The 144,179-nt window shown below is 46.1% G+C and overlaps 1 protein-coding gene across 1 annotated transcript; it reads right to left on the bottom strand.

Moving 5' to 3' along the window:
* Positions 1-48,500: 48,500 nt before the first annotated feature.
* On the bottom strand, positions 48,501-90,817 carry STK35 (serine/threonine kinase 35). Its single transcript, XM_054573947.1, has 4 exons — positions 90,512-90,817; positions 89,301-89,901; positions 75,741-76,490; positions 48,501-52,925 (listed from the first exon to the last, which is right to left on the bottom strand). The coding sequence occupies exons 1-3, from the start codon at positions 90,815-90,817 to the stop codon at positions 75,778-75,780; spliced, it is 1,620 nt and encodes a 539-aa protein (XP_054429922.1). The 3' UTR covers positions 48,501-52,925; positions 75,741-75,777.
* Between the last annotated feature and the right edge of the window lie 53,362 nt (positions 90,818-144,179).

Raw genomic sequence — 144,179 nt, 5'->3', positions numbered from 1 at the left:
CAATGGAGAGGTGGATAGTTAATGTCACGAGACCAATTAGAAGAAGACCACTGCAGTTGGCCAAGAGACTGATGAGCCTCATGGGACCAGGCGGTGTTCGGTGGCGTGCTGAGGGTGGAATGAGGCTGGCGTGGGTTGAAGAGTGTGTGAGGTGAGGGGGAAATGCCTAGTGAAAATTACTGAAATGACCCTGTGATGAACTGAATCGTGCCCCCCTCAAGTTCATCTGCTGACACCCTAATCCCCAGTACTTGAGAATGTGACCGTATTTGGGGATAGGCTCTTTAAGGAGATAACTAAGGCAAAATGAGGTAACCTGGGTGGGCCCTAATCCCAGGACCGGTGTCCTCATAAGAAGAGGACGAAACACCGAAACACCAGGGGCGCAGAGAGAGGGCCACGTGAGGACACCATGAGAAGGAAGCCACCTGCAAGCCAAACAGAGTCCTCATGAGAAACCAAACCTGCTCACACGCCCATCTTGGACTTTCAGCCCTCAGAGTTGTTAGAAAAGAAATATTTGCTGATTAAACCACCCAGTCTGTGGTAATTTGTTATGGCAGCCTTAGCAGACTAATACAGACCCACATGTCTCAAAGATAAGGCTATTGGGAGATAAATTTTGGTGCATCTGTATTATGAAAAAGAGTTTTATCCCAAGATATGCCCGTGCAAGTTCAAGATTTTGGTGGCTGTCTTGGTGCAGGTTGTGATTCAGTTTGCTGCTTTATAGCAGTGACAATCCTAGGCATCACTTGCATTGTTTCCTTTGTTTCTATAATTTTACCCCCTCCCCCCAGTTTCATAACTTTGAGAATCATACACATGTTTTGTTTATAAACTCTTGCAGTAATTGTGTACCATCAGTTTCCATAGTAATTATCTTTTTATGAAGTTTTTAAGGACCATATATTAACCTTGTACTGAGGGGGAAGATTATTCCATGCAAAGATTTAAAAGAATAAGGCAGGGAAAAAAAATGAGGTAGCACCCTATGTACTGACATGAAAAAATGTCCAAACTGTGTGGTTCAGTGGGGGAAAAATGTATGTAGATTATGAACCTATTTTTGGTTTTTAATAGAACTGTTTGTTAGTAGATGCTGAGGGAGAAAAATCTGGAAGCATATGCAGCCAACTTTTACAGTATTGTAAAAATTCTACCATTTAAAGATCTGAGTTCTGTCAGATGAATGCAGTTGGTGGTATCTTGTAGCAGGGAAACTGCAGAACATGGTTATGTGCTGAAGGCCAGTGATGACTAAGAGGATCACAGCCCCCGACACTCGTACTGCCAGGCCTGCTGCTCATGGCACATGACCGAGGGTGGCCTTCGGGGTCAAGCCACCTACTAAACATTAATACAGTAGTTTTCTTCATTTGTGGTTTTGCTTTTTGTGTTTTCAATTACTCATGGTCAACCATGGTCCAAAAATATTAAATGGACAATGCCAGACATAAACAATTCGTTAGTTTTAATTTGTGCACTGACTGAGTAGAGTGATGAAATCGCGAGCTGTCCTACCCGGTCTCCTCTGGGACGTGAACCACGCCTCGGTCCGGAGTAGCCACGCTGCAGACGCTCCTCGCCTGTGAGTCACTTACAGCTGTCCTGGTTATCGGATCAGCTGTCATGGTATCTTGGTGCTTGTGCTCAAGTAACCCTTGTAGTGGCCTATGGCACAATGCCCATGTCACCCACCTCACTTCATGTCATCACATAGGAATTGTATCATCTCACATCATCACAAGAAGAAGGGCGAGTATGGTATAATAAGATAAGAGAGACCACATGCACATAATTTTTATTATAGTATATTGTTTTAATTGGTCTATTTTATTATTCTTGTTGTTAATCTCTTACTGTGCCTAATTTATACATTAAACTTTATCATAGGTATATGTGTATATGAACAAACATAGGGTTCAGTACTATTCATGGTTTCAGGCATCCATTGGGGGTCTTGGAATATATCCCTTGTAGAAAAGGGAGGACCACTGTAAGCTTCATGTCTACCTTATTTTAAAATAACCATAACCATAACCACAAATCCTAATATCCTCTTCTCCCACCTCAGTGGATCATCTTGTGCCTCCCCCCATGTATCCTACTTGAGAAAACCAGTATTTTTTCTAACTAAACAGGCAGACCACTCTACAAGGGGAGTGGATGGTTATTCATCAGAACAGTGTGTTTATGCAATTAGAATACCATTGTGTGCATAAAACATCTAACATGTATGATTCATAGAACATGACTGTTCTGAGAAAGGAGGTGCCAACTTTACCAGATATTTGTTTTTTAGCTGAGGAAGGAGGAAGACTGACTTTGATGATCTTTCAGAAAGCTTCACACCGGCTTTCTGAAGTTCCTAGACCTCTCTAAGCCATTGACTGAGTATTTGAAGTGGCTGTACTGGAACGAACTGGTGATCTTGAAGGGCTCAGGGGAAACTGTGTCTGGGATGACCGTTCAACAGCGTGCTATGTGGCAGTCTTTGAAATACAGGCATTTAAAGTCATTTAGTTCAATTTTGTCTAGTTCTTCCACAAGTCTGTTTTTTAGAATTTGAATTTAACACGAGAATTTAATAACTATCTTCTCAGAATACACCAAAATAATTGGTTTTCAGGCTTTTAACTACTTCTGCTGGAGGTGGAGCTTCCATAAAGGAGCTTTAGCTAAATGCTAAGCTTTGCTACCAAATGGAGAAGTGAAAATTGCACATTGCCAAAGTGATTATGTACGTTTTGGAGAACTTTTTCTTTTTCTTAACAGAAATGAAATTCACAGAACTTTTAAGCCAAAGTGCACAAACAATTGTAATGGCATTGAACTAGAAAAAGTTAATGAATCAATAGAGCAATCTTTACTGAAATTCTCTGTGGTAGGATTGGTGAAGGAAGCAGAGTACTACTGGCTGACATTTATTGTACTTTTTTGACAGGCTGAGCCAGACCAAAGGGTGCTCAGAGCACTAATCCATAAGCAGCACTAAAACATCAAGGAAACAAATGGGAACTAGGGGGCCGGGTCCTTGAGAATTTCACACAGGACTCTTCCGGAGCTGGTAAACTGTTAAGGGGTCCCACTCCCACCAACACAGACAGCACAGGATGGGGGTGGTGGGGCTTTAGATCAAGTTGAGGAGGAGACTTTCAAGCGAGGGCTACCTGAGTGTTCCAGGCAGAGGGACGGTGAGTGCGGACACCCTGGTCCGCGGTGTTCAGGGAAGAGAAGGAGGCCACCGTGGCTGGAGCACAGAGAGCCCGAGAGAGAGATGTCAATGAGGGTGGGACATAGTCAGGAGCCACGGGGAAGAACTTGATTTTATTTAAATATTATGTGAACTACAATGGGAACACATTGACGTTTTTAACAGGGAAGTGGCATGAGCTGACTTACCTTTGAAAAGCCCCACTGGGCTAATGCATGGAGAATGGCTCTCGGAAGACAAAAGTGGGCGCAGTGCGGTAGGTAAGCAGCTACTGGGGTGGAATTAGTCAATGAAAGATAATGGAGGTGGGAGGTGTGGACGGTGCGCACGAAGAGAAGTGGATGGGCTTGGGAGGGTACTTCTAGGTAGAACCAATGAGGTTTGCTAAGTAGAAGATGGAGATCAAACTCGACTTTTAGGATTGTACTGCGTGCATCTGGGTGGACAGTGGATTGGGTGGCTGGTTTCAGATAAGTGGCAGAGCTGGGAAGACAGGGTTGTGAGCAGAGGGTCAGGGGTTCTGTTTGGAACATGTTAAGTGTAGGATGTCTATTAAACAGTTGGGGATCCGGGGAGAACTCAAGGAAGAGCCAGAGCTGAAGATAGAAAACTGTGACTCAGCGAGGCGCGGGCTGATCCCCAAGGAATACCGGTGTTCAGACACCAGGTTGGGGGAGCCCTGCAAAGGGGGCTGAGAAGGAGCAGCTGGTGAGCCCAGAGGAAATTCTTTGGAACTGATTCCGTTCTGCCACAGAGAGTGGAAAATTCCAACTAAGTGTTATGTTACAATTAGTGTATGTGTGATACATGTTTTGGCTTTTGGTTTTACCATATAAGGAAGAGTCTCATGCGGAGGATCCATTTCTTACTGCCAGTCTGCTGCCTTTGCCACCTGCTCTGCTTCCAGAAGTCAGACAGAAGATGAGAGTAAGGGAGTCTCACCCCATCCCTAGTGTTAAAGCTCAAAAGTTGTCCTTGATCCCTTTTTATTTACCGCCTCCCCCGCCCCAGCCATTTAAGTGACCCACTAGTGGCTTCTCTCTTCTAAAACCCCCGCACCCACCCCATGCTCCCGCCCTGCCCTCGCTGCCACCACCCTGTCCCGAACCATTATCTTCCTTTTTCTGACAACGGCAGCCCTTCCTACGCGGGCAGGGCTAGACTGATGCTTCGTCGCTCTCTGATGAGGCTCTGTCTAACATATAAATCAGAATGTTTCTTCCCCTTAAAGCCCTCAGGTTCAATAACCTAAATGACTATCAATAGGGACCTGGTCAAATAAATACTGGTTAATGCCTACAGAATGGAATATTATGCAAAAATACCCCCCAAAAATGATTATGAGTACAATCTACCAGTACTGAGACAAAGGGTCTCTAAGACATGGAGTGAAAAGAGCCACATGTGAATGTTATGCTACCATTTGCAAGAGAAAAAGAGGAGGGGAAAGAGCATGTGTGTGTTTGAGTGTGTATGATGTAATGTCTCTGTCAGCAAACACAAGAAACTAGCACGGAAATGGCTTCCATGAAAAGCATCTGGGCAGGTGGGGGAGAGGACGGGAGGGCGAGAGTTGACCTTTCAGCACTTCCGAATTATGAAAGAGATGACCATGTTGTGCTCAACAATAAATCAATTAAATTAAAATGTTTACATGAATTAGATAATGAACTTTCTCATCTCGCATCCCATCTCATGTAATCAGAAAATCCAGGCTCCTTCTCTGCCCTCCAAAGCCTTGCAACAGAGCCCTGACCCCATCCCTGCTTTCTCACCAAGTTGCAGCCACTCTACCTCCTCTTGAACCTCCACATGCCAAACGCAGCCCCTTCTTGGGCTTTTGCTTTTTCCGATCCTTGTACCTTGACCTCTCTCATAGCCCTCTGTGGCCACTGCCATAGTCTCTACCCCAAAGGCACTTCTTCAGAGATGTCTTTCTACTTGTTTGTTTGTTTGTCTGTTTGTTTGTTTGTTTGTTTTTCAGAGAGAGGGGACAGCTGGGAGAAAGAGAGGGAGAGAAACAGCAATGTGTGGTTGCCTCTGGCGCGCCCCCTACTGGGGACCTAGCATGTGCCCTGACTGGGAATCAAACCAGCGACCCCTTGGCTTACGGGCTGGCACTCAATCCATTGAGCCACACCAGCCAGGGCGAGATGTCTTTCCCAGACTCAGTATAAATTTGTGAATCCTCACCTCCCATCACTGAAAATCCACGTTCTACTTTCTTCATAGCAATTATCGCTATCTCAAATTACTTTATTTACTTGCTTCTTGTGCATCTCCCCCATGGTACTTATATGCCACCAGTATCAGAGGCCTGAGCAGTGCCCAGCTCCTATATAATAAATATTTATTAATGAATGAATATTTTTCCATTTTTTCTCATGGTGGTCCCTACAGCATATTTATAATAACTCCTGTTTTGTTTCTTTACAGCTCATAATGACAGCATACAGACTAGAGTTCTAATCCTGGGCAAGTCACAAGCCTTCACTGGGTTCTATAAAGAATACACGTGACCTGAGGAATAAAGTGCCAGATCCGGCAGGCCTCCTCCATGGACCCTCACAGCCCAGGAATGACTGTTGTCCCTTTGAGGACGAGGAGCTGTGCCCAGGTGGGGGAATGGCCTGCCTGCCCGAGGTCAGGTAACCCGGGCAGCAGAAGCAGACTCTACTCCAGGGCTTCTGACTCCATGCTCAGCGTCTGAGCACAACAGGTTTTGTCTCATTGTTTTCGAATCAAGAGCCTCACCTCCCCTGGGAATGGAGCCTAAGTTTATAATCAACCACCGTGATAATTTCCCTCTTTAGGGGGAATTGGAGGGGGAATGGGTCGTTTATCTTTTGGTTTTCTTCTCATAAGTGCTTGATATGTGTTGGCCAGGAAAACAGTACAGAGTTTCTAAACAACATCATCAAATTAAATGCGGTGACGCACTGGCTTAGGAAAACCATTCATCTCCTCGTTCCTTAAACGCAATGAAACGGTCGATCAGTTCTGCCTCCGCATGTTTATTTGTTATAACGGATAGAAACACCGACAGTGAAAGCCAGAGGAGTGAACCTGCCTTCTAATCTAAGTGCTGAAATACAAAGTCATTTTCCAGACATCGTGTTCATATGTTATTTTCTCAATTTAGCCCGCAGACTGCAGGAGCAGGGGCTGGGTTTGTAATGACCCGGGGGAAGCAGTGAATAACTGAAATTTGACAACAGATGTCACCAGCGCTGTGTGGCTCACAGAGCCACTGGAGCTACCTGGTATTTCAGTGCTTATACATTTTCTTTGGAGCAATAAACATTTTTTTGCAAGAATGCAGTGCCTTAGTGTCAAAATTTTCTGCCTCCTTGTCACGCCACATCTGATATTTTCCATCCGTGCAATGACCTTAGGAAGTCACAGACATACTCTCCATTTTATCGATAAGGAAACTGAGGCTCAGAGTGGCCCAGTATTGCACAGGGTCATTTAGAGAATGATCCATGCCTGTGAGTCTCCAAAGCTGTGCCATCCAGGGTCACTGTAAACTGTCCCCAAAGTGTGCCATCCCTGGAGTGCATCGACCTTGCCGGCACCATTTTGAGCCAATTGCAGCTACTCAGTTTAGGAATGTCAGGCTGAAGCAGATCAACAGAGGCAAGGTGGACTGAAATGCTGAATTAAAACCAGCAAAATGAAGGCATGCAGCTCCCAGATGCCGAATCTCAGTAGGCCCCCCAGCTTGTAGCTCCCTGAGGCGAAGTCACATTTGAAAAGCCTGCTCCTTAACAAAATGTGCATCCTATGTTCCTTGTTCACCTCGTCTCTGTGAAGTAGCAATCAGCTTTGTCATTCACTCTTCAGGAAACCAGTCAGGGTGTGCCAGGCAAACTGCAACTGAAAACTTAATATGTCTCTTTCTTGCAAAATCTAGGAATCAAAGAAGCTGTACTGTGTCCTTTGATTGACGTCTGTCTTCAATATCATGAAGAGAGTGTGTTCACCATGCCACCAACGCCTGCGGGGAGCAAGGAGAGCGAGAATGCAAGAGTGGGAGGAACACTGGTCATCCCACCCTCAGTATTTTGGGGCGGAGGACAAGGGCAACACTGTCATTTACAAGTCCCTGCACTGGGCCAAGTGCTTTGAAAATTAGGTCCTGTCTAAACCCAATGACCCTGCTAGCAGAAATAAACCCCCTTCTCCCATTTTACAGTGGGGGAAACCAGAGGTTTAGAGGTCACATGACTTAGCCGGGAGTCAGGGCCTGGACTGAAAGTCAGATCTTCTGCTGAACCATCTCATTCTCTAGCAAATTCCCGCTCTTGGTGTTCCTAGGGCCAGTCCCCTCCCCGCCTCCCCAGACCCTTGTCCAGGGTGGATCATCAGAGACACGACTACACATCAGGTTCTGGTGTGGGCTTGCCGGTGTCAAGCTGTGCAAGCATGGACCGGCCACTTCATGCCTCTGAGCCTCAGCTTCCAGTGATAAAACTAGGATGATGGTCATCGTTACAGGCTCAAATCAGGCCATTCGGCACTACTGCTGGGGCTGGAGCTGGTATTGGAGCTGGGCACTGGGGAGCACAGGGTCTTACACTGTGTATGGAGGGGCAAGCAGGTGCAGGCTTTGTAATCTATAAAGCACCATACAAAAATAAGTCAATATTAAGTGATATTATTACCTCACAAAAATGTGGGAGAAATTCCTCTTCTTAGAATTAGCCTAAGACTAGGTTGGGTTTTTTCAAATAGAACATCAGCTAGGAAAGTAAATCAAAATACACCCACCAAAAAACATTAAAAAAAAAACCCAACAACAACAAAGAAAGTTAACCAAACGCAGATTTCAGGTTCACTTATCAGAGTCCTTTGAGCCTGGTGGGCAAAGTGTCAGTGAAGGCTGAGGGAGAGAATTCCTCCCCGACAATGGTCCACATGTGACTTCTATGCAGAGTGTTGCTGCTGCCCCCGCTCCGTTCATTCAGTAGTTCATTATCCACAGAATCATTCATTCATTCATTCATTCATGTCATTCCTCTTATACCCAGCACTCGGCATTAATGGTTTTCTTAAGAAGGCACTTAATACAATAGGAAGTGACTTGTAAAATTCCTGTGTAGTCCTGTTTTCTCCACTAAACCAGCTCTGCTCCTCCCATCCTGGCTCCTCAGCTGGGACCTCGCGCACACGATGCTGATACCCTCAGGCTAAAGGAGGGAAGGGAAAGGAAAAGACCACACTGACAGGTGGGAACCCAGGAAGAAGCAAGCCTTTTAGAGTTGGGGTGAACTGGAGGCTGGTTCTGACTGTGCTAGTCTGGTTCCGGGTCTGGGGCCGGCTGGGGTGGGCAGCTGAGTCTTCTGGAGGAGACAGAGCAGCCAGGAGCACCCCCACACCCCAACCCTGACCCAGTCATAGAGCATTCCTGGCATGTGGGTACTCGGCAAATCCACGAGGCTCTACACGCTGGCCTGGACAGCCAGGGTCTGTCCCCTTTGTAACTTTGTAAACATACTTATCTGTTTATTACATACCACTCCTCTCCATCCAGTGTAAGTTCCATAAAAACAAAGACTTTTTGCCTACCTGATAGGGACATGATAGAGACTGAATCTTTGTTGAATGAATGATATACTTGGTCACAACAGCCGACGTCTGTGCCCTTTGTAACTTTAACACGGGAGGCTCTGGGGATCTAGGGAACTGCCTCACTCAAGGCCCAGGAGATCTGGGGTGGAGAGGAAATCCCAGGAGATTCAGTCTGGGCTGTTCAGTTTGCCTTGGGTACAAATAGGTAGGCGTTGTCGCTCCTGAGTGTTCACCAGAAAGGCCCCTGAATAACTACAGCTAAGGTAACCCAGCGTCTACTGTGTACCAGGCCCTGTGACTAGCACCTAGCAAATCCATGAAGTGGAAACTATCATTTCTCTCGCTGCATATTACATCATACTATAAAATATTATATTATTTATTATAAAATATTATAAATGAGGAAAGGGGGCAGTATAAACTGAGGTTGGGGAAGACCTGTCTGACATATAAATGAGGAAATTGAGACCTAGAGAGGGAACACACGTTGTTCATTGCCACAGAACTTTTAGTGGCCAGGCCTAGCTCTGGCCCTCTGGAACCAGGACTCAGAACTACCACGCTAACCAAAACATGCCTGGGAGGGAATGACTGATCCTGCCTGGCATGCTGGCTGGGGACAGGGTGCTCAGGGAGAGCTTCCTGAAGACACGTGCACTCGGACTCCTAAGGGGAGAAGTCAACCCCATAAAGAAGGTGGGTGGGGCCTCTGCAGATGGGGACAATGGTCTAGTTGCCTTCGCAAAGGCCTGGGCAGGCGGAGGAGTATGAGCTGTGAGGGTGCACACAGGTGTGAGAAAGTGCAAAAGGGGGTGGCTACAGGTGGGGCTGGAGAGCAGCCTGCTGATCAGAAACTCTGGCTGCGGGGCCAGTCATCTCTCCAACATGTGCTCTAGGCGATGCTGACACTCGCTCAAGTGTGAGAACCGTCGAGCAAGGTCATCTCTAGGGGGTTGGGTGTCGATGCCCTGCATTCCCCCCGGGCAGCCTCCCCCATGCCCTCTTGGCCTCAAGGTTCCTGGGGAATTTTCTTAATCTCCTGATGGGTCTTCTCCAGGTCATTCCACACACATGATCAATAGGTTGGCACAGAGGAGTGGAGGTGAAGATGGTTGGATTCAAAGTGCTTCAGTTTTGAAAGCGATGATCTAGGGGCCAGAAGAGCGTCCACAGAGAGGCATCCCAAGTGAGCGCGGCAGCGCGGGCCTGCTTGATCCATCCTAGGCTTGGAGAGTGGGCACCAGTCGTCTCTTAAGCAGACTCACTTCCGTCTCCATGGTCTCTGAGTAGGGGCATCCGGCAGGACCTCACACAGGTTAAGGTGCAGCAACAAAGCTGTACAGCTGTCAATTTCCTCACCCTCAGGAGTCGGAGTGTAACCCCATTCTGCTTCCTCTATTTTGGTTTTCTTCCACCTGACATTATTCAACATACTTAACTGTTTATTACATACCGCCCCTCTCTACCCAAATGTTAGTTCCATAAAAACAAAGACTTTTTGTCCACCTCTAAAATCTCAGTTGCTTGAACAATACCAAACACATGATAGGGACTAAATCTTTGTTGAATGAATGAATAAACGAAGGATCTACTTGGCTGAAGTAACCAGCTTCATTGGACAGGTATAGACACAACTTTGGGATTCTTGCTTTTGAGCCAAGAATAAGGCTGGGGCTACAGTATAGATCAAATGTGCTTATTGATCATTCATTTGTTCCAAAAATATTAACTGGGCTCCTACTAGTCCAAGACTCTAAAGTAGGCATAGTGATTGTGATCAGCAAAAACAAGCAGTGCCCTTAATATCTTGGAACTTTTATAGCACCTAAATGCTGCAAAATAATCACACAAAACACACATGTTTTGCAGTGTCCCTCATTCCTCTAATGGGAGAATCGGAGTTAGTCTAGGTTGATGGGGAGAGAGTCACTGCTTCCCTGAGGTAGTGAAGGATGAGCAGACGTTAAAAGCTGAAGAGGAGGAGAGATGATGGGGAAGAACATTCTAGACAGCGGGAGCAGCACGGACTCAGGTCCTGTGGCGGGGAGAAGCCTGGTGAGTGTGAAGGGGCAGAAGGAGGCCTGAGCAGCCGGAGCAGAGAAAACAATAGGGAGGGTGACCTGAGAGAGCCTGGGATGGGGATCAGGGGTTACCGGTCATCATAAGGGATTTTGCCTTGATCCTAAGAGTGACATAGAACTATTAATGCATTTTCAACTAGGGTAGGAGTAGGTAGGTGGGTATCGTGGTCAGATTATTTTTTTTAAAAAAGCTCTCTCTGGCAAACTATTTTGAATGCATATTTTGAACTAAAAATTCAGGGTGGGGTAAAAGTAGGTTTACATTTGTTTGTATGGAAATAATGCAATAATGAATAATAATACAAGAATAATCTCTGTGTTTCAAATACCCATACATGTAGGGTGGGTAAGAACTCTGAACCTGGAATGCCTAGGTTTATCCCTTTTTACCTATGTATCCTTGGGAAAATTACATAATCTCTCTGCCTCAGTTTTCTTTTGTGTAAGATGAGAATAACAGTAATACCCCATATAGTTGTTGTGAGAATTAAATTATTTAAAACATGTGAAAATGTTGAGAACAGTATCTGACTCACAGTGTGCGTTCAGTAACGTGAGATATTATTATTGCTGTTGTAAAGTTTAATGTTCACGGGTATTGCTATCCCCATTGAACAGGTGAAGAACTACAGCACTGAGAAATTAAAGCATATGTCCACGGTTGTTAGGCAAAGAGGTAGAAATGAAGTTCAAATCCTGTCTAACATCTGCATTATCAGACCTCTCAGTACTGGCTGCGTAGGTAAGATCTTGGTGCAAAGTTCCAAAATGGATCTGGAAAGTTTCTGGAGACAGACCAAAGGGCGAATAGTTCTAAAGTAATTAGCTATCTTAACAATAGCCATCCATTTATTGCTAATTTTTCACATATATACTAAGCACTAGTCTTAGTGTTAAAATATTGAAATAAACTTGATCATGGATCCTGTCTTAAAGAGATCATAGTATAAAAGAAGAGATATGCCACTAAACAGAAAAAAAAAATAACACAAAAGTGTTGCAGGTGTTGTGTTAGAACCCCTTTAATGTAGGTCTTACCTGAAGTTACTTCCATATACAGAGAAAGCTCTGCTACCTTTGGCTCAGGCTCCATTAAGTGTAGGATCAATCCAGGTGCTGCTGGCTATGAGTAACAGAAACATACAATAATAGGACTTTTAAAAATACCAGTAACAGAAACATAGAACAATAGGACTTTTTTTTTTTTTACCTCAATAATAAGAAGTCAAAGAAGTTAATAGACAGGAACCTCCAGGGTCAGCTAAATCAAAGATCCATGCTCCACCGTTGAAACAACTTCCAGAGAGATGGCATGAAGGCCTCTGCATACCATCTTCCCAGTGAAACAACCTAACTAGTAAACATTATTTTCTAAAAAAAAATATTAAAGTATCTAGAAAATGAACATACAGCCAATGAAGAAACATTTCATGATAAGGAAGAACAGCAAAATCTGTGCCGTTTGAGCCATGGTTTGTTTCCACCTGCTCTACCAGCTCAGCACAATGAACCTCTGCCCCAGGTCGGGGCAGATAAGAACACAGGGCTCCCTCTTCCCCAGATCCCTGTTGTGGCCGAGGGTATTGCAGGCTACCAGGAATTCTCACCCCACCTAGCTCCTTGTTACAGAGGCTAATTCTAGGCAAGAGTGGCTGAGATGTCTGGGACTACTCTCTGTGGCCAACCCCCCACCCATAGAATGAAAGAGGTACTTCAGGTGTGGCAGGCTGAGAACAGTGGGGGGTCCTGATGGCTCTCACCCTAGCTCACTCACAAGGCTGAGGTTCCACATCAGGAGAAACAAATCAAGAAGGTCAGAAGCAATGACCTCGCCAGCACTGTGCCTACACAAGAGGGATGTCACTGCAAGAGGAGCAGGCTGCTGGGGGACTAGTACAGAGATTTTGCCCCCTCCCTGGGGTGGGAGAAGAGAAGCCTAAAGAACAGAAAACTCTGAAGCTTTCCCCAAAATAACTGACTTTACTGGGAACATGATGAGGAGAAGTTTGAGCTTAGGGATACTCTCAAAAGTAATGAAGATTTTGGTGTAAGCAGTTACAAGGAGGTTGGTAGCTCCTTAAAAGCAAGAGCTAAACCGTGGAGCATCTAGTAGTTTAATAGAGAGAATCATGAAATAGAGACAGCTAAGAATAGCCCTCCTGGGATGAGAGCAAGTATTGGAGGCTGGCCTTAAAGACCATTCTCTGGCAGAGGGAACCATCCAAATTTCACTGGAGCAGATTGTGGAGCAATTTATGCTCTAGGGCATTGTCAAAGACAACAGAGCAATCAGTCATCAATTAATGGAGGCTGACAGCCAGGTGTGATAACAAGAGAGAGAGACAGCTTAATATATTGGCATCTGCTTGGCACCTTTTCCTGCCTTCATTTTGGGATTTACACCATTAGCTCCTCTGGTTCTCCGGCCTTTGGACTCAGATGGCATTATACTACTTAGTTCCCTGGCTCTCCAGCCTACAGATGGCATGTCATGGAATGTGCCAGCCTCCATAACTGTGTGAACAAATTCCTCATAATAAATCTCTTATTGTATATCTATACTTATATCTATCAGTTTTGTTTTCCTGGAGAAACTGATTAATACAAAATATTAGTAGAATAAAGAATGTAAATCACACAATCATCTCAACAGAGGCAGAGGTTGACAAAATTCAACACCATTTTGTGATTTAAAAAAATCAACAAGCTAGATAGAAGGGAATTTCCTCAACCCTATAAAGAGCATCTATAAGGAAATCCATGTCTAACATGACACATAATGATGAAAATCCAATTATTCTCTCCCTAAGAGTAAAAATAAGAAAAGAATGTCCATTCTCAACACTTCTACCCATCACTTCTATTCTAGAGGTTATAACTAGGGTAATTAGGCAAGAAAAAGAATTAAATGCATTCAGATTAGAAAGAAAGAAGCAAAAGTATCTAATTGCATATAACATAATTTTGCATATAATGAATCTTAAGAAAACCACTAAATCCATTATAATGAATGAATGAGTTCAGCAAGGCTTGTAGGATACCAAGTATATGAGCAATGAACAATATGAAAATGAGATTAATAAAACAATTCCATTTACAACAGCATCATAAAGGAAAAAACACTTAGAAATAAGTTTAACAAAGTAAGTACAAGACTTTTGTTCTACAATCCTAGATAAATGGAATGACATCTGCTGTTGATGAATTGGACGATTCAATATTGTTAAGAAGGCAACAATCCTCAAATTGATCTACAAATTCAATACATTCTCCATCAAATCCAAGTTATCTGCCTTGCAGAAATTGACTAGGTGATCCTAAAATTCATATGGAGTCTCAAGAGAGATCAAAAAGCTAAAACAAGCCTGAAAAAGAAGAACAAAACTGGAGGACTTGCATTTCCTGATTTCAAAACTTACTACAAAGCTAGAGCAATCAAGACAGTGTAGCACTGGCATAAAGGTAGACAGATAAATCAATGCAATAAAATTGAGAGTTCAGAAATAAATCCTTACATTTATCATCAATGGATTTTCAACACTGATCTCAAGGCAATTCCATGTGGGAAAGAATAGTCTTTCAACAAATGTTGAGAAAATTGGCTAACTTCACATAAAAGAATAAATTTAGATTTCTACCTCACATTAGCCACCAAAATTAACTCAAACTGGATCATAGACGTAAGTATAAGAACTGAAAGTATAAAATTCAGAAAAAATAGAGGAGTAAATCTTTATGAGCTAAACTTAGTCAAAGCTTTCTCATATACGATACCTAAAATATGTGACAAAGGGAAAATTAGATGAATTGGATTTAACTGAAGTTAACTTTTGTGCTACAAAGAACATCAAGAAAGTGGAAAAAGCAACCCAGGGAATTGATCTGCAAATCACATAAATGATAAGCGACTAGAACCCAGAATATATAAAGAACTGAACATTCAATAACCCAGTTTAAAAATAGGTAAAGGATATGAATGAATATTCAGTATTTTTCAGAAGAAAATATAAAACTGGCCGCTATCACATGAAGGGATGCTTAATATCATTCACCATGAGGAAAATACAATTCAAAATCATGAGCTGCCATTCCCACCACTAGGATGGGCATAATCAAAGAGACAAACAATAATAAGTATTGGCAAGGATGTGGTGAGATTGTTACCCTTGTACATTGGTGGCAAGGATATAAAATGTGTTTGCAAAACAGTCTGGTAGTTCTTCAAAAACTTCAAACGCAAACTTGCCATCTGACCCAGCAATTCCACTTATAGGTATATGCCCAAGAAAAATATAAAAATATGGCCATACAAAAAATTTATGCACAAATGTGCACAGCAGCATTATTCATAAAGAGACAAAAAGTGAAAACAATCCTAAAATGTCCATCAGCTGATGAACAAATTAAAAAATTGTGGTATATCTACACAATAGAATGTAATTCATCAATAAAAAGGGATGAAATATTGATACAGGCTCCAAAGTGGAGGAGTCTTGAAAACATATGCCAGATGATAGAGGTCAATCCCAAAAGGCCACATACTGTATGATTCCATTTATACAAAATGTCAAGAATTGACATCTATGAAGATGGAAAGTAATTAAATGGTTGCCTAGGGCTGGGAAGGCTGAGAGGAAATGAGGAATGACTGATTATGGGTAAAGGGTTTATATTTGTGGTGATGAAAAATTCTAAAATTGTTTGAGGGGATGGTTGCATGACTGTGAATGTATTTAAAGCCACTGAATATAAAATGGCCAATTGTATTAATTATATTTCAATAAAGCCATTTTGAAAGTTCCATCTTCGCCATGTTTAGTGCAAAACCAGATTGTTTTCAGCTGGTTTCCTTGATGTCACAAGGATACATACCACCATGGCTCCGGGCATCACACCTTCATGGGACAATGTCTAGAAGAAAATGAAAAGAAGTGTGTGTTGGGGAGGGGAGTGAATTTCTTCCTCTTGTTTCTTTTTAAGATTAAAAAAAAAAAAACAAACCCAGCTTTCCCAGATGCCCTCAAGCAGACTTCCTTTGACACAACTAGGTGTCATGTCCACACTTAAAATAAGGAGAACATCGCTTCTCTTCTCAAAACGCTCTAAGGGCTTTCCTTCTTACTTAGAGCTGAAGTCCTTATGATGGTCCACAATATGCTACATGGTTGAAATCTCCCCCTGCCCCCACTCTTGACTGCTCAGCATGTCCCATCAGCAGCACAGACCTGGCCTGGGCTTTGGCCGAGCCCTGCCTTGTATGAGTCCTCTTGTGCCCTTTGCTCTGACACAGGGACCTGCCTGGTGTAGAAGGCTGTGTTTCCTAAGTGGGGAAGACTCTTCTAACTCTAAGGAATTTTAGCATTAGTAATAGAAACAATGGAGTAAATTATACCCACAATTTGAATATTTTTTGTGTGTTTGGTTTAGGAATAATTTGTGCATATTTAGTATTTTTGAAGGACTTGTCAAAGATTACTTGGCATATTGAAATAGCTGCAAGACTAATTTATGATTCCAATTAAAAACTGTAATTGAGTAATTGATTTAGAGTTATGATTTTACATTAAAAAGTGTAAGTGGTTTTATTATGTTTGTAAACTGATTTGGAACATGGAAGAAGCCTTATGAGTCAGCATATTGCAAGCATTACTCAGGTATTTAAAAGTTTTTATTTATTATTAGGCAGGCAATTAAAGTACCTAAAAATAAAATAAACTGTATCAAATTTAATAATGTAGTTTAAAATGTTTAGGTTAATGGCAAAGGCTCTTGATTATTGAGGTTAGATCTAGAGGTAGAATAAAGATTTATAAGTTGAACTTAAAAGTGTAAAGAACAAGGTTTTTAACTTCTGATTTTCACATATTTAATGTTAGAATTAAATTTTGAAGTAACTAAAAATAGTCTTTTCTGTGTATAAAAGCCATTCTCAGGGGACTCACACTGATACTTCAGGGATGGGCACATGACCAGAGCGAATGAAATGTGAGAAATGGTTGCCAGGATGTTTGGAAAGGTAAAACTCTTCTCTTCTTCTTTGTTCAAGGGCTGCCTTAGCATACATTCTCCCTTCCCTTTGCCAATAGTACAACGATTGTAGTCTAGAACAATGGGACCATTGTGTATATGGGAGAACCTAGGCCTATTTTGTGACAAGGCACATAGGGAGTCAGAGAAAGAAGCTAAGCAATTCAGCACCATGAGATCAAAAGAAAGCAAACATTTGGTGATCTCATTTGAGCTACTGGATCAAACCTTACCTGAATCTGCACTAGATTATTTGGTTACATGGTCCTGCAAATCCTGTTTTCTGTTTAAGTCAGTTTCAGTTGGGTTTTCTGCAGGTGTCCTGACCAGTGGAAGGAGTCACTGTAGTACTGGATTGAGCTTGAATTTGGATTCAGGCATCCCTGGGTTCAAATCCTGACTTAGCACTCATTGAGTTTGAGGTCTTGGGCAATGCTTCTCCTTTCTGGGTCTCAGTTCTCTTCTGAAAAATGACAACCCCCCCCCCCCAGTGATACACCAAAGGTGCTCATCATAATGTCTGTCAAGCACGGTGATTAGTGAATGTGTTAATTTAATGCTCTTCAGTTGCTGGGGAGCAAAAGGAACAGAATCCCCGTCACATGGATAATTCCTTTCCTTTCCCTCCTTTATTTTTATATATTTGTATCATATGTACCCCAACAGTAACTGTGCAGTTGAATTGAATTTCTTCCTCTGTCCACTGGAAATACAAAGTCAAATTTACCTCAAAATTCCCCAAGACTCATTTTGTTCCTCTAGCAAGACTCCCAAGACCCCATTAGGGTTTATGTTGTAGTTATTTGTGTCCGTGGCTTATTGTCCCTATTACACTCAGAGTATCTTCCTGATACCCAGCATGGGACTTGGTATGCAGTAGGTGTTTAATAAGTGTTTGGTGAATGAGTCAATCAATTTAAATACAAAGGAAGCTCTTGAAATGCTTATCCTGTCTGTTTTCTCATATATACAACAGGAACCATAGTTACCTACTTTGAGTTGATTTTCATTGCCCATGAATGCCTGCTCCCACTCCTGTGAGGTAGAGGTGGCATGTCCTTTCCTCTCTTGGTCAATTGTCCACTTCTCCAGCAGGATGTGAAGCTCTTGGCGATTATGGGACTGAAACCATAGCAAACTAACAGCTGATGTGGCAGCATCCATCATTGGCTTCATTTTGCTGCCTTGGCTTTGCCTGTGGATGAGACTGAGATATGCTATTAACTTTGATGCTTCGCTGGAGAACTGTTCTGTGCCTTTGGTAATGAGATTTGGCAGTTCTTTTCTATTCTCTATTGGGGCTGGAGCTCAGCCTGTTGGTTCCAGGCATCTGATTAAATTGTCCTCTGAATTTGTCTTTAATTCTCAAACATGAGTGAAACCAAGTCATTTGGGGAGTAGTTTCCTTCATCCACTTCTGTGCCAGTTAGAAATGTGTTTTGTGCAAGAAACAGAAAACCTGACTCTAGTGGCAACAAACCGATAGAGGTTTATTTTTCTAATATAACAAGACCAGAGGTAGGTGGCTGCTGGTTTTGGTTCAGTAGCTCAACTATATCAGGACATATGCCTCCCTTGACATGCTAATAAGATGGTTGTCACCACAACAACCCTCATGTCTGTGTTCAAGGCAGAAGGAGAAAACAAAAGCTGTCAGAACCCCCCTAGCCCACCCTGCACCCAACTTGGTAGACTTTTGGTTAGGTCTCATTAGCCAGAACTGGATCACGAGGCCACCTTCAGCTGGAAAAGTGGGGAACATTACTGTTGAGATTGGCTTTGCCAATTGTGATCTGTACCGTGGGCCTGGGCACATGGTCTTCCTGGGTGTGCCTACCTCACAGCCTCCTTCAGATGCTGCTGCTGCTGTGTTTGAGGGATGGCGGTTGGAGTTGTCATCTTATGTTTTTATGCAACTCCTATGTGAGCAGGGGCATTGCGACATCTTGAGATCTAAATAAGATTGGTTAGAACCCCTGGCTTCGAGCCCTGTTAAAGGTGTCCCTACGGTATCTGTGAATTTCCAGGGTGGGGTGGGAGGAGTATGGCTGGTGCGCTCAATGCCAGTTCCAGCTTTGGACTCCTACCGCCCCCCCCCCCGCAAGTATTGCAGTTCCACCCCGGGCCCCTGTAGGTGTGCCCAGACTGCTCCATCCCCTCCATCACCAACAATATCCTCTGCCAGAGAAAACAAAACCAATCCACACAAGGCATTTGTGAAAACCGCAGGCTTTATATGAGCGTGGGAGTAATGGGGAGCAGTTGCATTGTACACCACGCTGCAAACAACATCAAATGTCACTACCCAAACCTGTTCTTAAAACCCACCCCGTCTCCAGCACAGGGGCTTCCTCCAGGGCCTTTGCCCCACACAGTCCGGGTCCACCATCTCTCTGCAGCAAATCTCCTTCCCTTCTCTTCTCTTTCCTCTCCTTTCCTGCTCCCTCCCTGGAGAAGAACACAGCTGTCAGCAAAGAAAAAATTGCAGGCAGGGCAGTTTGGCCTTTTCTCTTTGGTGCCCTGACCCGGCCAAGACCGAGTCTTCATCTTCTACCCTTAGTGATTTATCTAAGTATTTTTCCAGACAAGGAGAGCTCCCCATGCCTACTCCCCATCAGAGATAAAATCTGATTACTAATATTAATAAGATTTTACCTTGTTATATGCTCAACTTTAGTTGCGGAATGATAGAGGTCTCAAGGAATTCTTGACTCCCAGCATTTGATGAGGTTGGCGCAAGACTAGGCCAGAACACGTTGGTTTGAAGCTATTTTGTTCTGACTACTCTGAGAATGGAGCGGGTCACCGTGGTCCACATCACTCACTAGGTTCTCTTCGCTGATATTTGGGGCAAAACTCAATTAGTCATGACGAGTTACCATGTCTCCCTTTGTCATAATCTTCTTTATCTATATATCTGCTCAGGGTGAGATGGCAGAGGATTTTCATCTACATTTTGCTTATATGCAGTGAACATGCACAGTCAGCGTGCTAATTTGTGTGAGAGAGAGAGAGAGTGTGTGTGTGTGTGTGTGTGTGTGTGTGTGTGTACTTGACTTACACAAGTGTTCCCTGCTCGTCATCTCGCGGGGTTTCCCAGGGATCCCGTGAGGAGGTGTGAGAAGGGACTCCATGAATCCAGACCTGACTAATTCTAAGTATTCTCTATACGGCAGCACCTCAGTTGATTATGCTTTGTGACAGGTGACCAGGTTCTCAACTCAGCCCCTTCTCATTACGTGATCTTGGTCATTTCACCCTGAGTCCCAGTTTCCTCTCCATTAAACAGAAAAGAAACCCATAATGGTCAGGTTGTATGGCATGGCGTCAGGTGGTAGCTTTGGATTACCTCAAACCCACTTCCTTCTTGGTTCTAGGTAGGGGTCGGCCACCAGGGGAAGGCATACAAGAGTTGGAAGGAGGAAGAGAAGCAGCGGTCGTGTCCACGCGGGAGAGGTGGGCACAAGCTCGGCTTCTGTGCGGCGCCCACGCCCTGCCGGGCCTCGGCTGGCTCACCCTGCGGGAGGGGGCCGCGGCCGGGGCTCCTCCTGCAGCGTCTCTGGACCCTGGGCCGGGTTCATGTGCAGCTCCCTGTGGAAGTCCTTCCCACCAGTCACCTGCCTCATCCCAGTTGAAGGCTTGGGACTGATGAAACACTGAAATGGGTTCCAGTGCATCCTTGCGGGTCCAGTTTTCATTGTTTTGCCTGCTTCACGAACACTTTTCTTTCTGACTTCTTGCCTCACTCTCTTCAGGCCCAACACTGGTGTGGTCCTCGGACCAGCCAGCCTCAGAAGCATAACCATGGGCAGATGAACTTAACTAACTGCCACAACTGTGTAACATCAAATTCCTGTAATAAAGCTCCTGTTCATGTCTGGTGAATCTGTTTTTCACCTTGAACTCTGATAATACATTGAACAAAGTAACAGATGGAAAAGCAACCAGCACATAGTAGGGCCTCAATAAATAGTCCTGTCTCTGCCATGGTCCTCATTCCACTTTGTTCTAATCAGGTGAACGAACGAAGATGATAAGCGCTTTGTGGGTGGGGGGACCTTTGTGTTCCAACTCACCATTTTAGCGACTCCCATTACAATAATTAGGATTCTTGGTTGTAAATAAAATGTATACCGGCCTCCACCCAGGGTAGTTTAAGGGAAGAATTGCAGGATGCTCTCCTGGAGCTCCAAGGACAAAGGGACAGCACAGGTTTGGGACCCAGGAGGCCTTCCTTCTCTGCCCTGGATACAATCCTCTACTCAAGAGACCAGCCCAAATTAAACTCTTACTCCTAAATTTATATCCCCAAGAAAGAGACTTGTTCAACCAAGATTAGCCTCAAACTTGGTTTAATGTGTTGCTGTTACGATCTTGAAATTCCCCATACATTTCAAACAAGGGCTCCACATTTTCACTTTGCCCTGGAATACATGCTGAGATCTGAGAGGCTGCATGGAGGGAGGAAGGATGCAAATTACTGTGTTCCAGGCAGGGGACACAAAATGTGCAAAGGCTCAGAGCTGAGAGAGAGCCTGGAACATTCTAGAAACTGTAGTTCTTTGATCCCGTTGGAGTGTAGAGGACACAGAAATGCCAGAGATTGCGGCAGGGGCCAGGCTGCAAAGGGCCACGTGGGTGTTCCATGCCAGGAGTTAAGATTTTATCCAGAGGCCATATTGGGTGTTAATTGAGAGATAGGAGGGCACAGGGAGCAAGAGAGGAAGCAGAAAGCCAAGAGAGAGCTGGTCCCAAGAATCCAGGGCAGAGAGACCAGGAGAGCCTGGCTGATTTGAATGACATTTAGGAGGTGGAAGCCAGTAATCAGTGACTGATTGAATATGGGGGGTGGGGGAATTGTGCCAAAGTCTGTGTTTACTCAACACCTTTAATTGAGAACCCCAGGGAGTGGCTCCCACAGACCTGGGCATCTTGCCCCTCAGATGCTGGCCTGAGATACGTCTCAGCTTAAGCTGGGGGAGACGAACCCCTGCGGGGAGTTTCCTGCCTCTTTGTTCCCAGCTCCAAATGAGCTTTCTGCCTGGAACTTTAATATGTTAAAAATGACTGTGGAGCCTGATGCTGCAGGAGCTGAAGCCTCCAGAACGGGGATGGGGGTATGAGAGAGGAAGAGAAAACCATGGCATAATGAAGCTGGCTTCACACCACCTGAGTCGCCAAGGTCAGTTTGTTCCGTCTGATGAGTCCCAGAATAATAAATGTCGAAGCCAGAAGGAATGTTAGCCATAATCTCATCCAATCTTTCCCATTTTATGGATGGAGAAACAGACCCTGCAGGGAAGAAACAAATTGCTCAAGGTCATAAGGGAGGGATGGAGCATCCTGGGCTTCTGACTCCTGTTCTGCGGCTTATTCCACCAGGCGCTGTTGCCTTCTTGACCCCTGACCTCCCCTATGCAAAGGATTTGTGAGGCACACAGCTCCAAGTCATGGGGTGCCTCAGGATGCTTTCAGTTTCCAGGAACAAAAACCTTAACCCCAAATTCTCTACACAGTGGTTCTCAGAGTGTGGTCCCCAGACCAGCTGGCATCAGCATCACTTGGGAAGATGTTGAAATTGCAAATTCTTGGCTTTACCTACAGAATCAGAAACTCTAGGGGTGGGCTCCAGCCATCTGTGTTTTAACAGGTGATGTTAATGCTCATTCAAGTTTGAGACCTGCTGCCTGAAGCAGTGAAGATGTTTATGTCATAAAACAGTAGGCTTGGGGGTGGTTATTTCAGTGGTTTAATGGCTTTAGAGGACGCTCTCTTGCCAGTCCTCCATCTCCTTGCATGGACCTCTGTCTTTAGGCTTGAGCCTTGGCTGTCTCCATCAGCAGCTTCACCATGAAGACATCAGGAAGCGGGGAGACTGTGTTTGACCTACATCTCTTTTAATCAGAGAGAAAATCCTCCCTAGAGCTCCCCCAGCAAACACCCCCTCACATCTCATTGGCCAGAAGTGGGCATGTGCCCTTCTCGAACCAATCAGTGGCCAGGAAAATTGAGTTATTATGATTGTTTAGGAGTGAGCTCCACTATAGAGAGGAACTATAGTATAATGATTAGAAGAGCACAGATTCTATAACCCCTCCACCCTTCAAATCCTGGCTCTGCCATTTATTAATTTCTTACTCTGGTTAAGTTACTCAACCTATCTGTGCCTCAGTTTTCTTATCAGCAAAATGGACATAATAACACCAATCTCATAGGATTGTTAGGAGGATTAAGTAAATTCATATTTATAAAGCACCTAAGACAATACTTGGCTATATAAGAGTTTGCTAAATAAATATCATACACACTGTTTTTAATCAAAATTTTTTATTTAAATTTTTAAAAATTTATGTTGCTTTTTTATAACTTAACTTATAGGACTTGAGATTATCCAATAACCGTACATAGAGCACTCCTTCTCTCCTTCTCTCCTTTTTGGTTGAAGAATATTCCATTATATGAGTATATATAATTTATTTAACAATTAAGTTAATTTCCTTTCTATTACAGTGCCGCAATGGATAAACTTACAGACATGATGTTTCATGTGCATGTGAGTATGTATGTAGGACAACATCCTAGAAATAACATTACTGGGTTGGCCCTGGCTGGGTAGCTCAGTTGGTTAGAGTGTCATCAATATGTCGAGGTTGCAGGTTCTATCTGAACTCAGGGCACATATAAGAATCAACCAATGAATGTGTAAATAAGTGGAATAGCAAATTGATGTCTCTCTCATTCTCTCTCCCATTTCCCCTCTCTCTCAAAAATCAATAAATTAAAAAACTGCTGGGATGAAGTTTCATATATAATTTAAAACATTTTTTAAATTTTCACCCAAGGATATTTTTTATTATTTACTTTTAAAAGAGAGGAAGGGAGAGAGAACGAGAGGGGAACATAGATGTGAGAGAGAAATGTCAATTGGTTGCCTCCCATACGTGCCCTGACCAGGGACTGAACCCACCCTAAGCACGAGCCCTGACTGGGAATCGACCTTGTAACCTTTCGGTGCACGGGACGATGCTCCAACCAACTGAGCCGCCTGGTCAGGGCTGTTTGTAACTTTGATAGCTACTGCCACATGGCCCTCGATAGCACTTACACCAATTTACACTCCCACAGCAGCATGTGAGGTACCTGCAGTCTCATAACCAGAATAGTTACTATTTCTCAAGTCCTCCTACCTTGATGACCATTGATGTGTATTGTTACTGTGATTTGCCCAGGAAGAAATAAGCCCAGAGAGGTGAGAGGCCTTGTCTGGGGGTCATCAGTGAGCTCACAGAGGAGACCGTATGCGTCCCCCCACTCCCCACCAAGCCTGGTGCAGCTTCACATTTCACAGAGCGCTCTCCTTTGCTGGTAGATAGTCCTTCAGATGCCAGCTTCCACTATGCTTCCAATCCGGCAGCCAGCACCTGTGTTCAGAGGACTGCTCGGGGTCTGCATTTACAGAGAGCTGGAAGTGCCTGGGAATGTTATGTCCTCCAGTACACAGGGGTATAAATACCCCAGCTCCCATGCCCCCACCCCCAATGGGACAACTCTGAGGTATGACTTATACTATTTCCAAGGCACTGCTGCAGGCTTCATCTAACGAGGGACTTTGAAATGACACACTCTTGCTTAGCTTCCATCCATCACCTGTCCTAATTTCCCATCTTCTGCCAGCTATCCTGGGAATGCTTCACGGGAAGCTTGTAATACGTGATATGACATGGCGTGACATAATATGGTATAGAATCCTTTCTTTACTTTCACAGGAATCCTCATTTCAGGGTCAACTACTGGGAACCCTAACCTAAGGCCCCTTCCGTGGTCTCTTTCGTGCTTCCCTGTCAGTGCACCCATTGTAGAGATGAGGAAACAAATTGGGGACAGGAGTACTTGGAAGATACAGAGCCACCAAGTGGCCCAGGCTGGGACTGGCACCCTGAAGCTCCAGGACTGACTGAGAATGAAATTTGTGTCCTCCTCTTTTCTCAGTGAATCTTCTACAGACACCTGCCCACACAGTGCCTCTCCCATACGGCATGTCTGGGTCCCTGGGCCCCTGCCTCATCTTGTCCCTGAAGTGGCTATGCTGTCTGATACTAAAACCAGTTCAGTATTTCATGTCAGTTGCATCCTAAATGCTGCTGAGTTGGGCTACAATTGCAGCAGGCAGACCACAATACACTTAACATACCCTGAGTTAAGACCTCTTGTGTATATCTGCATGCTATTTTCATTTCTTTGACTGGACAGGAAAAAAAAATCAGCTGATGCATCTCCTGAGTCGGGTGGGCTAGAGGGGCCTGGGCGCTACAGGGCTTACCTGGGCAGCAGGCAGGGCTCTCAAATGAGTCGTCCTGCACCCCCAGGCTCCCCACGTGAAGAACTGGGGTGATGTCCTTTGTGTCCACATCCCCACTCCCATAGTTCACCCCAGACCATGCTCCAGGAAGGCCAACATCACCTCTGGTCACTGCTGGCTTCCCAGAGCCTGTTAGATGAATGGATGAATGAATGAATGAATGAACGAATGAATGAAAAAACGAATGAACTGATGAATGGGCATTGTCTGGTTTATCTTTCCGAAGCACAGTTCTGTTCCTGGTCCTACCTTGCTCGACAACTCACGGAGGCCCCCTGTGAACTACAGGATACATCCAGGCTTCATCCTGACATTCAAAGCCTTTCACATCTCATTCCAAACCCATGATAGTGTAAATGGTGCCTGCATATCTACTGTCCCAGGCCTGTGACAACGACCCTGAAGTATGACTTGGAGACGTGAAGAGGTGAGCTATCTGACGCCCTACTTCTCCTTCTTCCCTCCTCCTTCTGCACACCTAGTTAGAGTGTTCTGAGGGCCAGGCCATGGGCCACATGCCTAGTAGGAAGGAAAGGCTCAGAAATGACACCGAGACCCCGCCTGGAACGCCGTCCGGCACCCCCCCCCCCCCCGCGCCGTGCCCCCCCCCCCCCCCCCCCCCCCACGCCGTAACTGCAAAGGAGAGCTAGGATTAGCCCGCCATAGGTCTGCGGCCAGAACCTGACTTCACTTCCTCCACTGGCCCAGCAGGGGGCGGCAGCGTCCCTGGTTACAGGCATCCAGGCCGAGTATCTGCGAACTCGTCTGCGTTGGCGATGAGTCTGGGAGTGTCTGCACCGGGAGGCAGCCGTGGATGAGGCATTTACCAGTGTGGGAAGAGGGTATGAGCATGTGATGGAGCGCTCGTGGTGAGAAAGTACTTTTCTACAGGTGCATTTATTCATTAAACGCCCTCGCTCATTCACACGTGCTTTAACTCTGCCCCAATCCCGACTCTAAATAGGACACAGTAGTAAGCCTGGTGAATGTGGTCCCTACTGTCCTAAGACCAGGGCTGGGTAGAGGGAGACAAAGGAAAAAGCATGCCAACAACCAGAGAGATGTCACAGGGTGACAAAGATGACCTCAGCTGAGGGACAGGGACTCATTTAGACCAGGTGGTCAGAGAGCACCTCTCCAAGGAGGTGGTATTGGAGCTGAGACCCGCAAGACAAGAAGGAATCAGACAAAGATGTGGGAGACCGTTCCCTGCAGAGGGGGTGAGGAGGGCAAAGGGCTGGCGGTGACGTCTGCTGGAGCTGGAGTTGGGAGAGTTTAATTTTAGTCTAAGGATAGAAAGTCCTCAGACTTCACACCGGGGTGTTTACAGTTTTAAAGCCCCTCTGGCTGCAGAGGGGGAAGCGATCTGGAATTGCGCTGGTGGACAGTGGAGGCTGCTGCAGCTGTCCGGGCACGAGCTGCGGTGGCCGGGCCCCAGCTGTGACTGGGGCTGAGGAGAAGGCACAGACTCATGCACTGTGGAGGTGGCACCGACCACGGGGACAAGGGGAGGAAGCCAAGGCCCTCCTGGGTTCTTGGCCTGAACGGGGCTAGACTCCCAAGTGGAAGCAGCTGTGTCAGGGGCAGCTTTGCATTTTAAAGGCCAGGTTCATCCTGGGGCTTCCCTGTCTCAGCTCCCTGGCCCGTCTGACCAGCTCAGAGTCCTGAGGACCAGTCCTGCCTCCCTCCTGGGCCTTTGGGAGAGAGGTTCTGGAGCTGCGGCTTCAGCCCTGACCTCCTGGCCTGCCCAGGGTTCATGGGCAGAACCTTCTGCTCGGATCCTGTCATCTCCGGGCAGCTGCCTCCCAGCAAAGCTTTACTCTCCCCTCATGCAATCCTTCCTCGGGGGGAACACATGCTGCGGAGACAGACTGTCTCAGGATTCTGGCTCCTGCAATCCAGCACCATGTTATGAGGAAACTCAGGCCCCATGGAGAGCCTGCCGCTCAGCAGTGAGAGTCCCAGCAGACAGCCTGTGCCAACCAGCCAACGCACAAGGGAAGGAGCCTTCAGAAGACTCCAGCCCCGGCCTCCGAGCTACCCCAGCTAATGCCAACAGGAGCGGAGGTGAGCTGTCTCTGCCAAGTCCTGCCCAAATTGCACACTCATGCGCACAGTAAAAGTTGCTGTTTGAAGTCGTTATGTTGTGGGGCAGTTTGTTATGCACTAATAGGCAACTGGAACAAATATCCTTGAATTCCCGCTCTGCCCTTACAGCGGTGTGAGCTTCAGTAAGTTGCTTAACCTCTCTGAGCCTCACTGTCTTCAACTGTGGACTAAGGGTAATGGTGCCCATCGTGAGGACTCCTCAGGAGAAATCGCGAGGACACCCAGAGTAGGGGCTCACTTGTGAAGGATCACACAGACAGCAAGCAGAGACCAGGAGGCTGGAGGCTGGTTTGTGCAAGGTGCAGTCCAGGGGTCTCTGTCCCCACAGCCTGAAGCACCCCCTAAAGGTCCCAGCTGTGTTGGTCAGGGAAGGGATGACGTGGTATCTGAAGATGCGCGTCAGTGTCCCGAGGCTCAGAGCTTCTAGGGCCGCGACCCTGAGTGTGTCCAGGGAGGGACTGCCTCCGGGAGCCACGGCCTACATGCCACACAGACCTGTTCTGCCCCAAGCAGCTTGTGGCCTTGACCACTTCACCTGCGGGACTGCCACCTCCACGGCAGTTGTAACCTGGACCTTATGTCACCAGGACTTAGGAGGTATCCGCTCATCTCTCTTTGCCTTCTCATCTTCCTCCTCTCTCACCAAACACACTCCAAAACCTACCAAGGGCCTCCGGCCCCTCCGCCCTTCCTCTCTTCAGGCCGCGGTTAAAGGGCTGTCTACTGACCCACTGCCCGATCCTGAGTCAGACGCTGGGCCAGGCTGAGTTTCAGCTTCCTTACCTATACAGGGGGGAGGATGGGCCCTGTTTGGTGAGTTCAGCCAGGATTAAAAGTAATAGCCTGGAGTACCTAGGTACTTCTGGGAGGGGCTAGAAGGCTGGAGGCAGGGAGGACCACATGCAGATGCCCCTGGAAATAAGGAAGCTTTCTCCAGGCCTACAAGGACTCTCTGCCTGCCCTCTTCAGCGCTGGCAGACCCGGTCTGGGTTGGTGATATGGTCCACACTGGTACCCTTGACCACCCACATGTGTGGTGATACCTGTTGCTAGGCAACAGGCCTCAGCTCAGGCCCTGAGCCCCCAATGTCAGCCGCCTACCAGCTGGCCTGCTATTTATGGGCTGTAGGAGCTGCTAATGGCCTCCTCCATAGAGTCTAGGAGCGAGGAGGGGGCAGGCTGTGTGCTGGGGACTCTGTGAGTTGCTCTGTCTCTTGAGAGGCAGACTCAGGAGAGGCTGGACTGAAGGATCCCAATCTGTTGTCAGGTTTGGGGCCCAGCGAAGGAAAGGGACTTGCCAAGACACAGAGCAAAGCAGTGGTGGATGGAGCAAGGGCTCTAGAACCCAGATCTATCCCCTCATTCCAGTCCCCTCTGGAGAACTGGAGAGAGGATGCAGACAGGTCAGAGAGGTCAAGTGGCTGACCCAAAGTCACACAGCAAGTAAGAGACAAAGTGAGGATTCCGGCCCCGTCTGTCTATTCCAAGATATCATTTATGTTTGTGATTTGCAGGTGGGACTCCTTAGAGCCTCTGGCACCTACAGAAGTTGTCTCGGGGCCTCAGAGGGGAGGAGACAGAGAAGCCGAGCTCACAAGTGGGACTCTGCTACTCCTCCTCAGTTTCAGCCATTTTATTTGGGTCCCAGAAGGAGCAAAGGAAGGCCAAACTGTTTTTGAAAAATTACTGACCCATTCAGCAACTTAACTGCATCACTGTGGAAAGTAAGGGTCACAGAGAAGAAGGGACTTGCGCAAGGAGCACAACAAGGACTAGGAGCCAGGGCTCCTGATCCCCACCCAGGGGCTTCCCTGGGGGGAGGGGAAGAGAAAGAACGAAAGAACATGAATGGAGTGGAGAGGGCCTTTGTGTACATCAAGCAGCAACTGATAAGATGCTAGATCACTTTATTTTTTTACACCAGTACCATGAGCATGTCCTTCCATCCCATCAAACCCCCTAAGCAGCCCCCGTCCCTTTCTTCTCCGTCCCTCGTTGCACACAGCACTCAGAAACCATCGTGCTTCACGGACTCACTCGCTCAGCGCCAGCCGCCCGCCAGCTAGGAGCCCAGCCCCGGAAGCAGGGACTAGGTCCGTCGCAGCCGTTGTCTCTGTCTCCCGGCACGAGGCTTGGCTCAGTAACAGGCAGGACAAAGCGAAGTCCTCACAACATCCGAAGTGGGGATATTTATCATTTTTTGGTCATTGTAGTATCCATCCTCCCCTTCCCAACAGCAGGTTGATTTCCTTTTGGGGAAATAACCTTTCCCACACTGCATCTCAGTGATCTGAAAAGTCTCTCAAGATAATTTCTGTAGCTCTCCCCTCCCATTGAAGAATATAATTAATAGTAATAAATAATAATACACTAACATTTATTGAGTGCTTTCTGAATGCTGGGTACTGTTCTCAGTGCTTTATATATTTCACTTCATTCATTTTTTCAGTAAACCCAGAACACAATGCAGCTCCCGGCCCATTTACAGAGGGCCAAAACCGGCTCGAGGTGACCTCGCCTGCGTGTAGCAGGCTGGGACTTGAGCTGAGATAGGCCGACTTGGGGGCATCATGCTTTCTCACTGCCCTGTGGGTGTCTTTTCCTCAGGGCTTGCTTCTTAGCAGGCTAACACCACTGAGGCAGGACACGTGGCCGTGTGCAGCCAGGTGGGACTTTAACTCTTGAGTGGAGCGATTCAAGGATGGCAGGCTGGGGGCAGGTGCTCATTCCGCAGGCGGAGCCCGGGCAGTCTGGTAGCTACTATTCTGGTTCCTGCCTATTTTCTGGCTGCCCAGCTTTTCCCACAACTCTGTGATCTCCAATAATCTCCCAATAAATTCTCCTTTTACTCAAACACCAAAGAACCTAGTGGACATGAGGTGAAGAGGGGATGCATCAGTTAGGGGCTGCTGTGGAACAAAAATACTCCCCCAAATTAGTGGATTAAAACAACAAATAATTATTTCTCACAGTCCTGTGGGTCTGCGGGAAGTTCTGGTCTGGGCAAGCTCATCAGGGCTAAAGGGTCTAGGGTGTCCTCGCACCTGTCTGGCAGGGGGCAGGTTGGTTGGTCTGGGGGCCTGTCTCCGTCTCATGTGGCCCCCCAGCCTCCAGTGGGCTGGCTCAGGCTCCCTCATACGGTGGTCTCAGAGTCCCGAAGAGCGGCCGGTGCTTTGCAAGCCTCTGTGTGTCGCATTTGCTATTGTACTGTTGGCCAAAGCAAGTCACGTGGCCGTGCCTGGAGTCACGGTGAGGGGGGCCACCAAGGGGCACGGATGGAGGGAGGGGATAATGTGTGACCATTTTCACCATGTACCACTGGCGGGTATTTGCAGAGGTGGAAGCTGTGATGATCACTATTGTCCAGACAGGAACCTAAGGCACAGAGAGGGAAAGTGAGCCTTCCAGTAGCACATTTGGGGAGAGGTGGAGAGGTGGAGAGGTGGCTTCCCAAACCTTCTGGAATCTCCCGCCTCAGCCTCAGCCCACTGCTGAGGGCAGCGCCTGGTTTCTCTCTCTGATGTGAATCAAGCTGATAGAATAATCCTTCCTGCAACCAGAAAAAGCTGCAGTGAAACATTTGTTGTGCGGAATTAGCCAGTCCCATTTCCTGTGTGGAGTGCTGACCGGGGATAATTGCCTTTATGCACAGAAAAATAAGAAGGGGACCTGAACGCATTTTCCAGAGCCCAGAAAGGTTGTCTTCTTTTTAAAAAATCAATTACCTATTCCCACGACAGAGAAAACACTTCACACATGCATTTTACATTTTAAGTAGAATTCAGTGCTCCCGGCTGAAATCTACCTGGAAATTCTTTTCAGGGACTAAGCAGCTAGACAGAGGCCCCCAATTACCTCGGCTATTGACGTCTCAGGCGGTAGCACAGCGGAAGGCAGTGGCTATCTCAATAATGAACTGCTTTTCCATCCGGAAGAAAACCCTGAAGGGCAGCATAAGCCTTAGATTCAGTTTCTCGGCCCAGGGCCTGGTCTGCCATCCACACGCTTTCCCCTCCCATGCAGGCTTCCTGGTCACAGGGGAAAGGCATCGAAGAAACTGTGTTCCCTCTAGGTTGGCATGAGCTCTGGTGTCAGACAGACCCAAGTTCAACCCCTTTCTGCCTCTTTCTAATTGTGTGAAATTGGCTCATGATGCAACAGTCTTCACTAGATTTTCTCACCTGGGACATGGACACAAGGCCAGACCATGACAGAGTTGGGTAGAGCAGCGTCATACCAGGTGGCAGTACCATGCATGGAGGCAGAGGTGAGGGAGTGGATGTTTGTCGAATACTCTCTGGGTCCCTCGGGCCTTGGCCTCCCTGTAGTCCTGACTGCTGGGTAGCCAGGGGTAGCGTCAGGCTCTGGAGTAGGCCTGCCTGGGTTCAAATCCCAGCTCTGCCGCTCACCAGCTGGCTGACTTAGGCAAGTCACTTTATATCTCTGTATACCTTGGTTTTCTCATCTGCACTAGGGGCTATGTGGTACTTGCCTGGCTGAGCAGAACCTGCTGAGGCCTGGGGGAGGCGTGTGGTGTCCTCGTCCCTGGACACGGGAGGAAGAGTATGAAGGAGGCTGAGCGTGGAGGGAAGTTTAGCCCTGCTTTCAGCCTGTTGACTTTGAGGTGCCTTTGAATGGGCGAGTGGAGGCATGGGCACACTGGATGCAGGGGTGAAGCCCAGGGCAGGTGGCTGTGGCCCCGATGGCTAGAAGGCACGGGGATTTCACCGTCTGGCCCTGTGATGGGGAACTTGCATCTGGCAGCGACCTCTCAGGAGAAAGTGCTGTTTGCATCCGGAAGGAAGCATGTGAGTTGCGGATGGCGGGAGACCCCTGGCCTGGGCCACAACCTCTCTGTAAAGGGATCTCTCTGAGGAAGGTAGTGACAATCCTCTGTGTCCACACCTAGGCTGAGCCAGGCAGCTCTTGGTTCAAGCCACTGTGTCTCATCGAGCCCCGGTTCCTCCATCTTTAAAATGAGGACAGGAATGTGCAGCTATCAGAGTACTGTGGTCCTCGGCGATCACCGGAGAAGCCATTGAGTCCACATTTGTGAGTGTCACACCTGTCCTGGCACTCCACTCTCCTCCTCTGCCACGTCCCATCCGTCAGCCAATCCTGGTGGCTCTACTTTCAAAATCTCCCCAGATGCGGGCCGCTTCTCACGCCTCCGTCGCCACCAGCCCCGTCGGACATGGCCACCTCTCCCCGGGTTCCGGTGCTGGCCTCCTGGCCCCCTTCCTGCTTCTCCTACTGCCCGCCACCCCAAATCTATTCCCAACATGGAGGCCAAGGGACCCTTTGAAAATGGAGGCCGATCCTGTCCCTCGGCTCACAGCCCTCCAAAGAGCTTGTGGTGGCGTCTGGGCCCTGTGCGACCTGATGCCTCCAGCCCCTCTCCTCCCCTCTTTTACTCTGCTGGGCCCACCCTGCCCCCAGCCCATCGAGTCCGCTCAGGGCCTTAGTACTTGCTGCTGCTCCTCCCCAGACCCCCACCTGGCTCGCCCCTCCCTCAGCCAGGCCCCTGTTCCAACGTCACCCCTGCAGGGAAGCCTGCCCTGCCGCCTTGCCCGTCTCTGTCCCACTGCCCTGATCTCTCTCCTTCCCAGCGCTGGCTGCCTGCTGCATACTTTTATTTGTTTATTGATATCGGTCTCCCTGCACTGAGCTCTAAATGCTGAGAAAGCAGGAGTGTGATGAGTGCGTGACTTTGGATCCCCAGCAGTCGGCCTGGGCCTGCCTCAGAGTGTCCCCTCTGTGACGGGGACCGTGACAGCAGCCCTCGCTTGCTGACCTCTGGAGGGAGCCGGGCCTCTGATGTGTGTTACATCTCGTAACTATGTGAGGTCAGTCACCAAGGTGCCTTCCTGGGGCTGGCAGAGCCTGTGTCCTGCTGTGGGTCTCTCTGTGGGGGAGAGGAAGTCTGTGGCACCAGGCTGTGCCCCTCGAGGCATCTCAGGCCACGAGTCCCGGGAAAGGTCAGCGAGCCAAGAGGCAGATGCCCAAGGGAGCACCTGGAACCCCGGGCATGTGTGGGCAGGTGGGCAGGTGAATGCAGCCTCCTGAAGCCACCAATGCCTAGGTGGGAGCTGGGCTCAGGCAGCAGCCGGCATCCAGGGCGTACCAGCGCCCGAGCTCCTGCCAGGCCCGGAGTGCCCATGCGTGAGGCTTCTCTCACAGCCAGTGGGCAGAGTGAATGGGCAGGGGGGTCTGTCGGGGCGATTAGGGAGCATGAAGCTGAAGAGTTGGCAGCTCAGGGCGTGGCCTGGGTGCGCTTCTCTGGGCAAACATGGAATAAAGGTCCTGCCAACCCCTCTCACCCCTGCCTGGTGCCAGATTATGTAACGTGTTGATGCTGAGAAGAGCACCCACCCAACTCTGAGAACTCTGTCTACACTCCAGGAAGTGAGTCTCAGGAGGGCGGCCCGGCTGGCTCCCCACGCCGGTTCTAGCCTGTGCAACGTGTGCGCACGCACGCACGCACACATGCGCGCACGCACGCATACCACTGTCCAAAGGAAAGCAGAAACTTGGCTCTGGAGTCAGTCGCTCAAGAAATCTTTATTGAACACCTACTACGTGCTGGGCACTCTTCTAGGTGCTGGGAATGCAGCAGCGAGCAGGATGGACAAACATGTCTGCCCTTGGGGAGCTGGCATTCCGGTGGGCCTTATGGACAAGAAACAGGACAAGTGGATGGTACAGGAGATGGTGATGCGTGCTCAGGAGGAAAATAAAAATAAAGCCAGCAAGGAAATCAAGGGGGGAGGGAGGGAACTGGGTAGATATCAGGAGGGATGGGGAGGGGGGAGGAGGGGGAGGGACATTTCAGGAGAGCGAATGAGGGCGAAAGCCCTGGGGCAGGAGCGCTGTGATGGGTGCTGGCGGGGCTGGAACAGTGTGAGTGAGGCGAGGAGTGTAAATGAATCTGGGGAGGGGACAGTGACAGACCAAGGGCCTCTATGCCATCCGCGGTAGGACTTCAGTCGTGGCGCTCAGCGACAGGGAAGGCCCTGCAGGGCGAACCTGCCCTGCGAGCGTATATCCCATGTCATTCATTACTGCTCGGAGCTAGTGGCCTCGCACGTCTAGAGGCCCATGTGTGAGGGGCAGGAGGGGGCTTAAGAGGACAGCCTTCCTGCTGTCAGGTCAGACAGGGCTGTGGCTGCTGAAAGGAGAAAGCAGCTGCTGGGCAGGCGGTAGGTCAGGAGAGGCCCAGGTGCTGCCTGGGGGTCAAAGGCCTGAGCCTGAAGCTGACTCTCCAAGCTGGAAAGGCCTTTCCGAGCAGGCTGCCCACCCCTGTCTTCCTCCCACTTTTAACTAGAGTATTTTATACCAACACAAAAATTAAAGGAATCTTGCAATGAGCACCCCACATGCCCTTCACCTGTGTGCTCCCTTTCTCTTTCTCTTCCAGCCTCTCTCCAGGGAGAGAGAGAGAGGAGGGGAGAGGAGAGAGAAAACAGAGGTATAGGTTTAGCTGTCAGGCCACTTCACCCCTAAATACTTTAGCTTGTACCCATGTATCACCCCCAAACAAGGGCATTCTTCTGTACAAAAAACACCAAACACTAAAATAACCAAAGTGTTTAACAGTGCTATCATTCAATCAGCATACAGTCTATTACCATATATCCCAGAATCTGAGTTCCCCAAATATATGATAATGCCATTTTATAGATGTTTTAACTTTTTTTTTCTTTCCTTGGTTTCAAGGATTAGATATCTTGTTTGGTTGGTGCATTCCTTTAGTGTCTGATCTAGAATGAATAATGCCCCCTGTACCACCACGCTGCCTTATTTTCCTTTCATGACACTGACATTTTTTGGAGACAGCCCGGTTGTCTTGTTGCATGTCCCTCCATCCGGGCATATCTGATTGTCTCCTTGTGGTTAGATTCGGGTGGAACATTTTGGGCAATGACACCACAGAGGTGAGGTCGTGGCCTTGACAGTGAATTATATAAGGAAGGCATCATGCCAGCTCGTTCTATCATTACTGATGCTGAATGTGATCACTTGATTAAAGTGTTTCTAGCAGATCTGTCCACCGTAAAGTTAATCTTTCCCTTTGTAAATGACAAGTCATCTGTGTAATGAATTGTCTGTTTGAGACCATGTGACTGTCTTGTGTGAATTTTCCTCACAAATGATCACTCAGTGATTTTTAGCAGCTATTGACACTTTTCTGGAATTATTTCATTGGTGGCTGCAAAATGGAGAATTTCCTAATTCTATTATCGTCTCCCTCTATGGATTCTTTTATTATTATTATTACTAGTCAATGGGTAAAATCCATTGTCGTTGTTATTTTTGATGTTCAAATTGTTCCAAGTTTGGCCTGTGGGAGTCCCTTCAAACTGACTCTTATGTCCCCTACTTTTTTATGTAACACTTTTATTGAGGCATAGTTGACATTAAATTGCATATATTTGAAGGGCATAATTTAATAACTTTTGATATACATACCCATGAAACCATCACCATATTCAACATAGTGCACAGATCCATCACCACAAAGGTCTCATGCATTTTCGCTCTCATCTTGTAGTCCTTCTTTCTAGCCCTTCACCATCTGCAGGCAGCCTCTTTTGTCTCTTTTATGTCTAATTATTTTCACTCAGAAGAATTATTTTGAGATTCAGTCATGTTATTGTGTGTAGATCATTCTTTTTTGTTGCTAAGTGGCATTTTATTGTATGGATATATTACAATTTGTTTATCCATGTGTTGATAATGTTGATGGACATCTGGATTATTTCCAGTGCAGGGCTATTACAAATAAAGCTGCTGTAAACAATATTTCTCTTTTTTTAACTCCCCACTTGAGGAAGGGAATCATAGATGTGAGAGAAAAAATCTATTGGTTGCCTCCCATGCGTGCCATGACCAGGGATCGAACCTGCAACCTGGGTATGTGCCCTGACCTGGTATCAAACCTGTGATCTTTTGGTGTCCAGGACATCACTCCAACCCACAGAGCCACACTGGCCAGGGTCGGATATACAAGTATTTCTTTTTCTCAGGTAAATACCTAGAAGTGAATTGGCTGGACCATATGGGAGGTGTACATTTAATTTTTAAGAAACTGTCAAAGTGTTTCCATGGTGGTTACACCATTTTCTGTCTTTAGCAGCAGAATATAAAAGTTCAGTTCCCCCACATACTCACCAAGATTGTCATAGTCAGTCTTTTTCATTTTAGCCATTCTATTAGGTGTGTAGCGGTATCTCATTGGTATTTTAATTTAATTTAAATTAAAGCATTATTAAAATTTAATTTTTCTTAATGATAAGTAATGTTGAGCATCTTTTCATGTGCTATTTGCTATATGTTTATTTTCTCTGGTGACATATCTATTTGAATCTCTTGCCAATTTTTTATTGGGTTGTTTTCTGTCTTATTGTTCAATTTTAAGGGTTCTTTAATTATTCTGGATACAGGTCCTTCATTAAATACACACTTTGTAAAGATTTTCTTCCAGTTTGTCTTCTCTTTTTATTTTCTTGTCTTGAAGTCCAGAAATTTTACATTTTGATGTAGTTCTATTTATCTGCTTGTTCTTTTATGAACTGTACTTTTGGTGGCATATCTAAGAGGTATTTTTTTTCTTGCTTTTTTCTAGAAGTTTTATTGTTGTAGATTTTACACTTAGCCTTATGATTCATGTTGAATTAATTTTTGTATACAGTGTGAGGCATAAACTGAAATTGTAAAAAGTTCTTTCATATATTTATCCAGTTTTTCCAGCACTTTTTAAAAAATCTAGTTTTCATTCACTGCATTGTCTTTATAATTTGTAAGAACTCAGTTGTTCGAGTATATGTGCTCTATTTTTGCACTCTATTCTATTCTATAGTCTTCTCTATTGATCTATGTGTCTATCATTATGCTATACTGTTCTTATGATTGTAACTTCATAATAATTATTGAAATCAGATAGTGTTAGCCCTCTAATTTTATTCTTTTTCAGAACTGTTTTGACCACTTAGGTTCTTTATATGTCTATGTGAATTTTAAAATCACCTTGTCCATTTCTACAAAAAATGCCTGCTGGGATTTTTTTTTACTGGGATTGAATCTATAGATAAATTTGGGGGTAATGCAATCTTAACAATATTGAGCCTTTTAACCCATGAACAGAGTATAGTCAATTCTCATTTCTGGTAGTTATGGTCTAGAAAGTCGTCATGAACACTGAATTCATGAACACTGAACCATTGCTCTTAGGGGAAACAGAGAGTTAGGTTCCTGTGAGTCTGTAGTCACAACATTTTCATCAACTGATTGAGACATAATTTTGTTTTATGTGTATTTCTGTTTCAAGTCACTTTGTGTAATATCAGTTGTTGAGTTATTAACATTGAGCTTACAGCCAACAGCACTGTTAACTCATGCCTGAATGAAGTTCATCTAACACAAATCTTTCTTAATAAAGTACATCACAGCCTTCTTACACAAAGGAACACTATACAGCACTTCAGCACCATGCTTTGGGGCCATTTAAAAATCATATCAATATACAAATGTGAAAAATATGGCACTAAATAGACTGCAGAAAAGACACTTGCTTATGACATGGGAGATAAAACAGGAAGGCAGAAGGGCATCACCTTGTTTGACCTTGCTGGGAATGTGTGCATCAGGCTACTCAAATTTTTTGCTGCCCCGAGCATGCCTGTGAATGACTGCAACAGCAAGGCCATTATCCATTTGTGGATTACAAATAACTTTTAGCTAGTATGTGAAACCACAAAAGCAGAATCCACAAATAATGAGGATCAACTTATATCTCTTCATTTATTTAGGTTTTTTTTAATTTCTCTCAGCAATATTTTGTAGTTTACGCTGTACGAATTTTCCATAACTTGCAAGGTTTATTCCTAAGTAATTGATATTTTTTGGTGGTATCATAAATGGTATTTTTTCTATTTTAATTCCCAATTACTCATTGCTAGTATATGGAACTACAATTGTGTATTGATCTTGTATCTAGCAACATTGCTAAACTCAACCATTTCTAGTAGTTTTTCTTTGGGGAGTCCATTAGATTTTCTCCATAGATGATCATGCCATCTGCACATAGAGATGGTTCTACCTCTTTCTAACCTCATGCCTTTAATTTCTTTTATTTTTATCTGTTTGCACTGGCTAGTAACTCTAGTACAATGTTCCTGATGTGAGGGCAAAGTCTTTTACCATTAAGTATGATGTTAGCTGTAGCTTTTCATAAATGACCAAGGAAGGACAAACTTAGAAGGGACCTAAACCCCTTGGAAAAGGTATAGGTCAGCCACTGGATAGCAGACAAGCTTGAGGGTTCAGCCAGGCTGGAGCTGGTCTGGAGCTTCCGAGCAAGCAATAGGCTGCCTTCCAGAGCATGCGTGTGTGGGGGCAGCAAGCCCTCAGCAAACAGCGTCATGGGCAGTAGGAGACTGGGCACTGGTAGGATAGGCGGCCTTCAGGCTACCAGGGTCACAGATGGACTTGGAGAGGGAGATCTGCTGGCTACGTGAGACTCTCCAGAACACAGGCAACTATGTACAAGCCGTGAAGAGGCCTTGGTTTCCGAAGGGCTATAGAAAGGTGTTACCGGGCTGAGATTGCAAGGTGGCAGACCGATGGTGTTTTGCGCCTGTGGCTGAGGTGGGAATCCACCACAAGCCCCTCACCCAGAGCTGGAAATTGCAGGAAACCTTTTCCTCCTGCAGTGTCCCTCCAGGGTCCTCTGTTGAGAGCTTAAAATCATGCTCACTTGAAAGAAGAACTGTTTAAAGGAATTCTGTTGCTTATCATAGAATGCATATTGAAGGAGCACTTGGAACTGAGGCAATAAGTTAATTACAGGTGGGTAGGACTTACCATTTTAACCACTCTCCAAAGCCAGCTGGAGAGGGAGTATGAGGTTCTCAAGAAGAGGGTAGAGATAGGGGAGGGGTCAAAGGATCAGCCCTAGGAGGCACATTTGGGGCCCTGAGAGCAGAGAGCTGGCTGGGCTCTGGGCTGGGGACAACTGGCTCGGCTGCCCAGGCATCCACGGCTAATCATCTTTTGTTCCCAGATTACTGCTCATCTGACAACCCAGGAAAATAGACTATTTCTTTGTGCTGGAATGGGGTGGCCTTCTCTCCCAGGCCCCATCTGCAGGCCTGGCCTGGCTGCCGGTCTAGAATTATGGGACACAGATGCCCACAGGCTGATCCTACCCACAGAGCTGGAACCAGACCCTTGTCTCTTAGTCCCTTAGCTCCATCTTGCCTGAGCCAGAGTTCTCAGCGTATGTCCTCTGTGTGCTCCACTCCCAGCTGCACACCTCTACCTGGTCTCCTTCAGGACTATCAGCTTGTGGCACGGAGCCCGGCACACGGTAGGGGCTCAGGAAATGTAAATGTCCCTATGATGAGAGAATCATGTCTACATGTATTTCATCTTTGAATCTCCAGTGCCCAGCAGAGTAGGTGCTCAGTGAATGCTTAAGATAAGCAGGAAGAAAGCCAAATAGGTGGCAAGGAGCTCCAAGGGTCCGCGAAAGAGATCAGGGCTATCTTTTCGTGTTCAAAGCGCTGTATTTGTATTCATCCATTAAACCCTCAGAATAATCTTGTGAGAGCGTTTATCATCTTCTCTACCTTAGGGAGGAAGACAATGAAACCCAGAGAGGCTAAGCAAATTGCCCAGGATCACACAGAAAGTGGCAGAACTGGGATTCTAACCCAGGCACTATAGTTCAGACCTCACTCAATCACCTCAAAATAGCTCTTCACCCATTTCTTCTGTATCTCCAGCCATTGAAGATTGTGACACACAGACTGAACAAACGACGTGCCAACAAAGAAGAACCCAAGTCTGCAGTACTCCCAGCATCAGGCTGTGGTGCTGGCTGCACCACAGAGGTGCCATTGTCCCAGATCTGCAGAAGGTGCCCTGGATCCCCTCTGGCTAATTTGCTTCTTTATTTTTTTAAACCCAGGTCTGCAAAGCTGTTATTAATAACAATAATACCTAACCTTTATTAGAATGAGCCAGAAGCACACTTGTGGGGCAGAGTGCCTGCTTGCCTACCCAACACCAAGTCTCCCTCAACCTTAGTAACAGGGCCACGGCCCTCGCTGTTTCCCAGTCTCTTCAGCCTCAGGTGTGGCCATGTGCTAAGTTCGAGCCAAGGAGATGGAGGTGGAAGGGGGGTGGGACTTCAGGGAAGATTCCATAAAAAGAGAAGGCAAGCTCTCTTTCTTCCGCTTTTTGTGCTGTTGTCCGGGATGAGGAGAACATGCCTGAAGCCATCCTGGACCAGGAGGTGACCTTGAAGATGGCAACTACCTGCTGAAGATGTAAGAGCTGGAAGGCAGAACGAGACAGGATCCCTGATAACCTCCTGTAACGAGCACAGTAGCCCCGGACTGTTCCTCACTCGCACTTTTACGTGAGAGAGAAACCTACTTCTTTCTTGTTTCATCTGATGTTATTTAGCGCCTCCTGTTTAGGCAGCCATACCTAATTGTCACAGACACAGGTGCAGTTGTTATCCCTGTTCTACATATGACAAAGCTGATTCGAGCCCAGGCAGTCTCACAGTGGGCCTGTGTGCAGAACCACTAAACTACAGGTGCTTCCCAGCAGAACGCTAATTGCTCACTGCGCTGGGTAAACAGTAGCTGGAGGGTAGCTGCGCTCTGCCAATGTGGGAACCAGGAATGTGAGGGTTTTGGCAGTGGCCTTGGTCTGCTGGCGGGGGCAACAGCTCTCTGTGTTCTCACCACATTGTAGTTGTCTGGGCCAGGGCCCCACAGCATTTTGGCGGGGGACCCAGTCCACGGTTATTAAATTCCTCATATTCTGATCTGCCCTCAAGGAACCAGGAGACCAAGCAGAGGCAATTACCGGAGGCTTTTGCAACAGACAAGTGAATCCAACCCCATGTGAAACGGGATGGGGTGGCTGAAGTCCCCTAACAGGGAATTAGGATCTGAGAGCTGCAAAGATGATCTCATTTAGCATCTCCCAAAGTGGGCCCTCAGCATTGCCACAGAACACTAGTGTCAAGGGATGTGAACAGGTGTTCAATGTAGAGGCATCGGTGATCCAAGAAACTTGAGAAACAAGACTTACTACAGGACTTCTCAGAGATTTTTCCTTTTTTTTTTTTTTTTTTTTTTTGAGGAGTATCTCAAAGTATGTTTTCCACCTTTAAAAAATATTATGAAGCCCTGGCCAAGTGGCTCTGTTGGTTGCAGCGTTGTCCCATGCACCAAAAGGTTATGGGTTCGATCCCCGGTCAGGGCACACACCAAGGTTGTGGGTTTGAGGGCCGGTCAGGGCACATATAGGAAGCAACCGATCAATGATTTCTCTCCAATCGATGTTTCTTTCTCTCTCCTCCTTTCTCTCTAAACATTCTTGGGTGGGGGTTTTAAAAAATATTATCAACAGATACGCTTTATGGGTAATGTACTTCATGCCAGGCACTATGCTATGGATTATATACGCACTATGTCATTAATTCGCAGAAAAATCTATGAAGTGGGTACTGGTATTGTTGCCATTTTATAGGTAAGAAAACTGAGGCTCAGACAGTAACATGCCAAGGTCACAAGACTGTCAGTGGTAAAGCAGCAATCCAAACCCTTCCGTTGATTCCAGAATGTGCCTATATGGCCCAGAGAAGAGAAAATTTGCCACATCCCTCACAGCAGGCAGGAGGAGGCCATGCTGGATCTGGATTCTAGTTTCTTGACTCCTGTTACAGTTGCTTGTTTTCTTTTTTCATGCTTTGCTGCTTCTAGATTCATGAGCATATGTCAGTTGGAGCTGTGACCAAGAGGGCAGCCGGAGGTGAAGCAGAAGGTTCTTGCCTTTTCTGCCACATCCTACAATGACCTCTCATTCACCTTAATGGACCTGTCATACTACACAGGGACACACCCCTCCCCGAACTGGGCCCACCAGTTACAGGCCGTGCCGTCCACCACAGGCACAGCTCACAGAAGCAAGCCCAACACTGCTCTGGGTGTGTGGCTTTTACATTTTTAAACGGTCGAAGGAAAATATTTTTGTGTGACACTTTGGTGAAAGTTATGCGAAATCCAAATTTCCGTGTGTGTAAATACCATAAATAAAGTTTTACTGGCACGCAGCCACGCTCGTTTGCTTACATACTGTCTATGGCTGTGTATGTGTCACGATGGCCGAGCAAAAAGCCACGGCGGGGCCATGGCCTGCAAAGCCTGGAGTGTGTACTTTTTAGCCCTTGACAGTAGAAGTTTGTGCATCCCTGTTCCAGATGAAAGGGAGCAAAGCCCAACAGTATCTTCATCCACATCTGGTGACTCCTTCTCAAGGAGCTGGTTTCATTCCTACCTCCCAGGAGCCGACGGGAATGAAATGGACTGTGACTAAACCTCAGGAATGGAGAGAAGCTGCAGGCCAGGCCACGAGGGCGGGGGTGGGGGGAGGTGCGCGCAGGAGCCCTGGGTTCGTGTCTGAGGGCTTCCCCCCCGACCCCCGTAGGCTCAGAAGAGCAAGTGCCTTCCACTGGCCTGTGTTCCTAACTGAAAAATGTGCTCTCATCCATCTACTTAATACATATGTACTGAATGCCTACTATGAGCCATGTCAGGCACTGACTGTGCAAGGATATATAGATGATTTAAATACAGACAATTTTCGACATATGATGGCTCGACTTCAGGTTTTTTCACTTTACTATGGTGCAAAAGTGATACCCATATAACCATTCTGTTCTTCACTTTCAGTGCAGTATTCAATACATGAGACATTGAACACTATTTAATGAAATAATAGGCTTTGTGTTAGATGATTATGCCCAACTATAGGCTAATGTAAGTGTTCTGAGCATATTTAAGGTAGGCTAGGCTAAGCTATGATGTTCATCGGGTAGGTTAGGTGTATTATATGCATTTTCAACTTAAGATGTTTTAAACTTATAGTGGGTTTATTGGTATGTACCCCATCGCAGGTCAAGGAGTAGCTGTATACATACACACACTTATATGGGTACTATATATATGTATATAATATTTAAACCTTTCTGCTAGTGATAAGTGCTATAAAGAAAAATAAGGTGCCTTGGCTGGTGTGGCTCAGTAGATTGAGCACCAGCTGTGAACCAAAAGGTCACTGGTTCAACTCCCAGTCAGGGCACATGCCTGGGTTGAAGACCAGGACCCCAGTTGGGGGCCTGCAAGAGGCAACATCTCTCATGCATTAATGTTCCTCTCCCTCCCTTTTTCCCTCCCTCCCCCTTACTAAACATAAATCATTTTTTAAAAAAATAAAAATAAGGTATGTCATAATTGTCAATGATACATCTGATAAGGTGTTAATACCCAAAATTTATAAAGAACTCATACTACTCAACACCAAAAAAAAAAAAAAAAGAAAAAATCCAATTAAAAAAATGGGGCAGATGACCTGAACAGACACTTCTCTAAAGAGGACATACAGAATAACAGACGTATGAAAAAGATGCTCAGTGCCACTAATTGTCAGAGAAATGCAAATTAAAACCACAATATCTCCTTACACGTGTGAGAATGGCTATCATCAATAAATCAACAAACAACTAGTGTTGATGAGGAGTGGAGAAAAGAGACCCCTCAGGTACCGTTGATGGGAATGCAGTTTGGTGCAGCCACTGAGGAAACAGTATGGAGTTTCTTCAGAAAATTAAAAATAGATCTGATTTGCTTTATGACCCAGAGATTCCATTTCTGGAGATTTATCCAAAGAAACTTGAAACACTAATTTGAAAAAATATATATGCACCCATATATTCACTGCAGAGTTATTTACAATAGCCAAGCTATGGAAGCAGCCCAAGTGCCCATCAGTAGATGAGTAGATAAAAAAAAGCTGCGGTACTTTTAAACAATGGAAAATTACTTGGCCATTAAAAGAAGGAAATCTTAATCATTTTTGACAGCATGGATCGACCTAGAAGGTATTATGCTCAGAGAAATAACTCAGTGACAGAAAGACAAATACTACCATATGATTTCACTTACATGGGAATCTAAAGAACAAAATAAACAAACAAAACTGAAACAGACTCATAGACACAGGGAGAAAATTGGTGGTTGCCAGGAGGGGTTTGGGGACTGGGTGAAAGGGGTGAAGGAGCTAAGAAGCATAAATTGGTAGACAAAATAATCTTGGGGATGTAAGGAAGCACAGAGAAATATGGTCAACAATATTGCAGTGACTATGCATGGTGCCAGTTAGGGAACTGGAAATAATGAGCGGACACTATGTGAAGTATATGATTGTCTAACCACTAAGCTGTACACCTGAAACCAATACAAAATAAAATTAAAAGAAAAACAAAGCATGTTAAAGAAATAGCGGTGGTAATGAGGTATTTCTTTAAATAAGGGGGCTAGGTAAGATTTCTTGGGTGTATGAGCAGACACCTATAGGAAGCAATGAAGTAATGCATCCCAGGCAGAGGCAACAGCCAGTGCAAAGGCCTGAGACGGAGATGCCTTGCATGTGCATAAAGAACAGGTGATGAGGCCCAGATGGCTAGAGTGTAGAGCCTAAGGAGTAAGCAAGAGAAAGGTGGAGAATGGGGGCCTTGCCACGGGGAGAGCCCGAGTAATATCCTAGGTGCAATGGAAATCTATAGATGGTTTTGCACCATGACCTGGTCTGCTGATTTAAAAGGAAATCTGTTGTGTGGAGGCTGAATTGGAGGGGTGGGTCTCAATACCACAGGTAAAGACCTCCCGGGAGGCAGGGAGATGCTGCCACTCTCCAAGTGGAAAAGCTAGTAGGAAATGAGGGTGCCTGGCCTGCTGCAGTCTGTCAGGGCACTGCAGGCCGAGGGGCGGCCACACACCTGGAGAGGGCCAGGCCCAGGTCAGGTAGCAGGCTGGACCGAGTGCGGGTCTCAAGACTCGCTCCTCCAGCAAGTCTCCGCTACCCCGCACTCCTCAGCTCCTGGAGTCCCTCTCTCCGGCCCAGCAGGCCATGATGGCATCCGTCTTCTCTGAGCCCTTCCCCCTCTGGACCTGGAGCTCCTGCCGGCAGGGTCTCTGGCTCACAAGAACTGGGATTGTCAGGAGTGTGGATTTACCCACAAAGCCGGAGGCTGGAGAAGGATGGGTGGATGGCAGCAGGTCAGGAGGGGAAGGTCAGTGAGGCAGGGCCTGGATGTCAAACTTCTGCTTCCCATGGAATGGACACCAGCCTGCTCCAGGCACGCCGGATCCTTCCCTCAGGGGCCTGGGTGACACACCTCTCTCATCTGTGGAGAGTCTGGCACTTAATAGACCCTGTTCCAGGGTTGGGTCCCTAGTGCCTCATCACCCACACCCAAAGCCAACACAGAGCTTCTCAGCGCCCCTGCATCTGTGAACCCTGCCCTAACCAACTCCGTGGTGCCAAGGACACACAGGGAAATGCTCATGGGGGCGCCCACCATGTATTTTGCATGAAAACCTTAAGTGCTGTCGACCATCCTATGAAGTGGATATTTACTACTCTGTAGATGAGAAAATGAAGCTGGAAAGATGACCTGCCTCAAGGTCAAAAAGCCAGTAAATAGCAGAGGCACTCTGTGTTTTCTGAGCTCTGCTAGGCACTCAGCACTTGCTGGATCAGTGACTGACTCAAGCATCTAAAGCACCAATTTGTTATTCTCCCTACCTTTTTAAATACATCTTTTAAACATTTTTAAGGAAAGATTTTTGTTGCGTAAATGAGTGGCACAGTTTGTTGTGCCACTCATTTCATGCATTCATTAATTGATTCCTTTATGTGCCCTGACGGGATCAAGCCCTGTGGTATGACAGTGCTCTAATCAACAGAGCTATACAGCCAGGGCCTTATTCTCCCATTATCTGCTATTAATAGTATAATGATGCAGACATCTGTAACACCTACCAGTATGGCTATAAAAACAGACAGTAACAAGGGCTGGCAAGGATGTGGAGAAAGTGTAACTCTCATACATTCCTGGTGGGAATAGGAAATGGTGCAGTCTTTGGAGAACAACCGAGCTGTTCCTCAAAAAATTATAGTTACCATATGACCCAGTGGTTGTACGGCTAGATGTATGTGTCCAAGGGTATTAAAAACAGGTCTATCCTGAAACTAATGCAAAATGTTAAATGTGAACTTAAGTGTGTAATGGAAAAAAAAATAAAAAACCATGTCTATGCAAAAATTTGGATATGTGTTCATAGCAGCATTATTTGTAATAGCCAAAAATGGGGGAAAAAGATGTCCATTAACTGATGAATGGATAATGTGGTATTTCCATACAATGAGGTACTTATTCAGCAATAAAAAGGAATGAAGCACTGATATGAGCTATGACATGGACAAGCCATGGAACATTGTCAAGTGAAAGTAGCTAGACACAAAAGGCCACGTACTGTATGACTCCATTTCTATGGAATGTCCAGAATGGGCAAGTCCTTAGAGACAAAAGGTATATTAGCGGTTGCCAGGGCCTGGGAGTGCATATTTGGGAGGGGATGAGAAGCTAGTGCCGATAGGGATGAGTTTCTTTTTGAAGTGACAAAAATGTTCTGGAGTTAGGTGGTGGTAATGATTGCACAACTCTGCATAAACTAAAAATGACTAGCATAAACACTTCAAAACGATGAACCATCCCAACAAAGTTGTTAAAAAAACAAACTCGTCAGCTGTCCTTCTCTAAGCTCCAGGCTGCCGCGCAGGCTACAGAAGTATCCTTCGCAGAAGCTCCGTCCCCAGCAGGCACTGGTCACCAAAGCCAGGGCCTGGAATGCAGCTTGTTCGCTCCTGTTAGGCAAGAAGCCTCTTACTTTTTCCTCTAACACACGATCCCAAGTCCTGACTGTCCTGCAGTTTTGATTCTTGGGTTTATCAGGTCTCCTGAGAAAAGGTCCAAGTGGGGAGTCCCCTGTCAAACATCAACTCTATTTTAGTTTGATGAGCTTTCTGAGGCTGTGTGGGACACCAGGGGTCAGAGCTCAGGACTCCGTTCAGCAGACTGGGAGAATCCCATACCTGCCTATCTGGGAAAAGGGAACTATAGTCTTTCATTGAGAGCCTACTAAGTGCTGGGCCCAACACCAGGTTCTTAACCTTCAGCTATCAACTTCACTTTGTACGAGGAAGGAGAGGTGCAGCGAGGCTGGATCACCTGCTCAGTGGCAAGTGGCGCAAGCCCCGGTCCTTCCAGAGAACCAAGCATCCATTCACCCAGCGGTCTGGATTTTCCAGGGCTAGATTTCCCATTGGCGCAGGCGCTCACACCACGCCCACCACGCAGGCTGGCGGACACATGGAAGTGGCTGGCTTTTCATGAGTGTCAGTCCTCATCCCTCAGGGAACAGGGCTTCTGTTGGCCAGGCAGAGGGAGATGGGCCTCACGTACTTTCTTCCAGCCCCAGACCCACCACTGCTGCCTCGCTTAGCGCCCTCTGCTCTCTAGGCCTGGCTATTTCTCAGCCCACAGAGCTGTCCCGCCCTGGCCCACTCCTCTGGGAGCCCAGGTTCTTGCTGCTGCGGTCTGGAGACCCTTTGTATCTCTGTATTAAAAATCCGAGGGCAGAGCTTGCAGAAGCATGGTGCTGGGGCTGACAGGGCCCGGGAGATGTTTGGAGGGCCCACCACGCTGGTGGAGGCTCTGGATCCCTGCAAAGGGCACATTAGGCGTGGCGTGGACTCCTGCTCCCCAGAGGGAGGTCCTGGTCTGCACACCTGCTCCCCGATGTGGGGTGGGAAGAGCAGTTGAAGGACACCAGGTGGTTTTCCTACCAAGTACCCGAGGTCTTTTTCTCTCATGTTGCTCACCCATGGGGACCAAGGACAGGGGACAGGAGAGCTGTCACACGGGTTGGCTTCTCCCCAAACAGGTGGCGATAAAACCACAAACACTCCTTTTCAAATCACATATGGCTCTTTGACCCCGTCAAATAACTTTATTCACACAAACGTCCCTTAATTTACAAAGCCTCAGTCATTCATACACATTAGGGGGATCCACAGTGTTCAAGGAACTTAAATATAATGTATCATACCAACCCAAGTAAACCAAGTACAAAAAATATTCATATAAAGTTGTTCACACGTAGGTCCTAGATTACCAGCTTCTGTGCAAAAAAAAAAAAAAAAAAAAAGAAAAAAGAAAAAAAAAGAAAAAGAAAAGAAAAAGAAAAAAGAAAGGAAAATAGGCTTATTAACTAGTATTTGAAACGAACTTTGTGCCTGGGTTAAGACTTCCCTCACACCAAGATGGCCCCATGTGACTGTTAAATCAGGGCAACTACTCCCGCCTCTGATGGAGAGAGGCCCCTGGGGCTCGTATCTTTAAACCATCCCTAAACAAACTCCCCCCTGTGGCCTCCATTGTTACCCCTGCAATCTTGGGGGAAGGGGGCTCGGGAAGCCTTCAGACAGTGGGTTCATCTCTCGATGATGGCTGTGGATGCAAACATTAGTCAGCCCTCATGTCTCATCTCCTGGTTCCCCTCCTGAGGGTGCCTCCCCAAGCTTAGGGCAGAGACGGGCCTGTGTCGTCTGGAAGGATTAGCCTCAGTCCCAAGCCCTACAGTCTGAAGCCCTGAGCAGTCCGAGTTCGGCTGTTGTGAGGTTGCCAGTTCCTAGGAGACTCCAGCAGCTGTCTGTCTGGTGGCCACCAGACAGACCCAGGGAAGGGGAAAGGAGTCATGCAGGGCAATAGCCCAAGAGCCCCACTTTTGAGTCAGAGCCACCAGTGCTCACGATGTGTGTGGGCACCAGCAGGGTCAGGCGTGGGAGGCATATTCAGAGGGTGGGGCTGGAGTCCCAGGGGACATGGAACAGCTGAGGGCAGAGTTAGACTCCTATTTCTCCAAGCTTCCAAAAGATGCCCCACTGCCAAAACCCAGACACCCATCCGTTTTCTAAGAAGGCAAACAGCCAACAGCATAAAGAGTCCCACAATGTCAGCTCTTTTCCTTTTCTTAGAAACAGACTCCAGCAAAAGAAAAAAAAATCATCTTATTGCTCCAAACACTGGTTCTCTAGGCAGCGACTGATATGTTAAGGAGCGGAGACTCTTGAAGGAAAGGAATGAGAGGTGGGGAATGTCCAGGGGCCAGGCGCGGTGAGGAGGGCGGCCAGTGGTCATAGCACCGCAGGGTCGGAGAGCAGAGGGAGCGCGGGGGGCGCACCCCCGCCACCTCTGCCTTCATTCACTCTGGGCCACCGCAGGCAGTGCCTTAAAGGAGGCCAGGCCCTGTCTGTCCCGAGAGTCAATCTCCACCTAGTGTTGGGCACGATTCCCCCCTGGCTGTAAACAGGGTTATTTCTCAAGTAAACATGATACACTCCCTCAGAAAGGCAGCCGTGAAGGGCAAACCACATCCGGGCAGGAGGAAATTCCTGTCCCAATGCCTCTGGGGTGAGATGAGGCTGAGGCCTGAGATCTTAGTCCCCAGTGCCCAGGAGGGGGTCGGATGGAACCGGTCTTGAATGAACCGACTGTGGCGTCCTCCTGGCGAGAGGTAAGAGGCAGGGAGCTGCTAGGTAGTAAGAGGCAGAGCGCGCCTGTCGGAAGCAGTTTCTCCATCCTCGGCTAAAGCTTCCAGAGAGTGCCCTGGCGGTGGGTGGGGGGAGGTATACCTGGCTGCAGCCCTCAGGGAGGGAGAGGGGAAGGTGATGGGAGCGTAACCCTCCGCACGCGGCTGTGACTGGGAGTGAGAGTTTAAGAGACAGATGGACACAAGGAGGAAGAAGAAACATACTCGGGGGAGCCAGGGGTCTGGCCAGGGGAGGCAATGGAATAAGGCACTATGATCTGTCCTGCTGATTCCTCTCACTTACGGGGAAACTGAGCTCAGACCCACAGGGCTGAGGCCCAGCCCCTCCCTCTATCCTTTTCACAGACTGAAAGAGAGAATAACTGACGGCTATTTTAAAGTCTGGAAACTTTTAGAACTTGGACAAGCTTAACAAACTTGGTGGCACTGAGATGATGTATTGCAGAGCTGCCGCCAGGGCTGAGACCCGGGGTGAAAGAATGAAAAGGCAGAAAGAAGTGTGAAAGGTGACCACAGCGGAAACAGGTGGCAAAGTGGCTGAGAAAGACGACAGGAGCCACCCAGGCCTACGCAGGGGCTAGTCCACAGACTGGGCAGAGGCAGCACTTCCCTTAGGGCGGACTCCCACCTAGCGGCCTGGGTGCTGCAGGCCCACAAAGTGCAGGGAGCGGGAGCGGGGAGAAGAGGGAGACAGGCACTTGGGGCTAACGAGCTGGCCCTCGGGAGCTAGGGAAGGAGGGGCTGCGAGCCCTGCAAGGTGAGGGTGTGTGGGAGCTGGCTACCACCAGGCTGCCCACCTCACCCAAAAGGTGCCAGGAAAAATAACCCAGGGGGAGCACCACAGCTCCCAGACCTCATTCGGACAGAGCTGAGAGACTAGGGAGGGAGAAGACAAAGAGAAGCAAACAGTAAGCAACTTGTTAAGCTTGAGCCCTCACTAGGGACAGAGCGTGAGTCGCAGCCAGGGAGAGTCGGGGGTGCCGAGTTTGGGGGCTGTTTTTCCCATCTGCTCATATACGAAGAGACAGCCGGCCCAAGGGGAGGTGGTGCTGGGGCAGAGGGGTGCGCACTGCGGGTAGGGGACGCTCCGCGCCCGGCCTCCCGGCCTCCCGGCCACAGCTCAGAGCACACACCGGAGAAGCGAGAAGAACCGAAAGGCAGGCGATCACAAAGGATGTCGGCCAGGGAAGGGAAGGGCCTGGTTACCACCTGCAGCCCCGCTGGATCCTGCTAACCACAGCCAACTGTCTGCCCAGGAGGAAGCAGCCTTGGTATCTGAGGGGCTTGAATAAAGGCTGAAAGAACGTGAGCAAACATATTGCCAAGTGTGAGCTGTCGTTGGGCTAGCCCCCCACACCCCTCAAGCCACAGGACCATGGCTGCTGCTCTGGGGGAAAAGCCCCCCCCCCCACATTGGTCACATACAAACTTAAATGTCCTCCAGCTATCTCCCCTATTGATCCTATGCTGGGTTAGAGTAAACAAAAACCCAAAATAAACACAAATGAAGAACTCCTCCCTCCTCCCCGAAGACCCTTTCCTGGAGCAGCCAAAGTAGTGTGTCCAGGTGAGGGGCACAGCATAGCCAGTCCTCACACGGGGGAGAGCGCGCCCGGCCCAGAGGCCTGTGCAGGGGGAGGCTGCGCGAGTGCTGGAGGGGAGCGGAACCTAAGCTACACTGACCGACACTGCTGGCGGGGTCCAAGGGCTCCCGGCTGGGGAAGCTCTAAGGTGGCAAACCCATCATCGGGCACCTACAGGCTATAGGGGACTGCCCAGCCACCTCCCTATTCTTGGCAGTTCCATCCTTTTCCCATCAGACATTTACACCAAAAGCAAGCACCTAGCAGTACGTCCCTGGGGTGCAGGAGATGGCGCCTGACACTGCCACCCTAAGTGACACCGTGAAACTCGGCACAGAGGGCACGCCCTTCACTGCTGGGACAGCCAGTCTAGGCCACCCAGTTCTTACGGCAATGGTCCCAGCGGGATCTCAGGGACTCAGGCAGTCTCTGTGACAACCTGGATGACTGGTGGACACAAGCAGGAAGATGCTGCAGGGGCCGGGGGGTCGGGGGGAGTGAGCTCGCAGGTGCCTGCTAAAGACCCAGCAGTGTCCCAGGCAGAGGTTTGGCACGACAGTTTTTTCCTGGGGACCTTCTTCTGGGGGGAAGATCACTAACAGAAAGGTAGGCTTGTAGAGTTGGGGTGGGCTGACCGCTCAACTGCCAGCAAGTGGGAGATGGTCACCTTCTGTCTGGTTCCCCCAACCCCCGCCACCCACCACAGAGATCCGAGGTTATAAAGGGCAGGAGGGGGAAGGAATGGGTTCCCACCACTGTAAGTCCTGGTGTGGCCTGGGGTCTCCAACAGCTTAAAGAGAACACACACACAGTTTAGAGCTTCTTTCTCGAGTTCTCTGGGCCAAACACTTCTTCCAGGTGGTTCTTTATCCCAGGCCCGAGGGCTGGCCCGGAGCAGCCCACCAGAGTCCGGCAGTTCTGTGTCTGGTGGAAAGGCGGCCCAGAGGCTCCTTCTGCCTTCATGCCCCCGTTCCAGGAGAAACCCCCCATTCTCCATGGAGAGGCAGGCCTTCTCCAGGGGAAGGCAGGTGTTATAAGCAGAACTGAGAAATGGGTAAAAGAAAGGGAAAATAAAGGACAAAAACAAAATAGCTCCCTAACCCCTTAAAAAAATAAAAAATGAAACTTATACATATGTTTTGTCCATATTAAATTTCTTTAAAGAAATTGGTGCCTGTCCATAGCAGAGCTTCTGCTCTTTTGAAGTCTTAAATCATTTAAATTAAAAAAGAAATAGAAAAGGAAAAAAAAATGAAAGAGAAAGACAAAAAAATAAAATAAAAAAAGTTAAGCACAACCGAAGAGGGGAAAAACCCAAACAAAAGCTTCACATTGCTGGAGATCCAGCTGTCGGGAGATCGCCAACGGCCAAGCCACCACCTGTACCCTCTGCCGTCCTCCGTGAGAGACTTGATGAGACTGTGGGTCCCGAGGATCAACCTGGAAGACAGAAGGCAGGGAACGAGTGGACACTGGGTCAGTGGGCGTGGGGTGCCTCCGGGCTCCAGATCTCCCACCAGGTGCTGGTACCCAACCCAATGAACTCGGAGCTGTAATGTGCTGGGGGCCTGGGGAGAAGGTTTCTAAATACTTTATCTGAAGTCAGTTGAGCTTCACTGTTACCACCCTGCTGCAGACACACAGTCTTACTATTCAGAAAAGGAAACTGAGGTGCAGGTCAAGTTACATGCCCAAGGTCACACGGACCGAGGGGCAGACCCTGGCTGAGAGCCCAGGCATACAATTCTGATCGTGAATCCTGTGCCTAATGGCTTCCTGCACTGTTAAAAAAAAAAAAAAAAAAAAAAAAAAAAAAAAGCCACCAGACCCTAGCCGTCCGCCTGTCCCCATAGGCCTTGGAAGCCCTGGTTCCCCTCATAACCCTTCCTCACTCTCTCTAACTGTGCTGCCCTGAAACCTCAAAGCAACTCTCTTGAGTTTACTTATCTCACTTTAAGAGACAAGAAAAGTGAGGCTCAGGCCTCTGAGAAGCTGTACTATGGGTGGGCAGCCAAGGCTCTTCTGTCGCAGGTGAGGCCGGAATCCCGCTGCCAGGAGCAGGGCGGGCCTCACTGCAGCGGTCGGGAACTAGGTTCTGAGGCCAGACCCCGTAGCTGGGTCTACAGGCTCTGCCGCTGGACTGTGGACAAATTTAAGTCCTCTGTTCCTTGATCTTGTCACCTGTACCTAAAACACAGGTTATTATGAGGACCAAGTGACCTAATACATGTAAAACTTAGAACAGTGCCTAGCTGTTATTTTTGGCTATTATTTGGGAATTAATGGCCTTGGTGCTGGGCCTTGGGAACAAGACAAGCCACCTGCCCTTCAGGAACCTGTTCTAGTGGAGGCCTAGCCTGCACGCCCCACCAGAGCTCAGCCCTGGGCCGGCCCTCGCCCCAGCCCAGCTTTCCCAGTCTGAGCCTGGTCACAGCGCCGTGCAGCCCTATCCTAGGCAGGGCAACGCCCGGGGCAGCAACGCTCCAACCGAGAGTCACTAAGTCATGTAAGGGCTTCAAAGTGCCCGCCCCCCCTTTGAACAACTGAATCAGACACGTCTGTCACCCTGTGCCTGAAATCCCCCCACCAGCTTCCATGCTCTGTAAGCTCTTTGCTCAGGAGGCGTGCCCTGCCAGCCCAGCGCCTTCCCCACCATTACTTGCTGCCCGTGCAGTCTGCCAACACTGGCCGTCGTCCTCTGGTCCTGGCTGGGGCACAGTGATATCGAATGGATCGCATCCTGTCAGCCTCAGTTTCCTCCTCTGAGAAATGGCGGGGCTCTATTCTGAGGTATGGGAGGGGATAACTAAAAAGTACCTGGCCCACGGCAGGAACTGAAGTACTCGATGAGCCCATCCTCTCCCAGCCATTTGTCCCCACCAGAAATGATGAAAGCTCTCAGATTTAAACAGGCCGCAGTCCTCAGCCATTGAACCGCCTCGCTGCTCGTAGCTGGGTGGGGGGGCCAGGCAGAGGGCACGCCCCTCGCTGGAGGAGGACAGCGAAGCTGTTTGGAGAGCAATCCGCCAATGTGTGTTCAGAGCTTCCGACGTGTTTAGACCTGCAGACCCTATAATTCCACTTCTGGAAATGTAGCTTAACTGATGATCCTAAGCATGAAAAGGACTGTATGAAGATGTTCACTGAAGTATATTTAAATTGCAAGGCAACAACCCACAAATCCAAAACTAAGAGATTTAAGCAAATGATCCATCCACTCAATATTTACAGAGGAAATGAGAAGGCTGTATGGCGTTTTGAACATTATGGCAGAAGCACTTCGCTGGGTTACGTGGGAAGAGGCAGTCTACACAGCTCTGTGGCACACAGCATGACCATAACTACGTTAAACTCAAAACCTCCAAGTACAGGAGAACCTGGCACAAAATATACCACAATGCCGTACTTGTCATGGGTGTGTTTTCTCCTTTCCCCAGTTTTCCTCTGTATTTTTAGTACCGAGTACATATCGCATTGTCATGCTCAACTCTGTAATGGAAAAAATAGTGTGCTCCCATCAACGAGGAAGGCTGGCAGCTGCAACAGGGGGTCCACGGGGCAGCGAGCAGTCCGGGCAACCAGACCCAGGGCTTTCCTGGGCTCCTCCATGGACAGTGGACACGGAGAATTCCCCACCCCTGTCAGACCTCTAGATGCGAGGCTGGATCCCCTCCTCCGCTGCTCAGGTGAGGCGACCCAGAGTCTGTGTGTGGAGTAAAGTAGGGATAAATGATAAAGCACCAGAAAGGTATCTGATCTGGAAATAAAATGTTGGATTTCTCAGGTCCAACCTTTTCCTCTGCTGCTTCTGTTGCCCTGCTAGCTAAGTCCTTTCAACAAAAATCCAAGGGTGGGCTTTGCACCTCAGTTTTTGACTTGTAAAAATAAAATCATGACACGCATGACCCAGCGGCCTCCTCACTTCCAGCCTTACTTGGCATGCCTGTTGCCTTCACCCTGTGCTTTCAGGAGACAAAGCAGAGCGCCGAAAGACGAGAGGGAAGGGACAGCCTGGGGGAGGACCTCACCATCCAAGACACTCTAAGTCCTTGTGCAGTATGACAAGAAAAGCCGTCAATTGCACGGTCGTGTGTGATCTGCTCTGGTTATCTCTGGGACCACTTAGGACCTTTCAACACTGCTTTCCTCCCTCCCCTGGTAGGACTCAAGCTACGACAACCTCCTCAAAAGGATGGTCCTCAGCAGGAGGGTGACCACTGGCAGCTGAAAGCCGTGTGGCAAAGGCGGCGGAGAGATTCAGAAGCCAGAGTCCCTTTTTCCGTAATAAACTGGTGGAACAGAGCGTGTGTGCCAGCAGCTCGGTACTCTGCAAGAGCTCCTGAGACACAGGCATGTAATGACCGCTGTAATCACCAGGTCCCTTGCCAGGAATCAAGGCTGACATTTCCCACAGGCTCTTCCCCCCACCCTCCAGCTTTGGCGTTGGCTCCAGCCCTCCTGGTAGGTCTGTTGGCTTCACCCGTGGGCAGGGACATGGAAATGAGAGGGCGCACTTCTCCCTGGAGAGGACCTAGACTTTGAGTCTCCCTCCTGTCTCCTATTAGAGAAGGCACAGCTTTCCAAGGAGCCAATGGCAGAAACCTCACTGGAAGACGATGGGGGCCCTTCCTATGGCCATGAACAGGAGTGCTCGGGTTGGAGCAGCTGCAGACCCTCCCAGGCATTCAGTGCAACTGTAAGTGATGTAGGTCCCAGCCCTGGTGGCCCTCGCACTTCATCCCAGAAAAAGGCCACGCCTCGGCTCCCTGACTATCCACGCCGGGGTGGGCTTCACTGCTCGGTTACCGGCTCCAACCAACCAGGGCCTGTCTTGTCCTTCAGTGCAACCCCTACCTCTGACCAGAGCCCTCCCTAGAGGGCAAAGCCACACCCACTGAACACAAACAGTGGTGTGATACACCTAGAGATGACACCGGCTGCATGTTCCATTGTTCACTTTCCCGTTCCATCGTTCACTTTTCCGATCATCGCATCTTACGAGGGTGGATTTGCCCATTTTAAGAAGGATGTAGGCCCAGAGAGAAGGAGCAGGCGGGCCTACGCCGCGGAGCTGCTGAGCAGTAGAGCCAGCACCTAATGCAAACTTCTGCAGCCCCTTCACTGCCCAAGGTCTTTCCCCTATGGCAGTCTTTGGTGCTTTCAAAACCAGCTCAGCCAGCGGTCCTAACAGCCTGCGTTTGAGACGGTCTTGAGAGGCAAAGTGTTAGCGACTGGGCGTGTTGGCACATTCTGCCCTTTCGTAGTTCAGCTCTCGGACCAAGTTCCCTCAGCACATCTGACCTCCTTATTTCTCTGTACTTATCACAACAGCAATCACTTGTCTAGCATTTCTTATGTGCCAGGCATGTTCTATGTAGATAGAATGCTTCGTGTGCGACACCTCAGCCAGGGACCTGTAAACCCTACATGGCTTTCCATTCACCGTGTCCCAAAATGGACCAGGTGTTTCATACCTACCGCCTCACTTCACTCAACGGCCCTCTGAGATAGGAGCTGTGGGCACTCCAGGGTTAGAGATGAGGAAACGGGAGCTCAGAGAGACCTGCAAGGCTAGTAAGTGGTAGAGGAAACGGTTTGGACCTAAGTCTGTCCCAGTCCAAAGCTCCTGCTTGTAACATGTAATTTTTAATTCTGTCCTTCTACAGAGACAAGAAGAGCTTAATCAGTTTAAAACCCATGTAAGCCTTTCATTTACAAACAGATTCACTCAGAAGAAGGCTCACGGAAGGCTTGGCTCAGGTACCCCTGCACAGGCCTGGTGTCCAGAGCACAAGCGGGGATGCGGTGCCAACCAGGCAGTGAGGAGCGTTCTGGCAAGAGCCTCCGCCAGCCAAGCACTTGTCTGGTCTGTGCAAGGAGACTGGGGAACCAAACTGTCCCATAAGGCCACTAGCAGAGTGGAGACCACCAGCTGGGGAGAGCTGCGGTGGGCGCAAACGATGATGGCTGGGGACCGAGTGGGCGCACAGACGGAAAAGAAAGCCATCTGGTTGGCGTGCTCATAGCCCAAAGTGCAGCATACACTCACACTGCAGCACTGCTGGGCAGGTGGCCAAGAGCTCACCCTTACCTAAATTCTCCCTGCGGTCCTGTGCGGTAATACTATCACTGTAGCTAATGATACATTTGATATACTAGACGCCATGCAGGACTTAATATGCAATGCCTCCATTGTCCAAACAAAGGACCATGTAAGAATTCTCTCCATTTTACTGATGAACACACCGAGGCTCAGGTATTAATTTTCAGCATATCATGCTGTGGAGGCCCAGAGGCCCAGAGGCAAAGGGTCATCTCTGGGTCACGGAGGGCAGGTCTCCTTATAAATAGGATTAGCTTCAAAATGAGTCATTCTTCACTTGTTTAACACACTGAACAAAGCAGCTGGCTTTTCATACTCAGTTATCAGCATGCCAGCCCTTGGGGAGTTCAGCGGCCCCAGCATTACCGTCAATTCTAATCTGTCAGAGGGACCAAAGCCAAGCTTTCTGATGCATCATCCCTCTTCAGCTTAGCTAGCAACAGTGGCGCGAGGAAGAGGGCAAAACCAGGAATGACTGCGCTGTGAGCAACCCCCGGCACAGTATCTGGGGGTCCTACTGTCAGGGAGAGAAAAATGGGGGTAGAGACGACAAATGGGCTCGCAGTGTTTTCTGCCTTCAGGTCTACAGAAGAGGCATGGTGTCAGGAAATAGGAAACAAAAGCTTAGAGATCATTACAGCACACCCACCGGAGCTTCGGGGCAGCCACCTGCCCCGGAAGGCCAGGGAGTGTAATGGCCTTTGAGCCCTGACCAAGAGACCCAAACCAGGTAGAAATCTAGGAGCAGGTCCCACTGGGGACGAAGGGGAGCACCGTTCAGAGAGCACGTACTACAGAATGGCAGACGTGGTGCTCTGTCGAGGACATGAGCTTTGGAGCAAGAAAGCTAAACTTCATATCCCAGCTCTACCACTCACTAGTTTTGACCTTTTTTACCAAGGCCCTCCACGCCTGCAGCCTGCATTCTCAACTTAAAATAAGGAAATGCCTACCTTGCAGGGTGTGTGGTCCAGTGGCAGTATGTGTAAGAGACACAATGACGCACACAGGAAGTATTGTGCTTAAAAGCTGTGACGGCAGCTTTTTAATCACACCCAATAAACCAACACCGAGACCGAACCTCACAATCAGCTTCGGCTCAGGCAAAAATTCCAGAACTCAGCCACAAGTCAGCCTTCTCTCGCAGTGACAGCCTTTCTGCTTTGGGCCTCAGCTACTGCTAATCTGGCTGCACAGCCCAACTGTCTCAGTTCCCAAATCTGTCCCCTCACTCTTCTCTCAGGTGGCACTCACCTCCTCCCAGAAAGCAGACCCTGAGGAGCCAGGCTCCAGTGAGCAGGTGCAGAATGACCACAGATCCCCGCCCCCCACCGCTAACCATGCTGTGGGTGCCCTGCTTACCACCCCCTAACTGCAAGCTTCCTTAAGGCCAGGGACAGTCTCCTGCCTCTCTCTTGCCTCCAGGGTGCCAAGCACAGGAGCTTCAATCCTCAGTGATTGACAGAAACTGGGAGCTGGTACACGGAAATAAAAAATTAATTTATGAACTTCAAAGCGTTGTTCAATCAGCATGATAAGATTTTAATAAAAATATATGGTTACGAAAATCTCTTCTTTTGCTTCAGGGGCGGAGAGGGCCGGGCCCTGTTTCGTTTCTTCAGGCTCCCTGGCGGCGGGATTTGTCTCCTGTGCTACACCGCACCACACCCCTCCCTATACCTTCAGAGCTGGGAGGGGAAGGAGGCCCCCAGTGGCGAAGGGTTTTCCTGCCCTGACACAGGCACCAGCTGGAGAACCGGGAGGCTCTCCGTTCCAGCTCTCCAGCTCTCGCCACAACTCCTGCCCTCACTTTGTTTCCATCCGGAGACCCGCCCTCCAGGGGCACGCTGGCTGCCGGCTTCATCTGGAGAGGGAGCCTGAAATACTGGTGTGGCTAGTTGGAGCCGGCCTGGCTTCAGAGGATGTCCCTGAGTCTCAGAGTCAGGCAGAGTATGAGCTTAACGAGAAGGGCGGTTAGGACTGGAAGACATGGGTTTGGCCTCAACTCGGTGGCCTTGCCCAGATCTTAAAGACCCACCATGGCGGCCTCCTGCCAGGCCAAACCCCTGTAAAATGGTAAAAATGCCCGACAACTCTCCTTAGCTGATGAGTGGCTCAAGAGATGGTGGTGGAGACCTGGCTGGGGTGCTGTTGGGTAGGGCAGACCCCTCCTCCACACTGAAAACACGCAGGCTGCTGAGACAGGTGAGGGGGCAGGGCGGCCCAAGAACTGAGCTCCAGCCCTTGGCAGCCAGAGGTCCAGCCTTTGCCTAAGAAGCCACCCCTCCCATCTCCCACATCTTCTTCACCTGCTTAGGTGTGTCCAGAGTTCACAGAAAGGTGGACTGCTGTCCAGCTTGTGACAGCACAAAAACAAGGGCGGCAACCGACTGTAAGACACTGAAGGAAAATGCAGGAAAATGATAAGGAATCTTGCCTGGTGGTGACGGGGCGGGGGGGGGGGGCGCCGCGGCGGCGGGGAGTGCTGTGCTGCAGGGAGCCCGACTTCAGCTCCCGGCACCACAGCCCTTCCCAACAGAGGGTGACGTCCCCTCCCTGAGACTCCCTTAAAGCAGACAAGGGCCAGTGAGAGGAGACGGGCTCCGTGCTGTGTCAGCTGAGCTTGACCCACTTACCACAACGAGGACACACACTCCTGTAGAAACAACAGGCAGGCCCGAGGGACTGCAGTGACGGGCTTACTGAGGGGGAGGGAAGCGCAGAGCGGACGCCACGCAAACCAATGGCAGCTTCACCTTAAGGTTGCCTCAGGGCAGCGAATGGTTCTGCACGTACTGTAGCGAGCAGTGATCATGTTGTCACCGTTGCCGACTTGCTTAATATTGTTTTAAACTTTTCAGTTCCTTGGAGTGTGCTGCCAAAATGCTAGTATTTAAAAGTTTGCCAAGTGCACAAAAATGAGAATCACTGGGAAAGACCGAAGAGTTTGAGACGTGGAGGCCTCTCTGCTGACCCGCCATCAGCAGGATGCACCCCAGTCCTCACACCTACTGAAAGACCGTTAAAACCTGGTCTTTCTGGCCTTGGAAGTCATACATGGAAGCCCTCAGGGCACGGGGGTTGGTGATTTCCCCTAGCACCATGGCTGGTAACAGGTACCGGGTGGGACTCACTCAAGACAAACTAAGGGGGAATGTTTTGTCTCCAGCAACAGCCCTAGTAATTAGCAGGGGGCTACAGGGATACCTTAACTTATTAAGAGAGGGGATGAAATGAAAGGTGCCAACTGCCTCAATTGGCCCCCACGGAGACAGGTTCAGCCGTGGCTGCTGTGATCAGCAGAGAAAGGGCTCCTGGGAGAGGCAGGCTCCCGAGGGCGTTCTTCTCATGGGCCCTCGCCAGGAGGAAAACGTCCAGGGCGCAGCTACTGCGTAAGGGGAGAGGTCACTCTCCCACCCGGGGACAGGGCAATTTGTGGTTATAAAAGGAGAGGCTCACACAAGGTCATGCCCACAGTGGTCTGGGCAAAAGGAGACCATATGGACTTCTGGTTACAGCAACCAGCCCCAAGCCCCCTACGCCAAGGGGAAGTCACTGGGGGCACTTGCTGAGGGGTTTGGAGCTCTCTTAGGGAAAAGGAGGGCACAGCAAATTATTCAAGAGAACTAAAGTGAAAATGGATGATTAGCCTATGAGGATTTGGCAAAAACAAACAGGACGAGGGCAACACACAGAGCCACCACGGTTGAACTCTTTCATTGCATGTGGGAACTGCAGTGGGGCCTTTCTATTTCTTGTACATTCAGTCTTTACAACAGCTTACAGTGAGCATCAGTGTTAAATGGGTGTCATTTATCGGATAAGGAAATGAGACCCCAGAGGTTAGGTGACTTGTCCAAAGTCACCCAACTAGTAAATGGTAGAGCTGTGATTTAAACCTAGGTTTATCAGCATATCAGGTGCAAAAGCAAGTCTCTTAACGTCCTGGCACCAATATGGAAGCACGGGCTGTCTAACCGCCCCAGTCAGTTGCTGCCCTGCCCCTCGCTTCACGTGCTTGGGAAGGCGGCTGTGCAGTCTCACACCTACTGAAGGCGGGTCCTGTCAGGTGTGGCATCTCATCTCTCCGGCCCCCCTACGAGGCCCCACACCAGCCCCCCAACCGAGGGGCTGACAGTCTTCCCATCACGTCAACTGACTCATCTGCCAAAAATACAGCTTTATACACCATCCCACACATCCACCCCCACATTTGTTACAGGGTGAAGTTCACTCCCCTTAGGCTGACATTCAAGGCTCTTGGCAACTTAGTGCTATTTTGCTCTCCCACTTTAGCCTCCATGGGAACCAACCCAAAGATCCGCTCTTTCCACAGACTCCCAGTGTCTGCCTCTGCTCACTGTGTCCCTTCACCTGCTCGCCTTTCTTCATGACCATCTTAAACCACACGTCCTATAGGCTGCCACTACTTCTTCAACAAAAAGCCCGCATTCCCTTCTGGGAGCTCCGGGGGTGCTGAGGCAGTCCTGTGCTTGCTAACGTGACCTGCCCTCGGATGCTCATGAATATCGTGGCACCAGAGAGCTCCAGCCATGTCCCCAGTGGCGCAAACCACTTCCTCTGTGGAGTGGGAGCGGGAGGACACCATACTCAGGACAAAAGTGAGGACTCAACAAGATAAACAGGGGAGAGTATGAAGGCTGGCAAACAACACGAGCTCAGTAACTTCAAGTGAGAGAGGTGTCTGTCTCTCCCCACCCCAAGTGCAAAGACTCCAGGCTGCACAGGCTGATTCCATTCCTGAAACAAACAGGGCGAATACAAGACCACCGGCAAACTGCAGAAGCTCCCAGTAAGCATTTGCTAAACCAGTGCAAGACCTAGACTCTCCTGGGTCCAGGGAAGCAGGTGTGAACAGACAGGTGGGGCCACCCGCCACCCTGTGCCCTGTGTATAATTCAAACCAAGGGTGAAAGGAGACCTGAAGGGCTGACTTTGAAGCCCCTACTCCACTAGCTGAACATCAAGTTAACGCCATAGGCCCACCCCCGGTACTTGCACTTAGACACTTGAAGGCTACTGAAACCGGAGGTCTGCGCCCCGCCCTTCCTTTCCTTAATCCAAAATAAAAAGTACTTCCCAATTCGCAAATTAAAGTGGCTCTCAAAATCAATTTTATAACCAGCAATCATGGTCCTGATGTCACATAGCTATTTAAAAACAAAGAGTGAGATGCTGGTGCTAGAAAGCTGCTCTTTGGCAGAACCACCAGCCTGTCCACGTGACAGGACACAGTGCACAGGCTTTCAGCTCTAAAAAGCAAAAGTAAACACCAAACAACAAAATGCTATGTTCTTGAGACATAATTATAGCAAATCTGTAAATGATGACAGAAGAGCTAGAAACATCAGTCACCTAATGAGAAGCTGATTACCAGGGGAAGAACAAAACACAGATTCACCATCAAATGAAGGCTGTGAGCCCGGCCCTGGGTCTCAGGAGGTTACTCCGTGTCCGGGACAGAGCCCTATGTTCAGCCCCAAATGTGGGACTCAATGGCCCTTTGAGGAGACCCAGACAATCACTCCCAGCTTACCCAGTACCCCCCGCAGCCCCCCTCCTGCAACCTTCACTCTCTCAAGTGGCTCTGCCCAGTGGCTCAAGCCAGAGAACGGAGGTTCTCTGGAGTCACCCCTTCCTCAGCCTTCCTAACACGGTCCACTTGCGAGCCCTTTAGAAATCTCCAAGACGCAGCCCGCATTCCCCTCCCCGTCTCTGCCGTACCACCCCCCCCCCCACCTGGAAAACTGCGGCTCTAACCCGGCCCCGGCTTCGAGGCTCGCCTCTCCCCAACCCTACTGGCCACAGAGCCGGAGTGATCTTGTAAACATGGAAATTGTTCGATGATTTATCATGATTTACAAAGCTTGGCATTATCGGGCGCCTGCCCCCTTGCTCTTGCCAGTTCCTTGCCCCCCTCCTTGGCAGGGGCCTCACCCTTCAGGTCTTAGTTTCAATGCCACCTCCTCAGAAAGACCTCCTCTGACCGTCGTGGGCAGGTCCCTGTTTCTACTTCCTTCACCCATACACATCTGAAACTATCTGTAGCTTTCCTGTATAACGCAAATTGAGGTATAAATGTCTCAAGGACAGGGGCCACAGCTGGTGTTTCACTGACGTTACTGCTAGCACCTACCATAGTGCCTACAACATACATAATCACTGCAAAAGGAAGAGGCCCCTCTGTGAGGGTGTTTATCCGCGGGGAATGGAGTGGAAAGCACACGAACCCGCACCCATTCTGAGACACTACTTCTATCTTTGTAACAGCATGGCCGAAAACTGGCATGAAAGGACAGCAGGACTCGGCAGCTGCGGAGTGCATACTGCACTCCTAGGCTACCCTGACCTTCCTGCTGACCCTTCAGGAAAACCCTATGGCTAAGTGTCAGCGATCCATCTGATAAACGAGGACTTCCAGGCTCAGAGAGATGCCTAAGGTTTAAATGGAGTGAGGTCAGGAGTGAGCTTCCTCTCCTGGCCCATCCAGATGCACAGCAGGTGCTCAATTCCTGCCTGTGGAATGAAAAATGAAGTTTGCTAGGCTGGGTCAAAGCCATATCTAAGACTCCCCGTGGAGACCTAGGCTCTCTGTGCGTCCTGTCACTGCCCCACTCCCTATGCCTCGCTGCCTCACAAACTTCCCTTCCCTAAGGGTGATCTCCTGCCCTACACAGGGGGTCACACAGGGACCCGTTATTCCTGATGGCACTCGCCTGAGAGCATCCCAAGGTGCTCACTGTTACTGCGGCTCAGAAGTCTGCCGCCCCAGGACCAGGGAAGTCCATGAGAGGTTTGATTGTTCGTTCTCCTCTGCCTTTTTTCAGGAGCTGATGGCCACAGGGCCTTGCCTCATCCTCACTAAGGGAAAACTAGGTAAAAACCAAGAGTCCCTGGTCCTAGAACCACATCTACCGTGGAACTGCGAATGTGCCAGGGCTCACCGGGTGGGGAAGAGGGCTCCAAGAGGGGTCCTTTGGGCACTCCGGTTTTCTGAATGAGAAAACCATGGCCTGGAGTGACTTGCCCAAGTCCCAAAGTTAGGTAATTATAGAAGACAGGGTTAGATTTAGAACTTAGTTGGTTCCCAGCTCTTAGGCCTAGATCCAAGCTTTTTGAGGGCAAAGGGGTTAAGATATGAGGCGGTTGGCTGCGTATGTAAGAGCTGATAAGGTGGTGGTCGGTGGCTCTACCCCCCGGTTTCGGACCAGTGTGCAGCAGTGTCACTGAGGTTGCTGGCACCCCCTCCAGTTTTCAACTCTGAAGGTCTGAGCTGGGGCTGGAAACAGGCATCTCTCACGAGGCCCCAGGGGCGCTGCCGGTCTGGAGACCATGCTTTGAGAACCACTGTGCTAAGGTCTGTCACGGGCACTGTATGTGGGTGTTGAGGGGTGGGAGCTAGTGCGGAGGAGCAGGGAGGAGCGTGGCAACAGCCTGTCAGTACCTTCAAGTTCACAGGATAGAATCTCGATCTATTCAGCAGAACCCTTCTTACCCATGACACCCTCAGCCTCTTCCACTGATAAAACGGAAGCAGTCTTTCTAACCATGGGTAAACTTTACTGCAGAGCCTGGAGGCGCACATTCTGGGTCTGCCTGTGGCACCACTACGTTATGCCCAACTCAGCAATTAAATCCGAAGAGTAGGTGGGAAACTGCAGTTCTGAGGACAACTGTCCCACTGCCATAGGACTTCTGAAACGCCGGGCTGGAGTGCCTCCTCTCCAAAGGCTCTGTGCGGCACCTGGTTGGCGCCCATGCCGAGCAGCTCAGGGCCGGCGAGGGAGGAGGACCTCTGGGCAGTGTTGGTGGGGACATCTGGATTTCAGTTTAGGGGATTGGCCTGAACGCCCAAGTACTTTTTTTAAAGGCAAAAGTCACCCTGTTGTTTGTCTGGGGTGTGGTATACTCATACTCATACTCATTTCTGCTGCCCCACGTGAACCAAGGGTTCCTTCCAAACATTCATCAAATCCAAGCAGACAATCTGGTTACTAACAACAAATGAGCCTTCACTACGGCTTCCAGCCCTCCTTTGTCTGGTGCAAGGCTGGGCTGTGTGGGAACGGCCCGTGCACCCCGCCAAGCTCCGGCAGCACCACGCTGCAGTCGCCCATGCCTCAGGTTCGCCCTAGACTGGAGCCTTCTGGGAGGACATGTCTTAGACATGTCTGAAAAAACCAAAAGGAAAAACACCAGGGTGTTCCACATGATATTTCAGGGTTTACTTTTTCTCAAAGGATAGAAGTAAATGCAGAATGAGTCAACTGGCTCACATCATCTGTGACTTTCCCATTGGAACAGATGGTCAACACGGAAACCAACAAGATACACCAAAACCAACCTGCCTCCCATCCCTACTACAGTACCACACCTCGGAATTACGAAAAATCAAGGTCACCCTCCACAAGGCTACCGGCCCGGGCCGGCACCCAGCCCCCTCGTGTGGCTGGGGGAAATCGAAGCATCTCCATCTTCCGCACCAGGCCTCACGGTGCGTCTGGAGGGCTCTGATCCACCCACCCGAGTATCTAGACATCGCTTCCTTTTACAAAGAAACAAAATACAGAATTCTGACCTGTGTACGATGCAGGCTGAGTTATAGCTTTCCCCTGGCACCTCTAACACAAAGTGAAATTCCTTTAAGTTGGGAAATTCATTGCAGTACTTTATAGTATTGATTTATTTTACACGTGGCTGGCAGTTTTAAGGCTCGCCATGCCTCTGAATCCCAGAAATGCTGCAGGAGGTCTCCATTTCCTGGTTCTGTAACACCACCGAGGACTCACTAGGAGAAATGGAACGAGGGGCTGGGAGCTCATCTACGGCTGTTCTCGTTTATCAAGACAGAGCCCTGGGGAGTCTCCCCAGCTCACGGGCCTCAAATGCACCTGTGGGGGGAATTTCCCTACGAGAACAGTACCTTTCCCCCTTGTCTGCTGAGCCCTGTACCCAACAAGGCCTCAGTATGCCAAGGAGAGTTTCTGACAAACACTTGAGATGTGACCTCCTCACTCTCCTGGCTGACAAGGCGCCCTTAAACCTACCTGCAAGAAGCAGCCCACCTCCTCCAGAAAGCTCTCCCTCCACTCTCTCCAGGCTTCCTGTATGTCTCCAAGTCACACCTACCCCCATGAGGTGTCCATGGCTTACCTGCACTGCTGCACTGAGCCCCGAGATGGCAATGTTGGGGTCCACACTGTCAGCTCCTGCGCTAGGCAAGTGCCCGCCAGAGCCAGGAGGGCTCTTGCTCACCAAGCCTGCCTGGGCCCCACAATCTTTCGACACAGGGCTGGAGGCAGCAGCGCCAATGACAGGCGCAAATGAGGAAATCCCTTGCTTTAGTCAAGATTCAATAAACAACACAGACGTTGTCAGGAGAAACCCAGCAACCCTGCCATTTTGCTTTGGGTCACTCCAGAGCCCTTCCCGTGCACAAAGGCCACAGACTGTTCTGTCCGCGTTCCTCAGTGCCAGCACTGTCCTGCCTGCCATTACGTGCTGTCTCCCACTTCCCAATCCTTTAGTAATTTTGACGTCTGCCTTGCTTACGCGGCTTCTGCCTACCATTGCCTGGCTCTTGGTTACCCCAGCCATGCCTCACCTGCCCTTGTTTGAGGCTGTGTCAGTGTGACACCGGAGGAATCTACACACAGGGGACCTCGCCTGAAGGAGCAGATGGTGGCCCTGCCGCAGGGTGCTCACATCAGCTGTCAGACGGACGGATGCCCACGGGGCAGCACTGCCCACTAACACCTAAGGGGCCACCTCTGTGAGGCTATTTGCAGGGGAGCTCACAGTCTGCCTCAAAATATATGCCCATCAAAAGCTGCTTTTAAAGAGGCTGCAAGAGGCAGAAGGGGGCAGTGGAATTTCCACTGTCGGATACCTTGTTTCAGATCCTAACTCTCAAAACCATAGGAAAGTGATTCTCAGCTTTCCCATCAGCAGAACGATGGCCAACGACAGGACACTTACGCAGATGCTGCATGATAATAATGTATGTAAAGTACTTAATTCTGGGTTGGAGATAAAAGGGCAGGACCTTTGCCCTGCACAAGTCAGGGGGCCCCTCAAAGCAGGTTTTTATAGCCAGGAGCTGTTATTGTCAGCGGGAGTTTGCGTGTCCCCAGGGTAAGAGGAAATGGGAGTTGGAAGGACCCCAACCATCAGGCAGCTCTGCTCACAGATGGATGATTACAAGAGCTATTTTGGTCTGCCCAGAGGGACCCTGTCTAGGCCAGAAGCAGCCAAGGATGCCAGGGGGACTGAGAATGTGAGCAGCAACAGCCCTGGGCGGTCCTGTCCCTTCACAGATGCTTTGATGTCCTGCTGGGCTGCAAGGGACAGACTCTCCCTGGGGGCCACCAGCCACATTACATAACCTATAGCTCAGCTTCCTCCTGTTGACTCACAAGGAGCAGAAAAGAAATGATAACAGTTGAGGCAAAAGCTGCTGGGGGATCTGACCAACCTTATAAACACCAGCTTCCCCACCTCGGGGGACTCCCAGAAAACACCAGTAGACAAGACCAGGCCCCAGAAGACGTCCCATATGCTAGTTCCCAAGCTTCCGCGATGAAGGCTGAACTTTCAGTTCTTGGGGGACCGAGGCAAATCCTCTGGGTCTTCACTCTCAGCCCTGCCCCCCATGCACAGCTCCATGAAGTCCAGTGGGAAAGGGTAAGGAAGGCCGGGACTTCCATTTTACAGACAGGGCTCAGAGGCTCCGAAGGTCCAGGTCTGCTTGAATCAAGGCATTTACAATCACTGGCTAAACACACACCCCTCCCAATGATCTCTCTACTTGAACTAAAACCCCCATTGTTTAAGGATCTAATCACCCACTTCAGAGTAAGGCTGGAGTTTCCCTTCCTTTGTCCAAGGCTCCATCAGAGACTAAGTGGGATAAGCCTCTGGGGTGTAAGAATCAAACCTCTAACTTTGGTCCCTCTGGCAGTCACCTCTTCCATGAAGCCTTCCTTGCTTACTTTCCTGCGGGCTACCTAACTAGTTGTTCACCAGCACACGCTGAACTTTCTTAGAGAAGAAACTACCTCCCGACTGGGAAGCTACTCAGTGCCAGGCACCCCCTATCCACTCGACTCATCTCAGAATGAGTGGGTGCTAGGAGGGCAGGAAACTCAATCTGCTTGGTGCTCAGTTGTTTGTTGAATTCAGTTATAAAAACATTTGAGTTTTAAAGATGATTCAATGAGGTAATATACCACATTGGGTAGAGCCACCCATGGCTCTACTCCTTATTATCTCTGTGACCTCCGGGAAGTTACTTAACAAGTTAATGAAATAATGGCCATAAAGCACTTAGCTCAGGGATGACCAATAATTGCCATCATCCGGTCATCTTCAGCAGGGCGGCCTTCCTTCAGGGCCTAACCCCTCAGCCCTCCACACGCAAGAGGCAAAGCTGCGGAGGGGGGGCTTCGCAGCCCCTGAAGCCAAGTCTTACTCGCCACCTCCCCCAGGGCAGGCAGACCTGTGAGGGAAGGGGGGCGGTCCTAGGGGCGCCCGTGTTAGTTCATGGCCCTCTGGATGGCTGGGCCAGAAAGTCACATTCAACACATAAGGGACCTGGAGACCTACCCAGTCCTGGGCTCCCAATTTCTTACCTAGTCCCCCCTTTTAATTGACCCTCCAGTAACTCGGTTTTGAAGACTTTGCTGTTTAGAACAAACCACATCAGCTGTTACAGAACAGTCATGGGGATGTAAAGTTCCGCATGGGGAATATAGTCAATAATACTGTAATAATGATGTATGGTATAAGATAGGTATGAGATTGAATGGGACATATAACTTAGTAAGTTATATATGTCTGATGACCGAGGTGTACACCCGAAACTAATAGAATATTGTCTGTCAGTTGTAATTGAAAAATAAAAAATGATTAGAGACCCTTCAAAAATAAAAAATTAAAAATAAATAAACAACATAAAACACAGCAGTTAGGCCACCTTTTCCTTCTTCAGTTTTTAGTATCACTTATGACTAACTTGACACCCATAATGTGACACAGTTTGGGGTATAACTCCAGCCAAAAGGAAGCCGATGAGGTGACTGGCTTCTATAGCTCCAATGTGAACAAACATGCTGTCGCCTTAGATGAGCTGAAAAGTTTGTGACTCGCCAGAAGACCATTAGAGGCCCAACTGGAGGTCTGGGGACTCCCCATGTTAAAAAAACCTCAACTCTTGTAAAACAGAAGCAAAATCTGAAGCCCAGGTCAAGGGGCAAACCCAGGTCACCCCTCATGTTAGCCCAGAACCACATCTTTGGATCCCGGGCTGAGGATAAATAGATCGCTTACTGCTTCAAGAAATTAGGCCTGATTCCTTCTCTGATGTTAAGCAGCTACCAAAATCACACGGAGCAAAGACTTTTCCATGACCCCTTCGGTCACACCAAAACCTGATTTCCTTCAGCGGGGTTGGGCTGCCTGCTCCAAATAAACGTCATTCTAAGGCCCTGGCATCAAAAGGCCCTAGTAACGAAGGTTTGTATATTAGACAGCAAGTTGGCCATGAATGCAGACTCGCTCATCCCATAACTCCCCCTCTGGTGTCACGGGTGCGGGGGCACCTCGAACCTGAGTTTGGCTGGCCTCCCACTCCGGGTAAGGCTTGTGACTGGCTGGTGGGAACCGTTAGAAATCGTTAAGTATCTTCAAAAGCTGACAAATAAGGGAAAGCTAGACTCCAGCACTGAGTGATCTTTACTATTAGATAATTTTTCTCAAACAAGCAATTGGACAGAGTCGCCTTGAGTACAGATTTGTTTGGAAAAGAGAAAACAGCTATGTGGTAGTCATCGGAATCAAGGCCTCTACTAAAGACCATTGCCTTCAGGAAACAGTCAGAAGACAATACTTCTGCCTCAAGTCAGAGCATGTATCTAAAATTCTACCATTTAACATTTCATTTAGACAGTTTTTATAGGGCACTTTCACAACCTCTTGTGATTCCCAACAACCTCAGTAAGATAAATATGATACATTCTATTTTATGGATAATAAAACCCAGGGAGGTAAAATAACCTGCCTGAGGTCACATAGCCTGTAAAGCACAGAAATGGGACTCAATCCTACACAGTCCACAAGGCACCATTCCTTTCAGAGGAATCCCATGTTTCCAATGCAAGTGCATTTCCATTCATAGTCCACAAGGCACCATTCCTTTCAGAGGAATCCCATGTTTCCAATACAAGTGCATTTCCATTCATTGTTGCAAAACACTAAATCCACCCAGCCTCCATTTAACCATTACTCTGCAATCTACAATCCTAGGTTACCGGGGCCTTTCTTCATGGCTCCCATACAGGGCTGTTTCCTACCTGCAGCTGGAGTGAGAGCCATGACAACAGTTCTAACAGGAAAGCTGGCTAGGAATCAGGACACCCAAGGAGGGAGCTTGAATAACTCCCTTCTTTCTAGGTCCCCAGCTGCCACCTACTTCTTAGCCCCGCTTCCCAGTAAAATCCCCAGAAGAGTCACCTATGCCACCAGTGGTTCTCAAAGTGTGGTCTGCAGTCCAGGAGTCTGTGAAGCTAAACCCTTCACAACACTAGGACGTTACTTGTCTTTTTCGCTTTCATTCTCTCATAAGTGTGCTGCGGAGTTTTCCAGAAGTTCCACAATGATGAAGATGGCACCAGGTTATAAGCAGAAGCAAATATGAGGATCCAGCTGACTACTAAGGCAGATATTAAAGAGATCTGCAAAACTATAAAACAGTGCCACTCTACTCCCTAAGTATTTGTTCCTGAAAATAAATTTCTCATAAATTATGATACGTTAACATGCAGCCAATCTACTATTTTTTTATACTCACTTGAAAGGAACATTTCTCAGTTTTAATTTCTAATACTGCAAATATCCATAGATTCAAACCTAAAACAAAAGTTCTCTGGAATCCTTGGTTTCAAGAGTGCAACAGGGTCTCTGGACCGAAAACTAAGAATTCAGTTCTAAAACTGAATTCTGGTCTGAAAACTGGCCTATTCTGTCTCCAATTCTTTTTCCATTCACACTCAAACCTACTAGAGTGAATGGTTTCCCCATGATGTGCGGCCAAGATTGTTCATGAGCATAAAGGGCTTCCCGGCTGTTAAATCCAATGGTCCCTCCTCAGTCCCCGTATCACTCAGTCTACTGGCGCGTATGCCATGGCTGATTACCGCTTCTTCTTGAGGTCTCTCGTCCACCTGCTGAGGAGGCCACATGCAGCTCTCCAACCTCCAATTCCTTTTCTTCTCCAAGCCTCAGTGTTAGAAGGCCCAGGGCTCAGCTGTTCTCTGAAATCGTCTCTATGCTCCCTGTAGCACTCTGGCCACCTCTAAAATTGTGTCTCCAGACTAGGTCTCTTCCCTGAACTCCAGACTCACCCAACTGCCCACTCCACCGCTGTACTTTGATTCTAAGTGGGCATCCCAAACTTCCCGATGACTAAAACCTAACTTTCCCCAGTCAAGCCTGCTCCTCCGAATGTTTTCCCCACCTCGTCTGATGACAGCTTTATCCTTCCAATGGCTTCCAAGGCCAAAACCTTTAAGTTATCCTTAATTCCTTTCTTACATTCAATCCAGTGGGACATCCTGTTGGCTGACTTCAAAATTCAGCCCAAATTCAATCACTTCCTCTGCTCCACTGTTCAAAGCCACCCTTACCCCTCACCTGGGTTACTACAGGAGCCTCTCGTCTCATCCCCTCGCTGCTCCCCTATATTTACTTTTAGTGCAGAAGTCACAGCGACCCTTTTGAAAGATGAGATAACCACATAACTGAATACACACCAATGTCTTTCCACCTTACCCAAGAATAAACGCCAAAGTCTTTATGATGGCCTACAAGGCCTATTCTGGTTGACTGCTAGTTACCTCTCTAGCATTTCCCCCCACACTGTCCTCTCTGCTCACCTTGTAGTCTTTAAGCCTCCATGCTGGCTGTTCCCTCTGTCTGGAATGCTTTTGCGGGAAATCCGCCTCACTCGCTCCCTCAACTCCCAACCTCTGCTCAAAGGTCACTGTCTTAAGGAGACCCACACTGATCTCTTCTGCTTAAAAATGCCTCTGCCCCCATCTCCCAGCATTTTGATCTCCTTTATCCAGGTCTACACTCCTCCCAGCACGTAGCACTTTCTAACATATCGCCTACGTTGGTTTGTCTTCCTAGTAAGATGTCTCCACAACTGCAAGTATTTTTTGTCTGTTTTGTTCACTAACATATCTTCTGTGCTTAAAATTGCCCCTGCCAAAGAGTTTCCCAATAAATATGCTGGATCAATACATGGAATTAGCTTCTCTATACAGCCCGGTGGGAGGGAAAGGTGCTTGGACTCGATGGATCTTCCCAACGTTAGCCAGGCAGACAGAGTTCACTTACATGTTAACTGACTGGAAACTTCTGACACAAGGCTCAGCTCCTGGTCACACAGACCTGGGCCCAGGGCCATAATTCTAGATTTCCAGCTAAGCCAGGGCAGGAGAGGCTACAGTCAAATTGGCACCAACAGACCAAGTACGGTAATGTCTTTGTTAGTGGTCAGAGCCTGGGACATGATGTCCCTAATCTTTCCTCTTCTCAAGGGCACCTATTTCTCCCACCTGCAGGAATCACTCCTATTTAGCTAAAACTCTGCCCTGCAAAACAGCGCCAATCCCAGGCGTGGGTGTCCAAGTGGAAGCTGTGATCTCAATTAGTTGTGACAACTCCATAATCCTAACCCAAATTCAGGTCTCTCCTCCAACGACAACCTTCTTCCTACCCTGGGGCAAACTTGAATTTTGAGAGGTTTTTTAAAAGTGGAAAAGGTGAGCCCTGGCTGGCATGGCTCTCAGTGGACTGAGTGCCGGTTTGAGAACCAAAGGGTCACCAGTTCGATTCCCAGTCAGGGCACATGCCAGGGTTGTGGGCCAGGTCCCCGGCGGGGGGCACGCAAGAGGCAACACAGTGATGTTTCTCTCCTTTTCTCCTTCCCTTCCCCTCTCTCTAAAAATAAATAAAATCTTTAAAAAAAAGTGGAAAAGATGAGATGAAACGGGAAGTGGCAGCATGAAGTACAATTAAAACACTCTCTAGCCAACCCTTTCTGGGGCTCTTTCATGGTATTAGCCCAAGCCTAGCTTTAGGGAACACTATTCTCTTACCCATTGGGCAGCAGGACAAACTGGCCTGGCACATGGAAGGTACTCAGGAAATATGTGATGGAAGAATTAAACCAAGCAAATCACTCTAGAAATAAATTCACTGAGAATACTACAGATGTGACCAGGCTCGACTCAGTATTAACCAACTCCAGCTAGAAATCTGAGGGTGATGAAGGGAAAGGAGGGGGCTAAGAACCCACCCAGGTGACAGAGGGCTCTGAAGTGCTGAGGCCCCTTCCTTGTGACCGACCACTGGGATCAGCCCCATCCCCATCTCAAGGCTTCAGCAAAATGTAAGAGTAGCTTACTTCCAGCTTGCCATAATGATATTAAGAAAAAAGGGGAGAGGGGGGAGGGGCAAGAGTAAGATACACCTGCCTTTAATTTAGTAGGATACTGGGTAAATGACTTAGCCCATTACAGGGTTAGAAAGGAGAAACAAAATGGTACATGTGAAAACACCTAGCAAATATGGTGCTCAATGGGTTTTTTCCCCTACTTCCCGCAGAACAAGGCGGGAGATTTCTGTTAAGAAAAAGAATTCAAATCTGACCAGAACACTAGCCAGCATTTGTGTCTACTGCCATTAATCTACCACATCTATTACTTTCTTCTACTTCTACCTCGAGTCAGTTGTCCTGCCGATTCTCTGCCCTGATGTTCAAGGCACTGCACTATCCTCAGTGCTACTCAACTTCAGGTGCAACACGCCCCCCTTACTAGTGTGAATGCAATTGACCCAACTGGTCTCCAAGTCTCCAATCTTTTGTTCACTTCGCCTCGCACATGCTAAAGTTCTTAATGCGGCAATGTTCTGCTCTGGTCCACAAACGGCTCCCAAGCTGCTAAGCCACGGTCAAATGCCAAGGTCCGAGGTTTCACCTAATTTCTGATCTTATTTCCTTTGCTCATACCTCAGTCTCTATGCAATTGAACTCGCTGTTCCTGATATGCTCTTTTGGATTTCCCTTTCCCACCTCAGCTCTGTCCACACTCTCCTGGTAGGTCACTGTTCTGTCCGATAGCAACATGTGTACATTCTTCACTAACTCAAATTGGTGAGGTCCCCAAAATACCTTAGGGTCCATCTGGCTTCAGGTCCTCCGCAGAGGCTGGAATGCTCCTCCTTGCCCCCAATTCCCCACTGTTGCCTCTGGGCACCATCCCCTGAAAGGTCCATTTTCCTTAATACCTCTTCTCCTTTGCTGCAAAGCAACTATGATAAATATTGAGTCATGTCTCTCTCCCCAACCAAGATGCAGAATTCATGCGGATGGGGCAAGTTTCAGATGTTGCTTACCGTTGTTATCCCAGAGCTCAGCACAATACTTGACAGGTGAAAGCCCACAATATATCCGGGCAATAATTTAAACAAGCAAAGCCTTCCAGATAAGAGGATTTACTCGCACACTGTTTACAGTGTAAAAATGGAGAAACCATCTGATACCTACAGTATGAGAATGGCTACATTGTGGTATATATAATCAAATGTCAATTATTGAAAGCCATGCCTTCAATGTCTGACACGAGGAAATGCTCAGGTTCGGGCTGACAAAAGAGAGGAAACAGAGCTGTACCTAACCACAGCATGACTGAAACTATGTAGAACTGGACGTGCGAGTAGGAGGGATACAATGAGGGATGGCGTTTATCTTTTGAAAACAACTGCCCGTACCCTTCCTGCACATTTTCTACAGCAACCATTAATTAACTGATGAAAAAATGTGTTTCCAGAAAACTTGAGACTCAGTGGAAATGCAACTTGACTCAGAAAACTTCTCTAGACATTCCGACTCATCCTCAAATAATCCCATGTATCTCCGCTTAAATGAAGACCTGGGTACTCTTTGATAACAAGCACTTAGTTGTCTTCAATCCTGCATTTCCCAACTCCATAGGGCCCACCCCAGGGCCCAGGGTGAAAAATCCAGTCCAGGAAGACTGCATGCACAACAAAAAGAGTACACTCACCTAGTTTAAAAACACCCAAGATGCTTTGCCCTGAATTTTAAGCAGCACATGTGACCTGGTCCATTCTGGTTTCAAGTTCAAAGGCATCAGGCCGGTCCTGTGGGTTAGCAGCTAACATATCTTTCAGGAGCTGCTTGATCCCCTCAGACATGGAAGTCCTGCGTTTCTGGGGGATGTGCAACTCCATCTTTGGGTTTTCTAGCAGCGCCTCACCAACAGGGACGATCTCAGTCCCCTGTTTGATATAGGTCCCCAGGAGCTCCTTCTTGGTCTCAGAGTCAATGAAAGTGATTCTTTCTATCATTGCCCAGATGATAATGCCCAGGGCAAAGATGTCAGCCTTGGCTGTGTAGTGTCCCTCCCAGACCTCGGGGGCCATGTAGAAGTCTGAGCCGCAGGCTGAGGACAGCCAGTATTTATTCACATTCACATTTTTGTTGTCTTGATTGCCCTCTTTGCCTCGGGGGGCCAGCCCAGCACAGACCTTGCTTAGTCCAAAGTCTGCCACCTTGAGGATGGGGGTGCCAGACCTTTCCGTGATAAGGATGTTGTCTGGCTTTAGGTCCCTGTGCACGATGTGGTTTTTGTGCAGGAAGGCAATGGCGCTCGTGAGCTGTAGCATGAAGCTTTTGTTGGTGGCTGGGTCCGGCCTCCGGGACAGGACGTACTGATTCAGGTCTCCACCTTCACAGAATTCCATGACAAACCAGAGATAACAGGGCTCCTCAGCATAACCCAGGATCCTTTCTCCTAAATCAAAGGAAGACCGGAAAGAGCTTGAGTGAGATGGGCACATTCACACCACCTTCAGGTTACAGGAATGCAGTGTATTAAAGTTAAGAGTGACAGTGGTGACAATTGCTCCAATCCAACAGGACCGGCACCATTAGTACAAGCCAAGTCTGCACAAAGCCAGCCCATCTCTACTCACACAGTGAGTCAAAGGATTATCAAGACACGGTATAACAGCTTAGGGTGCCTGGGTTGTAGCTCTGGTTTACTGCCGACTGGGTGAACAGCCAGGAGGCAACTTAGTTCACCTTTCCAAATTTCTGCGTCTGCTTCTTCACCTGTGAATGGCCAGGTGTAACTAACCGCTTACAGAGTGCCTGCGCTGGCACTGGACGTTCAACTTATATTTACCACTACCTAAGGAGGCAGGAGTAAACATCCCCGTCTTACACAATGCAGAATCTGAGGCTCACAGAAACTTAAGAGTTCAAAGACTCAAATCCATTTGACTGTGGAATCGTTGCATTCCATTGTACTGTCTCCAAATAGGCAGAACCATACCACCCATACCTCCCAGGGCTGCCGCTGAGACAAGACAAAGCATACGAGAAGACTGTCAAATGTCTCTTACTTCATGCCAAGCAAATGACCTTCCCTCCCTTCTTTCCTGACTTGTACAATGATTCTTGTCAATGCATCTAGAACAGCACTACAATTTTGTTTATTCCACAGGCACACTCCAATTCATCAGTGTTTTCTGTTGGCCCACTGTATGCCAAGCACAGTGAGTACACAACACACCCATCTCTATGAAGCTTAATTTAAAGGAGATAACCAGTATCTACAACAGCAACTATTGTAAGCTGTAAGCTGTGCATCTACATCAAGGTCATTGTATGAACAGTGAAAGGTGAGTGGGAGTTACCAGATGTGAGGAGATCAGAAGGGAAAGGACTTACGTTACCTCTAAAGGACAGGCAGTAGATCGGCAGGAAGAAAGGAATTCTAGCCTGAGAAATGGAATGGATTAACAGAACGAGGGAACAAGTAACTAGAGGTGTAAATAGGAAGTCTGGTGAAACAGTGGGGTCCGAAATAGATGTACAGGTGGAATCCAATTGTGACGGCTTGAGACTCTAGCTCTATTGTTCCAAAAGGCTTTCCCTTTGAACCCCGAAAGCTCCAGGAAAGCTGATGACTGGGGTCTATGTTCTTTATAAAGCAATTCATGGCACACTGCCCCCTTATGTGAAGTTATATGATGACTACCACTGCCCTAAAAGCTAAGCCTAAGTAGACGGCTGTCTCACCTAGCTGATGGCTGGGCCTGCTCTAGGTGGTCACATGGGTCACTCATGACTAAGCCAGGACCTAGAGACAGGTCCTCTGATCCCCATTATGGTGTCTCCATTCTACGAAAAATGAGGGCTGCGCATCCTCATATACCTATTCCTGGAGGGTCCTTTCTTTACCACTCATTTACTCTACTTTATTATAAAGAAACTGGTGATCTGGATACCCCACCCTTCCAACCCACATGGTCCCAAAATTACCAAGTCACATAGTCTACCAAAGCTGGTAGTTTAGGAGTTCTAGGTTAAGGCAATAACCTGGACAAGGCAAAAACCCTTAGGTTTCTGACCACAATCTGACAGGCTCATTTCCCCTATAATTATATAATTTGTTCATTTATATTACTCACAATCAAAGTAATACAGGTAGAACCAGTTTAGGGCAGATTTTTTTTTTTTTTTTTAAATCAGTCGTTCCCCATCTCATAATCCACTTTCTAGGTCATTGGCTCTAGTGGGCTGAGGTTCTTTGTCTAAAAACATGACAAAATGAAGTGGTGATCTGAATCCGGAATCAATCTAGACTACAGAACAAAGACTCATAAACAAGAGAGCAAGACATGTCTGCTGGTGGTAGAGCCAGAAAGGAAACGATTAAAAAGCCATCAGATCCCTTCTGCAAAGGGCACATCGGCAAACAGTGCAACTTTTTCAATGAAACAGTGGGGAAATAGAGGGTGGAGAATGATGATTATTTTATATACAAAGTTGGGAACTATGGCAACTGAAGTAAAAAGAAAACAAGTCTGCAAAACAGACTACAATGTAAGTCCAGGTTATGAGAATCCAGGAAAAGAAAGAGGTTGTAAAAAGCACCCTCAGTCAGTGAGTGGGTGGGGCAGATGGGCCTCAGGACTGCAGAGCTTGCTCTGGGGAAGTGAGCTAAGCTGGGGAGACGCAGCAGGAGGGGGCTGTTTATTGAGAGGAGAGGAGGAAGCCTTCTCAGAACCAGAGAGCATCCATGAGCAAGACAATGCAAAACTGGGGACGCGGCCACTTGTCCTAGAGACAAAAAGGACTTCTTTGCACAGGCTTGTATCATGAGATGCTTTTGCATGTTGTCACACAGGAACCCCCAGGTACCCACTAAAAAACGTAAACAACATGTCAGAATTCCAGTCCTTTCCTTCAGGCAGATTGCCTACCTGGGCCTCTGAGTTACTCACAGCAAGATGGAGGGAGGGCATGTGCTATTCAACACATGCCTCTCAAGAAGCGAGCCAAGCTGAAGGATAAGAACAGCAAAGACCAGAAGGTAAGGAGTCCCATGGGTTTATGGAACGGTTTCTTAGCGCAAAGGAAATCACAGGAAGACTGAGGCATGATGGCTAGAACTCTGGACAAGTGCCTGAACCTCTCTGAGCCTCAGCCCTGTAATCTACCCAATGAGAATGAGACTCACCCCACATATTACTGTGAGTTAATCACAGGCATGAAATACATTTTGCCAAGTGTAAGATACTTTGAGGGCATCACATCCTGACTGTCACTAACATCATCATTACTACTGGAACGCAGCCTAGTTCTAGGATGTCACTGATTTCAGTGATCCCAGTGCTGTAGGCCATGTGTTAAGCACAAGATGAAACAGATCAGAAAATGAAAGTGGATGATTACACATCACAGTTCTCAGGCTGTTAGAGCCAAAACCCTTGTTGTAGCCAGACCTGCCCACTTTTTTTTTTTTAGGTGATCTTAAAGAACACCCCCTCCCCAAATCTGAATGTGCACCTTAGGGCTCAGTCTGATAGCCAACCTTCTAACCCTGCTGGATCTCCAGGTACCTTCCCCCTTCTGAGCAGCCAGCACACTACACTGGTCTTATAATTTACTAAGGTGACTGAATTGGAGAAGGGAAAACGGTCAGACTTTTACAGGTTACCAAACACTGGTTCTGAAATGACACTAATTCCTGGAGACCCAAAATGTCACTTGGGCTCGCCGGTTCTAGTAGGCGCTGACAGAGGTCAGGGAACCCGTGGAGCTTTGGCTCAGGTCTATCTCACAGTGGGCCCAGTGGGGCCCCGAGCCAGCCTCTGGTGATTTCCCCACCTTCAGGATCTATAATTGGAACAGACGCATGTAGCTGCTGGTAGAATCCCCAAATGAAATTTACCGTTTTTTGAACCGATAGTAGAAAAAAAACAAAACTTACCTAAGTTCTAAAATTCCCTTGTTTGGTATAATCTGACAGTTCTCTAAGATTAATGAGAGTTAAAAATTTAGCTTCCCAGAGGGGGAGAAAACTGTGCGCTATTTGGAAGTGGTAAGGAGTGGTGGTAAATTAACCTTTGAGAGCCCACTGAGTTCCAGGCACTATTTTAAAGGCGCATTACGTGAGCCGTCTTGTCTCACAGGACACTGTTTTAGAGGTGGGAAAACTAAGGGAAAGATGAAGCAACCTGCCCAAGACCGCTGCCATGAATGGTACCGTAGGGTATGAGCCTCCACAGCCAAGGCTCTTTCATCAAACAATGCTATCTCCCAAGTCACAAGGGGCTAAGAAATGCACTTTGCTTAAAGAGAGGCAGTTCCACCTTCAGGATGGTTTTATTACCTTTCCCCCAAGTCCAACAGCCAGAAGACCATGAAATGAACTCTATACTTCAAAACATATCCTATGCCAAACTTCAAGGGGAGAAAGAGAAAACTGGGAGCCGGGAACCCAGCAGGTGTCTCACAATAATGAGACCTCATTACTCATGGGAATAGTAAGTGTTGAAGTGTCCCCAAAATGTGCTTGAGGTCAGCACGCTCAGCATAAGAGTAAGTCAGTATGAACTGCAGGAAGGCAGGCACCTCTGGGAAAAGGATACAAAATACCCAGGATTTTATAAGCCTATTCCCAAGTTTCCTCCAGAAGTTAGATTTCCATGCTCTAGTACATTCTACTGAAACACTTTCTGAGAACACAGTGCTTATCAGATACCAGAGAAGCAATGACTTAAGAAGTGGTCCCTGCCTTATAAAGGTTTCCGGTCACTAAAGCAGACTGACTACAGCTTTGAGAACAAGCAATCGGGTGCCATCTTGCCTGAGGAACCGAGAAAGGCAGTGAGGCTGAGAGAAGAGCAGGGCAAGAATCACGGCGCAGATGCCCCTTGAGCTGTGTCTCCCAGCATGAAGAGAGGGAGCACAGGGCACAGTGGGGCGGGAGCCTCCAGCGAAGGACCCCAATAGTCGGGGGCAATCACAGGACAGATGCGGTAGGGGAGAGGCATAAATGAGGCTGGAGGTGAAGAAGTTGGAGTCTAGTCATGAGAAGTGGTATCTGGCAGACAAAAGGACTGGAAGTTCAACTCTAAGAACCTGGAAGTAACTAAAGTTCTTGCTCTATTTTAGAAAGATATACTGCTTACTGAATCTAAGTCATCGATTTTAAGACATGACCATTTAAGTAAGACCTACAGGCTGCTGAAAACACCACGGTAGGCCGTTGACTAAGCTGAACTCTGACTTCAGAGACGTTATATGAAAGAGCATGTCTGAGAACTGATGAAACAAGATCCCTCTGGAGGCAGGAGAGCTGGAGATAGAAGACTGACTGGTGGCCAAGAGACTCATCAGGAGGTTTAGAAAGCCAAAGAGTGAGGACTGGCAAAGGAGGGGGTGAGAAGGGGATGGGAAGAAGTCCTGGAGGGTTAGAATCAACAGAACTTAGTAACTTATCACATGTTATGTGTGACAGGAAGAATCCAGTCAGTCAGTCCTCTCTTCTTACTCCAAACCCCTGTCGAAATTAGATGATAATTATATCCCCTCTCACAGGTGAGGAAATGGAGCCTCAGACGATTAAATAACTTGCTTATGGCCTCGCTGCCGGCTAGGGGCAGGACCCAGAGTCTCCATAGCCTGGATTCCTGTGATGCTCCAATACTGCCTCTTTGTGCCGGCAGCAGAACTTAACACCTAGATGTTTTCTTTCCACTTTGACCCACGCCCCGTAAGTATTAAGTACACTTTTATGTATAGGGTGCCCCCAAGGAGTTTAATGTTCATCTGGTCCCTAGTGCTGATGGTCCAACCACACAACGATCAGATTCATTTTTCAGGAGAAGACTAATTACAATTTTGATTTAAATATGGTGAGATGCTAGTTCAGGAATACGTATCACAAATCTTAAAAATGCTCAATCCATTTGACATAAAAACCCCCCTCAAGCAACTTATTCTAAGTGAAGGGTACCAAAAAGACAAAAAACAAAAACAAAAAACCCCACCTCCAACAGCAACAAAGAAGGCACACCAAGCACCCAAAACAACCGGAACTGGCACTCCATATGGCACAATAAAAGCGAAGAGTGGAAACAACTGCCCAAGAGTAGCTAACAGTTAATTTTATGATTACTATTTGGTTGAATGCTTTAAAAGGCCGTATTTTACTTCAACAAAATTTGTTTAAATTAAAAAACCATTTCATAAGCAAGTTTAATGTGAAGTTTTAAAAAAAGAATATAAAATTTCACTTGACAAGAATTAGAAAGGAAACTAGAAAGACGAAGTTTGAATTTGTTCACTACAGCCATTCCTGTTTTTGATTAGTTTTAAGAGTGTACATTAATATACTCTTTAACATTAATATTTAAAGAAGTGGCTCAGCTGCCGTCAGTCCTGAGAAGCTGCTGAAGACAAGGACCCATCTCAGCATCTCTTCCCAAGGAAAGGATGAGCACATAGACCAGGCCCTGGTCCCAGTTCTCAGTGACCTTGGGCTGTCACTCTAAGAGGCTGGGTCCAGTGTCAACACAGCAGGGTGTGTTCAAAGCACTTCCTAAGATTAGTCAAATGTCATTGTGCACTAGAGAATGGAACCCTCAGGGTCACTGCCAGGGCAAGTGTTCTGCAGGAGCCAGGTGAACAGTTTTGAATCCAGAGGCCTGGCAGAAAGGACAAGGAGACAGCCAGGCCTGGGCTCAACACCATCCCCACCCTTCCACCTCCATGGCTATGTGGCCCTGGGCAAAAGTCTGCAGACCCTGTGAATCCGCTTCATTTTCCACACATTTTCCACACATTCGGAAGAAACACCTGCCTCACTGGGCTGTTGCCTGGCTTGACTGTGACCCAGGACACCTCTCGCATAGTGCCAACCACAGCAGACCACTGCTGAGAGCTGATTGTGGTCATGTGCCTGGGCACCATGGGCAGCTATCCGATGTGGTCAGAAGACAGTATGTCAAGAACAAGGAAACCAGAAAGTCCATGTAAATATAGAGCCTGATCCTTCACCGGCGTGGTACTAGACAAGTTACTAGATCTTGATGGATCTTTATTTTCTCCTGTGTAAGACCAGGTCACAAAAACACCAACTTAAAGTGGAAAAGATTAAATGAGAGAATGAACATGAAAATACTGTGAAAGGTTAGCTATTAATACTTGAACATTCCAGGGATCTGGTTAAAATGCAGCCTCTACCAGCCAGGTAGAGTGGGGGGTAACCCATGGCAGTCCTGGCTCACTTCTCTCCACAGGCAACGGGCCTTCCCATATACCTAGTAAGCCTCACCTCTCTCGCCAGGATGGCTTCTGATTTACCTTCTTATAACTCATCCTTCTCTGACTGAAACTTAGTCCACATTCCTGGCAGCTGTTCCCCCTAAGAGCCCGTCTCACAGGCAGCACTGACGTGACATCTGGTGTGATGTGTCCGTCTCCTCCAGTAGACGGGGTGCCCAGAATGGAACAAAAGCACATCTCTGGGCTCCCCCACAGTGTGCACCACATGTAGCACTCAACTGGGTAGAATGAAGATGAGAATTGTGAGTTGGAGGCTTAAACAAGAGAAAGAAGAGAAAAAGTTGTAGAGTAAGGCATGCAGTATGTGAATATTAAAGACATCCAAATTTGAAAGTCACTAAGCAGGGCCCCTGGCCCTAAGGACACCAAAGGCCAAATCTGTGTTGAAAATAAACCAATGTCTATTATGAAGCTAAGCTCTTCTTGAGAGTTTACACTATAAAAAGCACTACCCAATGCAACCCCAATTAACCAAAGCTTTCAATTAAGTAAGGGTTGTTGGTAGCTGATGTCCCCAATGCACACAGGAAGAAGGTAGCTGTTAGCAGGAGAGAAGTCTGCGTAGTTGTCCCAAGCCATTCAAGAGTAGACCAGAAAGGAGGCGAAGGGTCCCTGGCAGCTGACACTTAGCAAAGGCACCAAGAGAAATCAGCACGCCACAAATACTGATTAATATATAATTAAAAATAAACAGTAGCCATTAGTTTCTGTGTAATATATGATTATGCCCATTAACAACCCAGAAAAAGAGAACCACTCTGAACCTAAGCCACCTGTCCTGAGAGCACAGCCCAGAGCTGTTAGGGACCTTAGACGCAATCTAGAATGCCTGGGCGTGGATCCTGGCTCAGAAGGCATTTTTACCCCGGGCAATTTCATTAACCTCAGAGCCTCAGTTGTCTCATCTGTACAACAGGGCTAATTATAGTACTGACTTCCGAAGCTTTTGAGGACTGAGTCAGCTAATAGGTATAAGACCTTTAGAACAGGCCTGGCACACCGCCATCAGTAGCTCTAGCTCTTACTAGCAGGGTAGCTCTTACTAGCAGGGTGACATTGGGACCAAGACCTCCTGACTCCAGGTCAATACCAGTGTTCCACTGTATCCCACTAATTTCCAAAGCCCCTAATGCCACCTTATATCTATGTCACTGTCACCATAGCCAAAGATCGCCATCCAGTTCTCTGCCTTTACCTGGGGGATCTCCAAACTCTGAGGCCCCAGGCTACAGCAGAGAATTCAGGGCTGCCTATCAGAGGCCTGGGCAGGGGTGGCCCAGTGCTGAGAGTAAGGTCTGCCTAGGCATTCAAGGGGCTGGGGACAGTCTGCAGGCTGACAACGAATCCACTGTGGAGACCCTGGTCTCCTTCCCCTTGCTACTCCAGGCTCAGCTTACCAAGCCTACTTCCTTCCCCGTTTTCCCTTGCCTCTCTACTGTTTTCTAGAGCACCCATCACTTGTGACCTTGTGCTATGGTCGTTTGGGCTTATCTCTTTTGCCCAAATGATGAAACTCTGCATAGCCTCTCATAATACAGTGTCTGGCTCACAGTCATCGCTGGGCATCGATGCAGACAAGACTGTCCCCCGGGGGCCGAGATTCCCACCCATGGCAAGCCACCTAAAGGTAACCTGAGAACAACAAACATCAAATAATTGGTACAGGCGATCTGGTGTTTACTGAGGTCAGATAATCTAAGTTCCCAACTTTCTAATTTGGTTTCATGAGCCTTGAGAGTGTGTCCTGGTTTGGTCCGTGTTAGGGTTTTGTTTTTTTTTTTTCTCCTAAGGATCAGTGTACACTTTAGAGAGTTTAGAGAGAGCACCAGAATTTCTGAGCTTGGTAATAAGCTTGGGCTTGCCTGCAGTCTTCTAAGAGACAATACTTTTGAACTTAGTTTTAGGTGCTTTTAGGACAGGGTCCTTTAGCAATGGAAATGGAGGGGTAAAAATGAACTGTCAATGCCTTATCGCCTTTCTGTGAAAAGTATTCAAAGTTAAGTAGACACCCACTCATCAACCAAATAATTTAGAGGATTGCTACTCTGGCTTTAAAAAGCCAGGGAGGCTGGTTTCAACGCTACCACTAGCTCCTTTGGGACAAGTCCTGTGCCTTGCATGGGCTTCAGTTTTCTTCCCTGTGAAACAGAAGGCCAGACCAGACATCTAAGACCGCTACCGACTCTGAAGCTTCCGTTGTCTACATAATGCTCTGGGTAGGACTTAGTTGGCGTATGTTGAGAGAGAAAGAAAGGACAGAGATAGACGTCTATTTAATGTAGTTGGAGAAGACCAAGAACCACACTAAGAAGTTTCCCTCCTCTTTTGGATATTGGATTATTTACATGTCAAATAATTTGTTATGACTATAGAAATGCCTTCTGACTATTCACTAGGGAGTTGATGCTGATGGGGGTGGGAGTAGGGGACATTAGTCTCTATTTGGCCCAACTGTGAAATAAATTTTTCTACCTTCTGTCTTCCCTACCTATCCACATGTTCCTAGACTTCCTTCTTTCAGGCCCATCTTCTCTATCAACGTCTGATTCTCATTCCTGTTAATTCTGTACAACATTCTGTACAAGGCCCTTGTTAATGAGCCAATATGCTTTTTCCTCCTGTGACCCTGATTAGCATTTAAGTCTTCTACAGGTCTTCAAACTTTGCAAATTAAGTTCCTTTGGGGCAAGTCCAGACCATTCTTTAACCAAAACAAGAAGACAGTCTGAGAATAAAGTGAAGAGCTTATAAAACACAGGTGAGATAAAGAACACAACAGGGATTCAGTAAAAGTATAAGCATACCTCATTTTACTGCTCTTCATTATAGTATGCCTCACAGATTTTCCTTTTTTTTGTTAACCACCTGAAAACCCTCCACCAGCAAAAAGATTATGACTGGTTTTAATGTGGTGGTCTGGAACCAACTGCAGTATCTCTGAAGTATGCCCATAGGTAGATTTGGTTCAGTTGAGACTTTAAGGCGGATTAACACTTTTTGATCTCAAAATTATCCTAAATTGCCAAAGACTGGAAAAAGGTGACTGCAAAGGATCTATTTAATGACAGAGCTGAACCAGATTATCTCTAAGATTCCTTCCAGCTCTAACATTTCTGAATAATATCAGAATGTTGTAAAATCAGAACCCCAGGGCAGATTAAGACTGTGAAACTTTGGAAGCTGAAGCCAGGAAAATGGAGTAATTTGGGTCTTTGTTCTCTACTTTAATATCAATAGCAAAAACATTGTTCTCCACTTTAATATTAATAGCGACCCGCCCATGTCTATTTACTGCTTTCTAAAGTAACATTTGACATGTAAATTTCATCATTAGTTTCATAAGCAGAGCATTAAAGACTAAAGCCATGGCCTCCCTCTTCCCAGCCCAGAACACTACCTGACCCATAACAGAGGCTCAAATAGTTAAGACTCTAAACTATGGAAAGGAGCATTTTAAGGTATGTGATCTAAAGCAAAATATTTCATTTCACTAGACCTGCTTTAGTTCCCAAAGGAAGGAAGAAAATACCAGCGTTTCTGTCAACCTGGTGTCCTGACAACACAGGAAGTAGGATGTGTTCCATGATCAAACCGGTCTGCGAAACTTGAACAAGAACAATGTGAATCTCAAAGGTGATGATGGTAGAAGACTCAGAATATAGCCTGAGCTTCCTGAGGCAGTGAATTCCTCCCTGTCTGGAGCTGGAGCACTTACTGGCACTCCCAGGCTGCACAGCAGCAACCCTATGACATAGGTACCCTTATCTGAGGGATAAAGGAATGCTCCCCCCAGTTTGAAGCTACTTGTCCCAATCTCATGCAGTCAGTTTAGACAAGCCAGGTCTAAAATTGAGTCTAACTCCAAAGCCTACTGTTTACTGTGGAGTTGTAACAAATTCTACAGGTGGAGAAAGTTTTAACAGTACCGTTGACTCCTAAACAAGAGCCTGAACTGCATAGATCCACTTATACAGACTTATTCCAATAAATACTGTAAATATATTTTTTTCCTTCCTTATGATTTTCTTAACATTTTTTCTCTAGCTTACTTTACTGTAAGGATACAGTACATTATATATATGACATACAAAATACATGTTAGTGACTGTTTATGTATCAGTAAGGCTTCCGGTCAACAGCAGGCTATATTACTAGTTAAGTTTGGGAGGAGTCAAAAGTTATACACAGATTTTTGGTTGTGTGTGGGGGGTGAGGTCAGCACCCCTAACCCCCTGTGCTATTCAAGGGTCAATTGTATTTATATGTAGGGACAAAAAACAACTTCAAACCCAGGTTGTAGTTTCAAGACTGGCATCAATGAACGTAGAGCACAAGGGGACTGTTTGGCAAAGCAAATTCCCACATCTCAGGGCAGCGAGGTAATACTGAGGTCCGGACCATTCATTAACCATAGTGGAGGAGAAGACAGTCTGAGAAAGAAGTGAAGAGCTTATAAAATATAGGTGAGCTTAAAAAAAAAAAAAATCTACTGGAAAGTCTTTTCAAAACAAATATATTCCCCACTGGGGGGAGGGTGGGCTTTTCTGGATAGATGGGGCAGGGATGGACATAAACATAAAAAGCAAAAGCCTATTTTGAAAAAGGACCCCAGGTAATATTCATCCTGTTCCTTAACTCAGTGTCAAACAATGACTTGAAATGGGACAGGGAGTTCTCTTGGGATGTGCCTGTTGGCTCTTAAAGTCAGGCAAAATCTCCAAACAAATGTCCTATCCAACTCCACCCCAAATCCTACCCGTTCTTAAAGGTCAGCTCTAGTTCCTCCTGGGGTAGGAAGGGCACCATTACCCATTTGAAAGGACCTAGGCCTTGAATCCAGATAAATCAGGGTTCACACCACTTGATCTATAAAAAGTAAAAAGAAACCAGGAGCACAATGTGACTTCCCTTATAAGCTGATTAACCTTCATCAACTTGCATTTGTTCATGTTTAATTCTTAATTTCGCCATTTACAGAAAGAGGGGAGGACTGACTTTTAGAATTATTACTTAAAAGTCACTTCTGGAAGATATCTAGGACATAGTTGGGACTCAGATTAGTAGGCTCTCCCCTGAAGTCTGCTCGGACCCTCCTAGCCCACTGGCCTTCTCTCTGAACAAATCCTTGGCTTCGTTTGGCATGAACAAGGTATGTGAGGCCTGAGGAACTCAGGAGAAGCACACCCCCTAACTGCAGTGAAAACTCGAAAAACTAGAGTTAGCTTTTCCCAAGGACTGCAAAGCCCCCTTGCCTCTCTGAGTCCTCAGAAACAAAACCACTTTCATGCCAGCCTCAGAGGATAAAGAAATAAATTAAGACTGTAAAGTGGACGAAAAAGATGTTAGGTATTGTTATGTGACAGCTCTGGGCCCACCTGTGGGGTTATTATTCTGCAGGCCCCAGAGGAGTTGGCCAGAAAACCGACAGTTTGCTTGACTGCCATGGGATGAAGGGCTGGTGGTCTCAGGAGAAAAGACTAGGAAGCCAGTTTGGCGGGTGGAGTTGGGGGAGGGGGCTGTGAGGATATTTGGAACCAGACAGGGAGGGAGTGCGGGTAGGTCCAGTTAAGTTTTTTCTTTTTGTTTGCTTTGGGAGGGAAAGGGGAAGAGGCCCTAGAGAGTTAGTGAGGGGGCTTCCACCAACCCTGAACCCAACCCCCCTCCTCTCCCCGACCTATTATAGTTCATAATAATGGCTCACACGTATTGACCGATTAAGACAACGATTAGTATTTAGCGAGCGCTTGTTATGAAAATACCAGGTAACGTTTGTGCCAAGGACTCATCCTAGATGCACGGCTGAGACGAGGGCCCCAATGCCTGGGCTCCGGAAAGGAGGGTGTGTCTGGGCCCAAGGTGACAGAACAAGGGCCTAGCGGTCCCGAGATCACTTTGGGCCGAGCCGTCCACAGCACTGGGTCCAGACCCTACGCAGGCAGATGGCCCGCAGTGCTCCTACCTTTGAGCGAGGTCTCTACCAGGCGCAGGTAAAGCTGCGAGCTCTTGTTGCCGTGGCTCATGCGCTGGGCTAGCCCGTTGCGCTGGAGGACACACTCCTCAAACTGCACCACGTTCTGGTGGCGCCGCTTGAGGCTGGTCAGGGCCCAGAATTCCGCCAGGGCCAGCTCCACGTTTTCCGGGGCGTCGCAGCGGATCTTCTTGACCGCCACCCGGGCCCCGCTGCGCCCGGCCACTGCCTCATAAACCACGCCGTAGCTGCCGCGCCCGATCTCCGCCAACAGGCTGTAGCGCGGCCGAGCGGACCCGCTGCCGCCTTCTGGCCGCCGCCGCGCCAGGAAGGCCTCACCGGTGGCCTCGGCCGCCACCGGATCCATGGCCTGGGCCGCAGCCACCGGCCTCAGCTTCGCGCTGGGCGCCCGCGGCACTGGGCTTCGCCTTTTCCGCTCGGGGCTTTGTGTACCTCTGCGGGCGCCGTCCTCCTTCCCCGTTTCCATGGCTGCGGGCGGCGGGGGGAGCAGCAACGGCGCTGCCCGGGCCCCCCCTGCCTCATCCCTCCGTCCAGCCCCGGGACGCGGAGGAGCGGGAGCCTGGATTGTGATCTGCGGGTGAAAGAATCGATTAAACGACCAGGCCAAGGCGGGGAGACAAGGAGCGCAGGCCACAGAGCTCCCCACCTCCCCCTCCTCCTCCTCCTCCACCTCCGGCAGCCACGGCCCCTTTAAGACGGAAACCTTTGCTGCTGAAACAACCAGGGAGGGGAGGGGAAAGCGGGAAAGACGAAACCACAAGCAGTGGCTCAGAGGGGAACCGGAAAGAAAAGTAACACCCTCACACACACCTTCTCAGTTAATTTATCACATAGGACTTGTAAGAACAAGGACTAACAGTCTCCATGATTTATTAAAATCGCTCTAAGAAGCAATTAGCACTGTGAACATCTTTTTTCCTGCCTAGCTCCCAATGGGAGTCCCCCTCTCTGCGTCCCGCCTAGTGTTTTCCAGCGTGTAAACCGTCCATTGAATTAAGTCCGAGCGGTGCCCAGCGGACCGACCCAAGTCCCCGAGGGTGGCATGTGGAAGGGTGGGCTTAAAACCTCCGCGTTCCTGGGCGCGCCAAACCCGGGGCCCAGCTGTCCTTATCAAGGGCCCGAAGCGGTGAGGGTAGCTCTAGCTTCCGCACTTTTACTCCGCAGGCCGCACCCGTACCTACCTGGCCTGAGCCCCTCCACTTCCGGGCAATCGTTTTCCCCCCTGGAGCCTCTGGTTGGGGATGGTCCGCTCCCGGACAAGGCTGCTTTCGGTACCGAGCAGCGCGAAAGGCAGTGGCCCGCGGCCGGCGTGCGCCGGAACTTGCTGCTTCACTGGAGGTTGCAGCGGCGCGCGCGGGGGGGAACTCTGCGTCCAGGCACCCACGGCTCTCCACGTGTTCGCGCCAGCTGATCCCTTTACATAACCTCTTTATATAAAGCGCACCTCCCGCGGGCACTGGGGCCAGCAGGGGCTCCTGGTGGCCCATTCCCCGGAGGCCGGTCGAAGACCGAATCTCCCGGGTTCTGCCAAGGTCGACGGAGCAGCCGCAGACCGGGCCCAATCACAGGCGAGAACACCAAACCTACAAAAAGTAGGCGCCAAATTCCCGCGGTCCGCTGAGGCCCCCGGGTCTCCGCAGCCGCCTACGCACCGCAGCGTCCTCTTCTCGCCAGTGCTGCGTGAGGATGAACTGCACGCAGTAGGTGCCCAATAAATACTGATTGGTTGACTGGATTGTCGGTTTGATTGATTCTTAGCTCGTTCCTGGAAACCGCCCGGACTAGGTTGGAATCGACACCCTGCCTCCAATTAGTCCCTTGATCTTGGGTAAATATTTCTCAGAGCCAAGCTCATTTTCCTCTTCGACAGGATAGGTAGACTGAGCCTCACCTCCCAGGGTGGCATGGATTTTAAAAAAATATTTAGTTCATTGCTTTGTACCCCAATGCCTAGTATATGCCCAATATTTGTTAACTGAATCTACAGATACTTATTAAATTCCTGTGCGCTGAGCACCCTTCTAAATCGCTGGGGAAAGAGCAGCGAACAACAGTTTCTACCTTAGCTGAGGTTCTGTGCCACGGGAGACAAATACTGTAGGTAACCTTGGGCAAGTTAATCAATTTTCTTGTGTCTCCATTCCTTATCTGTAAGGTGAGAAGGACAGTAGTGGGATTCACTGAGGTTACATAGTTAAAGCGCTTAGGACAGGGCCTTGCACACAAGTCAGGTATTAAAAGCACAGGATAACCTTTGACAATGCAATGGAGAAAACGAATGAATTAAAAAGTGCCTGGGGGTTGGGGACAGGCCACTTCTGATAGTGTGGTCACTTAAAGACTAACTTTTTCTGTATGTAAAATTTCAAGAATTTTACATATTCTTAAATATGTATAATTTGTAAGAATAGTGAAGAAATCTCATATACTTTTCAATAAGAATAACAAACATTTTGCTGCAATTTTATTATGTTCTGTGTGTTCATATAAAACAAATTTTGTTTTTTCCTTAACTATCATTTTAGAGTAAGTTTCAGACATACCCCTTCCTCACCATATACTCTGTGTATTTCCTGGGAACAAGGACATTCTCGTGCACAATCTCAGTACAATGATCAAAATCAGGGCCCTTAATAATGATATGATTCTTTTATTTAATATACCTTCCATATTTAAATTTTACTAATTGTTCCAATAACATCCTTTAAGGTATTCCCAAAGCTCCAATTCAGGAACACTTGTTGCATTTAGTTGTCCTGTCTCTTTAGCTTCCTTTAATATGGAAAGGCACTTAGTTACTTAGCCCTTCTTTGTCTTTCATGACCTTGACATTTTTTCAAGAGTACTGAAAAATACTTTTGTAGATGTCCCTAAATATGGATGTCTGATCTTTTCTCATGATTAGATTCAGGTTATGTGTTTTGTTACTGATACCACAGAAAGTTGTATCCTCAGCGTATCACAATGGGAGGTACATGGCATTGGTCTGTCCCAATATTTGTGATGTTAACTTTGACCATATGATTAAGGTGGTGTCTGCCATGGTACTCCACAGAAAAATTAATTATTTTTTCCTTTGTAACTTAGTATCTTGTAGGAAAATATTTGGACACTACCCTGTTCTTTACCAGACTCTTACTGATTGGTTTTAGCATTTATTGATGCTTCTTGCTGGTATCAATTATTATTATAATGGTTGCAAAATGGTGATTGAAAAGCCTCTGTATTAGTCTGCTAGGGCTGCCATAACAAAATACCACAGACTGGTGGCTTAACAAATTTATTCTCTCAGTTCTGGGGACTAGAAGTCCAAGATCAAAGTGTTGGTAGGTTTGGTTTCTCCTGAGACCTCACTCCTTGGCTTACAGGTGCCTGCCTTCTGACTGTGTCCTCACAGCACCTTTCCTGGATTATCTTTTAATCTTGAAGGACCCAAATCACGTTGGATTAGGAGCCCACCCTAATGGGCTCATTTTAACTCTTCTCTTTAAAGACCTTATCTTCAAATATGTTACATTCTAAGGTACTGGGGGCTTGTAAATTCAACATGCAAATTTGGGTATGGGGGGTAGGGTGGTCACAATTCAATCTTAACAGTCTCTTTGGAATATGACATTCAAGCTGAGACCTGAAGCTAGCCGTGCTAAAACTAGTAGGCATTTCAGGAAGAGGGAACAAGTACCGAAGCCATGAGACAGGAACAAGATTGATGTTCAACTTCAGCCAGTTGGTGAGAGTGTAAAATTGTACAACTACTTAGGGGAAAAGCGTTTGGCAGTTTTTTATAGAACTACCCTACGGCCCAGCAATTCCATGCCTTAGTATTTACCCAAGAGAAATGAAAACTTAATGTTCACAAATACATTTGCATAACAATGCTCATAGTGGCTTTTCCCATAAGAGTCCCAAACTGGAAACACTCCATGTTTATCAAGAAATGAATAGATAACCAGGCTGTGGTATTCCTATACCACAAAATGCTGCTTGGGATGGGGTAGGGGGTGGGAAATAATAAAGTATTGCTACAACAACATGGATGAATCAAAATTATACTGAGCGAAAGAAGCCAGGCACAAAAGTGTATATACTGGGTGATTCGACAATTCTTGAATATGCAAACTAGTTTGTAGTGACATAAAGCACGTCAGTAGTTAGGGTGGGAAGTGAGGGGTGGAATGCAAAAGTACAAGAAGAAATTTTTCAGGGTGAGAAATTCTTCAGGGTGATGGGTATGTTCATTACATGAAATTATCCTGTGCTAATGGTTTTGGGGAAGGGGCATATGCTAAAACACTTCAAATTGTACACTTTAGATAGGTGCAGTTTATGTACATTAATTTTACAGCTTCACCTCAATAAAGCTGTAAAAAAACAGGAAAGAGCACATACGATTCTGCTATTATAAAGTCAAGCAACACTGATCTATGTTTGCAGAAATTACACTAGTGGTTATTTTGGGGATGAGAATTGACCACCAAGGTACCCAAGGGAAGTCTCTGGGTGATGGGATTTTATGGTAGGCAAATTATACTGCAATAAACTCAATTTAAAAGGTGAAAAAGCAAAACCCTGCTGCCAGGGACACCCGTCTCAGAGCTTCAAAAGACCAAAGGCTGCATGATGCTCCGGTAGAGCCGGCTGCAGTCTCTTGCCTTACAGGCTGAGCAAGGCCAGTGGAGTCTGTTCCTATTAGTTCCTGACTTGAACTTTAAGAGAGATTGGATCTGAAGTTCTAGGTGAACCCATGGCGCGTTAAACCTATTGTATGTTGTAGGAAGGACCAGGCTACTTGCAAAATTGCTGATGGCTTGATTGATTTTTTTTTTCATTTTGGTTTTTCTTAAGTTCCAGCAGTGACCTATTTTTCCTATTATGACTAATAGCCAACTTTTACTCAGTTTGTCTATCCGTCAGGCACAGAAATGAACAAAGAATTCTCATGCCAACCCTGTGATGTAGTTGCTGTCATTAGCTCCATAGTACAGACGAAGAGACAGGGAGGAGGTTACACAGCTGGCATGTAAACTGAGACTGGCCCCCCGGCCCCGCTTTTCACACCACCTTACCCTGCTCAGTCCTTCCCAAGAGAAGCACTTGCAACAATCATGCCTACCTCCGTACCCCTGGAGCCTCAGATGTGCTGGGCACAAGGCTGGAGCTCAGTATTTAGTGACAGAAGACATGGAGGAAAAAGGGAAAGGGAGCAGTAAGGTTTTAGGCCCTTTCAGTAGGCCCCTGCCTTTGAGGGACCGATGGAGACAATAAGACATAACAGAATTATTATGTGATGCCAAATCACATTAGTTCTCCAAAGGACAATAACTCAGGTAAAGGGATAGCAAGGGACAGGGTTATTTTAGAATGGATGGTTTGGAAAAACCTTGCTAAGAAGGTGACCTTTGAGCAGAGGAGACCCGATGGAAGTGAAAGAATCAGCCAAATGCAGATTTACTAGCAGAAAGAGCCAGTGCAAAGGCCCTGGGGTGGGAGCTGGCGAGGAAGCCAGTGTGGCGGGAGCCGAGGGGAATGGGGAGGAGCTGTGGGAAAAGAGGAAAGACAGAAGGGGACGTGGGGGGCCGACAGGCGGTAGGGACTTGTGGTCCTTGGTGAGGACTTTGGATTTGTCCACCATTTGCAATATGTCAAGCACATGGTCAATCAGCGGTACAGTTGGGGAGAGCTGACACTCAGGTAGGACGTTATCCCAAGGACTGTCACAGAGGGAGAAGGCAGAACGGTAAGGCCCCCTTCTCACCCTCCTAATTCAGGGGGCGAGGACAGCCTTGAGGGTGGTTCCCCGGGAAAGCACGGGGCTCTGGTCTGGGAGGCGGGGAGGACTGTGGAAGGATAGCAACTGGGGGAGGGGCTGCGACTGCTCTGATAGGCGAAGTGAAAGGTTAGCGGGAAGGGAGGAAGCAGGGCCGGGGGCTCGCGGCAGCACCGGGCTATGGCAGGAATCATGTGAAATGGCGGTTGTAGCAGGGGGAGCTGAGAGTGGGAGGGGTTTAAGGGAACCTTGAAACCGGTCTAGAAGGGGGACGTCAGAGGGCCACGGAGGCACTGAAGGACAGAAGCTTGAGGTAGGGCCTTGAGGAGCCGTCTCCAAGAAAAACGAGCTTGTCGTGCTGCCTAGCACCATGAGGCTCACAGCAGCCACATGGGTGAGAAGGTTTGTCCTCATTTTATGAATGGGGAGATTGAGCCTCGGAAACTTACATCACGAACAGGCGGAACGGCTGGGATTTGAACTCTGGCAGCCTTAGGTTTTTGATCCAAGCTCTTAACCATCATACCGATGTTCTCAAGCTTAAGTGCACATTAGCATCACCTGGCGGGCTGGTTAAAGCCCAGGTTGCTGCCCCTGCCCCCAGAGTGGCTAATCAGTAAGCCTTGGTTAAGCCTTGGTAATTCACATTTCTAACAAGGTCCCAGGTGAAAGCTGGTGTTGACGTTGCTGGCCCGGGGACCACACTTCGACAATATTACCTTGCACTACACCGCCCCTAGAGTGAGCACAAAGCTGAGGCCATCAACGGTAAAGGACTGGAGTTCCGGCAGAGAATTTAGGGGAGAAGTGGCGCTATTACATAGAAAATTTAGCAAATAAGACACGAGGTGATTATTAAAGGCAAGACAACAAAAATAATTTAAAAGAAAAACATTGTAATCATCATAAACTACAGTGCTCAGCTGGAAGTTAATATTACTCTGACATTATCATGTATAAACAATACATTGATTTAACCAAAAAGTATGATGTAATTATTTGGGGAAGATTGAAGAGGAGGTATGTGTGTCTGTGTGTGTGTAGAGAATAAAGAGAGGAAAAGTGAATTCTTTTCTTCCATAGCTGTAAGTTGATAGAAAAGGTCTAAACTTAGACTGTCTTGAGGTGACACCATAATCAGAACTGAAGAGGTAACCACAGAATTAGTTATGGCTTCATGGGATGGAGCCTGGGGGCAGGACAGGATTTTTGTTGTAAGTCTTGCAGTAGTATTTAACTTGAAGTAGTAACTAATCTTAAACATTATGTATATTTATTACTAGGGTTGAGATTAAAATTAGAAATAAAAGTGGACGTGGGCTTTAGCCACTACTGAAGCAGCCTGTCAGCTTGGTGGCGCTGTTCAGCTTCTGGCCACGACGGTCACCTGGTGCCCTGTATTACCTAAAAGCATCGGGAGGGTTACGTGTAATCAGTGCCCAAATCACACGCTGGGGACATGGCACTAGAGACATTGTACCCAGGCAGACTCAACAGAGAGGATCTCTTGTCCTACTCAATGAGCGTCTGAGTCACAGAAAACAAAGATGGAAGCAAACACAGCCACCTTGTTTCATATTTCAAAGGTTCTTCCTATTAGCCACTGAAAAGGCTCAGAAATTCCAACATTTCTTCCTCTGTCATCTGGAAATTGCCTGAACATTCTTTGTCAGGCTATATTTGCATTAGAGAATTGGTTGCTAAGTTCTCCGTAGTTGTTTATGATTTTTGGAAAGATAAAGGAATACAATACAGAACTAGCGCAGCGAAGTCTTTAATTCTGTAACTACTGGGACTTTCAGAATAAATGACTGGGGAATCTGGTTGAGATGTGCGCAACCGCAAGGCAACAAAGTACACCCATTGATCAAAGTGTACAACATAACAGCCTTTTAGGAAGGCAATTTGATCACTCATTGTTTATTAATATATTTTAAAATTAATTCACGTTGGTCCAGCAATTCCATTTCTAAGATTTGCCCTATAGAATACTTACCCAAGTGTGAAAAATATATGTGCAACAAGGATTTTGGTGGTCATTTGTAACTGTAAAATATTAGAAATACTCAAGTGCCAGAGGCAGGGGATTAGTTACATCCCACCACGCATTTGAATGTTATGTAGGAAAGAGGGAATTAGCTCTGTATGTACTAGCACAGAACAAATAGTCACTATATATTCCTACATCAAAAAAGCAAATGTGAACTAGGATCTGCGGTGTGACCTCACACTTTGTGTAAGTGTGTGTACATAATTGCTAACCTTACTTGAATTGCATCTCTGTATTTTGAGCTGTCTTAAGTGCTCTATATGGACTAAATTTATTATTCCAATAAGTCTATCAGGTAGATTTTATTATTTTTCTCCATTTTCTGTAGAAATTGAGGCACAGACAGGTTACGTGACTTTCTAGGGTTAAGGCCATGCCACTGAGAAGGTGGAGCTTGGTTTCAAACCCAGGCATATCGGATTCCCAGGCTTGTGATCTTAAACCATCACTTGATACAGCTCTGAACTTAGGTACTTGTGTCTCTTTCTGCACATGTAAAGGAAACAGTGGGTAAATAATACTCTAGATGATAAGAAAAAATTATCTTTAGCTGATTCTTTCACTTTCAACATTTTTGTGTAATTGGAACTTTTCATGTGTGTCTTTTTGGTATTAATTTTAAATATGTTTTGGTAGATAGAAAAAAAGCAATAAAATTCCTTTAAGAAAATAACGTGCAATAATGCACACTGCAATGCATCGCTCATTTGCGCAATGAGTACTGACCTAGCTACAACTGTTTGCCAGCTCGGGGACTGAGGTGAATAAAACCCAGTGCACGCCATGAAGGAACTCATGGTCTAGTGAGGACACAAAGAAAGAAATACCCAGGCCACAGTCATTTCTGGCTCTATTGCACTGTGATTTGACTTTAGGCGTTATTTGGCCAGTGAAAAATAAGGCTGCACAGTAGATATCAACACTCCAAGTGTTGCCTCTTGCAACTAATGGGAATCAGGTGCTGGGCCCTGAACATTAATTATACACGGTCTTTCTCTATAAAATTTATTGCTTCAACATTTACTGGGCATTAGGCCCTATGCGGGAGTTGGGGATTTGGGGATGACTGAGACAAGTTCCCTGCTGGCAAAATCTGGTATTGTAAAGAAAACTGTCAAGTTTATAAATAGTTACTGTTCTCTGTTGGTGAAATAAATGATAATATTGTAACCAACATTGAAAAGCACTTACCAGCACTGGTTCATACGCTTCTTACATATACTAATTTATTGATTTCTTTTGTTTTTAAAGATTTTATTTCTTTATTTTTAGAGAGAGGGGAAGGGAGGGAGAAAGAGAGAAAGAGAAACATCAATGTGTAGGTTACCTCTCACGTGCCCCTCACTGGGGACCTGGCCTGTAACCCAGGCATGTGCCCTGACTGGGAATTGAACCGGCAACCCTTTGGTTCACAGGCGGATGCTCAAACCACTGCAGCCACAGCAGCCAGGACTAATTCATTGAATTCTTAACCCTGTGATATATCACTATTCTCTCTCTTTTACCGAAGAGGAAACTGAGGCACAGAGAGGTTAGGCAACTTGCCCAAGATCACACAGCTAGGAAATAGAAGATCAGGGAATTTCCACCCAGGTAAGTGTTTAGAGGAGCACAGCTGAAGAGGCCAGCTTGTGGTAGAACAATCATAATAATAATAGTATCAACGACTTACAGTGCTCATCACAACCACACAGAGCTTTGTGAGTTATAAATGCCTGTACAGACTTGTCTCAGTACTAGGTGGTCTCAAGTACAAGGTGGCCCTCCTGTTTTTTGCAATGAGAAGATTGCCAAAAAAGTGTTTGGGGGGCTATAAATAATGCCCCTCTTTTATTACAATTATAAGCATGTAATTCTATAACATAAAAATATCACATCTAAGCACACCATATGACATTTTAGATGAAATTTTCAAATTAAAACTATAAAGTATTACACCCATATTATTGTCCTACCAATCACACTCAAGCGGGTGTTACTTCTGCCCGACCCTGTATACATTCTTAAGGCTGTAGATGAAATAATCAAATATCTATGTAGAATATTTAATTTATTATTTTAGGTCTGCACATACTTTCAAGAGTATTAATACACTATTTGAAAATATATTTTAAAAATATATTATGTATTAATAAATAATATGTTACTTTAGAAATACTTGGGGGGTTTTTTTCTTCCATGCTCGCGTTTTACAAAAATTTTATCTCTTCTCGTGTACCTTTGATCTCAGTATTTTTATTATCACTGGGGATGGTTTCTGAATCGCCCAACTCACCTTCTAGATCATATAAATTTCACTTCTATTTAACTTGTTTGTGATCCATCACTTTTCCAGCCTTTATGCAATGCTGTCACTGAAATATTTTATCCTCAAAGTCCCAGTTCACTCAATCACTCAGTCTTAGGACAGTGTTGTTTTTCTTTTTGTCCTACTGATTTATATTTGTTATCACAACATCTTAACATTTTAATGCATTGCTTCTAAAAGTCCTCTTTATAAGGCTGGCATCTTTATAAGGGTTATGAGGTCAGCCCCCAGTATAATGACTACGTCTCTGTCAAAAATTATTTGTTTTCTTTTAAAACCATTTCCTTCAGATGACTTCTTTTCATTGCTCTTCCACAAAAAAATTACTTTGCTGTTTGAAATAAAATAATTGAGAGAGTCTAGGGCATGTGGGAGATTCTGTGAACTTTCCTAAGAACTTAAAGATAAGGGAACCTTTCCTTCTGAGGGATACTTTTCGGAGAAAAACACCCTGCCTTCTGTGTAGATATAGGCCACTTGTTAACCTTGTCTATTAAACGTGGCAGAGTTGCCTGTACAAATTTGTGTGGTGGGCACTATCCTCACTTAACACATGAGTGAGTTGAGACTCAGAAAGGAAAGGTGACTTGCTCAAGATATCTAGCAAGTGGCAGATCTGGAGTACACCTTGAATCCAAGTCTGTCTGATTCTCTCACACCCACCTCTCTCATTAAAGCACTGGGGCAGCTTCTAAACCACCTTCCTAATTTGGATTGCCGGCCCTGGCAAGAATGCCGGGCTGGGTTGACAGAACGCTAACACTAATTTATTATTCTTTTATTGCCTTATGCGTGTATAGCCGCGCACAATATTTCATACAGAGAGTGGCAGAGCAATTTGCAAATGTAAAACCCAGATGCTTAATTTTAATTTCTGGGTTTTTTTTCAAATCCATTGCAAAAAAAAGCAGGTTGTTTACACCATAAATAGATGCCTGGTATCTATTTATACAGATCCCTGGAAGCTATTCTCAGGTCCTTAAGTGGTATATCTGCTTACATTTGTTTTATTCTTGAAAAGCAACCCTTTCAGGTATGGAGTGGAAAGAGTCAGGCCCCTTCTGTGGGAGCGCAAGGTCCCCTTCCCGAGCCAGGCCGTGCTGCAGCTGCTTCCTCAGGGCTCCTGAGAGCTCACTGTGTGTGTCCCTTCCTGGCTCTGCTCAGTGACATCACCTTCAGCAGCTTGAAACCAGCCCCACGGTGGGAGGATTGGAACGTTAGAAATTGGCAAACCCTACAAATCAAGGTTCCTTCCATCCCACTCTGCCCTTCTCCCAAATGATTGAACTTCCCTGTGCCTTGTGAATAGTCAGAATACTTGCCCTCTGGGTTATTGTAAAGATGTAGCGAGATAAAGCATGAAAAGCACATGGCACTGCTTCCACATTTCCTTGTTTACATAAGTAATGCATATGCAGGGTTGAAAAAAATCAATCAAACAAAAAAGGTTACAGTGAGATGTAAAAGTAAGTTTCATCCTCAGCCTGGACCTCCATTCCAATTCCTATCCCGAAAGACAGCCTATTCCTCTGAATCCATCCAGAGATGTACTCTGCATAGAAAATCATATATACGTGTATACACATGTCTATGTATTAATAGCACATCACAACAGTGTCCACCATTGACACATACATGAGAGAGATACATACATATATTGATCTATATCTATATATCTATCATTATTCTAAAATGGCTTATGTAGATCTCACCTGTTATTTTTAAGGACTGCCCATTATTCCATTTCTGGGATGCAACTAGCCCTCTATGGGTGATATTTAGGTTGTTTTCCACCTCTTGCCAGTATAAACAATGAGCATTGAATAACCTGTCTATTGCACATAAACATGAATGGGTCTGTGGGCTCAATTCCTGGATATGGAACCGTTGGGTCAAAGAGTATAGACATTTTCATTTCTGGTTTGATTGTCAAATTGATTTCCAGGGATTGTGTCAATTTTCTGTCTAACCTGTGGTGTAGGTGACTCACAAATCCCCACGGCCTTGGGACATTGTCCAACTTTTTGGCCTGTGCCATCTGTAAGTCCTTGGTTCCCAGATAGACAAATGGTCCCCATTATTATTACCGATGGAGAAACTCAGGCACAGGCAGGAAGGTGACTTGCCCACTGTCCCCGCCACCCTCCGCCCCCATCCAGGCTTCTGCACACAAATCAAAGAGCTGGCGAATGCAGGGCAGACCCATGCAGTCAGCCCTGCCAGGACGTTGGGCACTGAGGTTCCATGAACTCTGCCTACAGGTTCTTTATCGTCCCTATTTTTCTTGACTGAAATTTCTCAGGAACATAAAGGGTTGAGAAGTTCCAGTGTGCTATGAAGCTTCCTGACCACTTTTTCCCTATCGCCGAACAGAATCAGCTTTCTGAAACACAGACCTTGCCATCTTGTGCTTTCTTTCAAGTGTTCTGTTGCTCCACATCTCTGAAAGATCCTGGCCTGGCAACACCAGGGTCACCTGGGAAGTGGTTGGAAATGCACATTTTGGGGCTATTCCGCAGACCTACTGCGTCAGATACTCTGGAGGCGGAGCTCAGCAATTGGGGTCCGATACACCCTAAGACGATGCTGCCTTGTGCCCAAATCGGAAAACCACTGACTTCCAGAACCTAGTGACTCTTTCACCCTGGGACCCCAGCCCACCTCTCCTACTCCGTTTCCTTCCCGCTCCCACAACTTCTAGACACGCCTCCCTCCACTTTCTCACCTCTGTGCTTGGGGCAGAAACTTAAGAGTTGTCACCCAATCTCTTCCAGGGCAATAGAAATGCAAATATTTAAATTGCATTTCCCGGCCTCCTTTGCAACTCTATGTCCTGGCCAATGAGATGTGAGCAGCAGTAAGGTGTGCAATTCTGAACTGGGCCTTTTGAAGGAAGGAACATGCCTGCTCTGCTTGCCCACTTCCACTGGCTGGAATGCAGACGTGATGGTTTTGGGCCACGTAAACAGGTGAGGGCAAGGCCTCAGGTATGCTCGAGCCGGACGAGGGAAGCAGTCTGGGTCCCTGACACTGTGGAGTTGCCATAGGAGCCTTAGGCCACTTAAGCCTAGACTGTGGTAGTAGAAAGAAACTTCCATTTTGTTTAGCCCACTGTTGCTTGTTGCTGTGTGAACACAGTTAACTCTCTGTCTTTTTAATACAATAACTTCCTTTCCCCTGATCCAAGGAGAGGTGATTTCTCTCACCAGGTGCTCATTTCACTTCACAGTCTTGTTGCGGACTACGGAGCCATTTTCCCACGAGCGCGGGAGCTCCTTGAGGGAGGGGCCAAGCTTCATCATCTCAGAATGTTCCACAGGTCTGGACATTTTTCCCTGGTGATGTGAGCCTGAGCATTTTACTATGCTCCCTACTCAGTTGTGCTTCGATGAATATCTCGAATGAGAACTGAGAACCAATTTGTAATTTGGAATAATGGCTAGAAACTATTTTCCTCTTCCCAGAGCAGCTATGGACCCAATGGGCCAAGACCGGCCACTAACAGGTAATTTGGGGATGACTTAGGGAGTTAGGGGTGCAAGGATAATAAATCAGGAGAGAAGAATTTATTATGCCACTGCCCTCTAAGCCCCTTTCTTCCCGTGCTTGGTCTGGATGGTGTGGAGAGGCCTCAAGGTCGAAGCTTGCGAGAAATTGTGACATAGCAAGACCTTTCTCGAAAGGCCACTCAGTCATTGCAGATTCATATTTTATGCCCCAGGAGCCTCCTGGTTTCTCAGAACAATGTTTGTTCCATGGGACCAAGCCACACCAGAACACTCTGACCTTTATTCTGACTCAGAACTAAAAGACTAAAGCAACATGCTGTCAACCTGATTGGCGATCTCTCCCTCTCTCTCTCTCTTTCTCTCCTAACAAGTCTTTAATATTCCACGGATTCATCAAACATTTACTGGGTATCAGATTTATGCCAGGCACTGCACACACTACTTGGAACACACAGATGATAAGGTGCTGTCCCCGTCCTTACTTGCTAAATGCAGGAGCAGGAATGTGAGTGAATGATCACAATAGCTCAGGAGTTTCCTAAGCATGGTCCCAGGACACCTGGGGCGGGGGGCTCTGAGACCCTTTGAGGGCATCTGTATATTTTTACAATAAAACTAAGACATTACTTTCCTCTTTCTCAATTTTTCACGTGTGTTCAGTGGAATTTTCCAGAGGAAAATGAGCATGATGTGTGATAGCACGACATGCTGTAACATAGAAGCAGATCTGAGAATCCAGCTGTCTCTGAAGCCAGACATTGAAGAGATTTACAAATTTGTAAAACATTGTCACTCTTCTCACTAGTTCTAAAAATGTACTTATTTCTCATAAATGTCTTGTTCATATTAACATATAATGGTGTTGATGATCATTTTAAAGATAATAAATACTTTTAAAATGTCTCCATTTTTATTTCTAATATAGTAAATACTGGTTGATGTTAAACACCAACAAAATCACTTTTCGGCACTCAATACTTTTTTTAAACTTTTCATATTGAGATCATTGTAGGGTCACATGCAGCTGTAAGAAATAATAGAGAAATCTTGCATACCCTTCACCCAGTTTTCCCCACTGGTAACATCTTGCATAACTTCAGTACAATATCACAACCAGGAAATTGGCAGTGACACAATTCACTCATTTTTTCCAGATTTCGTGTCTTACATGTACGTGTGTGTGTGTGTGTGTGTGTATAATTCTATAAAACTTTATCACTCATGTAGGTGTGTGTGACCACCACCAAGGTCAAGACAGAGGGCGGTTCCATCACAAGGACCCTCAGGCTACCCTTTTGTAGCAACAGCCACTCCTTCCCTCTCCCCTTCCTAACCCCTGTTCTCCCTCTCTATAATTTTGTCATTTCAAGAATGTTATATAAATGGAATAGTACATTATGTAACCTTTTGGGGTTGGCTTTTTTCACTAAGCGCAATTCCCTTGAGAGCCATCCAAGTCGGTATGTGCATCCCTAATGCATTCCTTGCCATGGCTGAGTGGTGTTCCATGGTATAGATGCACCACATTTTGCTTCATCATTCTCCTGTGGAAGGACATTTGGATTGTTTCTGATTTCTGGCTATTAGAAAGTTGCTGTGAACACTTATGTACAGGTTTCTGAATGAACTTCTGTCTTCACTTCTCTGGGTCAAATGCCTCCAAAGTACAATTGCTGGATAGTATGGAAAGCACATTTTTAATCTTGTAAGAAGTCGCCATACCTTTTCCCTGAGTGGCTGTACCATTTTACTTTCCTACCAGCAATTTATGAGTGTTCTAGTGGCTCACATCCTCACCAGCATTTGTTGTCACCACTACATTTTATTTTTAGACATTCTAATAATTGTAGCGCCATCTCATTGTGATTTTAATTTGCATTTTCTAATGGCTAATGATGTTGAAAATGTTTTCATGTGCTTATTTGCCGATTGTATATCCTTTTCAAAAAGTGCAATGTCTGTTCGTGTCTTTTGCCCATTTTCTAATTGGATTGTTTGTTTTCACTTCTGAGTTTTGAGAGTTTTTTAATGTATTCTAGATGCCAGTCCTTTGTTAGATAGCTGGTTTGCAAATATTTTCTCCCAATCTTTTTATTTTCTTCACCAGATCTTTTCAAGAGCAAAAGGTTTCCATTTTGAATGATTCAACTTACCATTTTTTTCTTTTATGGATTATGCTTGTGGTGTCAAGTGTAAGTACTCTTCACCCAGCCCCAGGAGCTGAAGATTTTTCCTGAAGATCTTTTTTCCCCTCCAAGTGTTATAGTATTACATTTTTACATCTAATCCTTAATCCATCTTCAGTTACTTTTTTTGTATCACTTGTGAAATTTAGGTCGAGATTCATTTGCCTATGAATGTCAATAATTTCTAAGGGATCTTGGGACTAACGATTTGAGAAATTCTGCAGTCAGGTGTAAACTTCTGCCATCCGATGCACGAGGTACTCCAGGACAGGTATATGCAAAGTGCTGTGGGGAGGCTAGCTCTGAGCAAGGCAGTTCTAGACTTCCCAGAGGAGGTAACATTTGCATTCTGCCTTGGAGGATGAATAGGATTTTACTAAGCAGAGGAGAAATCTTGTTCTTGGTCTTCCTTAGCCAGTGCTATTCTCAGGGATGAGATTAATTTCAAAAGAGGGAAGTGTGGAAAATAAAGAGGACCTGGGGAGTCAGGCAGACCTCGGCTGTAATTCTTCTTAAGCAGCTAAATTACCTTTCTAAGCCTCAGTTTTCTTATCTGTATAATGGGGGAAATAATTCTTTATTTTCAAGGAAACTGTGAGGATTAAATGAGATAAGCGTATAAACTGCCGAGCATGGTCCGGGACATATGGCAGGGATTCAGTGAGTCACCTTCTCTCCCCCTTTCATGATCTCTTTGATCTTTTCTCCGTATTATGAAGTTAGATCCATCCTTTGATGCTCAGCCTGCACTGATTGCATTCTTTTTTCCCCATATTGCTCTAGATGAGCAGTTCTCAAGCTTTGTATATCAACCATCACAAAGTAGATACTCAATATTTTGTTGTGGAAGTCTTAAAACACAGATTGCAGAACTTTTGATTTAGGAGGTCTGTAGTTAGAAATACAAGAATTTGTATTTCCAGAGAAGCTGATGCTACTGGTCTGCAGACCACACTTTGAGAACCATTGCTCTGCATATTTCCAATAACTATATCAATAGATTGCATAGAAGTCAAAATATTCACATTCCACATGTAATAGGTTTTCAAAGAAATGGCTTGTGTTCGTTTTTCAAAATTCACAGAAAACTCCATGGGGAGACTTCTGGTTTCAAGATGGCTGAGTTTTGTTTTGGTTTTAATTGCAGTAAAAAACACATACCTTGAAATTTACCATTTTAACCACTTTTAAGTGTATAGTTCAGTAGTGGTAAGTATACTCAAGGATGGCTGAGTTTTGTTTCTATCCTGTTCTCTTCTCATTAAATCCACTCCAGACCATAAGGAGAACCTGCAGGCACACTCTCCATCTTTGATGCAACCAGGAGACATCTCTAACCCTAAAACAATAAATGACAACAGGAACTGGGGTGGGTGGTGACAAAACAATTTGACAGAATGGAGGAAGGCCAACTCTCCTGCCTAAGGAGAGACATATACTGAGGAGCAGCCAATTCAGCCCAGAATCCCAGGAGGCTCAGGAATGGGCAGAAGCAGGTATTTCAGGAGGTGGAGGTAAAACAGGTGCTAAAACAGGAGAATTGACTGAGGTCTTTGTCATGGGGAATTTCAGCCACCCGTCGTCAGGCACTTCTTGCCTCAGAGGACACGAGGGGATTAATCTCTGGAGGATTTGAACCAGAGAGGGTCCAGATTTAGGGATCACAATCCCAGTGTAGGGGGAATGTGGAGGTGAGGTGGTAGGGGCTGAACTAGAGGCAGGGGCTGCCTAAAAAGCTGCATTCCAAATGATGACGCCCCAGCCCACTCCCAGACGAACTCCAGAACATTAACGACTCAGCTCACGAAGCAACCCAACTCCGGCAGTGGATTGGAGCTTCCTTTCAATGAAGAAACCCAGCTGCCCTAGAGAAAAGACCCGCAATCATGACATTTGGGGCTTCTCATGAAGTCAGTTGCTCTACCGTGAAACACAGCAGTCGTCAAGCGCTCTGCATGCTCGCAAAGTTCACAGGCAGCTTGGACATGCCGCACTTTGAAATAAAGATCATTAGTCACTCGAGGTAAGTTTCCAATCTGAATGAGAGACACCAAAGAAAATAACACTGCAGAGGCAACGCTTTGCTGCGACTGCCACTGGGGGCTTCTCGGGGCCTGTCTGGGCACCTGCAAATGACAGCTTGACTGTTACGGTAAAGGATTCTTACTGTGATGCCTGCAGCCCTGATGGTGGGTGCCGGTTTCTGTGGACGTGTGGTGGCGGGGGGGGGGGGGGGGCTCCAGCCTGGGGTGGGAGCCGTCTGGTTCCCCAGGGCAGTCTGAGATGCACTACGAAGTTGTGATCCACTCATTGACTGGGTTTGTCTCTCTTTCTCTCTTTTTTTTTTTTTTTAAATTTAAGGCTTTTTTTCCTATATGAAATTTTTAAATTTATTTGAGAGGGAAAGAGAGAGACACATCAATTTGTCGTGCCACTCATTTACGCATCCATTGGTTGTTTCTTGTACATGCCCTGACCAGGGATCGAACCTGCAACCTTGGCATACTGGGACAACCTTCTAACCATCTGAGCTACCTGGCCAGGGCTGACTAGAGTGCTCAGCCCTCTCCATGGGTTTGTTTCCTGAGTGTATTTTGCCTTCTCACACCTCTGGGGCTCTATACGTGCCGGTACTTTGGCTGGAGCACCTTTTCCTTTTTGGTATAGTTCATTCTTAATCTTCCTTCCAGACTCATCTGAAATACGGGTTTTCCAGAAAAACTCTGACCTCCAACCTCTCTCTTGGTTAGGTGACCCCTTGGCACCTCCCCAGACCTGTTCATAACCTTCCTTATCTCCTTCAGAGGGTTGTGTCTGCTGCCACTGTATGCAAAAGCCCCGTTCTCCTAACACCTGGCTAGAGAGCTGAGTGATCATTTCCTGGTAGCACCTGCTTGCCCAGTTTCAGGATAAAGTGCTTGTTAATGGGGCTGAGAGCAGGAATGGTAGGTAGTTGGGAGTAAATCAGCCCAGTCTTTTGAATTATTCTTCAAAGCTCAGCAGAAGGCAGAGTGAGCTGACTGAAAAGAGAAAAAGGGGAAGATAGGGCAGTTATTAAAACTCTTTTTGCCTCTGTTTTAAGGTTACCCAGTAGGGTTGAGCTTACTGAGGCTCTGCTGAATACTGTGAACTTGAACTTGGTCAAGGGAATTTGAGGTCAAAGCAACACCCTGATTGTCTGATTCACCACCAGATGCTAGCATCTGTCAGGAAAAGGGTATGAGGTGTGTAAGTCAGTCCAGTCCTAACCTATGTGCTATTTGTAATAGACATTATTATTTGGGGGCTACCCTGCACTTAGATGCTTTTCTATCTTTGGAGAATTCCTTATTTTATAAGTCTTCATGGGAGACAAAGACCACTTAATTTCTGTTAACAGGTTTTAAGCTCTAACATATCTGTGTGTATGTGTGTGTGTCTGTGTGTGTGTTTAATTCTTAGGATTTCTATCCCTCTGCTTACTTATCTGTTTTTGCATATTGTTTTCTTTTTTCATCAGAGCCCTTAGTATATCTATTAATGATGCTTATTTTAAGTTTCCAGTCTGATAATTCCAACATGCCTGATATATCTGAGTCAATTCTGATATTTTCTCTTTCTCTTCAAACTGTTTTTGCCTTTTAGTATGTCTTGTAATTTTTCATAGAAAGCCATACTACATAAAAGGAATTCTGTTAAATAGGCCTTTAGTGAGGCAGGCGTAAGGTGTAGGGGGAGGGGAAGCATTTTACGGTCCTTTGATTAAGTCTTGGTTTTTTTAATGATTCTGTGTCTTTGGGCTGTGAACTTCACAAGCACCTCTCAGTTTTTCCCTCCCTTAAGATGGCTAGCGAGGCATTGCCTTTTCCCCAGGTCAGTTGGGCTCTGATAAAGCCCCGAAAGGTAAAATAGTTTCTCCTGAGAACAGGCCGTGTTGAGAACAGAGTGCTTGGGTGTTTCAAATTGTGGTGTATTTCCTCTTCCTGTGCCAGGAGCATGAAAAGATTTCCGCCCCCATATTCACTGAAATTCCAATATTTACTATGAGAACCTGGTCAAGCTCCTGGAGGCAAAACTCACAAAAGTGTCAGGGCTCCCTGTGCCCCAGTTCCCCTGGAGTTTTTGTCTCTTAGTCTGATTCACACTGAGCATCCAGGAATTCATTAATTTCAGTTCAGACTCTCCCCCCGGGGCACTGGCTCCTTCCCAGGCTTCTGCTTCTGTAGGTTGTAATTCTCTGTATCCACTTGTGAGTCTCTCCAATTTGGGGGCAGCTGTTTGCCCCATGACCTCGCTCTTACAGATCTAAGAAGAGCTGTTGATTTTTCAGTTTCCTTAGCTTCTTCCTTGTTAGGACAGAGTGACTACTTCCACGTTGAACTGGAAACCGGAAGTCCGTGATTTTTTAAACATATTTTTTCACTGTGGTAAAATATACATAACATACAATTTATCATTTTGCCCATCCCTGTGGGACGATCGCCACCATCCATCTTCAGAACTTTCTCACCACCCCAAACTGAAACTCCGTAGCCATGAAACGTTTACATGATAAATCCCCATTACGTAAATGCTGTTATATTATTATTGATGCTGTCATTATTATTGTGTAGCAGCCAACAACAATTGTTCTATTAGGACACTGGGCATCATTCTCAAGGCCATGTTTTGGGGTGGGCATCATGATGTGCTTCCGAGAAAGGGGCTGGTGACATCACGGATGGGGAAAAACTGGTGGCTGAGTGTGGTGTTGATGCTCATTTGAGCCAGAGCTAAGCAAGCTGCCCAGAAAGTCTGTTCTAAATGGACACATTTATCAGGGTAAATGTCCTGAGTCCACATTGACTTCATTTCACTGGTTTTGTTTTATTGTTTCATCTGCCCAGGAACCTTGGAACTCTCCGAGAGATGAATGGGAAGATTCCATGTGCTAATCTCATTTCCAAATGTAATTGGCACCTGAATTACGAAGCTCTCTGCTTCCAAATGCCGCGTTAACAGAGCCATCCATCCTCCCCTCCATCTAGGTGGGCCAGCATGCCTCTGTGATGCATGTTCATTGCTTCAGCAACGGAAAAGTAGTGGAGCTGGTATAACCTTTCTAGAGGACAACTTGGCAATCGGTATCAAATTTTAAATTTGCAGAACCGTCAGCCCAGCGATTTTATTTCATGGATTTAATTCATCTCAAAGAGGCAATTGGACAAGTGGGTAAGGTGTTTGTATAGAGATGTTCAATGCAGCTTTGTTTATAACTGTGGGAAGCTGGAAACATTCTAACTGTCCAACAATAAAGGACAGTTTACATCAATTATGGCACACAAAAGGGGATATTTACTGTGTAACCATTGCCAAAGACAGGAAGAGCTGTATGGAAGGAAAAACCTCCACAGTATTCAGGCGTAACTTACAGAATGTTTCCCTGGTTAACATTTTCCCAGTCGAGTGACTGTGAGTTTATAGTACCTAAACTTGGTAGGGTATATGTGCCTCTCAGTAACAATGCTTTCGGGGTGAATATCTATATTAAATTATATTTATACCCCTAAAACTCAATAGAACATTTTAAACAAAATTACTTGGGGAAAAATGTTTCACATTATATCCCAAATAAAATTGGTAGATCAGAGTTACACATAGAAGTGTAGAAAAATCTGTTGTGTGACCCAGATCCTGTAGTACCAATGAGCCTGGCTGATGAATGCAGTGGAGGTGCCTGGGTAGCACTTCCAGGAAAGCTTTTACAGAAAACAGACTCCATTTTCTTGCCTCCTTTGGCCTTTCCCCACCCTGCTTTCTTGCCTGTGATATCGATGTGTTGCCTAGAGGTCCAGCACACGTCATGCAACTACAAAGCTACAAAACCCCAAGATGGAAGTCTTCGCACTCTGGCAGAAGGGGAAGTGTGCCCAGGACTTCTTGTTACGTGAGACGTATAAGCCTTTTATTGTTTGTGTCTCTTTTCTCCTATCTCCTGCCATATGCTTCCAAACACAATCCTGATACAGCTCTTGTTTTCATTTCCCCTTCCTAAAAGCAAATGATAACAATATATCATGTACTAATAAATATAACTGGATGGATCAAATAAAAAGATGCAATAAAAAAAACAACTGAGTGATAGAAAGGGTTGGGTACCTTGGCTGCTGCTAGCAGCAAGAGAAGCCATGTTACCATGCACTAAGCAAAAATTTAACAGCCAATTTAATTGTTGATGATTCGAAGTAATTCTAAGCATCTTACATTGTAACATGATAGTTTTAAAAAACATACATGCACACACATATGCATTTTACTGAGTTTGGTAAAATTTCAGGAAACTGGTTTAGGGTTTTATGCTGTTTGTATAATTTTTCTTATTTAATATAATGAGAATAGGTTTTCTCTTGGCATTTTCATTAAGAACATCTTAATGGAAATTTTAGGACCCAATTAGTGGACTATGCCAGGTCTTGGAGAGAACCCTGCTACCTTAAGGCCAATCCCGGACTCCACTGGTCTCCAGGTTCAGTTTTACCCTTTTCCACCGCAGAGCCCGGGATTTGCCCACCAGCTGACCCTTGCAGGGCCGCCCACACCCCCTGACCCTCACCACATCTGGCACAGCCCCTGGACCCCTCCCTTCCTGTGGCTGAGCTGGGCCTTCTCTCTTCTAGTATCTCCTTCTTCTGCCCCCCAGCGGCCCTAGTCTGTGGAGAGGTGCTACCTTTCAGGTTCCCAGCAGGAGCCCCTCAACTGCCTCATCAGTTCCGAGTCCTCCACCGCCCCACCCCACCCCTGCACCCGTAGATCATCTCCCTCAGCAACCATATGGAGGTCTAGGTGCAAACTGCCAATAAACGTACAGAGAAAGTACAAAAAAAAAAACCCCAAAACACAGCTAAGTTACAAAGCACGTTATAAGCATGCTTGCTGCTGCTATGTATACAGGTAGAAAAGACCTTAAGCATGTCCTTCTTTGAGACTGAGGGAAACTGTCTCAGAATTTCCATTAGATTTCCGATCCTTGTTCAGGGCAGGAGCTGAGTCATGTGACCCCTCCCTAAACCAATCAGTGGCAAGGGTTTGCGGGTGCACAGATCTCAGCCCCTGTTATATATTAGCAGTACCTGCAAAGTCTTGATGACTGAGCCCACAACAAACCACTGCTAACCACAACAAAGCCCGCCACAAAAGTCTATGGTGGGACCTGGGGCTTTGTATGTTTTTAATTCCCCAGGGGTCAAAACCATTCTTTTACAGTAATCATAACATTAGGGTTGCTAGCAAAAAAATTATGGAAAAGTGTTTGACATGTAGGCAAATGATAGTGTTTGACATATATGGTATGTTCCTACTTTTTTAGGTTAAAAAATTATAAATATATAAAATGAAATATATGCGAAGAAAAAGTTAAGACCATTAATTGAAATTTTAATAGTGATTATCATGGTGTGGAGTGGGGGAGGATTAAGTGCAGCCAATTTGCACTTAGTTGAACTTTTACAATGAACATTAATCACATAATCACAAAAATAATGAAGATACGTGCATTTTAGAAAACAAGATGTTTTTTAAAAAGGAAAAAAATTGCAAGTGATGAAATGCTGCTTTATCCCTGGCAGGTAACCTCTGGGAGCCAGCCCAGTTCCTTGTTCAGGAACTCTTTGCTATGAGCTTAGATTTTATTACCGACCTAGCGAGTATTAGTCTCTTTTCCACATGACTAAGAGAAAAGTTCTGATCTCTACAGTCCTATTTCCCTTGCCAGTGACTGGGTTAAGCCAGGACATGTGATGCGATTGTAATCAATAAGATGTGAGGAGGCATCAGCTGGGAGTATGGTGTGTGTTTCTGGGAAATGTTTCTCTACTTGGCAAAGGGACACCAGAAAAGAGGGTCTCCTTCTCCCAGACATGATCTTGACTGTTCTTGACTATATGTGATGCCTGAATGTTATAGCTGCCATCTTATGATTATATGGGGACAAACTGAGGATAGCAGAGTGAAAATCCTTGGTAACATGTTTTCAAACCTTAAGTATAATTTACATACCATATAGTAACAAATATTAGGTGTACGCATTTGGGAATTTTTATGTATATACGTACTCATGTAACCACTACCTGATCAAGTTGCAGAATATTGCTAGCACCGCAGAGGGCTTTCTCTGCCCCTTTCTAATCAATATCCAGTACTCACTCTTCTAATTCCTACCTTCATAATTGTTTTACCTGTTCTTGAACTACATATAAATGGATACATGTGGTACATACTGTTTTGTGTTTGGCTTCTTTTGCTCAACATGTTGGTTTTTTTTTTTTGAGACTCATTCATATTTTTTTATGTTTATCAGTAGTTTATCTTTTAAAAAAATCACTGTGCAGTGTTCCATTGGTACCACAGTTTATTTTTCCATTTCCTGTTGATGAACACTTGAGTTATTTTCAGTTATTGGCTATTATGATTAAAAAAAGTACTATGAAAAATAGCATACATTATTTCTCTTGTGCATAAATATACCTGGGAGTAAAATTGCTGGGTCATAGAATAAATAGCTGTTTTAGTTTTAGTAGATACTGACCAATAGTTTCCCAAAGTGGTTGAACCAATTTATACACCCACTAGAACTGTGTGAGATTTTTGATTATTCTACATTGTTGCTAATACATGAAATTGTCAGTGTTTTAAATTTTGTCCATTCTGGTGGGTGAACCGTGATATCTTAATGTAGTTTTACTTTGTTTTTCTCCGATGACCTTTTCAAGAGCTTTTTGATCATTTCCTTTTCTTTTTTTAAAATTTATTTTATTTTCAAAAAGATTTTATTTATTTATTTTTAGAAGGGGGAAAGGAGGGAGAAAGAGAGGGAGAGAAACATCAACATGTGGTTGCCTCTTGTTCATCCCCTACTGGGGACCTCGTCTGCAGCCCAGGCATGCGCCCTGACTGGGAACTGAACTGGCAAACCTTTAATTCGCAGGCGGCACTCAATCCACTGAGCCACACCAGCCAGGGTCATTTCCTTTTCTAATAGCTGCCTGTTGAAGTCTTTTTCCCTTTTTAAAAGTGGATTGTTTTCTCTTTTACTTACTGATTTGTAGGAGTTACTTTATGTTCTGGATATTAAGTCCTTTGTCAGATATATAAAATGCAAATATCTTCTCCCAGTCTATAGATTGCTTCTTGACTTGCTTAGTGACATTTTTTGAAGAGCATAAGTATATTTCTTATATTTAAGAAAGTCCAAATTACCAATCCTTCCATCACAGTGTATTTTACACTCAATTTGAAATATTTGCTTACACCCATAATCATGAAGATATTTCCCTGTTTGTTTTTTTTTTAAATAGAAGACTGATTCTTTTTAACTTTTGCATTAGGTTTATAATCAATACTACTTTAATTTTTATGTATGGTGTGAGGTAAAAATTCATTTTTTTCCCATACAGATTATCTTTATGTAGATATCCAATTTCTCCAGCATGACTGAATTGCAGTAGCATCCTTGTTGTAAATCAAATTAACATACAAGTTTGGGTCCATTTCTATACTCTCATTTCTGTTCCATTGGTCTTTGTCTAGCTTTGTATCATACCACCCTGGCTTAATTATTATATCTTTATACTAAACATTGACATCTGGTAGTGTGTGTTCTTCTTCAGGATTGTCTAGGCTGCTCTAGGTTTCTCTCTCTCTCTCTCTCTCTCTTTTTTTTTGTATTTCCATTAAATTTTAGAATTAACTAGATAATTTCCATACACAGACCTTCTGAAAATTTGAGTGCAATTGCTTTAAATCTATAAGTCAATTTGAGGAGGATTAACAACAATATTGGATCTTCAAGCCATGGTATATTTCTCCATTTATTTAGATCTTATTCCTGATGACATTTTTGAATATCTAATTTAATTTAATCAACCCCGGAGTTGCCTGACTTTGGTCTTGTTGATATTATATTACAACATGACATACATTTATTATATGGTACATTTTCCTTACTGCTCAAACAATTTTTTTTTCTGATTATTTGCAGCCAAAAACATCTGAACTGACAAACTTTCCTTGAAATGTGACAGACTAAGCAGAAGGCCTGAATCTATGTTGTTCTCTGGGTGGCCATGGGTAAGTCACCTAACCTCTCTGGGCTTATTACCTTATCTATGGGCACCTCACAGAGTTGGAAAGTTGTTCTCTTGTTCACCAACTGGTGAACGCTGACTCATCTTTCTTGTCTTAAATTAAGTATCACTTTGTTTGGGAAGACTTCCCTGACTCTTCCAGAAAAACCTAGCTATTCTTTTCCCGGTCATGCCTCTCAAAGCAGTTAGTGCACTGTCATGTCATTGTTTGCATGCTTGTCTCCATCAATGTTTTACTGGATCAGTCAGGGACTTGGTAGGGAACAGAGGGCACACTTAGAGGGCTTAATTAAAGAAAGTTTAACGAAGAGACAATTACAGAGGGGCAGACAGGATTAAGGGAACCTGTAAGGCATGATGAGGCCCCCAGGGAATAACCAGAGGCAATGATTACCACTCTAGTCTGAAGGATCGACAGGAAGGTGCTGTTACTGGAACCCAGTGAGGCCCATAGCAATGGAGGGGCTGCCCAACAGGTGCTATGAGCTCTTGGGGGCACAGCGATCGTGGGAACCATGGGCAGGTGGGGAGGGGAGAAGAAAGAACCCACCCTCTCTCTTCTCTCACTCTCTGATTTCCTTCAGCTCTATCGAATCAACCCAACCAGAAGTCAGAGGGCGAAGGAGTCCAGGTGATACCGTTTGTAGAGGTCAACCTCCTGGGGGACAGAGTAGAGCAGCAAGAGGCAGAAAATGAATATAGGAGAAGAAATAGGTAATGGTCAGCATACTCACCTTTAGCATAAGCTTCTTCAGAATGATGCTAAGTCTTTAAAAATAATGCTGCCATAGTACTTTAAATGTTTGCAACAAAAATCCAAACATCATAGAAAATAAAAGACCCCCTATTAGCCCCAGAAATTATCATAGCTAACTACTCATCCTAGAATATTTCAGATTTTATATACATGCACACTGAACATGTAGGTCTGTGGAAGATTGTATTTCCAAAAATGACCACAGCAGCATTTCTGGTCTCCTGTGGTCTTCCTGGCCTTGCCACGCCCCATCATGAAGTCAATCTATTTTCTCTCCCCTCAAACCTGGGAAGGCTTTGTGATTGTCTTGACAGAAACAAGGTGGCAGAAATGATGCTGCATGGCTTCAAAACTAGGTCATAAAAGGCAATATGGATTTGGCCAGAAATCTCTTTTTCTTGGGATGCTCACCCTGGGAACACAGCGATCACATTACAAGGAAGCCCAGGTGGCATGAAGTGGCCGCATGCAAGTGTTCTGGCTCATTGCCCAGCTGAGGTCCCAGCTGACACTCAGCATTAATGGCCAGATAAGTGATCATCTGAACTTGCAGATGATTCTAGCTTCTGGCATTTCAGTGACATTGTAGAAAATAAAAGTGTTAGGGAGTTAAACTCTCAGGCTCCGGAGTTAGACTTCTTGGGTTTGAATGTGGCCTCTGCCTTATTCCCTGTGTAATATTTGGCAAGTTGTTCAAATTTTCATTCTCTGTTTCTTCATCTGTGAAATGGGAATGATGACATTTACAGTCTCACGGAGTAGGGTTATGGTATAAAACAATCAGCTCAGTGCCCAGCACATATCAAATTATTTTTATTATTGATCATTGATTCCCTAAAAGGCCACCAGGAAAACATACTGATTGAACAAAGCTATGCTTACTGCATTGAGAAAGGGAGAAGAGCACCTTGATGAAGTCTTGGTAGTACTCTATCTCCAAGCGAAGATACTGTATTAAGAAAGAATATAGGATTTTAGCCCTGGCCGGTGTGGCTCAGGTTGCGGGAGTGTCATCACGTAACCAAAAGGTTGTGGGTTTGCTTCCTGGTCAGGGCACATACCTAGGTTGCAGGTTCAATCCCTGGTCGGGCGTGTACAATCTCTGGTCTGGACGCTGACAATCTGATCTCCAGTCCAGGTGTGGATTTCGGCTTTGGGAGGCAAGTCATTGATGTGTGTCTCTCACATTGATGTTTTTCTCCCTCCCTTTCGCTCTCTCTAAAAGCAATGAAAAAAAATGTCCTCAGGTAAGGAAGAAAGAAAGAGAGAGAGAGAGAGAGAGAGGAAGGAAGGGGGGCGGGGAGAGGGAAGGAGGAAGGATATAGGGTTTTAAAGGCTGCACTGGCTGGTTTTAGGTGGGCCGTATAAGACAGGTAACTGCTTGGAACTGGGCAGAATTTATGACATAAGAGGTTTGGATTGATGGGTCTTGAAGGACAAGGGCCTTGAAGTGAGTCTAGATGAGCAAGTTTTCTGCTTTGATAAATAAGTTGTTTAGTTGGTTCCATCTTATCTTAAGAGCAAGCATTTCCCAGAGCAAGCAACCAAATTTTTACTTGGCACCAGTATTACTTAATGCAGACAGAAGAGTGTGTTGCTTTCAATTCTCATTATTATCCTTTTTCTTTTCCCACAGAAAAATGATCATACTCTATCCCACGTATTATACTGAAACTTGCCTTTTCATTTTATAGCATGTCTTGGATATCTTTTCTTATCAGAACATAGCGATTCATTTTATCCTTTTAAACTTCTGCTTGATATTTTCTTGTACCATGGTTTGTTTGCCCTTCCACATATCAGCAGTCATCTGGTGTGTGCGTAGTGAGAAGGGGGGCCCAGCCCCTGAGCACGGTGCCTGGCCCAGAGGAGGCACTCAGACAGGGTTTGTTAGTGAAAGGAGAGTGCCCCTGAAATCTGTAAGACGTCACATACATGTAAGGCATGGGTGGGGGTTGGGCTCCCCCCATTACTGCGTCTCACCCCACCCCGGTTTTGTCACCTGTGTTAGGAATCCTCTCAGGATAGGAAAGATCCAGAAGTCCCTGGGTGTACCCAACAAGGAATAGGGGAGACTGCGGAGAGGCGTGCAGACCAGGGAGCCCGAGGAGTGGCAGGGTGGCCGGCTGAGGGGGGCTGGATGGGGGATGCAGCTGAGACTCAGCGGTGCTCAGGTGCCCAGGAGAGAGGCGGGGGCCCAGAATCAGTGCCAGCGAGAACAGATCACAAGCTTCCGGGACAGTAGACATTGGCAACTCATGCCATCAGGATGCCACTGACCAGGCAGGGCAAGGGATACCTTGTGCAACCAGCAAGGACTCAAAGGACAGTAGGAGGGCCACCTCTTCCTATTGCCACAAGAACATTTCCCCTCCCTCCAGATGTCACCTTCAGCAGAAGGATGAAAAGGAAGAAACAACAACAACAATGAAAAGGCAGTCCCTGACGGGGTTTTAAATTGAACATTGGATACAACCTTTATGGAAATAAAGCTGATACAAAATGAAGATAAACTTTTTCAAGGAGAGGTAGGAGCTTTCTCACTGAGAACATTTGAAAAACATTGGGCATTTCCCCCCACTGTCTGTTAGGAAAATATTTGAACAGAAAAGTAAAAAGAATAATTGCACACATATATCTACCACCTAGATCTCTCAGCTGTTATGTTTTCTTCTTTGAGCATAATTGTCTAATCTATTTTTTCTGAAGTAGTTTAAAGTAAATTACAAACATCCTGACATTTCACCCCAAATGCATCTCTGAAAAATAAGAACATTTTTTTCTGTGTAAAGTGGAGGCGTTCCTCGTTGACACTGGGGAGTGCTACTGGCACTTACGTGGGCGATGGGCAGGGATGCTAAATGTCCTATAATGTGTGCTTTCTGTCAGCTCAAGGAAGAATTGTCTGGTCCAATGCTCAGATAGTATCATCTTGTAGAAAGCCTGCTCCATAGAAAGACAAACGTGTGGGAGTGGATCGGAAGTGTGCCCTCATATACTTATTCATTTTATATGTGTCTTTATTATAAAAGTCACACATAAACTAATAAGATAATGGGGACATCCAAAAAAAAAAGTTATAAAGAAGCAGTAGGTAAAAAATCACCTATAATCCCATCCTTCAGGGTCAACCACTATGAACATTTTGGCATATTTTTTGGCTATGTTTTTAATATATACATATAGTATATATAATGTATACTCCCATTTTAGGAAGGCATACTTTAAATTGGTTATTTAAAGTCTTCTGACCCCTGCCCATTCCCACAACTTTGTAGGGAGGGGAGCGGGGGGAACAACAGGTCTGTTTCTGAAATGAAAAATATGCCACTTTAAAAAAAGGGAACCTGTTTGATTGCTTGTTAATTTACTTCCACCCTACTTACTTGTGATCTCAGTTAATCCTCAGGATGACTTTGTGATGTAGGGCTTGTCATGCAAGTTTTCTAGATGACATGCCTAAGGCCAAGGGCGCTTCAAAAGCCTGCCCAAGGTTCCACGGCCTGTGTACTCCACCATTCCGACTTACAGCCCCTGGACACAACCCTCCTGCCCAGCTCTGGAGGTGGGAGCTGGGGATGTTGAGTAGGCACTTGACCCAGGGGTCTTGGGAGATAAGAGACTCACAGACTTTCTTTTACTGAATCTTCAACAACAAGGAGGATGTATGCAGTTTGGAGGGGCCCCTCTTTCCTCCTTTGAAAATCTGCTTCCTGGGTGGGGCATGGTTTGGGGAAGAAGACATTACCCATCTATGCCTGTGTATGTGTACGTGGGGTCAGTACCTGGAATACAAACATAAACTGCTTATAGTAGATTAAGGATGGCTGTAAACTCTTTGCCATGCTTTCAATTCAAGAGGAGGGATCTATGCTCTTACTTTGAGTTTGGGCAGGCTCAGTGGCTGCCTGACTAATAGAAGGCAGTAGAAGTGAAGCTGTTCCCATTTTCAGGGAAAGGCCTTAAGAAGCTGGAAGCTCCACATTCTGCCTCTTGAAATACTTGCTTTAGCACCGACCTGCCATGTTGTGAGGAAGCCCAAGCAGCCCTGTGGAGAAGCCCATGTAGAGAGAATGGAGGCCACTGGTCTAGGGCCCCAGCTGAATTAGCCATTAGCTAGCTACCAACTTGCTACACATGGGAGTGAGCCATCTCGGATGTGAATCCTCTGTCCCTATTCTAATCTCCCTAGCTGATGCTGCGTGGAATAGAGATGAACCAATCCTCCTAAGTTCTGACCAAATTGAAGAGTCGTGAGCAAAGACATTGATTGTTGTTATTTAAAGACAATATGTTTTGGCCTTGGCAGGGTAGCTCAGTTGGTTAGAACTTCATCCTGATACATCAAGGTTGTGGGTTCAATCTCAAGTCAGGGCACATGCAAGAAATAACTAATGAATACATAAATAAGTGGAACAGCAAATAGATGTTTTTTCCTCTATTCTTCTCTCCCTTCCTCCCTATAAAAATGAATTTAAAAATAAAAAATTATAAAAATAAAGCCACCGTGTTTTGGAATGGTTCGTAATTCAGTATTAGATAATCAGGATACCATTTTCTGAGCTGATCTTCTAGGCCAAATGATATGTGACACCTTTCATACTCACTGTCTCTTTTAATTTTCATACTTCTCCCTAAGGTAAGAAAATCAGTAACGAGCATTTATTGTGTGCTTGCTATATGCTTAGTGCCATTCAAAATCCTTTTCCTATGCCAATTCATTTAATGGTCCTGAGAACTCAGTTTCATAGGTACTCTTACTTTCATTTTGCGAGTATGAAAACAGGCACAGAGAAATTGGAGAAATTGCCCCCACCAATCAGGATGTGGCAGACTCAAGATCTCAGTTGCCTGATTTGAAAGCCAGCAGTCCTAACCTCTCTAATATTCTGCCTCTCAGGCAGGGGGTTGAAGAGAAGACTGAGTCTCAGAGAAGTGAGCGACTCGCCAAGGGTGTACAGCTAACGGGTCGCTTTGGACCACTTATCCTCTGGGTTCCTCCAGCGAGGCTGCGAGGACCCTGCAGGCACTGACTGCCCTTTTGGACCAGCCTCTGTGAGAGCCATGCTGGCTCTCCATCTCCGATGACGTCCTTTCGCGCGGTCTTCCCTCCTGCAGCTGTGGCACCCAGGGACCCCTGGGTATTCCCACACATTCATTTCCATCCTCAAAGCACAAGACTTTTCCAATCAAGAAAGTTCTTTAGAATAATGTGCTGCAGGCTCAGAAGAACTTCCCCAAAGCACACTCTAACATTCCAAGAATAGTTTGTGCATTGAGCACCGCCTGGCTCCAGGCAACCTCTTCATCCTTCCTGCAGTCTCTCTGCTTCCCTGCACCTTCTGCCTTGTCTGCTTTGCAAATGAAGGGTGGAGGTGAGCAGGGCAGGATATTGGGGATAAAAGAAATTGGGTATGAGCTCTAAGGTCATACAGGTTTGGGACCTAGGCAGTCATTTAACTTCTATGAACCACTGCTTACTTATTTGTAAAATGGGATTATGCATAGCCCCTTCCTCATAGGGTTGTTATGAGGATTAAATGAGGCCATGTTTGAGTTTCCCAGATCCCTTTCAGTGAAGAACCTGTTGCCTATAGCTCCACAATCACCTGTAGCTCCAAGGTAAGTGATTTGTGGGAAAGTGTCTGGAGGCTGCTGAAGAACCCTTTGTGGCCATCTGTTAAAGCCCATGTGTCTGTCCACCAGCGCAGAGGAGAATATTGTGTGTTCTGCCTCTCTTCTGCCTCCCAGATCTTATGCAGATCTAACTTAGAAACCTGTTGGCAAGGGATTCTGGGGAATGTGTCTTCCAGGCTTCTGGAAGCATAGAAGGGTGAGAATAGTGGTGAGTTGCCAACAGGAAATCAAACATATTTTCATTTCTAAAGGACCAATAGGCAAGGGCAATGCTTAACCCAGTTGGGGACCAAGAGGCCCCACTGGATGAGGTGGAAGAGGTATCACTGAATAGAAGAGAGTGGAGAGGAACAGGCTTAACTTGCAGGATGCAGAGTCTGCCTCTCTTGATAAAAGGTGAAGAGGATAGTGTCTGGGTCTCAGGCATTTTGGCAGCTAGGTCAGAACAAGGGACCTGGCTCACCAATGCTTCAAATCAAGGGCTAGTCACACAAAGATGATGGAAGGGTAGAGAACCTGGCAGAGGCAGCAAGGACTGCAGTAAAACTTTATTTCTAGGGAACTGTATTGTGTGCCCAACCTACAATAGGGTCCTGGGACTAGTTCTTTTGGGGCAGTGGTGTAAGGCACAGACAGGGTCCAGTGCACCACGGAAGCAGTGTTCTCATTAGACTAGTTCTGTGGCAGTTTAGGCTGTGATTTTGGTTGCAGAGTTTCCAAGCCTAGTTCTCTAGGATTTTCCCCTCCCAGCGATTCACTGGATTTAGCTAATATCATTCTGCTTAAATTAATCAAGGGCAATTGTGTTGCATGCCACCAAGTTCTTGACAGTACTGCACTTGGAAGACTATTGTGAAGATGTAAAAAAACTTGGCACAGGTCCTGGTCATTATAAGCCCCCTGTATCAGTCAGGTTCTCTTGCAGATAACAGTGATCCCTCGGACCATGTTAAACTGAAAGATTTAATACATGGCATTAAACGTTTGCAGAAATTGTTGGGTGTGCTGGAGGAGCAGGTTCTAGGTAGAACTTCCAGGAATGCCTTCCAGGTGTATCAACAAGATCAGCCCACCAAGAAAGCTTCTAAATCTGCTATGATCAGCAAGATGATGATTGAGGAAGTCACTGTCCCAGTTGATGGCTACAGGACCATGTTGCCTGAGTTGAGATGAACAGGTCAGGAAACTGTGCTACCACTGTTGGTTCCAGGGCCACACTGCATCCGCCTTGATTGGTGACAACAAAACAGATGTCTCGTGGCCTTCCTCTCAGCAAAACAAAGCTACGCAGCAGTCACTGGACCCCTGCTACCACAGCTGCAAGAACAAACAAATGCTCCTAGAACATTCTTGCCAGTACAGAGTGGAAAGACATTCTCCACCTCCTTTCTAGCTTCCAAACAGTTCTTCCATTTTTGGAAGATAGGTGACTCTAGGACCCAAACTGCAGACTTGGGCTTTCCAGCTTCTAGCATGCAGTAAAACATTCACGAAGTGGTGGAACAGAGCCAACCCATAATGTTAGAAACACACCCTAAATATAGGACCCGTTTCCTGTTTACTACATTGCTTTGCATTTAATCACTGTCACTTTTTGGTGCCCTGCTTTGCTGGTACCCTAAGCATGTGCTCAGTCTGCTCCCACTAGACTAAGAACCCAATGAGGAGAGGTTAGCAGCCAAAACTGGGACCTTCCAAGGCAGGGAGACAGAAAGTGGGCAGAATGTCCATGTTGTCTATGCTCAGATGAGCCAGTTTGATAGGACAAAGAGCCTCACCATATCACCTGTCTCTACGAACCTAGAGGTCTGGGCCCAAAATTAATTACCCCAAGGAGGCCCTCAAAAAGTGAAGCTCTATCATGCCTCTGTGGCATATGTGCGCAGAAGGGGCCGAAGCCTGTGGCAGGTAGAAGGAAGCTTTTCCCGACCCACCTTGGCTATCTTGGTGGGACATCAATTAAGGAGGAAGAGATGCAGTAGAAGACGTGCCAGTTCCTGGCAGCAGCTTCTCCCAAAGCTAATCAGGGTCATGTCTGACAAAGGCATATGATGATTGAAGTACCTGGAACCTGAGGTCTGAAATAAGCACAACTGGGCAACACGTCAAAAATCTGCCTTTGGCGGCTCAGTGCAATGCCGAGGTTAAGAGCAAAGGCTCTAGAGTCAAACAGTCGTGGTTCTTACGTGCACGGTGACCTGGAGAAAGTGTCCTTCACCCTCCGAGCCTTTGTTTCCTCTTCTGTGTAAGATGCTTAACACCTGTATCACAGGTGTGGGCAATGCTGAGTACAGTGCCTGTCACAGAGCAAGCCCTTGATTTGTTGAAGCAATTATTGAAATAAAGAGAGTGGACTCATACTGAGGTGCTCTCTCTATACCATTGCCTTTAGTTTTCCCAGCAATTCAGTGCCTCTGTGTTATGAGTAATAGCCCCTGGATTGCAGCCTAGCAGCACAGTGGCAGCCCTGTGAGGCAGGAACTGCCTTCCCCATTCTAGAAGGAAACTGCGGTGGAGCAGACACTTTTGGGGCCTCGTCCATATCCTCCTGCCCTGACCGCCCTGACCACCTCGCTGACTTCCAACAGCTGGCACCTACACTTCCTTTTTTTTTTTTTTTAAAGATTGTATTTATTTTTAGAGAGAGAGAGGAAGGGAGAGAGAAACATTGACGTACGAGAGAAACATGGATTAGTTGCCTTCCGTACGTGCCCTAACCAGGGATGAAACCTGCAACCCAGGCACGCGCCCTGACCGGGAATCAAACTCGCAACCTTTCGGTTTGCGAAACGATGCCCAACCCACTGAGCCACGCCAGTCAGGGCTAGCACCTCCATTCTTTGCCCAAGTTTTTCCTGTTGCTGTTGGCCTGGCATCCTGGAGGTGCTGGAGCATTGACTAGCCCCTCCACAGAAGCTTTCAACCACAGACTTATGGGAGTTTGTACAGACATACCCTCTTTCCCTTGACCCTTGGTGATAACCCTGAGTTTGTACAGACATACCCTCTTTCCCTTGACCCTTGGTGATAACCCTGAGTTTGTACAGACATACCCTCTTTCCCTTGACCCTTGGTGATAACCCTGAGGCATTAAAACTAAAGGAAGTTCTACCTTGTCTCCCAGAAACCCCCCATGAGATTAAGTGTTCCACCCAGTAAGGTAAAGCTATCCTTATGACAAGTGAAGAAGTTCTTACCCTCTCCCCCGAATGGGAGAAGCACCATGCCAAGGGTCATGGTCCCCATTTCTAGCTGTATTCACTCTTCCTCAATTCTGTCACAGTCCCATTGAATATTCTGTTACTTCAAAACCAAACTATAAAAATTAAGCTTCAAAAATTTGTACATAAAACACAAATAAGGAGAAGAATAAAATACCATATAAAATAAGCACATATATGTAACAGACAGAGAACATATGCAGAGCTATGACAGGCTTTAATTCTCTTGGCCATGAGGTCTGAGTTTATATCTACGGGTTCCTTCTTCCACTACCCGTTCTTTATTTCCATTGCTCTCAGATACAACCTCGGCTAATTAGGATTCTTTATTTGATGCAGTGACCCAAATCATCCTTCTCAAAGGGTCTTAGTCCTCAATTATTTTATTTTTGTGTGTGTTTATTTGTGGTAGTTTTACCTTAACATTTACTATTGGGCAGGGACACACTAATAGGTGACCCAGAAAACCCACCGTGTTCTAGGCATAGTTCTTCTTGTCCCCGTTTTATAGCAGCAATCCAATTAATTTCCTCTTGGTAATCAAGATCAAGCATTTCATCCTATTAAAACCCTCTTTTCTGCTTATTGGTTCAGTGGCATAAGGAACCCGAAATGGCCAAGTGACAGTCTTACCCTCCAATTAAATAGAGTCATTCTTGTGCCCTCTGGTTGGAGCATTCTCATCTTGAAGAGTAAGACCTCAGACCAGCAGATTTCAAGGTCCTGAGATGGAAAGCAAAAATTCTGTAAGTTATTGGGTATAACAGGGAGATGAGACTTTTTCTTTCTTTTTCTTTCTTTCTTTCTTTCTTTCTTTCTTTCTTTCTTTCTTTCTTTCTTTCTTTCTTTCTTTCTCTCTCTCTCTTTCTTTCTCTCTTTCTTTCTTTCTTTCTCTCTTTCAAGATTTTATTTATTTATTTTTAGAGGGAGGGGGAGGAAGGGAGAAAGAGAGGGACAGAAACATCAATGTGTGGTTGCCTCGCATGCGCCCCCTGCTGGAGACTTGGCTCACAAGCCAGGAATATGCCCTGACTGGGAATTGAACCGTGGACACTTTGCTTTGCAGGCCAGCACTCAATCCACTGAACCACACCAACCAGGGTGGAAGATGAGACACTTTTCATTTCTACCGCTTTATTGCCGGACCCATGGACTCAACCTGGCTATGGTTCCTCAAAACCAGAATCAGTGGTCTCTGATTTGAAGCACACATTGTGCCCTGCAAGGCAGAACTCTGATCTTTCAGGATGTTGTCTCACAACATGTGCAATAACTGAGTCTTCAGCAAGCTACTCCAACTTCCAACTAGTCCAGCCACTTCCAGATGATGGGTGTGTGGCAAGAACAATTAATTCCGTGGGCGTGATTCTATTTCTGCATTTTTCTTTGCTGTGAAATGAGTTCCTTGATCAGAATTAATACTATAGGGGATACTATGATGATAGACAAGGCATTTTTTGAGTCCACAGGTCATGGTTCTGGCAGATGAATTATGGGCAGAGAAGACAAATCCACGTCTGGAATATGTGTCTTTTTCAGTGAAGATGGATTTCTGTCCCCTTCAAGATGAAAGAGATCCAATGTAGTCAATCTGCTACCAGGTGGATTAGCTAGGCCCCCAGGGAAATCAGGGCTGATCTCTCCTCCTGACTGATTAGGCACTCAACAATAGCTTTAGGCAGGTAGACATTAAGGTTGTTGACCATGTTGTTGATCCTACACATAGCCTCCATTACTACCACCAAGGCAACTTTTTTCATAAACCCATGGACTTGCCACTGATGAGGAAAACTCAAAATGACTTGGAAGTTCAAGATTGTCAGTTTCATTTCAGTCCAATGAGATATCCTCATTTCAAGTTTTACGATCCCATTCTTTTGCAGTCAAGTTTCACATGAACAACTTGATGAGACTGTGAATTCAATTGATATTGTAATTCAGCAACTTCAACAGTTAAATTTTATGTTATATTTTCAGCAATATCAACCTTGTGTCTTTAAGAAATAAAATACTATTTTAACTTATATTCTTGTCACTTCTCAGATCATGATTTGAACTGAGCTTGGCATTTCCCCTCTGTAAGCATTCAAGTCCACTCAAAAGAATATATCCCAAACTACGATCACTGTAGTCATTATTACTGCCATAAAAGTCAAGTGAAACATCTAATTGGGCTCCCTAGGCACTTGTTTTAGTTGGCTCTTCATCACAATCAACCACAGATGATAGCTTATTTAATGGGCATTGCACGCAATGGATTACTAGCATCCCGTTTCCCATTTGGTAAGGAGCTCATCACTGCATTCAAGCCCAAGGGAATGGCGAAACCAATGCTCAAATCCCATATTTATAGGTCTATCTCCTGAGACTACTTCTAAGTAGTCAGAAGATTTAAAAAAACACAGTAATTTGAAAAGACAAAGTTTAACATAAAAATGATTAAGTATAAGAAAGGATTGCAGCAACAAGAAATTGGTTAGTAAAAAGTAAAACTGAAGAATATAGGAATAGTGGATATAAGGTCCTAAGGGTAAGACTACCCTTACCCTTACCCTTACCCTTAGTCTTACCCTTAGGACTGACACAGAGTGCCCAAGAAAGGGCCCAGGTCTCAGGGTGTGATCCAGGCCTTGTTGGAGATGGCAGGTTTGGGCTCACTGGACAGCGGATCAGTCTCTGAGGTCTTGCGCCAGCAGGGTTTGCTGGGAATCTGCCCTCCAGCGTTTCAGAGAGGGAGCCATCCACATGGAGATGATGCACCTTACAACTTGCTGTAAAACTGCCCAAGGGTTTGTAAAGAAGGTGGTTCACAGGGAGGTGCTTTATCTGTAGCATTTCACTCTGAATTCACCTGAAGATGTTCCCGGGAAGCTGCTGGCCTCAGCCGCAGCTTCTGCCTGCTCTTCAGGAGCTGAGCGTTGGAGAAGTTGCTCACCTACCAGAGCAGGGTGCTGGAGAAGCCATGTGTGCTGCTGGAGCTGGGACCCACAGAAGCCTCATGCAGCTGCCAGGGCCTGGCGGTCACAAACCCGGCAGAGCTGTGGAAGCCAACACAGAGGAATGGGAACAGGAAGGGAAACCTCTTCCTCCTTCTACTGACAAAACTTAACAGCATGCCAGCTGGCAAAGGAGAAAGAATCACAAGGCCCAGCTTCATTATTGCAGACCAGGCACTGAGAGGTGAATTGGGAAGTTAGAGGCAGTGAACTTGAGTCTGGTGTACTGGGAAAACGTTGTGGGTTATCTAATGTTGCACTGGTACAACTGCCACTCGTTGCATGTGGTTATTCCAATTTATAATACAGTCATACCTCGGTACTCATCAGCTTCAGAATGCATCAAATCCTGTACTCATCACATTTTGAAGAGAATGTTTCAGCCCTGGGTGCTTGCTCAGGACTCACTGCACTTGCTAGAACCTGTCTGGTCACAACGCTGTCCCGCAAGAGAAAACGCTTCATCGTTTAGTACTCATCAGTTTTGGCTCTCGTCGTGAGTTCCAGAACAAATTAATAATGAGTGCCGAGGTGCCAGTGTAATTAAAATTAAGTAAAAATTTAAAATTCTAGTCCTCTGTCACACTAGCCACATTTCAAGTGCTCGATAACCACATGTAAATGGTACAGAACATTTTTATCATCACAGAAATACCTATCGAACAGTTCTGATCTAATGAATCTTGATTGCCTCTTTGCTTCAGCTGCTAGAAGTCTTGGAGATAAATTCAATCTCCAAGGTCAAGGATAAAGTCACTCTCTAGCAAAGTACAGTCTGTGCTCTCACCCACGGCTCTCTTCATCTGAATTTCCTAATCAATTTGTTTTATCCTGTTCTGTTCCTTGTGGCGACCCTTTTAAACATACATTTGGGAATTAGGATGGGTAAAATAAAAACGTTTTCAGTTACATTAAATTATTTTTAAAGCTGGATGAAATCAACCAGCTTATTTTTCAAATATATTAGTCAAAGCCCAGAGAGTGAAAGTAAGTCACCCAAAGTCACAGAGTTAGAACTGGAATGACAAAGATTCAGGTCGCATGACTGCAATTCCAGGTCTCACTGCATCAGATTTGCTTTGTGTCCGAGATCTGAGAGGCAGGGTAATGTCATCCCGAGAAATAATTAGCCCTGAGATTTATCCCATGATTCATGGTTCTCTGAAGCTCAAAGACTCAGATGAGACGGGAAACATTAGCAGGTACAGGGACGGGTCATGACAGCTCACAACAGACTTGCCAGGATCACTTGTCACTCTTACATTGCTCTCCTTGTTCTTGGGTGGGGCCTAGTTGTTCCCTGCGGCCACCCCTCAAAACCCTGATCATACCTTGGGTGAGTCTTGATTCCAGCCTGCCCTGCTGTCCTCCTGCAAATTTCTGTTCTTCCAGGTCCCTAGTGACCTTTGCCTATTCAGCTGACAAATGTCCCTGTCTCCTTCCCCTTATGAAACTGTGAGGCCGTACTACAGTCCAAATGGCAGGAACTACAGATAGATATTTGAAGGCTGTCTATGCATACAGATGGCTCATAGAAATGACACAGACTGAGCAACTGAGAGTGAGCCTGCAAGGGGCCAGCCTTATGCTGTGTGGCACCCTGTGCATGAACTCACCTCCTGACTAGCTCCTGAATTTGCCCACTTCTCTGGCCTCACCACCATACCCCTAGCAGACACATCATCATCTCTTATCTCTTACATGTAAAGGCCTTCAAATTATCCTCCAACCCTATCTATTCTTTGTGGAGCAAACCTGCTCTCTTAAATGCATAATTCACATGCAGTAAAATTCACTCTTTTTAGTGTGTAGTTCTGTGAATTTTGGCAACCACGTAGAGTCAGGAACCACCACCGTAGCCAAGACATAGAACAGTTCTGTCACTCCTAGGCGTTCCCTTGGGCCCCTTCACAGTCAATCCCCTGTCTGCCCTTGCCCCTGGCAACCACTGATCTATATAGTTTTGGCTTTTCTAAAACATTATATAAGTAGAATAATGGAGTAGGGGCTCTTTTGGGTCTGTCTGCTTTCATGCAGCATAATTTTTATGAGATTCATTTTGTTATTACATGAATCAGTAATTTGCTTCTTTTTGCTTCTGAGTTGTTACGCCATTGAAGGGGGGTGCCCAGTTTGTTTATCCCTTGGCCAGTCAATGGGCATCTGTGTTGTTTTCAGTTTGGGATGATTATGAACAAGTTGCTATAAACATTCATCTCCAGGAATGTTTGTAGTGTGCGTGAACATATGTTTAATTTCACCTGGATAAATACCTAGAAGTGGCATTGCTGGGGTGGATAGCAAGAGTATTTTTAACTTCATACAAACTGCTAAACTGGTTTTCAAAGTAGTTGTATCATTTTATATTCCTACTAGCAATGTATGAGAGTTCTAGTTGCTTCACATTCTCACCAGTACTTGGTATAGTAGTTTTTTAAAATTTATTTTTAGGGAGAGAGGAAGGGAGGGAGAAAGAGAGGGAGAGAAACGTCAATGTGTGGTTGTCTCTTGCATGCCCCCAGCTGGAGACCTGGGGCAATGTGCCCCAGGCATGTGCCCTGCCTGGGAATTGAACCCGCAACCCTTTGGTTCTCAGGCCGACACTCAATCCACTGAGGCACACCAGCCAGGGCATATGGTATTTTTTAAAACAATAAGAGTATTAGTCTAAAAATTCAAATTTGATGATTTTACTTCCCTGCTCAAAATCCTCTATTGCTCCTTATTGCTCAAAATTTTCAAGGTAGCCTTAAAGATTCTGCAATTTTGCCCACTGAGTTCCTGCTCTCAGACCAGACATTACTTCTTCACCTCTCCTTCACCCCACACATCAGGATGGGTCCCTCTTAAGTCCACCGAGTACTATCACAATTGTAACAAGATAATCTACTTTGTAATCAGATGCTGATTATCTGTCTTCCTCGCTGGAACGTCCTTGCCACCAGGGCAGCAGCCCACCTCCCCTGTTCGCCACTGCGTCTACGGGGCCAGAGCAGAGTCTGCACATAGTAGGTAGTTAACAAAGATCACTTGGGTGAGAGGCCTCATTTACTTGTCTCAACAGCCCTGAAGGGAAGGATGATTATTTTCATTTTACAGAAAGGCTCAGAAAGGGGTGGTAGATTGCCCATGTCACTCAGCTGGAGCCAAGGTTTGAATCCTGGTCACCCTGAAGCCATACTTCTTCTCCCAGTCACTGGGCTGAAGGCCCTGGGCTCCCGTGATTGCAAATGGTTGGGAGGGGCTGGAGCCCCGACAGCGGGGAGCCACCTGCTGACAGTCACCCAGGGACTCATCTCTCTTCACCGTAAAGGTCTGTGTGTTTCCTAAGCCAGAGAGCCAAACTGTTAAATCGGCTGCACCTTGCCTTTGGGCTCAGGGCACCTTCCTAAGGTTTCCAGGGAAGGCACAACAGAGGTAGGATTGGCCCTTCAGGCTCGTCATGTCCCTCCTTCCGTTGGCTGCTCACAGCAGCCCATTTCATCCATTTCAGAGTGGAGAAGGGTGAGGCTCCGGTGAAGGAGAAGGCCTGGCTTTAGTCACACAGCCGCCGCCGCCATTTTTATCCATCTGTGGGAGAGACCCATTGGGAGTGTTTAGGAGGAGTGAGGGATGCCGATGACAGTGGGTCCCAGACCATGCATCAATGTCACCCAGAAGGCTTTTTAAAACCACTGCATTTATGACCCCAACCCCTGATTCAGTGGGTCTGGGCGAGGTCTGAAAATCTGCATTTCTAACAAGGTCCCCAGTTTTGCTTTGAGGGCCCCTACCATATGGAAAGCTTATTTCTTCAAGCCAGTGGGGCCTCTCCCTGCCCCTGGAATCCTAATAATAACATCCAACATTTTGTTGAGCTGTTACTATGTGCTTGATACTGTTCTCATGACTTCACAGGCGATGACTCAAACCCACAATATTCCCATTTCCACATGGGGAAACTGAGGCACAGAGAGGTTAGGTAACTTGCCTAAGGTTGTATCACCCATAAGAACTGGAGCTGGGCTTTGAACCCAGGCAGTCTAGCTCTAAACCCACACCCATTAGCACCGCACTATAGGGCCCGCCTCTCCTTAGTACCTGTCCCTTCACCAAGGCGGAGGAACGAGTCCCATCTGAATACTCTACAGGGCAGGAGCCAGAGGCCATGTTCATCATTTGGTTTACAACTACCTCCCTCCCCCAGTTTAGATTCTGGGCAAACCTTCTCTAGTTCTTAAGCAAGTGATGGCCAACACCTTTGCTGGCATTTTGTGAGCCAGTCTCCAGCATAAAGCTACTTGTTGACAACTACTCCTAGCCACGATCAACAATTATGTGCTGTCAGAAGCTTATAAATAGCTTCCTCTTGGCATTAGTGGCTTTGGAAGGCAAGGGTGACTTGAGGAGGATTCTGTAGAGGCAAACTGGGATTGACACCTGAGGGCCGGATAAGGGCCCGGCTAGGAGAACAAAGCTTCATATTGAACAGTGACCAAAAATAACTCTTTTATGTTGGGAGGGGGAGCCAATGGGACTTCAGGGTAGTCTGGGGAAAAAATGCAGATGTCAACTTTCCTGAGGCTGTTATAGGTAGCTAAAAGTGACACATTTAGCCACACAGTCCCAGAGACCATCAGAGGGAAATACAAGGTTAGAGCTGGAGTCTCAAGGATCTGTGAGCCAGCCCCTTCGTTCCCGGCAAGGAACCTAAAGCCTAAGGAAGGTCACGTTCTGCTTTAGCCTATCAAAGGTGAGCCTACGGAAGAGACAGTTCTGTCTTCTGCTGTCCAACTTGCATTATCTTCAGAGGGGATATTTCTAGTGCACACATTTTATCAGGTTAGTCCCCTGTTTAAAAGCTTTCAATGCCATTCCATTGGATAGGGTTAAGCCTAAAGCCTTGTGGAACGGGTAAAGTTCAAGGTCTCACAGGACAGTACAGCATGGCGGTTAAGAGCAGGGACCGTGGAGTTAGAGAAACATGGGTCCAAGCCTTGGCTTTGCCACTTATTAGCTGTGCGATGTTCAGTAAGTTACTGAAACTTACCCATGCTCAGCTGCAAGTTGGGCTAACAAGTAACAATTTATCTGACATATTTGAGAAGATTAGATGAGACAACACAAGTAAAAGTGCTTAGAAGTTTGCTTGACTCAATATTTATTGCTATCAATATTACTATTAATTATTCTATATATGGCATTCAAGATACTATCCCTCCCCTCCATGATTTGGTCCCAGCCTACCTCTCTAGTCTTGTCTTTTTTCCTGCTTTGCTCTCACACGTAGGAAGGACTTGCTATGACTCCTTGGTGCTAGGCTCTCTGTACTCTCTGCCCTGACTGCCCTTTCTTCTCCTGGCTTTCAGATTAGGTAGCTCCTTTCCTTGGGAAATATTTTCTGACTCCTAGTTGGTGTTCCGAGCTTCTTCTGTGAAGATAAAGGTCAATCACAGAACTTGACCACAAGGGTTAAGAACAGGATCTTGGAGTTTTTAGCAGCCTGAATCTGAGTCCTGATTCTGCCAATTACTTGCTGTGCAACTTGGAGATGTGCCTCTCTGTGCTCCCATTTCTGCATGGGTGTAATAATGATGACCTCGGGACTTTTGTGAGATGATCTCTGTGAAGGGTTTAGCACAAGCTCTGGCACATGGTAAGTACTGAATCATGGTACTCATTAACTACCATTAAGTAGCTGTTATTTTAACAAGAAGTAACTGGGCACTTAAGTACCTGACTATACACAGTAGCTTCTTCACCCCCACTTTACCCTGGGCTAGTGCCTAATATAAAGGTTGTATTTCATGGTATAAAGCAATTCTGTGCCTCTGTCCATCTGTCCACCATCCATCCTATTCATCTTTCAACTATCCAACTATCCATTCACCTATAGTTCTTCCAGCCACTACACATCCATCCATCCACTATATGGGAATCTAGCCACTATCCACCCATTCATCTGTACCACCTGTCTATCTATTCCTCACTTTTCATTCATGCACCATCCATCCATCTCTCCATACTCCAACCACTGTGCATAATGTATCCATCCTTCCATCCTCTCCACCAATATGGAACAAGCCTCAACTATACTTCAGAATTTGTGGAGATGTAGAGAGAAATCAAAGATGGCAATGGAATGGCAGAAAGATCAGGTACTTTGGCATCAGAAAAGCCTGAATTCTAGACCAGGCCAAGTTCATGACCCCTCATATTGCTTCACTGTGAGAATTTGGCCAGATACTGTTCACACCACATCTGTGTATAACAAATGTCCTCATACTGCGCGTCTGAGCAGTGGTGCCATCGTTAAACATCTTTCATAGGAGACTCCTTTTAATTGTTTGCATTATTATTATTTTTTTTTGCTTCCCCCTGCATTTTATCTTCTTTCCCCAACCTAGTTGTGAGATCCTTAAGATCAAGGACAATTTTCTTGGCCCTTTGTATCTGCCTCCGCGTCTAAAACCGCGCTTCTGCCTGGCAGTTCTCCATGATTGCTTGTCTATGTTTGCCACCCCTGGACTGTCTGCAATAATAACAATAATTATGACTAGTATTTACTGAACACTTACTACATGCCAGGTTTTGCCTTTGAATTTATTACTTCATCTGAGCTTTACTACAATGCCATGAAGTAGGTACTTTGAAACCCCCATTTTACAAATGAAGGAACCCAGGCTCAAAAGAGCAGTCACTGGCCCCAGGTTACAAAGCTGCTAATTGGCAGAGACAGAGTGAATGCAGGCAGTCTGACGCCAGAGGCTGCGTGCTTCGTGACACAGCACCGCCCCCTCTGCTGTCAGAGGGACAGATATGACTCTATTTGTCCCTCTTGCGTCAAAGGATGATCTGAATACAATAAAATGAAAGAGCTGGAAAGGGCTTTAAAAAAAAGTCAGGAGTTCAAAGGAAAAGTGTTGTCATTAAGCCTTGGGGATTTTCCGAAGTTATTAAATAGTGCGTGTTCCCTGGCGTTATCCTCCAGTACCATCTCCCCTCTATTAATACCTGCCAAGGGAATGATGTTGATGAGAAACTAGTGGTAATTGGGAGGAAATTGCTCCTTGCAGGTCTTTTAGAAGCAACTTTTAAATCTCTGCTTTGCAGATAAAGCAGGTTTTTGAGAAGTTCAATTTTGAAGAAATGGCAGAAAAGTGAAAACTATTTAGGATACTGGAGAGCTGGTTCTGCATTTTGTTTGTCTTCCCTTCTAGACCCAAGGATTCCTGGGGCTAGGGCTGAGATTTATCCACATCTGTATTTCTGGTTCATCGTAGGTATTCCATATCATGGTGGGAAAAATAACTTAAGGAAGACCCTATCTGAGGTCATGCTGATCCTTAAAGTAACCTCTCTGGCCTGGAGCAAAAGCTTTATCCATGCCTGGGTGGGTGGCTATCCCAGTGGCAGTAGAGGAAGCAGAGCTATCCCAATGCAAATCACACTGAATGGCTTCTTCTCTGTAACGGGGCTCTCTTACCTGAAGGAGGTAGGGAAAGGGGCTCTAAACCACAGGTATCCACCAGTCAGGCATCCAAATTCTATATCAAAGCAAGACCTCTTTGTGCACATCCAAACTGTGACCACCTTGTCTTACACTGATGAGAAAATAGCAGAGCTTACTAGCTGGGTGATGACTTCCTGCCAAATCAAGAGGGACTCAAGACAATGGAATTATGCACCATTAGAGGGAACAAGGCAGATGATAATGACAGTTAACATTCACTCTGTCAAGACTCTGATACACACCGTGCCGGCACTATCTCATTTAATTGAACTGGTTCATGAGCTGCGTTCCATTATTGTCATCCTTTGACAGAGAAGGCACCTGGAGAAGTTGAGTCACCTTCCTGAGTGGATTGTGCAGATCAGACTCGAGACGCCAAATCCCTTATTCCCCAGCTTTTTATTTTGAAAAATTTCAAGCCCATTGAAGACCTACAAGAATAGTACAATGGACACCCATATATCCTTTAAGTATTCACCAATCATTAACACTTTGCCATATTTGCACTGCACTCAGGGAGTTCAACATTGATGTATTCTATATATTCTATATTCAAGTTTATGCTCTATATTCAAATTTCTCCAGTTGTCTTCAAGTGTCCTTTTCAGCTAGTTTCGTTGCATTCTAGAATTCCACTACATTTAGTTGTCATACTTCTTTAGTTCCTTCAATCTAGACTAGTACCCAGATTTTTTTTTTCCTCCCATAACATTGACATTTTTGGAGTCACCTTCTAGATTTGTCTACCTGCTCCTGGTCAGATTCAGGATGTGTATTTTGGGTGGGAAGGACTTAGTAGTAATCTTGCTAGTACACAACATAAGAAGACATGTGGCAGCAGTGTGTCCTTCGTTGGTGATGCCAAATTTGATCCTTTGCTTAAAACAGTGTTTGTCAGCCTTCTCATTGGAAGGAACCTCCTCCCTCTATAAACGAGTAACCTGTGGGGAGATACCTGGAGACTGAGGAGACTGAGCGAGTATCCTGTTCTTCATACATGTAAATCTACTGCACATATAGAATTAGATGTACAGACATGGGATATTTCCATCATACACTGTATTATTAAATTTAAAAAGCAAGTGGGAGAACAGTGTGGATAATTATAACCTTCCCTCTTTTGTAAATGATAATACAAATGTATATAAATTTATGTATGTAAATAAATGCACAGGAGAAAGGTGCTGGTTGGGGAGGACTGACTGGCTGGTTGGTTATTTGTAGGAAGCCCCAGTCATGAGTACCCGTGGGCCTTTTCTCTTGGGCTATTCATTTTTCCAGAGTGGAATCTTCTAGTTGCTTGCCTGGTGGAGTAAAAGCCTGGCTCAGAGTAGAGAGCATGAGGCCTCAGCCTTCAGATTATACCTCTGATTCACCCCTTCTGTTTTCCAGATGGAAACCCCCAAGGCCAGAGCCTCTTGTTCCAATCCAGAAAGACCCCATCTAATATTATGCTGGGGTAAGGGCCTTCTCCCAGAAGCTATTGCAGTTGCTTCTTTTATAGACTTTTAACAATCCTGTCATTTCCTGTTCTATGTGTACCCTATTTTAAGAGGCACATGACACCTCCAATTCCTGAGCAGTTGGGGAAATTTGCAGCATAGATTAGATGGCTTTGTTGCTTCTCCACTGCTTTGCATAGGCTTTAGCTTTCTTAGTCTGCTGAGTCAGTCACCATTTGTCCATTGACAGCATAGTGTCAATGTGTTAAAGCCCATGTCTTCTCTCTCATTCCCTCCACACTGTGAGTCACCGCTTTTATCTATTTTACTTAAATTTTGTGGTAATTTGGAAGGGCACAAAGGTAAGCCTGTGTGCTCCACTGGTTACTGTTAACCCTCAGATTAGGTCTTATGTAGTTGTTTATAGTCTCAATTTTTTAAATGAGTCCTTGTTTTGTAAAAACAAACTAAATGTTAATATATCATTACATATATAATATATAATATAACATAATTAACACTTAGTTAATATATAATTGGTTTAGTATATGTATAAAACACACACACACACATATATATAAAACTGTCATTTCAGTGTATATATACTAAAATTTATTTTTTAAAAGTCACCACGTACAAGAACGTAATAGTTGGAAGCCTTCAGACTGCAAGTGAGAGAAAATCGCCTCACAGTGGTTTAAATAAAGGAAGGAATTTATTGGCTCACATAACTGAGACGTCCAGGGTCAAGTGTTGGGAACTCCGTGGACACCAATAACGTCGTCAGGAACCCTTTTTCCATCTTTGTCTTTTTTTGTTACAGCCTTTCTCCATTGCTCTCCAGCTGCACGTTTTTCTACCTGCAAAATGGGGCTGTCAGGAAGAATGAGTGATGGAAAGGACTGAAGATGAATGCACTCAGCAAACAGAGAAGGCTTCTGAAATCCTAACCAGTAATAAGCATAATTGCTTTTCAGAAACCTACCCAAAGCCCCCGCCCCTAAGAGCAGGCACACAATGAGGCAGAGGAGAATTTTCGGCTTTGCGTCAGGTACTGCCTGAGCGGAGCATAGGGGAAGGCATCAGGGTGAATGAGTCAGTCATCAGCCTTGGTGCAGGCTGCTCTCTGCCCAGGTCTGGGGAGCTGCACCCCACTCAAGAGTTGCTTCAGATATCCTTGCTCTCGAGGCTGGAGGGAAAGGTCTCGAGGTCACTACCGTCTTAACTTTCATGCTGACATGGGCATGTGTCTGTGACGCATCTCTCCAGCTTTTACAGGCTGAGTGCTCTGTTTTGCAGGCTGAAGGATGGGCATTCAGTCTATCTGTCCAGCAGATATTGAGATAATGGAAGAAACAGGAAACAGTAAGAGGGAAGTCATGGGGACAACAAGATGTGCTGCAAGCTCAGCGTCAAGTTGCTAGTTCTTATTGCCAGGACTGGGTCTCTGAGAGTTTCTTAGGCTGTGTAAGTGTGAGACCTCAGACAAATCATTTTATTTCTTTTAGCCTAGGTTTCCTCATGAATAAAACGGGCAGCCCAATAAACCCCCTACTTTATAGATGTTAAAAGCCTGAGAGAACATTTTATTTTCCATTTTTCCTGTTATTTGTATAAAAATAAATACTTCGATAAGCCCATGGCATGTTTAAGCCACCAAAGGCAATTTCTGTGCAGCTGTACAGACAGAATGTATTTTGCTCCTGAGAGGGAGAGAACACTAGAATGACGACGTTGGCTAAACAGTGTGCAGTTAGCCTCTTGCCTACTTCCTGCGGCTCCCAAGTCTTTGGTCAAGTTGACAACACAAAATGCTCTCTGTGAGTCGAGTTCTTGGACACCTAAGTGAAGAAGCTGAGTAGGTAGGGGATGAAACAGAGACGATCCTGCAGAGGGCACAGTTAAGAAAGACCCTTTGCAGAAATCAGAAGGGAGGACTTTATAGCCATGAAATTGGGGTCTGAGCAAGGCTCTAGATCTGTGAGAGGGGGGCCTAATGAAGGAGCCATTATGTATGGCGTCTGAGGAGGTTAAGCACCATGGTGCTGAAGAGCGTTGGGTGCAACGCTTGATTGTAGTAAAGGCTCAGTAACGGTAGCTATTATCATTTAAATTATCATTACAATTACATTTTTGTTGTTTTCCCCTGCCCTGCAGGGATTGGGGGGCTGTGGGCCTGAGCCAGTCCACTGTCACTGGCATTTTGCTTCTCTACCAGGAAATGCAGTTTGTACAACAGGAGTTGAAATTTATTGACCTGAGTATCCAGTTGGTTAGACTATCATCCCCATATGCCAAGGCTGCAGATTTGATCTTCAGTCAGGGTACATATGAGAATAAACCAATGAATGTATAAATAAGTGGGAAAACAAATTGATGTTTCTCTCTCTCTCAAATCAATACACTTAAAAAATTATTGAGCCTCATTAGCAATAAAAATATGCAGTGTAAAACCACAAAATAGCTTTTTGTCTATTTGATAAACATTTTGTTTTAAAATTTTAGGACCTGGTATGAGTATGGGTGGGGGAAAATCAGCAATCTTAAATCATGTAGGTGGGAGTATAAATTGTTACAGCTGTTCCTGAAGACAATTTAACAAGAAAGCATCAGGAGCATTAAAAACATGCATGTCCTTTGACTTAGCAATTCCATGTCTAGAAATAATACAGAGTAGATGCTTGCAAAGGTTCAGTTAGAAGGCATACTGTGCTGATTATTGCAGTGAGAAATTGGAAATAGCTAAATATTCAACAACCGGGACTTAAATAAATGGCTCATCTATTCAGAGGGCTACAAAGCAGTCATTCTAATTGGTGTCGGAAGCATATTCATTGACATGGATATAAAGTTAATCAGAAAAAAGCAGGGAACAAAACTGCACGTGTGGGATGATCTTAGTAGTGAACGTGAGGTTTTCATCTCCCCAGGCTATTCTTGGGCAGACCAGGACATTAAATGATCCCTGGGCTCATGATTCCATCTGAGCTCATAAGGTCCATCCCCAGGATGATGACCACCTCTCAGGAGAGAAGCAACTCTCTTTCTTACAGGTACAAATCCTGGGAACTGTCCATGCCAAGAGCTGTAGTGTCTCTCTTTGCCATCATGTGAGAGAGCTTGCCTGAGATGAAACAAACAAGGGAAAGAAGAACCAACAGGGGTAGCAAGACAGATCCTGATGATGTTCATTGAGCCCCTGGGTGTACCTGCTCCTTAAGTCAGACCCCTGAGATTTTCAACTCTATGTATCAATATATTACTTTAATGCTCACATGAGAGTCTTGCCCAAAACTAACGCATTTTTATACATATTAATAACAAAAATATCCATAAATGTAGACACCAAGATATTCATTGCGATTTTTCTTGGTGAGCAGGCTGTGGTGTTGCTTATCACCTTCTTTTTGTTAGAACATTGTGTTTTTTTTTTTTTTTAAATACTCACCGGAGGATTTTTTTTTCATTACTTTTAGAGAGGGGGGATGGGAGAGAGAGAAATATCGATTGGTTGCCTCCTATACGCGCCTGAATCAGGGGTCATACGCACTTGGAAGGGGGGAAAGCAAGGATCGAACCCGCAACCTAGGTATGTACCCAGACTGGGAATCAAACCCTCAACCTTTCAGTTAAGGGACAATGTTCCAACAAACTGAGCCACACTGGCCAGGTGTGGTAGTTTTAAAACATGTCCACAAATTCTTTGGTCCCTGTGCCAGCGAAAGATGTGGTCTGTGTCCTTCCTCATTGAATCTGGAGTGACCTCAGTGACCTTATCACGGCTGAAAGAGCATCAGAGGGACTCTGACTTGCTCAAAATTGTATAGTAGGTGAGGGACAGTGGGACCATATTTAAGTTCAAGCTGTTCCCTGTGCAATGCCTTTCAAGTTAGAGCATTCGTCTGGTTAGCTAGTGTTATTATGAATCTTTCCTTTAATATGAGAGAAGAGGATGGACTCTGAACCATAAACATTACACAATACTGCTTCTTTTATATATAAGGTACCTGGCACTTAACAATAATTAATAATCAAAGCAGCAATTGCCCCTGGTCATCAAGGATGGCCAAGGGAATCATCAGAGTTAAGAAAAAAAGGGTGCCAGAAGAATGCCAAAAAATCCTGGGGTACATTTTGACCCTCTATATCTGGGTTTATGTTCTGAGTTCAAGGCCTGGCTCTACCAGCCAGTAGGGGTGTGACCTTGGGAAAGTCACTTAACTTCTTTGTGTCACACTTGTTTTCATCTTAAAATTGGGGTGGGGGGATAACAGTACCCTTCTCCTAGGGTCATTGTGAGGATTAAGTGAGTTAATACTCATAAGTGCTTTTTGATCTTGGCATATAGTAAACCCTGAAAAAGTATTAACTTTGATGATGATGATGGTGATATATGAGTGTTTACTCTGTACCAGGCTTTACATTCATTATCTTATTCCAGACTCACATGAGCTCCCACATCGGTGAGAACTGGGACTCAGAGACTTTAAATAACTTGCCAAGGTCATGCAGCAAGTGCATGATGAAACTGGAATTTCCGTCTTTATTTATTTCATTTCAAAGTCTAAATCCTTAATCACCCTCATCCTTCCTCCTGTCAGTCAGCAGCTCTACCAGACTTTGCATAACATGGGGGCAAAAATGATGTCTTACTAATTTTCATACCCTCCACACCTTACTCCCACTTCCATGTGCTCGGCCCAGAGTAGGCACCAGGAAATCTTTGCCGAATGAATCGTTGATCTCTCCGCCCACCCCTGGCACTTCCGGTCCCTCAACGCCCTCCTTCTCTACTTCCTTGAACAAGCTTTTATTGAACACAAAAGGAGGAGTGATGAAGAAAAGTCTTTCTCCCCAAGGATACAATTAATTGGAATGCTTGCGCACATACTTCTGTTGGTCTAAGTACATATATTTGTATCTACATAAATAGTAGCACTCACAAAGGTTGCTGGCTCAGAGATGTGGTTGAATGGGAAACTGACAGCGTGATTCATGGCTCAGGTCAAATTTAACTCTAACCTATTTGTACAAGAGAGATTTACTTCAAGGGCCCTTTCTACTGCATAATTGCCCTGGGCCCACCTTCTTTCCGGGGAGAGGATATTTCCACGTCATCCCACCCCACAATCTCTTGCTGCTGCACAAGTCAAATCTGGAGCCTCTTGGCTACTTTCCCAGGCGTGTAGGCCCAGGTAAGATCCAACCAGGCAGTCATTCATTGTTGGCAAAAGGAGGAGGAATAATCAAGTTGCAGCAGGAGGTACCCTGGCAGGAAACCTAAAGATATGAGATGCAGAATCCCCTGGGAAAGGTAGTCTAGAGAAAGCCTTTCATCCATCTGTCCATCCATCCATCTATCCATTCATCCATCCATCCATTTTCCCATCCATCCAGTTATTCATTCAATCATTAATTTCATCCATCCATCTATTATATACATCCATCTATCACATTCATTTGTCCATCCCTTCAGGCACAGAATATGCACTGAGCATCTCCTTGGTGTCAGACCCTGTAATGAACACTGGGGTTAGAGTGAACAAGTCAGATATTTCACCTTCATGGAGTTAACATTCTAGCATGAGTTCAGACAATAAACAGACAATCATGCCAATAACTTTTTAGTAATAGGCTCCAAGAAGTGTTATAGAAAAGAAGTAGGTGGTATTAAGAGATCTTGTACCTGTAGGGCTTGAGCTGGTCTTGGAGTCAGGGAATCTTCTGAGAGTTGATGGGTGAGAAAGGCTCATCAATCCATTTGAGAGCTGAGCAGGTCTCTGTGAGCAGAGAGAAGAGCCTGAGGACAACTTTGAGGTTGAGAAGACCTTCATGTCTTCTCACAGAGCAAGGAGCAAGGTGGCTTGAGGATGGTAAAGAGGGGAGAGTGATAGACTGGACTGGGGAGGCATTGGGAAGCCAGGTCACTCTGGGCTTTGGAAACTGAAAGGATTTGGTGGCTGATTTTGGTTCCGTTTTCCATTTGAAGAAGTTTTATTTGAAGAATTAGGAGTTTCATAGTTTTGTTGGCAGAAAGATGTCAAACCATGATGGAAAAGCTGAGAGCTAAGCTGAACTCTTGGCTCTGCCTTGCTACAGATAGGTAGGCAAGCTATCCGCTTTTCTTTCTTCCTTTGTTTAATATTGATAGAGCACCTACTATGTATCAGGTGTTTTTCTGGACTCTGGTGATACTCCAATGACTCAAACAGACTAAACTAACTGAATTGTTATATGTGAAACAATGCATACAAAGCATTTGGTTCCATGGTTGGCCTATTGCATATGCTTATTAGATGGTGGCTGTTTTGATTATTATTTTAAATATTAATCAAGGAACATTTTCCTAATGTTGCTCAGTACACTGGGAGCTCCAAGGAGGTAGCAGGTAACATTTCTCCCTTCAATTGCAGCATCCCCATTCACCTATTCTTCCAATGCAGAAATGTGAGATGCATCCTTCATTCTTCTCTTCCTCATGCCTTACAGCCAGTGAGTCACCAAGTCCTGCCCTTCCTGTCTTCCAAATATCTCAAATATTCACTGACATAGTCTGGGGCTATTGATCACATACCTGTCTGACAGACACTGTTAATTGTTTACACAAAATATACATTCTCTCCTTCTTTTAAACTAAAGGCATCATGGTTTTGTTTGTGCCTGTAATGTGCATAATCTCAGGAAAATACTAACTTTCCTAGCATCCTTTGCACTTAGGAATGACAGTTTTGACCAAGGACATGGAAGCAAAAGTCTCCTGGAAGTAAAGGGACTAGATGTAGAGCCTTCTACCTGTTTTAAATTTTTCTTTCTTTGAATGTGGATGTGATGTTTGGAGCTATGGCAGCCATTTTGGAACCATGAAGTGACAACCCTGAGGGTGAAAGCCATTATGATCAAATAGAAAGACAAAAAAAAAAAAAAAAAGAGAGAGAGAGAGAGAGAGAAGAAAAGTCTTAATCCTTCATGAAAGAGCTGACAACACCAGTATAAGTCACCATTATTCAGCCTTGAAATTTGTCTCCTCTGGGTTTAGCCTTCTAATTCATCCATGCCAAAGCATATTTTGAAACATACAGATCTGATCACTCCTGGACTGAAAACGTTTTAAAGGCTTCCCTTCACTCACAATAGTCCCTGGGCGTAGTGTTATTCTCAGCCTAAATAAGGGTTTTCAGAGAGCATCTTAGCCTCTTGATCAGTTTTTTTTCCCCCTGATCAATATTGAAATATTAATCCCTCATTCAACTCATGTGACACTGGTGTTATTGTAATAGTATTTTGAATAAAGTTATTAAATTTATTTTTATCTGAAGTTGAAGAAAAAAACTGAAGTGAAAATAAAACAATTGCTGATTGTCAAATAATTTTTTTTCACCAATGG

Source organism: Pteronotus mesoamericanus, unplaced genomic scaffold (genome assembly GCF_021234165.1).
Source record: "Pteronotus mesoamericanus isolate MK-2021 breed Mesoamerican mustached bat unplaced genomic scaffold, CSHL_Meso_final contig_25, whole genome shotgun sequence".
Taxonomy (NCBI): domain Eukaryota; kingdom Metazoa; phylum Chordata; class Mammalia; order Chiroptera; family Mormoopidae; genus Pteronotus; species Pteronotus mesoamericanus.
Note: the sequence above shows the minus strand (reverse complement) of the source record. Positions and strands in the feature narration are given on the sequence as shown.

Coding starts and splice junctions, on each gene's coding strand:
- STK35 (XM_054573947.1), bottom strand. CDS start 90,817: ATGGGCCACCAGGAGCCCCTGCTGGCCCCAGTGCCCGCGGGAGGTGCG. Junction 89,902..90,511: donor AGTGGAGGGGCTCAGGCCAG/GTAGGTACGGGT, acceptor TTTCACCCGCAG/ATCACAATCCAGGCTCCCGC. Junction 76,491..89,300: donor GGTAGAGACCTCGCTCAAAG/GTAGGAGCACTG, acceptor CCTTTGATTTAG/GAGAAAGGATCCTGGGTTAT.